The sequence below is a fragment of the Populus euphratica genome, unplaced genomic scaffold (assembly GCF_000495115.2).
Source record: "Populus euphratica unplaced genomic scaffold, PopEup_1.0 scaffold28.1, whole genome shotgun sequence".
Taxonomy (NCBI): Eukaryota; Viridiplantae; Streptophyta; class Magnoliopsida; order Malpighiales; family Salicaceae; genus Populus; species Populus euphratica.
Window position 1 is genome coordinate 912,478 of NW_011499862.1, and position 141,050 is coordinate 1,053,527.

At 32.2% G+C, this 141,050-nt stretch overlaps 17 protein-coding genes across 26 annotated transcripts; 10 read left to right on the forward strand and 7 right to left on the reverse strand.

Moving 5' to 3' along the window:
* Nucleotides 1-6,447: 6,447 nt before the first annotated feature.
* LOC105125062 (S-adenosyl-L-methionine-dependent methyltransferase) lies at nt 6,448-8,921 on the reverse strand. Its single transcript, XM_011025351.1, has 2 exons — nt 8,592-8,921; nt 6,448-8,209 (listed from the first exon to the last, which is right to left on the reverse strand). The coding sequence occupies exon 2, from the start codon at nt 8,121-8,123 to the stop codon at nt 6,717-6,719; it is 1,407 nt and encodes a 468-aa protein (XP_011023653.1). The 5' UTR covers nt 8,124-8,209; nt 8,592-8,921; the 3' UTR covers nt 6,448-6,716.
* Nucleotides 8,922-13,988: 5,067 nt separating this feature from the next.
* On the forward strand, nt 13,989-19,511 carry LOC105125063 (uncharacterized). Of its 2 annotated transcripts, none has more exons than XM_011025352.1 (4): nt 13,989-14,175; nt 14,301-14,348; nt 15,619-16,449; nt 17,237-19,511. In XM_011025352.1, the coding sequence occupies exons 2-4, from the start codon at nt 14,343-14,345 to the stop codon at nt 19,172-19,174; spliced, it is 2,775 nt and encodes a 924-aa protein (XP_011023654.1). In that variant the 5' UTR covers nt 13,989-14,175; nt 14,301-14,342; the 3' UTR covers nt 19,175-19,511. The 2 variants fall into 2 exon arrangements, with proteins under 2 accessions (XP_011023654.1, XP_011023655.1); XM_011025353.1 differs by having other exon boundaries at nt 15,679-16,449.
* A 10,139-nt stretch (nt 19,512-29,650) lies between these two features.
* On the forward strand, nt 29,651-33,281 carry LOC105125064 (zinc finger protein NUTCRACKER-like). Its single transcript, XM_011025354.1, has 3 exons — nt 29,651-30,122; nt 31,122-31,518; nt 32,046-33,281. The coding sequence occupies exons 1-3, from the start codon at nt 29,954-29,956 to the stop codon at nt 33,007-33,009; spliced, it is 1,530 nt and encodes a 509-aa protein (XP_011023656.1). The 5' UTR covers nt 29,651-29,953; the 3' UTR covers nt 33,010-33,281.
* An 845-nt stretch (nt 33,282-34,126) lies between these two features.
* On the forward strand, nt 34,127-34,747 carry LOC105125247 (uncharacterized). Its single transcript, XM_011025612.1, has 3 exons — nt 34,127-34,310; nt 34,410-34,459; nt 34,592-34,747. The coding sequence occupies exons 1-3, from the start codon at nt 34,127-34,129 to the stop codon at nt 34,745-34,747; spliced, it is 390 nt and encodes a 129-aa protein (XP_011023914.1).
* A 644-nt stretch (nt 34,748-35,391) lies between these two features.
* Nucleotides 35,392-42,399, reverse strand: LOC105125065 (lysine-specific demethylase JMJ25-like). 5 transcript variants are annotated; one of them, XM_011025356.1, is made up of 14 exons: nt 42,100-42,399; nt 40,851-41,477; nt 40,589-40,731; nt 40,413-40,506; nt 40,153-40,285; nt 40,000-40,054; nt 39,119-39,809; nt 38,664-38,993; nt 37,784-38,230; nt 37,610-37,682; nt 37,098-37,183; nt 36,285-36,404; nt 36,059-36,129; nt 35,392-35,753 (listed from the first exon to the last, which is right to left on the reverse strand). In XM_011025356.1, the coding sequence occupies exons 2-14, from the start codon at nt 41,403-41,405 to the stop codon at nt 35,654-35,656; spliced, it is 2,898 nt and encodes a 965-aa protein (XP_011023658.1). In that variant the 5' UTR covers nt 41,406-41,477; nt 42,100-42,399; the 3' UTR covers nt 35,392-35,653. The 5 variants fall into 5 exon arrangements, with proteins under 5 accessions (XP_011023658.1, XP_011023657.1, XP_011023659.1 ...); XM_011025355.1 differs by having other exon boundaries at nt 40,407-40,506; XM_011025357.1 differs by having other exon boundaries at nt 40,407-40,506; nt 40,869-41,477; nt 42,100-42,398.
* Nucleotides 42,400-49,026: 6,627 nt separating this feature from the next.
* Nucleotides 49,027-56,814, forward strand: LOC105125067 (acyl-CoA-binding domain-containing protein 4-like). 2 transcript variants are annotated; one of them, XM_011025362.1, is made up of 19 exons: nt 49,027-49,265; nt 49,356-49,370; nt 49,804-49,874; nt 50,492-50,555; nt 50,643-50,723; nt 51,739-51,933; nt 52,046-52,123; nt 52,407-52,517; nt 52,648-52,714; nt 52,795-52,856; nt 53,072-53,211; nt 53,574-53,700; nt 53,781-53,895; nt 54,219-54,307; nt 54,887-54,970; nt 55,054-55,242; nt 55,353-55,502; nt 55,689-55,748; nt 56,286-56,814. In XM_011025362.1, the coding sequence occupies exons 1-19, from the start codon at nt 49,212-49,214 to the stop codon at nt 56,469-56,471; spliced, it is 1,938 nt and encodes a 645-aa protein (XP_011023664.1). In that variant the 5' UTR covers nt 49,027-49,211; the 3' UTR covers nt 56,472-56,814. The 2 variants fall into 2 exon arrangements, with proteins under 2 accessions (XP_011023664.1, XP_011023663.1); XM_011025361.1 differs by having other exon boundaries at nt 49,027-49,370.
* Nucleotides 56,815-57,998: 1,184 nt separating this feature from the next.
* On the forward strand, nt 57,999-63,150 carry LOC105125068 (uncharacterized). Of its 4 annotated transcripts, none has more exons than XM_011025364.1 (3): nt 57,999-59,187; nt 60,342-62,726; nt 62,766-63,150. In XM_011025364.1, exons 1-2 carry the CDS (start codon nt 58,218-58,220, stop codon nt 62,705-62,707), a joined length of 3,336 nt encoding a protein of 1,111 aa, XP_011023666.1. In that variant the 5' UTR covers nt 57,999-58,217; the 3' UTR covers nt 62,708-62,726; nt 62,766-63,150. The 4 variants fall into 4 exon arrangements, with proteins under 4 accessions (XP_011023666.1, XP_011023667.1, XP_011023668.1 ...); XM_011025365.1 differs by having other exon boundaries at nt 60,342-61,711; nt 61,745-63,150; XM_011025366.1 differs by having other exon boundaries at nt 60,342-61,708; nt 61,742-63,150.
* Nucleotides 63,151-64,340: 1,190 nt separating this feature from the next.
* On the forward strand, nt 64,341-65,535 carry LOC105125069 (WW domain-binding protein 2-like). Its single transcript, XM_011025367.1, has one exon. The coding sequence runs from the start codon at nt 64,558-64,560 to the stop codon at nt 65,425-65,427; it is 870 nt and encodes a 289-aa protein (XP_011023669.1). The 5' UTR covers nt 64,341-64,557; the 3' UTR covers nt 65,428-65,535.
* Nucleotides 65,536-75,906: 10,371 nt separating this feature from the next.
* LOC105125070 (autophagy-related protein 18a-like) lies at nt 75,907-78,988 on the forward strand. Its single transcript, XM_011025368.1, has 4 exons — nt 75,907-76,703; nt 77,361-77,568; nt 77,905-78,031; nt 78,736-78,988. Exons 1-4 carry the CDS (start codon nt 75,984-75,986, stop codon nt 78,821-78,823), a joined length of 1,143 nt encoding a protein of 380 aa, XP_011023670.1. The 5' UTR covers nt 75,907-75,983; the 3' UTR covers nt 78,824-78,988.
* Nucleotides 78,989-79,901: 913 nt separating this feature from the next.
* DEG14 (Trypsin family protein with PDZ domain-containing protein) lies at nt 79,902-84,262 on the reverse strand. Its single transcript, XM_011025369.1, has 11 exons — nt 84,165-84,262; nt 83,962-84,073; nt 83,779-83,880; nt 83,497-83,676; nt 83,194-83,321; nt 82,273-82,484; nt 82,001-82,082; nt 81,659-81,801; nt 81,171-81,291; nt 80,566-80,658; nt 79,902-80,294 (listed from the first exon to the last, which is right to left on the reverse strand). Exons 1-11 carry the CDS (start codon nt 84,180-84,182, stop codon nt 80,178-80,180), a joined length of 1,308 nt encoding a protein of 435 aa, XP_011023671.1. The 5' UTR covers nt 84,183-84,262; the 3' UTR covers nt 79,902-80,177.
* A 438-nt stretch (nt 84,263-84,700) lies between these two features.
* On the reverse strand, nt 84,701-85,792 carry LOC105125073 (histone H2A.1-like). The gene is made up of 2 exons (XM_011025370.1): nt 85,496-85,792; nt 84,701-85,166 (listed from the first exon to the last, which is right to left on the reverse strand). Exons 1-2 carry the CDS (start codon nt 85,697-85,699, stop codon nt 84,936-84,938), a joined length of 435 nt encoding a protein of 144 aa, XP_011023672.1. The 5' UTR covers nt 85,700-85,792; the 3' UTR covers nt 84,701-84,935.
* A 6,727-nt stretch (nt 85,793-92,519) lies between these two features.
* Nucleotides 92,520-93,445, forward strand: LOC105125074 (agamous-like MADS-box protein AGL80). The gene has a single exon (XM_011025371.1). It carries the CDS (start codon nt 92,541-92,543, stop codon nt 93,234-93,236), a length of 696 nt encoding a protein of 231 aa, XP_011023673.1. The 5' UTR covers nt 92,520-92,540; the 3' UTR covers nt 93,237-93,445.
* A 5,936-nt stretch (nt 93,446-99,381) lies between these two features.
* Nucleotides 99,382-102,507, reverse strand: LOC105125075 (luminal-binding protein 4-like). The gene is made up of 7 exons (XM_011025372.1): nt 102,387-102,507; nt 101,749-102,019; nt 101,425-101,636; nt 100,614-101,336; nt 100,344-100,498; nt 100,180-100,262; nt 99,382-100,034 (listed from the first exon to the last, which is right to left on the reverse strand). Exons 1-7 carry the CDS (start codon nt 102,436-102,438, stop codon nt 99,548-99,550), a joined length of 1,983 nt encoding a protein of 660 aa, XP_011023674.1. The 5' UTR covers nt 102,439-102,507; the 3' UTR covers nt 99,382-99,547.
* Nucleotides 102,508-103,898: 1,391 nt separating this feature from the next.
* LOC105125076 (formin-like protein 11) lies at nt 103,899-108,685 on the reverse strand. Its single transcript, XM_011025374.1, has 4 exons — nt 105,999-108,685; nt 105,732-105,922; nt 104,973-105,208; nt 103,899-104,877 (listed from the first exon to the last, which is right to left on the reverse strand). Exons 1-4 carry the CDS (start codon nt 107,654-107,656, stop codon nt 104,149-104,151), a joined length of 2,814 nt encoding a protein of 937 aa, XP_011023676.1. The 5' UTR covers nt 107,657-108,685; the 3' UTR covers nt 103,899-104,148.
* An 8,323-nt stretch (nt 108,686-117,008) lies between these two features.
* On the forward strand, nt 117,009-119,121 carry LOC105125077 (uncharacterized). The gene is made up of 3 exons (XM_011025375.1): nt 117,009-117,324; nt 117,413-117,488; nt 117,857-119,121. The coding sequence occupies exons 1-3, from the start codon at nt 117,214-117,216 to the stop codon at nt 118,831-118,833; spliced, it is 1,164 nt and encodes a 387-aa protein (XP_011023677.1). The 5' UTR covers nt 117,009-117,213; the 3' UTR covers nt 118,834-119,121.
* Nucleotides 119,122-128,736: 9,615 nt separating this feature from the next.
* LOC105125078 (40S ribosomal protein S21-2) lies at nt 128,737-131,250 on the reverse strand. The gene is made up of 4 exons (XM_011025376.1): nt 131,143-131,250; nt 130,955-131,055; nt 130,726-130,858; nt 128,737-128,980 (listed from the first exon to the last, which is right to left on the reverse strand). The coding sequence occupies exons 2-4, from the start codon at nt 131,002-131,004 to the stop codon at nt 128,915-128,917; spliced, it is 249 nt and encodes an 82-aa protein (XP_011023678.1). The 5' UTR covers nt 131,005-131,055; nt 131,143-131,250; the 3' UTR covers nt 128,737-128,914.
* A 1,560-nt stretch (nt 131,251-132,810) lies between these two features.
* Nucleotides 132,811-137,519, forward strand: LOC105125079 (cell cycle checkpoint control protein RAD9A-like). The gene is made up of 10 exons (XM_011025377.1): nt 132,811-133,045; nt 133,298-133,417; nt 133,504-133,612; nt 134,294-134,545; nt 134,619-134,731; nt 134,977-135,041; nt 135,624-135,868; nt 135,941-136,103; nt 137,033-137,073; nt 137,158-137,519. The coding sequence occupies exons 1-10, from the start codon at nt 132,941-132,943 to the stop codon at nt 137,301-137,303; spliced, it is 1,359 nt and encodes a 452-aa protein (XP_011023679.1). The 5' UTR covers nt 132,811-132,940; the 3' UTR covers nt 137,304-137,519.
* Nucleotides 137,520-141,050: the final 3,531 nt, after the last annotated feature.

Below are 141,050 nucleotides of genomic sequence, written 5' to 3' on the forward strand. Positions count from 1 at the left end.
TAAACATAGTCAAATCTTAAAAAGCTTGAAACTCATGAAACTTTAAATCCAGGTTTTATTAAGAAGTTTACTATAAGCTAATTTAAAAATATAAGTTTAAAAAACTTATCAAAACACAACAAAAAAGAGATAACAAAAAAAATTTCAAGAGAACCCAATAACTAATCTGAGTCAATAAGTCAAACACATGACATATAACATGAAATTAGAATATCCTTATAAATAGGAATGCAAAATAGAAAAAACATAGTTGAATTTTTTTAAAATAATTTAAAAAAATTAACTCAAACTAATCCTTCAAATCTATTACCTGAATCGTGAGGTTACTCCATCAAAGACAAATTTGAACAAATATAGAAGTAATATTCTTAATCAAATAAACATTAAAGAATGAAATTGATAAATAAAAAATCAATTCAAAACAAAAAAAAAATACAGTAATTAAAAGAATTAGAACTAAACTTGACATAAAAATTAAATAAAATTAAATTTTTAGGAAAAAAAATGAAATTAAATGTCCATTAAAAAAATAATTAAAATAATAGTAATTAAAAAAATTAGAATTAAACTTTACATAAAAATTAAATAAAAATAAACACCTGGGTGTGGAATTGAAAAAAAAATCAATAAAAAAAACTAATATTAATTAAAAGAATAAGAACTAAATTTGAAAACAAATTAAAAAAATTCAAATAATCATGGATTAAATGAAAAATAAAATTCAATTACAAACAATCAAAAACTTATAATAAGAGAAAAATAATTGAATCAAAAGAAAAAATAAATTAAATGGTTAGTATAAATTTTTGAATAGCTAGCATCTTGACGGAAAGGGAAAGAAATAAAAAAAAGAAAAGTTATTTCATGCCAAACCATACCAGAACAACATATACATGTCACCATAATAAAAAAGGATATTGAGATAAATTAAATGATATGGTAGAGTCGTAGCTACAATTACTAAAGTTAGCAACATACTGTTAGAAAGCAACAAAGGCGTTAATACATACAAGACAGAATCAAATTAAAAAAATTAAATAAAAAATTAAATAAAAAAAATAATAAGGCAAACCTTTTAAACCTAGTATAATCTTTAAAAATCATATCCTATGAAATTTTTTACCCAGATTTAATCAAGAAGAATAATTATTAACCAATTTAATTCCTAAAGATGAGATCAATAAAAAAATATTAATAAAAAAACCTGTAAAAGCAATAAAAAGAATGAGGATAAAATTTAATAGGAAAAATATAAGGAAGATGCAATTTAATGAAAAAAAATAAATATTAATTAAAAGAACAACAACTAGATTTTAAAGATTAAAAAAATCATAAAGGATGAAATTGAAAAAATATATAAAAACCATGCAAATCCAGAAAAATATTTTAAACATAGTCAAATCTTAAAAAGCTTGAAACTCATGAAACTTTAAATCCAGGTTTTATTAAGAAGTTTACTATAAGCTAATAAAAATATAAATTTAAAAAACTTATCAAAGCACGACAAAAAAAAGATAACGAAAAAAATTTCAAGAGAACTCAATAACTAATCTGAATCAATAAGTCAAACACATGACATATAACATGAAATTAGAATGTCCTTATAAATAGGAAAGCAAAATAAAAAAAATACTGTTGAATTTTTTTTAAATGATTTAAAAAAATTAACTCAAACTAATCCTTCAAATCTATTACCTGAATCGTGAGACTGAGGTTACTCCATCAAAGGCAAACTTGAACAAATATAAAAGTAATATTCTTAATCAAGCAAACATTAAGGAATGAAATTGATAAATAAAAAATCAATTCAAAACAAAAAAAAAATACAGTAATTAAAAGAATTAGAACTAAACTTGACATAAAAATTAAATAAAATTAAATTTCTAGAAAACAAAATAAATGAAATTAAATGTCTATTAAGAAAATGATTAAAATAATAGTAATTAAAATAATTAGGATAAAAATTTACACATAAATTAAATGAAAATAAATGCTTGGGTGTGGAATTGAAAAAAAATCAATAAAAAAATTAATATTAATTAAAAAAATGAGAACTAAATTTGAAAACAAATTAAAAAAATTCAAATAATCATGGATTAAATGAAAAATAAAATTCAATTACAAACAATCAAAAACTTATAATAAGAGAAAAATAATTGAATCAAAAGAAAAAATAAATTAAATGGTTAGTATAAATTTTTGAATAGCTAGCATCCAATCCAAGAAATGATGGAAAGGAAAAGAAATAATAATAAAAAGTTATTTCATGCCAAACCATACTAGAACAACATATACATGTCACCATAATAAAAAAGGATATTGGAATAAATCAAATGATATGGTAGAGTCGTAGTTACAATCACTAAAGTTAGCAACATACTATTAAAAAGCAACAAAGAGGTTAACACATACAAGATACGCACCATCAATTTTTTTGTTTTGTAAAAACTAAAAATACCTTTAGGATTAAATAATATTAACAGATAAACTATAATAAAATTACAACCAAACCCCTAAAAGTCAAGGCTAAAAAATTTCAAATTGTAAGGTAATGTAGTAGTTCAACTATTCTATAAAATTTTAAATATATACAGCAAGTATTTAATTATTTTATTAAAAGGTTATATTAATAATTTTACTATTAAAAAATTTAATTACTAAAATAACTTCACACAATCCTAAAAAAATATTTATGTCACGATGAAAAGACCTTATTAGCTCTAAAATCAAGATAAAAAAATAAAATAACCAAGGAATAAAAAAATCATAAATATTATTATCCAAAATACTAATTTTCCTAGTGGTTTTATTGTCCCCCAAAACACAAGCTACTACACACACAAATACATATATAAAAATATTTTTATTATTTTTAGTTATGGGTATAATTTGTGCATGACCTTGTTTATATAAACTATTTGATTGTTGAATAATTTATCACGGCACGTAAACGGGATAACTAAAGTTTTTGGATTTGTAAAAGTAATTATCAAGATTTAATGTTAAATTACGGTGTTTGATTTTCGTGAGATACTAAGACTTCTATTTTTATATCTGAACACCTTTTTTTTAATTTAAATTGTAACCATTAATTTAATTATCATCTTATACACCAATACATTTTTAAAATACAAAAATATTTTAGAACTTTGGTTGTTGTTAATAATACAAGTTATATGTTAAATAATAATGTTTTGGTGTGTGTATACATATTATTTATTGTTATTTTTATTTATTTTTGAAGATGCTTGGCCCAGCTTTTATTTTTGTTTTTAGTATTTTTTTATAGTGTTTCTAATTTGAAAATATATTAAATTAATATTTTTTATATAGTTTTAACTATGCTATGTTAAAAATAAAAAAATTATTTTAATATTTAAAAAAAATATTAAAAAAAAACATTAAAAATACAATAGTCGATCACCATCTTAAAGGTTATCTCTACCTTTGTTTTGTCATAATGGTTCTGCCATAGCCTCAGAGGACATGCCTCCACTCTTTCTTCCTAAATAAATAAGCTCACCTTTTTCAGTTCATTCTAAACTGGCCATGGTTGAGAAATTATTCAATATATTAACATTAATGAACTTGTAGTAAATTATATTTTGCACGTGCTCATTAATTGAGCTTGCATGGTATGGTGGATCTTGTCATCTAGAATATTGGGAAAGTCTTGGAATAAAATGCAGCACTGATGATTTAACAGCCGTCCACCTAAATAATAGAAAATTTCTTTTTATATTCTTTAACAAAAATAAGATTATTCTCAGATTATTTTATATATAAATCATCACGATTATATCTTAAGAAAATACTTTAAAGTTATATACTTTATATTGATTTAGTATATTTTAAAAAACAAATTTTCTCGAATGCTTGTCTTAAAATTTAAACAAGTTTTTGAAGCATTTGGAAATAATTCTTATTTTCTTATATAATTTCGGATCACATTCAAAATTAAGAAGAAGAAAATCCATCTAAGCAGTTAGCATTTATAAAATACTGAAGTGTATAGATGACATTTAACGGTGCCGTATTTGTGATCAACCAATGAATTCATCGTCAGCACTACATGAATTTATGATCTCCTTTAAAGGTTTGGATTTCTATGATTGTCACTGGATAACCAGCTACCTTTATAAAAAAATTATCACCATAAGTGTAGATTGAAGGGTGAGATAAAAAACCAATAAAATTTTCTTGAAATAATTAAGGAAAAAAGAAAAGAAAAAAGAAACCCAAAGAACAAGGACAAAAAAAAAAAGGAATACATGAAAAAATAAAATTAAATGACTAAATTGAAAAGGAATAACACTTATTTAAAAGGACACTAAAAAAAAGAATTATAAGAAAAAATTGAAGAAAAAAATAACTAATATATTAAAATGCATAATCCAAAGTCATCTTAAAATAACTAATATATTAAAATGCATAATTCTATTGTTGTTAAATTATTATTATTGTTATTATTGTTGTTGTTATTATTATTATTTAGATTATTATTACTATTATTATCACAATAATCACTATTATAATTACTATTATAATAAAGTACAATTGTTACGGTAATTATTAATACTATTATAGCTACTTATAATAGTATTAGTATCATCATAATAATTGCTATCATTATTAATATTATTATTTTTTTTATTATTATTATTATCATTATCATTATTATAGCTCCAACTACTGCTATTATTATTATCGTCACTACTATTATTATTATTGTTGTTATTGTTAAAATAACAAAAATTTTAAACTTGTTTTCAAGGGTAAAATTGCTAATATTATTATTTATTATCACTTTTATTATTAGTAGCATTATTATTATCATGTTTATATTTATGTTCATCATCATCATGTTTATATTTATTATTATCACTATACTTATCATTATCATTATTATTATCGTTGCTATTGCTATTGCTATTACTATTACTATTACTATCATCATCATTATTGTTGTTGAAAAAATAAAAATTATAAATTTGATTTGAAAAATAAAATTATAAATTATAAAATCTTTGACAAAAGGGTTAAGGAAAAAAATTAAAAAAAATGATCAAATTAAAATTGTTATTATTACTGAAAAAACAAAAAAAAAAACACTTAAACTTGACTTCAAGAATAAAATTGAAAGGATAAGAACATGGACAAAAGAGAAAAGAAATAAAATAAGAAATCAAAAGTAAAAGGATGAAATAAAAAAAATATTATATATACAAATTAAAACTAAAATATTAAATTAAAAAATAATAAAACTTTTTTTAAAAATAAAATAAAAAATCAAAATTAAAAGCATCAAACCTGAAAAACTAATAAAAATAAGGATTAGAGTGCGTCTCTACACGCAGAAAAAAAAAATGAATAGAAAAAAAAACCTATCAAGTATATATCTTTATCATTATCATCACTAAAATATTTAAAAGTGTATTAATAATTATTTTTTAAAATATTTTTTAAAATTATATTTAATATTAATACATTAAAATAATAAAAAAATATAAAAAAATTAAATTAAAAAACACGGTTTAAATTGTGTTTTCAAATACAACGTAAAATATCCAGCTTATATATTTGGTCCATGGGGGTATAGTGGGAGCTCCACTCAATTGTGTCTCTTTGGTAACTGAAATGACCAAGATATTCATGTCAGAGCTTCTGGAGAACAAAAACATTAATTATCTTTGATCTCAGCACTTCTCCCCTCTTTGTTTGGCTTCTGAGGGTGATCTTTCAAACATCGTATTTAAATTAAATGCATTAATTTCTTGTGGATAGTTCCATTTATGGTCTTGAATCATATATATTCTAGGGATTTTTTTAAATATTATACTGTTATTAGAAAGCTTTTGATGTTAGAAAGCAAAGCTTTAATTCCTCCTAGAAAACATTACTTAATTTGATATGTTTATAAACGAGGACAATGGCATCTTATGCTCGTAGCTCATTGTGAGTAGGTGCAAGATTTTTTTGCTAGAGATGTGCTGATGTTTTTCAAGAAACATATGAACATATATAATCCAGTGGATTGTTTCCAACCTAATAATATTTTTTTTAATCTGTTTTTCCCTTTCACACAGGAAACAATAGAAAGTAACAATGAAGATCAGAGCAATAAGGGCTGTGTTTGTACGATACTTTGACATCTATTTCATAGCATTCTTCTTGTGCAAGTTTTAATGAGTTAGTGGGTTAATTTGATAAGTTATCGTGACAGGGATTCGATTCGGAAGGGGACATGCGTAATTGTATCACCACACGATGCACCTAGCTCCGCTGTGATGCTCGCCTCGAGCAGAGCACCGGAGGAATCAACAATGGTGGAGTACGATTCTAGAGTGAGAGTCCCGGTCCTGAATCTATCGATTGAGTTCGATTCCGATATCCCTCTTGCTTGGTTGTTTGAAATGGAATCTCGGCGAGCGAGAGCAAGGGCGAGGCTGGGAAAAAAAGCCAAGGATTTTTAGTGCCACGAGCATCATCGGTTGCCATGGAAGACAATCCCGGAGGCCAATAAATTGACAAACATTAATAAAAACACCAAGATAAAAATAAATAATTAGCACGGATACAAAGAATGCAAGTTTTAACTCAAAGCCCTCGAAGATCAATGACTTGGCTATGGTGATTAAAATGCAAGCCGAGCCAGTCACATGAGAAGGCATTGTCAGCACTATGATCGAAGAATGTTTATAAGCTTCATACTGCTATCAAATACCTCTTGGAGGTTTCTCTAACAGTGCAGAAAGATAGACCTCGTCCTTTGATTTAGGAGAGATTGCCCACCTGTGTTTCTTGTACCTGAACTGAAGAAACATGTACATATAATCATCCAAGTCCTTCCTGTTGCAAAAGAACCTGTCAATCCATAACAATCCGCCTGGCCTTAAAATCCGATCCCAGTCAAACAAGATGAAATCCATCAACATCAGGTCAATCCAGCCATCCATAAACCCAGTGGTATGAATCAAGTCCATTGTGTTATCGAAGAACGGAAGGCGTTGGTTCAATGTCACATACAAAGGAACCAAACCTCGAAGTGCAATCATCTCGTTGAATGGCGCTCCAAGGTTAAGTGCAGTTGAGACAACTGTGACATTCTGCTCTTTCATCCTGGCAGCAAAAGTTCCTGTTCCAACTCCGAAATCCAGACCGATTCGTATTTCTCCAGGCTTGATCGCCAAAACATCTCTGATCAGAATATCGACAGGGAGTGAGCTATTAGCGACCCACTTCAGCTTTTCCTTGTCCATTTCGAAACAACCAGTGCATTTTGAATAGCCCCTCTTCGGATTCTTGCTTGATAAGCATTGAAAATTCCTGCATTGGTAATTGCTCCACCTCACATTTCTATCATCTGGCAGTCTCCACAAGGACTCATTGATGGGGTATGGCTTCTGATAGACCTTGGAGGCCCTTGTCAGGCACCGTCTTCGTGGCAAGGGATCACATCCACTGACCATGAGCTTCTGGGATAAGCTCCAATCATCTTTACAGTAAGATCCAATGTCGTAGTCCATGTACTCTTCCAATTCTTTCTTCATCAAAACACAGGCATGCCCTATCGTGTTATATATCCTCAGAGTCCCGTATATGTTTGTATTCCCGACTCTATTTTCTTTCGGAGTAATGTACTTACGAATCTCCTCAACAACAAAAGTGTTAATCAAAGGCTCCTCCTTCATTGTTGAGTTTCTAATCCCCTCTGCTTGAGGTAGTCGAATCTGCCGAAGAGCAATGTGAGCACCATAAAGAGGCCTGATCACCTCCTGCTCCAAAAACCTCTTGTGCTCCAATCTTGTCATTGCAGTTTTACCCAAATCAACCTTATTCTTCTCCATTTCTTGCACTGTTTTCTCCAGCTTTTCTTGCAGTTTATCCATCCTATCAAGCACTTCTCCAACTCGATCGTTCAACGCTCTTATATCAAACCCATCATAAGCATCACCGACATGATAGAAGTGCTGGCATATATCTTCATGGTGAAGGAAAAACCCTGCATTATAGAACTTAAAGAGACTGGCTATGCTTACAACAATAACAAGACCTCCCAACATGATTTGAAGCCATCCTAGTATTCTTGCCAGTCTACATTTTGGAGAACATAACCTCCCCATCCTTGATCATACAAGATCTAGCTAGCAACTATGGTCTTGTTTTCACCAAACGCTACTTCTTCCTCTCCTTCCTTTGGATCGGCAACCTATATTTAAAGTCTCAATTCTTAGGATCAATTATAGAATCAAAACTAAAATATATATATAAAATATAGAATCAAAACTAAAATATATATATATAAAGATTTTAGATTTGATTTAGATTTCAAATCTAAAATATTTTCCATCATTTTAGAGCATGAAAGATCTCCACTCACCTTAGCTGAAATCAAGTGTCTGACTGGCTATATTTAACTTGCTATCTTACCACATTGTCATTTAACAAAGATTGAAAATAACATGGTTTAGTACATTTTCCTTCATATTCTCAGCAACCAAAAAGAAAAAAATTATAATAATCTAAATCAAGAAGCTTAACACTAAACTTTGTATAAAGTCCTAATAAAAGCAAACAGAAATAAGACATACCCAGATAAGAATTTGCAAGGACAAGAGTGAACACAGAGCTAAATCTCTTTCCCTTCAGCAGATTTGCTATAACTCTCAGATATTCAAACCTTCTCTTCCCTCACTGGAGGCAATCTTTCTCTCACTAAAATTTGATTACCATCTCCAAGTTGTGCTTAAAAATATATCTACGCAATGTAGCTTGAACCGTTACTAAAGGAGCTTTAGAGCTGGAAAATCGTAAAGCTTAAGCATGTAAAAAATCCAAAATTGCTTGTTAAGCACCTGAGGCGATAAGAAAGCACGAATCTCGTTATCGTCATGAAATTCTAGGGAAGATCAAACTGCATAATTTTATTTTCTTCGACGTAGTTGTATAGTTTAATAATTAATATTATATTTTTATTTATACGGTCCATAAACGACTAGAACTAAAGCTTTGACTATGATGTTTTTGGTTTTCTATTTACATGGCCAGCTCCCATTGCGGCAACTTGATTACAGTTGTTTTTTCGTGTTCCACTGCCATCTAACCATGGATGGCAACATCGTAACCAGCCAGGGCCAGACCATAACCATGGATGGCAACATCGTAACCAGCTGACGTTTACGATGTTTAGGACATGAGTTATTGAGTTGTCGCGTCGATTTCGAGTCAATTGTTTTATTAAAAATATCATTTATTAATTTATTAATAAATTTATTTTGGAGTTGACGTGTCCTAATATTACTTGATTGTATCTAAACTAACTAAGTAGCATGTCAACACATCAGATGATTTGAGCTTGATAAAATAAATATCTAAAATAATTTAAAATGAAACTCAATTGAGTTACTAGTAGGAATACCTGCAACCTACACATAGTTTAATAACTATTAGTAATATATGGCGTAGACAAAACATAAAGAGTTTTTTTTTAGATTAATTAAAACTTGTGGATTGGTTTTTGTAAGTTAAAAATTATATAAACTTTTAATAATTTTAAAATTTGTGAGACTTGAATTAATAATATTTAAAAAATAAATTTACAATATGATCAATTAAGTTACCTTTTTTAAAATTAAATAAAGAGTTTTATCTTATTAATGGGGAAGGTTGGGAATGCATTTTTACGCTACTAATGTCTTGAATTATATTTATTTTTTATTATATATAAAAATTTATTATTATTTTTAAAAAAAATATATTATAAAGAATAAAAAGAAAGATGTAATCTGATAAATTGAACAAAACTTATCTAATAACTATAACTCTCTAAAATAACGTATTTCTTAAACTCCATTTCACCTTAAAAAAATTAAAGATTCTGTCCCAAAGTTGAAAGTGATTTGGGCACGACGAGTTTATACAACGGGCAAGGCCACACACAGCAGGTGGCACCACTGCTGACTTTTTGTCCGTATACTAGACTCTAGTTTTAATCGACGCACCATCGACCAATAAGGCGCTGTTTGGCTTCGTGACTGGTCGCATGTTTATAAAACACAATTGATTTTTTTTAATTTTTTTAATGTTAAAAATAAATTTAAAAAACTACAAGAACAGTATTTTCAAAAAAATAAATAATAATCACCGTGCCAAAGACTCTTGTCATGGAGCACTGCCATCATACAATATCTTCCAAAGCAGATATGCAAGCAGGGAAAATAAAACACGGCATCAATTAGTGATTGATGCCAAACAAATCACAGAAATAGTGTTGCCAGGACAAAGTTCACACGGGGTTTGGTCGCCAGCTGATCGGTGTCCTGTCCTGCAGTAAACGGCACCGAGATCTGGTGTTATCTGGTTCGTCCGAATGTGTTAATGATTTATTTTTAAATATTTTTTTTATTTATAAATATATTGAAATAATATTTTTTTATTTTTAAAAAATAATTTTTAATATTCACATATCAACCAAACAATCTAAAAATATTAAAAAAATTAAATTTAAACAAAAATATTAAATTTTTGTGGTGCACGCGTTCCAAACCGTTACCAAGATAGCTTTTTGATTAATTGATAATTGTCGGTATAATTGGATTTGATATAATTAATGTGTTTTTGGAAATCTATTAGCTTGTACTATTATAATTTTTTTTAAAATCAGAAAAGCTATAAAATTATAATTTTTATTAATTAAGATTTGTTTATAAAAAATCAGCGATACTTGTATAATTAATGTGGCCAACCGCGTGCCAAGAAAGCTCGAATTGAATTCCCTGGTACTGTTTGCTAGTGTACAATTGTGAGAAATTTGTTTTTTGGGGCACCCATTTTGCTCTTGAATGAGTGCTCGATGAAGAAAACTACAACTTTTGAAGATAAAAAGCTTGCTTTACTCTCTCTCCCTTGAAAAAACAAAGAAGAAGAAGAAGAAGTTTTGCTACGTCCCATCATTAAAGAAAAAAAGAAGTTAAATGGCAAATGGGTTTAAATTGGATTTTTTTTCCTTTTTTTTTTATATATAAGTGATATTTTCCGACCGGTTTGAACATTTATTTAACGTAATATATATATATATATATATATATATATCAGGATGTATTCAGAGATTTTTTTTTCCAAATATTAATTTTGAATTTAATAAAGTAAAAGAACAGAGCAATTTTTCTGAAGAAAAGAATGATACGAGCTCTTGTAAATTATTTTATATTTATTTTTTAAAAATTTATTTGAAAGTGTAATTATAGTTATTTTTTAAATATTTTTTTATATTAAAATATATGTTAATAATTTTTTTTTATTTTTAACAACAACACATCAAAATAATTTAAAAACACTAAAAATATATTAATTTGAAGTAAATAAAAAATAAAAAATAAAAAAAATTTAATTTTTTTTTTTAAAACATAGAGATAAATAGCCATTATCAACCATGACTAAATTACTCCTAATTTCCCATCATACAATTCAATTACTATGTTAAACAAAACTATTTCAGTATTATCTCCAAAAAAAAAGAATATATATATAAAAAATAATAATAGCGATAACACGCAATCGACCCAGTCCCCACGTTATAAATTAATTTAGAGTCAACTCACGTGTAGTCTCTCCTTTTTATTTTTGTTTTTCCTTTTTTTTTTTTAATCATGCTGGCTGGGTTTAGTCACACCAAAAATGAATCAAAATGCCCTTTTATTTTTTTTTTAAAATAAAATTCACATTTGACAGACTAATGAAACTTTCCAGATTAGACAGCTCAGCAGCCAGCAATATATGCATTGATCAAATTAACGGGTCTTAGGTATAAGGTTCATATAAACCCAATGAATCTGACTTATTAAAGGGTGGATGCCAAGCTTTTCAAACATAATAATTAAGGACATTTTTTCCGTTCAATATATATATTTTTTAAAAAATAATCAATATTCATGAGATTTTGATTGCATTAAATATTTGTAAGCAATTTATTATTTTTTTCATATTAGATACATTGAAAAAAATTGTCAATAATTTTATAAAAACCTTTTACTTTTTTTTTTCATATTAGATACATTGAAAATAAATTGTCAATAATTTTATAAAAACCTTTTATAATAATAATGTAATTTAAATATCATGTTAAGCTTTTTTAAAAATAAAAAAATTGAAAAAAAATGATTAGGCGCTTGAGCCAAAGTGATGAGCCCCGCATGTCTGCCGTTCAATTTTGTTTTCTCAAGGTTGGATAATATATTATCCATCCTTTTATTTATTTTTAAATAAAATAAATAATATGTAATTTATTTGTCCTGATTTTGTTCATCAAGAAATTACTGGAAAAATAAATTTAGATTTTTTGGATTTGAAAACTTTTTTTAATTTGTTTTTATCTAAAAATATCTAATAAACATTCTTTGAACCCCAATAAAATAATTTACTAACTCAACCTTTAAATCAGTTCGACATAAACAAAATGAAACAAAAAATCTAACCTTGATCCACTTTATCAAGCAATATAAAAGTTTAAAAATATATTAAAGATACCTCTTTGATCAAGAGCAATATATTGCCATCAAATTTAGTTTTTTTTTTGCTTATAGAATCTAAACAACTGATCATTTTTTTACTTTTTTATAATTTTTCAGTGATTCTTTTTCTCTTGTATCTCAACTTCATGCATTATAATATAAATAAGATAAATTTATTGATCAAAACATAAAAATTTTAAAATAAAGGGATGAAAATGAAATTAAAAAAATTATGTATGGAAAATTTGTTAGAAATGCCCATGATAAATAACAGTAAAATAAAAAAACTATATGTTTTTATTTTTTCTAAAGTAATAAAACGAAGTTCTTTTATGCATAATTAAGCATTAATTAATTATTGAAATATTTTTTTATATCATAACAACTCTATAAAAAGAAAATTTTTCAGTTCAATTATCAGGGACTAAAATATAAAAAATAAAAATAAAAAATAAATTGATGATCTAAGTAGAAGAAAAATCAAAAGGAAAAAAGAAGAGGCAAAACACTACTTTAATTCACAAAGATTTATAAGAACAAATATGAGTTTTTTGGCCTTCTCTTTCAGATTTTCTTGTAATGGTAATGTAATTAAAATGTCAAATTTAAAGAGAACAAATCTCTCCTATAAAAATGATTTTTTTTCACTAATATAGCTAATTTAACAGTTACTTATTTAAAATTATTTAAATCTTATAATTAATTCTAAGATGGGTGTCATATAAATGAGCAGTCGCACGTCATAGGCTCATAAACTATTGTCTATCTGAAATGTGCTAATGGTTAATTTCTTTAGAATTAATTACAACGTAAATAACCTATCTTTAACTAAATTTCAAAGTCAATATAGCTATTAGGTAGATTTAATTGCATGTTTTTGACTGCATAATACCACCTATAATATTTAAAAAAGAAAAGAAGAAAAAGCCCCTTGATAATTAATCACACAATTTCACTCCTCATGTAATGATTTTGAGTTCGATCTGCTTGAGATGAATGAAGCTTTGGATAAGATTATAAGTACTGAGATTTATAAAAATAAAAATAAAAATTATTATACACACACACAATAGCTAAAGCTTATAACAATCTTCATTTTATACTTGAGTCTTTTATTAAACAGGCAATTTTCATTTCAAAAATATAATAAATAAATAAATATTATTTATTTTTAGGGTCTTTTATTATGAAGCAAGGGCTTTAGATACTTAATAAATTAGATCCGGTGGTTAAAAAGGTTTATTTTATATTATAATTTTTAAGATTTAAATATTGAGATTGTCGGTATTAAAAAAATATTAAATTTTCTCTTCGTTAACACATAAAATGATTTGAAAATATCCTTATCATAAAAAATAAATTAAAAATAAAAATAAAAGAGAGAGACCATAGATCTATTGGAAAAAAGGAAGAAAAAGGAATTGATTTCCCAAAGGTTTGCTTGATGCAAAATATTTATCGTGTGCCATAAAGTCTTTCTTTATTTAATGCTGCTAAAGCCAAAAAAAAATAAAACTTGTTAGAGAACGCAACACTATTCTCTCCTCCCTCCCGACTCCTTCTCCTTTCCCATACCATGACGAGCTACTTGCTTCTCCTCTCTCTCTCTTGATTCTTCCCTGAAGAACAACAATCCTTTAAAGAAAAAGCCACCACCATCAACAAGGTAAGGCACCCTCTGTCTTCTCTCCTTTCCTTTTCTCTCTTTGGTACTTTTTTTTTGGTTTTATTTTGGCGTCATGAGTTAAATTATATAGAGCATATATATAACATGATAACCCTTTTGTCCAGGTTGTGCATTTCACGCTAGGATTTGACATTCCAGGCAGTTCCATGGAGGTTAGTTAGCACTGTCATTAAGAAACTTTGCTATTTACTTGGTTTGTTTTTTTGCGTGGATAAATGCTCTTTTGTTGATGTTAATGTGGTGTATCTTTATGTGCTGTTGTTGATTTGCTTTGCGTTGATACAAGTTAAATGTTTGTGGGATCACATTAGAATTGTGTGCATAGAGTTTGAAGTTGTCGAGCTTTACTGTTACGAGGTTATTTGATATGGGTTTGGAGACTTTGAGATGAGAATCTGCTTTGGTTTCTTGGATTATTTGTTACTGTTTCTTGTTGATTCCTCTTTCGGTTTGGAGATGTCTAGTTAGTTCTTGATGTTGTCGAACCTGTAACTTATCCGAAAAGATTTGCTGAATGTTTATGAAAAATGATCTGCTGTTGCTCAATTTCATCTGGGTTGGTGACATTGAAGTCATCTTCTTTGTCTATGTTTGGTACATTTGATATGTGGATTTTGCTAGTGATCAGATGAGCAAGAGCTTGTTTTGGAAGAACCATGTTAATAGATCGCGGCATTGAACTTGTTGGCTGGGTGAGGAGAAATTTTGATTTTGTGTACGTGAACGATGAGCATTGTCCGTCTGTTAAAAATATGGTTTGTGGTTTTATCGAGAGATGAAAGTGCTATTGTTTTGTTAAATTTAATTGACATGAAACATGGGATTCCTTTCTTTTAGGTTTTACATTCTGAGTCGGGAATTGCTAGTTGATGAGAAATACTTTTTTCCCCAAGCGGAATACTTGATGAATTCTTTTTGTTTTTTAACATTTAGCTGGTTCAAATGTAAAACCCCGGACTTATAATTAAGGCGATCCTGATGGGTTGCTCTGCAATAAATTTGTAGCCAATGTTGGCATTTTTGTCTACATTAGCATGCACATGTGTGGACATGCAATCTCTTAAACAGTGTCTGGGTTTGTGTTGTTGGATCTCCATCTCCAATGCTTTCACAACCATGGGTGCATCCTTATAGATGAAGGTGATGGTGAACCCCCTTCAAGCAAAAATGCAGGTTACCTAAAGAGGAAGACCGCAAGTGCTTGCAATTCGTTGACTGCTGATAGCAACCATTTTCTATGACATGTCAGCTTATATCAATTGTTTTTCTACAGCCTGCGTATACAATGAATAGAAGTCCCAATTTTATTTTTAATTTAAATATCACAAAACTTCTGAATGTGCACTTGAATCTGTGCTCTACGTCCTTTTTTCCTTTTTAGTTTATTGCTCTTTAGTTTCTTAGTCCCTACCATTTTTGCAGGTAGAATCAAATCAACTGGATCACCATTGCAATTCCACTGAAGAATCATCTGTTATGCAGATAGTTCCTCCAAGATCTCCTGAGATAAGTGGTGTGTGTGGGCATCCGATGGAGAACCCTCGAGTTGGTGATGAGTATCAGGCAGAGATTCCATCCATGCTATCGCAATCAAATCATCTGCAGCATCTAACAATTCCTTCTGGTTTGGATGGGATATTTGAGGCTTCCCATTCCTTTCTAATAGGTTTACCTGTCCCAGTTATGTGGGTGGATAATAATAAGGTAAACAATGGAGAGGATGGAGAGTGTGGATCTCTGAGCCACCCTGGGGATGCAGTTCTTACAGATGAGTCCAGCAAATCTAGAAAAAGCAAAAAGCATTGTACTAGGAAGAAGGAAGGTTCAGAGCTGAATGCTGAATTATTGGATGATGGAAATGAATTGAAACCAGCAACCTTTCAATCGAATGTGTCAGGTGAAGATAACTTAGATCAGCCGTGTAAAAGAAAAGACTACATCCCTCTTCCTGGTTTCCTGCATAACCCCTGGAAAGATGCTGATGTAGATGGTTTTATTCTTGGTTTATATGTATTTGGAAAAAATCTTATCCAGATAAAGAGATTCATAGACAAGGAGATGGGGGAAATACTGTCATTTTATTATGGGAAATTTTACAAGTCTGATGCATATCGTAGATGGTCAGATACCCGAAAGACAAAAAGAAAGAAATGTGTATGCGGACATAGAATTTTTACAGGGTGGAGGCAACAGGAACTGTTCTCTCGTCTGGATCCGCATGTCCCAGTGAATTTTCGAAATACTTTCCAAGAGGTACTTCACAGGTCACTGCTATTAATGCTGGATATGATTTGTTTCTCCATTATTAAAATTCTTTTCTCTCTAACTACATTTATACATCTGGTTAGGTATCTATAAATGAAAAGCAGGAACATTTAGCTGAAGCTAGAGACCTAGAGTTGGCCAGAAATTTAGAATTTCTTCCTGCTAAATAGCAAAGTGGTTAAAAGTAGTTTCAAGATGGTCTTTTTAACTGTTTTTTTTTTTCATACCTCAAACCTTATTGAAGTTAAAAAGTTCTTCCAGTTCCTTAAAGATAGCCTGCGCGAACTCATTTTTTGACTTATTAAAAATGTTATAAACAACCCATGCTGTGAAGCCTCATATATGGAATTCAACTCCTGCCGTTTTTGGGAACACAAGGGTTATTACCTTCTCTAACTGGCTTATACTTAGGAAAGAATTCCACGACGAGATGATCAAACACATTGAGTTGATTTTCCATTACAACTATCTAGCATTGCCTCTCCTTTTAATAACTCGTGGCTTGGAGCTAGACATTTGTGTTCTTTTTTTCTTAAGACTAGAAGTTCTTAAAACTTGCATTGTGAATTTCATGCTTAATCATCTTCTTGCATAACTGATACATCCCTTGGTCTCTATTTTTTATTTCCGCATAAGAAAATATTAGAGACTTTATAAGGGATGGAGTGTGTTCTGGTTACCATTTTCCAGCTGTGGGAACTCATCTAGATTTACTTTCTAGTTTTTGACAGAAAATTGTTGTGTCATTGCTGTTTTATGTGTTTTCTGTTATCAGGTCTCTTTGGATTTTACAAAGGGTAAAATTTTACTAGAAGATTATGTATTCAATTTAAAGGCCATTGTTGGCATCCAAGTTCTTGTAGAAGCTGTTGGTATTGGTAAGGGGAAAGATGATCTCACAGGTCTTGCCATGGAACCTGTAAAGGGCAATCCATTGTTTCCTGGTTGTCCAATAGGCAAAGATTGCTCCTCCCTTACAGCCAGTGACATAATCAAGCTTTTGACTGGGGGCTTTCGTTTGAGCAAAGCTCGTAGCAATGACATTTTTTGGGAAGCTGTTTGGCCCCGTTTGTTGGCAAGAGGGTGGCACTCTGAACAACCGAAGCATCAGGGTTATGTTGATACCAGTCACTATCTTGTTTTTCTCATTCCTGGCATTAAGAAATTTTCAAGAAGAAAACTTGTGAAAGGTAATCACTACTTTGACTCTGTCAGTGATGTTTTGAGCAAAGTTGCATCAGAACCAACACTTATTGATCTTGAAGCTGAAGAAACTAGAGGCAGCATCTGCAACGAGGAGGATGGCTGGGATATAGGAGTCCCGTCAAGCCTGGATGATCAATCCATTTGTCAGCCCCGTCATTATCTTAAACCTCAGGTTTCTAAACGCAATCTGAACCATGTGAAGTTCACTGTTGTGGATTCTAGTTTGGATGGAGGGAAAAAATTATCCAAGGTGAAAGAAATGAGATATTCATCAGATGATTTGAAAGTTATGTCCTTGTTCACCGCACTTTCAAGTAGAACTTGGAAGATTTTTTCGGAGAGCTCACTGGATAAAAATGATCTGGATGCTCTTGGTACGTCATTGGATGGTGAAAAGAAAATGAATAACGTAGACTGCAATGAGGGTAGTACATCTCATGCATGCAGCTCAAACTCTACAAAGTTCACCATTGTAGATACCAGTTTGGTCCATGGAGGAATATCAGTAAGGCCAAGAGAACTAAGATGTTTACCAGTTGAGCATGACTCTGCTTCTGAAATGACAAATTCAACTGAGAATGAAGTGGATTCCTCTGACAATTCACTGGTTCAGCATGCACCAGATGCAGCAAATAGATCCGACTATAGAAAGGGTACATTTGACAAGAGCATCCATGAAAAAAGCTCTGAATTGAAAGGACACCGGTCAAGGGGAACTTTAAAGCACCAATCAAGTCGAAGAGCAAAATCCAGACAGTCAAATAACTTAGTCCCTCTGGTGAAACGAAGGAGACTAACTGCTTGTTCCGATACAGAGATAAGCAATGTCATTGAGAATTTCTCTGGCGGCATTCGGTCAAAACAAGTGGGAATTTGCTGTGCTTTGAAAGCACCAAGTGCTGGTGGTAATGCCTTTAAAGCCCGTGGTTACCGAAAGAAGTTGTCATCAACTAAACCCTCGGCAAGAGGTGGTCCAGAAGAGGCGAATGGTGGAAGGATGTTGAGTGCAAATTGTTTTGGTGTGAGAGAGTCTCGTAGAGAAAATGTGGAACATCAATCCCCGCTTTTGATTGATCTGAATCTACCTCAAATTGCTTTAGCCTCTGATAATGGTGATGTGGTGCCGATGGAGGTGGAAAACATCCAAAGAATAAATGCCAACGATACAAGTTTTCCATCTCCATTGGATAATCCTAACACCGACGCATTGAGCACCTCCGTTGATCTCGCTTCCGCAGCAGAGGAATCTGATATGAACCCCAGAAGACACAGCACAAGAAGCAGACCAATGACCATTAAAGCATTGGCAGCTCTTGAATATGGGTTCTTGGAAGTGAAGAAGACGCCAAAGTGCACTGGAGTTCGTACACACAAGAAATCCCATTTTAAAGTCCTATCTCAGGTCCCACAACAAAGTCAAAGTAAAATAAAGTTATGCAATGTCGGCATTGGTACTGGGGATCCGAATGAAGAAAGGGATGCTAGTGGAGCCTTCATTGTTGAATGAGAATTCCTGAAAGGATGGAAGTAATATTCTCTCACTTACGTACCTACAGGTCAAATACCTTACAGCGCCATCTCATTACAAATCATTCTGCACCACCACCACAATCCATTACTAAGTTTTACGAAGAATAGGATTGAAGTTTAATTAGTCTATATGTTTTGTGATTTTGAGCTCAAGCATTTCTGAGGTTTTTAACAGTGCTTTGACATGGCTATACCATACTTTTAATCAGTTCACAGTAAAGAATTATTGAGAGGGCAACAAAAGCACGTGTTGTAGATTCTTTCAATCAATTATTTCGTAACTATTTAAGGTGCAGAGAGAAACACATTGTTAACGTGATGACCCACTACCTGTCTCGAAGTCACATTTCTTGTGACAATCCGAAAGAAGATGACAGGGTTGCAGCCAAAGAAGACAGGTCTTCAATCTTGTTTTGCATGATTATTGTTTTTTAGAAAAACAGCAGTCTATGTGGACAAATATAGACAGCATCACTTATTACTCTGACTTCTCAGCATTGACCTGCAGTCCTGCAAGCTACTGTTTCAATAAGAAGCCCACTTATTATTCTTGTGTTCTCACCTTTTGCTATCATGTCGCATGAATTCTAGTCCAATAATAGAATCTTTGTGAGCTTAGGATTAGTTTCGCCTAGCGATGAAAATCTTGCAGGATAAAAACTAAAACATATCCTTCATTAACATGAGCTTAGGCTTATCTTTCGTGTCAGACTGTATTTTTGTGAGTTGTTGTATGATGAGGTTCTGGTTTGCGAATTCTTCAAAATTATATCGATTCCTCCTATAGTAAAAATGATTCCTCTTCGCTGATGGACACAAGTATAACCGAACCATGCAAAATCGTAGTGTTACCTGATTTTTTTTTACTGCTGCAATGTTCTCTGCATTCATGTGTTTGATCACAAATATTGCTCGAGGATGTAGGTGGTGGAAAACGATGGCCTCTTTTCTCACCTACAAAGAGAAGCTCGCATCCTATAGAGCTTTTAGGGGAGAAGATGAATGCTTACTCTGGTAATTGCAATTGAAAAATGATAGGTTGCCATTGACAATTGATCGATTCTATCCACTCCACGGTGGCTAGTTGATAATAACATCATTTCTCCTGTCACGGAGAAAGATGATCGTCAGAGTACATTGCTACTACCCTTTTCTTTCTTTGCCATGATACTCTTTGTTTCATTTTTTGCCTCATCCTCATGTCTTCGTGAATCACCACTAGGATGAACAAAACAAAATATATATATATTTCTCTTTGAATGAATATCTTGAATCAACAAGATAAAGATACTGTTTGCGCTAGGAAAATAAATTTATTCTAAAAATAAATTTGTTTTATTTCTTTTTTATATATATTTCGGGCTACCAAAAGAAAAGGTTGTTTATCTTTACTCATTGGGAACCGAGCTTCTTTATTTTGAAATAGAAAGTATATAGGCAAATCACTACAACCCCAATTTTGGCTTTGAAATTTTATGGACACTTGAGAGATCTTTGTGATTTCCTTTTTCATTGTCATTTCATATCAAAATTTAGGACAGATCTTACTTTTCTTTCCATGCTCACCATTTCCACGAAATTTCAGCGAGTTATAAAGGAGAGGAGTGCTAAAAGGGTCTTGAACTCTCTCTTTTACTACTGCTAGTGCTCGCCACACCATAACAAGGTGGATGCCATACAAGAGTTTAGATCCAGCGGATTGCGCGACAAATCTTTTTTTTTTTTATCAATATTAATAAATCCCCAATATTAAAAATAAGAACTTAATGTTCTTTTTTTTTCAATATTAATAAACCCCCAATATTAAAAATAAGAACTTAATGTTGATTGACGTGTGTGTGTAAGAATTATATATTTCATTAGAAGGTTGCATCACACTTCATGGCAATTTCTTAGCTCCTTTTATGCAAGGGATTTCCAAGTGAGAGAAGAAGTGTGCGAGTGACATGGATGAACCTTCTTGTATAATTTTTTTTTATTAATATAAATATTTAGATCAACTTAATTTTATAATATGATATAAATCTTAAATAACCCTAAACAATTTCGAATTCATAATCATTAAAAGCAACTTCAATAATTCTTGAACTCATGGGAGATGATTATTGCTATCATGATGAATTCTTTAAAGCATATTGACTTTTAGTACCATTATTTTTTGAAATTGAAAGTGCCCGTTTTACGAGCATCGCTTTGTGAAACAATAGAATCTAGGGCCTTGCTTGAAACTTGCCTTTCCACTTATCAACTTGAAATCAGTCGAGGCCGACCTTAAAGCTCCCATGTAAAGTGAAAGCTCACCAAACTTTTCAGCAAGAGTCTGTGTGTGTGTGTGTGTATACCCTATTTATTTCCCTAGGTAAAAACCACTCTTCTTATTGTTTTAATGATATCAAAAATTAAAAAAATATATATTTTAATATGTTTTTAATGGTTAAAGGGGGGAAGTATAATATAAGGCTACGTGAATAATTTAATGAGACTTGTCATTTCTCAGGAAGTATATATTAATCCTGTTTATATCCGCAGATCATTTGGTCAATTCATTTTGATATTTAGAAGGAAGCTCTGAGCGATGGTTAAAGTCATTGTTTTTTCATTGTATTTCAAAAATATTTTAAAAAAATCAAATATTTTTTTTAAATTAATATTTTTTAATATTTTTAAATTATTTTAATGCATTGATATTAAAAATAATTTTTAAAAAATAAAAAAATATTTTTTAAATAAAAAATATTTTAAAAAATAATTACCACAATATTTTTAAACCGTCCAAAAGAGAGCTACGTGAATAATTTAATGAAAATTGTCACTTCAATCACTTAGGGACAAGAATGCATGGCACATGAATATTAAATTGTCTTGGTACGGATGATGTATTCGAATTAATCATGTTTCTACAATTATGGAGGCAGGCTTTTCTTCTAGTGACTGTTTATTGTCGTAAAGAAACCACGAGAAAAATAAAAATAAAATTTAAATTCCATGTCACACTTAAATAGAGAGTTAATTATGAAATATGAGCCATTTCCACTATTTAGAAGCGTTTTTTTTTTTTTGAAAAAAACTCATATGTAATACTTGTATTATATAACTTAGTTTAACCATTCAAATTGAAGAATATAAATATTATAAATTATGATAAATTTAAAATATCTAATAAATAAATATTATTATTTAAGTGTAGATTGACATTTTTAAAAACTACTTAATATGACCCAACTGGTATGTTTAACTTTGGTTTCTTGGTATAAATAATATGTTTTTTTTTCTTTTTTTTCTTTCTTGCCTTCACATTTATACCCACCTATCATACTCTTAATCTTTTTTACTTCTTTCTATTCCACACTTTTACATAAATTATAATTTTTTATTTTAAAATTTAATATGATGAAGTTACAATACATTTTACAATTCTTATTTTATTTTGGCAACTAATATACCATGAGAAAATAATTGAAAATTTCAAGAATTCATGTTGAATTTTTATTTTCTTATTTAAATCACAAACTCAAAAGCACTTTATAATTTATTTATGTTAATCTATCTTTTCTATCATATTATACTTTAACTGCTTACTAAATGTTTGATTATAATTTTTATTTTGTTTTTATATAGAAATTATAATATTTTTTATGTTATTTTATATATATATATATATATTAGAAGTCATATCTAGTTTCAAAAGTTATAACTTGATATTTTTTTAGGATTGTCAAAAAATAAAATAATTAATATGCACAACTTGTTCATATATGTAATATTCATAAAAATCCTAACCCGATATATTCAATCAATATAAATCCAAAAATAAATCAAATAAATAGATTTATATTTTATAAAAGATCAAAAATTATAATGGATATAACTATAGGTGAAAACTCAACCAACTTTATCTGATTTTAAAGTCTATCCTCGTGTGTTTTCAAGAAAAAGAATTATAAATATGCAATTTTTTTTCAAACTTAGATCCTATCATGATAAAAAAACAAACAAAAAAAACAAAAAGTTCAACCGTAGAATGATTATAGGAGAAAAAACTTGTACTCTCCATCGTTGAAAATGGTGTCGAACATTTCTGTTCCATATGCATCCCTGTGGCTTGATGCATTGCATGCCTTAATAAGCTCATAAGATCGTTAATATTTGAGATTAGAGAGTATATACATACACATATACACAAATATACACACGCATGTATGTGTGTATGTATGTATATAATCTAGCTAGTGTCTATAAACATATAGGGCTTCATACTTACCCTCTTGATAAATTATTCCACCAAGAGCCATGATTAATTAATCCATTAAAGCAAAAGCTTCTTTATGTGTAATGATGAAGATATATCTTTTTCTTTACTGGCTAAAAATGATTGAACCTTTTACTTGAGTAATCGAAGTTGATCTTCATTGTCGTGTCCTTCGATTTATATGCAAACCCATGTGGCTAAGACGTAGAGACGCTGCCCCAAAAACCAGAGTTTTTACATTTAGTCCAGGGATAGATCTGGTTTAAAACCCTGGTTATTGATTTTATCAGATTATTGTATTTTAATTTGATTATCAAGATTAATTTTAGTTTTTTAATAAATAAAAATAACATTATTTTAATTAAAAAATAAATAATCAACATGTTATAACTAGATTTTTTAACAGATTATCCCATCGGCTTAGCCGAGTTGTCTAAATTTTTAATGTTTTTAATTTTTTTTAATTTAGCCTAGTTTCAATCACGAGTCTTCCAGATTCCAAGTCGATCTATCAAGCAAATCAGATTTTAAAACTATATATTAAATACAAATACTATATATATATAATTTGTAAGAGATCACAAATGGAAATTGAGATTTTTGTCAAATCCACTGTTTATCTATCTATATCTAGATAGATAGATAGATAGGTGTGTGTGAACTTAATTAACCTCGATGGAATGTTTACGTACATCCTTGTCCACAATCCGAGCTGAAAAATCAAACTAGAAGTTAGTGATATGAAGAAGATGTGCATGATATCTAATAAATAGAGATGACTGCTAGAGAAAGACAGGAGCACGATAAGTGGTCACGCTCTCATTTTTTTCCACTCATCGAATTATCAATATGATTTTATTGGTCGCATGGGGAAAAAGAATTCTACTTTTGTAGAATTGTAGTTTTATTATGACTCTATGTAATTCCCTTGAACCATTTAAAACTAATAAAAGAATAGACATATTTTTTATTAAAAATAATATAAAATTATTTTTAGAACTTTACAAAAGAAATGTTTTTTATGTTATAAATTTTTGAAAACCAAATAGTCACATTCTAACTAATAAAATAAAGTAAAAAATAATGGTGGGTTCGTACTAAAATATTTTATTTTATAGCTATTTTAAAAAGTAATATACAAACATCCTTAAAATTTTACTAACTTACCATTTTGAATTGAGAGGATTGTTTTGACTCCTTCAAATTAGAAATCAATTAATGCTACTGTGTTTTTTTTTCCCTTTTAAGTGATCTTAATTTTGATTTATTTTCTTTATACTAAAAAAATCACTGACATGAAAAATAATTGATTAAAAGAAGAAAATTAAAATCAGATGGAGAAAAAATTGATATTTATAAATTTATAAATTCATATGTAAAGAAACTACTTCACATAGGAGGAGGAGGAGGAGGAGCAGTGTGCCTCATGTAAAGAAACTACTTCACATAGAAGGAGGAGGAGGAGGAGGAGCAGTGTGCCTCTGCTCCCTTTTACAGAAACAAAATGCTAGCAAGCCAAATTGCTAACCTCATCTTTACCCTTTTTGGGAAATGACATTAATGCCATGACAGCTATCTCTTGGGATTTGGATGTATGCTAGGAATTAATTTGTTCATGTAAACAGGCAATTGGCTCCAATTAAATATTATTTATGATACCAATTAATGGATAAAAATGAAAAATTCATTTTCAGCCTTTTCTTTTCAATATAAAAACTTGAGTCATTCATACACGTCAATGTCGATCATCGATAATATCCATGCAGTTCTTTGTCGTGATTCAAACAGTTTAATTATAGTAATTAAACATTAAAAAAATATTAACAAATAATTAAGGTCATTAGTCACTATAGAACTGCATATTGTAACCAAATTAATTTTTAGAGGTTAACCGCTGCTTGATTGTCCCAGGTTAATTCTGTCTCCTTGTAGTCTCCCATTTGATTCCTTTCTGTAACTCACAGGCTGTGTTTCAGTTAATTCTGTCTCCTTGTAGTCTCCCATTTGATTCCTTTCTGTAACTCACAGTCTGTGTTTCAAATGGTTAATTATATATTTAATATATAAATGCAATTGGTAGGCATGGTTTTTATTTTTTTAAGAGTTATTTAGTTTAATTAGACGATATATACCGTGAAACTAATATTTGAATATGCATAATTAAAAACTGAGGAGCATGGAGACTGAGCCTCTTGACAATCATGGAGACAAGAAATCTGGGAATCTTTTTTATTTATTTATTATTATTATTTAGCTGCCAATTACGATGATTTAATCCCCCCCCCCCGGTAGTTTTTCTTTCTTTCTAATTGCTTTTGAATCATCAAGCTTTTGAAATATATACTGACTACGATATTGGATGCAAAAGAGTGCATTGAATGCAAGAACAATATTAAATCAATGGCGAAGAAAAGGACGAGTATAGTAATTTAAGTAATGAAAATGAATAAATTTGTAAACAAATGATCTAGACAAGGTGGAAATGGCACGCAACACTAACAATCATGTATAAAAATATAGTCTGCAATAATTGGTGCCTGACTATATGCTAAGTTAAAATTGAGAGATATTTATTTTATTGGGAAATCTAGAGATATTTTATTTTGTTAGAAGCTTGAATTACCTTCTAATTAATGAGATTTTATGTGAGGAAAAGATGACGAAACCTGTGTCATTAAACTCGGATTGATTTAATGGGTCAATTAGTTAGAACAAAGTGAGAAATAATCTGATTTTTTTTTTGAAAAAATACATTATTTTAAATCAACATGAATTGACCATTAACTTATTGACCCAAACATGAATCAGGTAGTGAACCGGGTCGATATTTTATAACCATGAATGAGGCCATACACAGAAACGACGTCTACGATGCAAGCTTGGTGAGTATGATCATTGAATGTTGAATCCAACTATATTAATTAGTAGTGTTCTAAAAAAGTGAGCATCCCCTTATGACCAAAAGGGACAGCTACAGCCAAAAGCTGATTCTACAAGCTGTTGTCCCACATGAATTTGTCCAAAGAATAGCTAGAGCTAGAGAAATTGTCTGTGTAGGACTGATCCTAGCATTTCTTAAATAGTGGATGACGGTGGTGATCCTGCCTGAAAACTATGTATTAAATTGAAATTAAACGCCCAGCTGTACCATTTTAGCCTTGTATTTTTCTGCTTCTTGATGCTTGCATATATATATATAATGTATCTTGGTTATTATCGATGGAGTCTATGAATATTCCTTCAAAGTACTCACCTGCTCGATTAATTAAATTAAGCTCTCGAGGCTTCTTTAATATTTATCATCTCTTTCTCAACCGCCCATTGCATATTAATAATCCATAATCTATCCTCTTTTTGGAGTTCTTTTTATCTTTTTCTCAACTGCCCTTCACGAAATTTCCTCGCAGCAATTCCTGGGGAGTTAGCTCGATGCTTGTGTTCTTGACTATTTGAGTCTTCGGATATGTTCTTACAAGTTTGATTATCTTTGAATTTAACTTATAATTTTATTTTTGTTTTTTCTTATACATCTAAATTGATAAATATACTCTTACTAGAGAAACAAAAAATCCCACTTGGTTGATTAAAAAAATAAATATGAAAAAACATCAAATTAATTAACTCGTATTTTTTTCTAAATTTTTTTATGGTGAATCAAGTCAATTTCAAGAAGATGTTAATATGTTATCAGTTTGAATAATCTAGAACAAATTAGAATTCATGAAAGAACTTGTAGATAGAAAATCAAGTGGACTTGATTTTCGAACAATTCCTTGCGTTTCCAATCATGTCAACACCACAACATTAATGTTTGTAGATATAATAGACACATACCAACCAATATTCCTCATGTTTACAACAATACCAAAGAGTCAGCCATGCACAAGTCCCATCACCATGCACATTGCTTTGTTACGTACAATAATACTCCAGGTTAAAACCGAGAGATGAAGGAGGGTTAAAATTAGTTACTGTTCTTCTGCCGCAGACTGCACAAAAGGAAGCCATTGTAGAGTCCAAGAGGCAAGGCAACTGTAATTTATGACCAGCTAGTTTCAGATCTGCATATGCACGCATCTCTGCAAACAATACTCAACACAGAGCCTAGCCATAGGATGGTGACTAAACATAGTTTGAATGAGACTGGGTAATTTCTATGCTCGCTCATATATATATATATAACCCTTTTCTGTATTTTCTTTCCAAGATCGAGTAACATTCCTTCTATGCAATTATAAGCCACATGAAGGCATCGCTTTTATATAAATTTCTAGTGTATGCATGTATGTATGTAATTTATATATCTTACTTGTCCTGATTATGATTTTAATTTTACCAAGCTCTCCCTCCCTCCCTCTTTCTCTCTCTCTCACACATACATATGCATACACAATAACACATATTTACATCACTATACACAAACTCAAGATAACATTAATAAACTAAATTAGTTAAATCAAATCAAAATAAGTAAAATGCAACTAGCTTTAGGATAATAGTTAGATCTAGTTTGGCAATTAACTAGAAAAAAATCTTATTATAAAGCCATCAAATCAGCTGAAAATCATTAAATTAAATTAAGCTGAAGTAATTATTTTCATTAAAGTAATATTATTTTATTTAAAAAAATATTAGAGTTATATGATTAAATTTGATAGAATAAACTATGTTATTAAAATTTCAATAGGATTAATTATCTGGCTTAGTTTAACTTAAAATATAATTCAAATTAAATTTTAAATAATGAGTTTTTTAAACTAATTCATTAAATGAATCTAGGGTAATAGCTATAAGGTTTAAGTTCACGCACGAATCAAAATCTCACAACAATTTGGAAGCAAAACGATTTATCATCATCGTGGAGGTTCGTTATCAAAATACTTTCCCTATGAGCATTATTAATTATAGCAATTTTGATGACTTTTTAATAAACATCCTCTCTCTCTCTCTCTCTAATTAATCAAATCTCCCTTAATTAATTACATGTCTGAATTTCTAAGCCATATGAGGCACGTCTCACCATCCCATCATCCTTTTGATAAAGACATTTTGTTGGACAAAATTTACCCTTGCTTTTGCAAGAAATATCATCTAATATCATATTTGAAAATGTATTTATAGTTATTTTTTAAAATGTATTTTATTTAAAAATATATTAAAATAATATTTTTTTACATTGAAAATTTGAAAGAAATGCATTTCCCTTAGATGCAAGATTTTTAGTTCCTAGTAAAGGGTATTTTAATTATAGCCAATTTTTGCACATTAATATTGAGTTTATTTTTAATGGATTTATTAAGGTTGATTATTCGCATCTAGACTATTTTATTTCACATAAAATTTATTTTTTGTGAAATTTTTTAGAATTAAACTGAACATGGTAATATGGATTTGAAATACAAACTTAAAATACTTCTTACCATGTTGATTATTCTGAATAATTAAGTACAAAACTTTAATAGCACTCATTAAATTAAATCTATCTAGCTATCCATTCCTTTCATTTGTCACTTTATATAAGTTTGATATAAATCTATTTATTTATGGAACATGGTATTATAATATAAAGAATTAAAATAAAATTCCACGCACATATCTAATTAAGAAATTAAAAAAAAAAGATTACCATGCACGTGAATAAGGAGAATTTTTTGAATCGTTGTTGGGTCCTTTTCGAGAAGGATTTTGATCAGTGCCTCTTGCCCACCCGTGACGGACGAGGCTACTTTAGTGATTTCACTGCTCTTGGCGGCTACTTCTATAGTGGCTTTTCTGTTGTTTTTAATGCATGGAATGGCATTTTCGGAACATAATTACTTTCAGAGAAATATCAACACAAGCAGACAAGATTTCAATCGGAAGCCGTAATGATGTCCAAAAATAAATTAGTTAGGGGGACATGGACACTTTCAAATACCTTAATTGCCCCCGAGATTGATAAGAATTTCAGAAACTAATTTATCTCAGATCATACAATATAAGCAGTTTTTTTTTTTTGTCCCATAGTATACTCGTCCATTGAGGAAGAATAGCAGCTAGAAAAGAATAATATTTCTGTGGATGTGTTTGACTTGATATTGTATATAAGATTTAAATCTCGAAAGCAAGGGCAATGCCTTAATACTCAACAAAACCAGGGGCAAGAGAAATAGTATTTCAAAAAAAATATATTAATATATATTTATAAGATGCCTCCAAAGATGACCTGATCCTTCTTATGTTCTCTCCTAGTGACAAAGGCTGATCACTATCTCTTCTTTTTTACCAGAAATGAAGGAGAATTTCCTGGTTTTTGTCTTCCTCTAAGTTACAAACAAATCCCCAACTTCCATGTTTTTGTTTTTGTTTTGTTTTAAGTGCTAAACAACACATCTTCTACCTAAACAAGGAAGTTGTAAGAGAGAAAGAAAACAAGAAAGTTTGGTGAGCAAAAGAGAAAGAAAGACAAAAAGGGTTAAATCTTCAATAAAAATCCTACTACTTCTTATCGTATTTCTCTCCACTTCAATGTCAAATACCACAGGTGATGGCACTGGCAGCTTCTCTTCTGGGGGTACTGGTGGAGATGAAGTTCACTTAAACTCAAGTGCTGCTGCTGCTGCTGCTAACAGCAATGGCTCCACTATCACTCAACAACCTCCGCTCAAGAGAAAAAGAAATCTTCCAGGAAATCCAGGTATATGTTCACTTCAACCATTTATTATTTCCTTGAAGTAGTTAGAGATGATTAATTTAAAGAAGATAATATGTTTTGTTTTTTGATTTTGAATCTCTTAGTTTTAACTTTGTTCTTGGTTAACTTTTACTGTCTTGTACTATAGCAGTCTTGATGATCTGATGAGTTCTCAGAGCATTGGAGACTTGTTGTTGTTGTTGTACTATATATGAGATTGTTTTTTATAGTTCATAGCTACTTTTTATTTATCTTTTTGGATGATAACAAAAAGGGAAACTGAGTGGCTTATTGCAGATTCAGCTCCTTACAAGAGATCCACACAAAAAAATGGTCTTTTCCCTTTCTTTTTAGGTTTTCTTTATTGGTTTTTTCTTATCTTGGTGGTGGGGAGAGAGGGTTTTTTTTATGGCTATTTGGCTTACAAAAAAATGGAGAATTATTGGGGTGTATAAGTGGTTGATGGGGTTCAATTATTGGCAAGGATCTCAATCATTGCATTGGACTGTTGGTTTGCCTAGCTACCTCCCTTTTCTGTCTTGTTTTTTTTACACTGTTTCAGACAAGGGCAAACATATATTCCTTCATGGAATATCTTTGCTTTCATCACTCTTTCTCTCACTTGGTTTTGTTGCACTCATGTTTCTTGCAGTTAATTTCTCATGTTTATGATTGTCTTATCTGTAATGTCGTCCAAGAATCAAGAATCCAACCAAAAAATACATAGGTTAATCATCGTATGCAGCGTGCCAAGAAACCTGCTAGCTTCCCTTTTTGTGCCTGTTAGTATAGGATTAAACATAGCACTAGTGAAAAACACGATATGAGCAATAATTATGCTTAAGTTAATTCAATTAGTTTGTTGAAAATACTATCCTTCTTCTAATTATTCAGTTTGGTAAAAATATTTTCATCAAGAACTTGGAGTATCCGAAGGAAATTCATGTAAAATTGGCCTTACAGTTTTTTTTTTTTTTTTACAAAACATGAAATATGCGGCAGATCCCAGTGCTGAAGTTATTGCTCTATCACCAAACACTCTTATGGCTACAAATCGATTTGTATGTGAGATTTGCAACAAGGGGTTCCAAAGGGACCAGAATCTTCAATTGCATCGGCGAGGCCATAATCTACCATGGAAGCTAAAGCAAAGAACAACTGCTGAAATCCGAAAAAGGGTTTTTGTTTGTCCAGAACCTTCATGTGTCCATCACAATCCGGCTCGAGCATTAGGTGATCTTACAGGGATTAAGAAGCATTTTTGTCGAAAACATGGAGAAAAGAAGTGGAAATGCGATAAATGCTCAAAGAAATATGCAGTGCAGTCGGATTGGAAAGCTCATGTAAAGACTTGTGGCACCAAGGAATACAAATGTGATTGTGGCACCATATTCTCCAGGTTTATAAACTTTGCATTGATCACTAATTCCCTACTTAATCTTACTTAATTCCCAAAAAAACGAATTAGTCAGAGACTCATACACCAGTACTTACCTGTGCACGAATAATTAAGGATTACAACATTGGTTAATTAATGGTCTCTTGGTTTAGCACATTGATTGGTCATCATGTGGGTCCACATTGTTTTATATATGAATTTAGTTGCTTGTTGAATAATGAGAGATCTATGGCTTGAAAACACTCCTAGCTTTGCTTGAAGTCTTTGTTTGACTATATGCAATTATGAAATCATTATTTCACCCTAAAGTCTTGATCATACCTTAAATTAAACTCTCGTTCGGCTTAATTATTTATCATAAATGTAGTTGCCATGATCGTATTAATATATTTAAAAGACTAATTCAATATTTGCATGACCATAGAGTCTCTCTCGCACAACAATTTCATATGTAAAAATACTTGGTTTCTTTTTTATTACTGATAGCGAAGCTTGACTTAATAGGGTCTGGTTGTTTTACCATGCAGGAGGGATAGTTTCATTACTCATAGGGCTTTCTGCGATGCCCTAGCTGAAGAAAATACCAAAGCAAATCAAGGACTAATCCCCAACATGGAACCAAACTTACAAGGCCAAGTCTCCAACCTCATATCCTCCGGGGCCATCAACAATAATTCAAACCAATCCACCATGATGTCTAGTTTTAACCATCTAGACACTAAGAACCCACTGTCATTACCTCAAGAACTCATGCCGACACCACCTAAACCCTCATCAGGAAGCGTGTTTTCAAATGGAACCGCAGGCCTTTTTGGTGGTTCAAGAAGCATGTCTCCATCCCTTCAGTTGAATGCAAATTCATCAACAATCTTTGAAGGAAACGGCCTTCATAATTTATCTGGCTCGGCATCAATGTCAGCGACAGCATTGTTGCAAAAAGCAGCTCAGATGGGTGCGACTGCAAGTAGTAATGATGTGAGCTCTCCCATGATGCAAAAGAGCTTTGTCACAAGCATGGCACCCCCAACTTTTGGTACAATGCATGCCCAAAATGACCAATCTCATGTGATAGGTGGTGATGATGGATATGCTAACCAGTTTTTCAGTGCGAATGGTGGGGTTGAGAACTCAGTATTGAATGACATGGGGATTTTCAGTGCAGTTTTAGATCAAAACAATTCATTATTTAAGACTATGGAGCATGCTAGAAGCAACAATGAGAATGCTTTTCAAGGTGCAAATTCAAATCCTGGTTTAAGTAGTCCAACAAGTGGAGCCAATCCAAGTGGTTTATCAAGATTTAGCGGGGATGTAATGACAGTTGATTTCTTGGGGTTAGGAGGATCTAGACAAAGGAATCTGCATGAACAACATAATCATCAAGAAATGGAGTTTACTAGAGGAATTAGTCAGCCAAGAATGCAAGGGCTGAACCACTTTGAGCAAGCAGCAGCAGCAGCAGCACTAAAGAAAACCATGTGGGATGTTTGAAAAAGAATATACAAAATTTCTTTTTCTCCTACAGGCTACATCTAGCTACTACTTGTAATGATTTCTATCTTCACTTCTTTAATTAGCTCTCTCTCTCTCTCTCTCTCATCAAGTTACTGGTACAATCAAGGGAAGAACCTCAAGTGTTTCGCTAAAGAGCAGGCAAGGTGTTGAGGATTTTTGGCCCAACATTAGCAACTTTGATATGAGTAGAAGATCAAATAGATTTTCTTTCCAAAACTCTTCTTTATCCTGTGAATTCTGTAAGTTACGGAAACTAATGCCTGGCCTAATTATTATATTTATACTCTAAACATTATTATATTAACAAGGTATAGTAGGTAGGTGCTCCTAACAAAAATAGATATGAATTGGTCTCATCATGGACGTCTAGCTAGAAGAATTAGAAAATTTTTGCTCGGGTCTGAAAATTGAGCTGTAGACACCCACTAATTGGCCTCTGAAATCCCCAGTTACCTGTTCATCACACTTTCATATACACATTCTTTTTTGGATTTAGAAATCACAGCGTCAAAAGAGTAGAATTTGTTAATTTTTAGCCATTAGATTTGAAACTCAAGCTGTTAGCAAGAAAAAAAAATGAAATCCAATGGCTAAAAAACTATAGATGCGTATATAAAAAGGTAGTGACTTTAGTCAAATCCTCGAAGTTAAGGCATCCAATCCAATTGGATAGTTGAATAGGTCAGCAGAACTAGAGCGTGAGCCCAGATCAACTTTTAGACCATCAAATATTCAAATTAAGGGAGCCCACAAAGGGTTTCAGCTTTTTTCCATGACCAGAATAGGTATACTTTATGCATGGACCAGTGCGCCACCACAGGTCCATACTCCATAGCATTTTCCACACATTAGAGGCTGGACCGGGAAATTTGTATGGCTCTGGAGTATTTCCTTGTAAGCATGCAAAATGGAAACCACCAAAAATTTGATGGCTTCATCACTGTCAACGGGCAAGTCCTCCTCCCTCTCCCACTCTCTCCAAGCCTCAACTTGCACCACTCCCAATCAAACAATACCTGGTACGTCCAAAAAGGTGATGGGAACAACCTTAAAAGTTAATGAGAGGTGCTCCACAGCTGGAAAAGCATAGACAATGGCATTGGAGCGTTACTTTCTAGCATGCAAAAATATCTCCATCCTCAAGATTTACATGACTCGAACATCTGGGGATAGGAAAGAGGGTGTTTTCGAGGGGTGCCTAGGCCTCCAGACAATTTGCGCCTTCGGCATTGACATCTCAGAGGCCGCTACTAGTTGGTGTTGGTTCAGCTTCTCTGGTAGCAGATGGTGCAAATTTTGGTGGGATTACAAGTTTTCTTCTCGGGTCATCATTGCCGCAAAGTGGTCGAATTGTTTAGCTTGATTTGCTTTATCAGTTGGAGGGTATAACCGATGGATCGACAAAAATGAAGGATTTGGTTGGGAGGTTCTGTTATATGAATTCGTCACTGAAGCTTTTTTGTTTAACATGATTTCTCGCTTACCTATAAGATTGATGTGTTCTTCTAATACTATGAATGATTTTTTTTTAATGTAATTCATATACCCAGAAACTTAGGTTGGAGATCAAAGGCTACTTTATCGAGCAGCTGAGAAAACGAGAATATGTGAGAGATCATTTAATCCACCTCCACTGATTAGTGGGAAATCTGGTGATTGTCAGCGCAAGAATGTGAATGAACCAGTTGTTGCATTTGGGCCCCCAGGTTCATGAGGTGAAGTCAATGTTCGTGTCCTTGTTTCACCGGTTCCTCTGGGCTCTTTCAACCTATAGATAAGTGATGCTAATATCCAAGCTTTAAAAATTAGAGGTCGCATATTATGCTTTCTAGCAAGCAATAACCTCAATCAGTGTGCAAGGAAGATTCGTCTCTGATTGTGTAGGATTGAAGCATTTGGAGGGCCTAAGGAGGTGGGAGAAACTTTTGTTCGGACAATCATAGGACCACACCCAGACATGAAAGGAACTTTGACAGAATCAAGCTTACGAGAGGATTCTATGAAGGCAGGTTAATTACTACAGGCTGGAATTCAGAGTTGAGAGCCCCACATTTTGGGGGCATAAAGTAGCAGTTCGTTGTGCTCGTGATGGTATACACCCTAAATGCACAAACACCAGAATCAGCATGGCCAATTGTGAAAACAGACTCCTATAGGATCGCAGATTCATTTCAAGGCGGCTAGTCCTGGAGCATTATCAAACGTATTAACAAAGGAACATGAGGTCATACTTTGTGCGATTGGCTTCAAAAGCACACAGGCTATTCTACATTACTGTTGCAACAAGTTAAAGCTTTTGTTTATACTGAATTCATCTGCTGGTTCGGTAAAGAAAAGGCGGAAAACGCTAAGACCAGAGGAGCTTGAATTTCAAGATCATTTATTGAAAAGAGTGAACAGTTTGCAATTCAACAATAGTCAAACAGAAATGACAAAACTAGTTAGCTTTCACTCAAACTTTGCATATTACAACTGCCATGATATGTCAAACACTGAGTCACCAATCATAATGACTAAGATTACATACAAATACATTTATGCATTTAAATTCCCTTCAACATGTCAGCCACCTAGACAAAATAATTTTTCTATATCTAAATTACAATTAATATACACCAATTTAAGAACAACTTATCTGTCTTGGCTTGGCACCTTTCTCCAAGTTCTCAGCAACTGCTGCAGTTAAATTGCGATCCTCGAATCCAATTTCAGCACCAAGTCTGCAAAAAAACTTGTATGATTCTTAATGTTCCCAGTAAAGAGAAAAGGATGGGAGAAGGCAGCCATTCTATAAATGTCCAAGAAACTCCAGAAAAAATACAGCAAGAATCATGCAAGATTGGCTACGAAATAGGTGAGGAATATTAGGGAAAATTTGAGCACACTCCACTGTCTTGTCTCAAACCTTGCTCCAAATGTCAACCCACAAATGGTAATTTCACTTTCATTTGTCTTCAGAAAGATATGAAATTTCAAAACACTGAAAATAAGTAAGCAATATAAAAATTTAAGCTGTTTTGCTTACTTAGGATCGAGCACCAATTTCTGGACTTCTTTAATGGCTGAGCTAGCAGCATAGAGTGACATCTTACCCACCTGTATGAAAACCCAATAGAAGATTAAGAAATTCACTGACAGGAGAACAAAAGAATCGGTGGCTGGATTACAAAAGAACAAGAAAAAAAATAGCAAAAGAATTTCAAGGAAAAAGAAGCATTGAATGTTTTTGAAGAAAGTTTCCAGAGCCTGACCTCCAAAACTTGAAGTTTTGCTTCATGGTCATTTGGAAGACAGCGAATTTCTTCTGCCAATCTAGCAGACACCCCCAGACTTTCAGGAGATAGGAAATCAAGGCCCAACTGAACATTAGACTGCAAATTTACAAGAAGAAAAAAATAAACAATTATAATGCATAATTTTACTTAATTCAAGCACGTAATTTTCAAACCACTAAATATAAAAATCTTTGGTTCAGGAAACTCTTAGTTTTATAAAATTTTGAAAATCAGCAACACTTGACTTTAAAAATTGGGGAAGAAAGAAAGGAAGAAAACCAACTGTACTACTGGCTGTTGGTGGGTGTTGTTTTTTATAGCATGTGCCTTCCCACAAAACTACTTTTTATCACATTGTTCGATGATAAAAATATCCCTAACTTGAAGAGGGCCTAAAACATTCGTTTGTAGAGGAAAGCAGCAGCCCTATCGCAACAACATTAGTTGGAACCCACAATTAAAATCATCTCCTCAAGGATGAACTTTTTTTTCCTTTTTGAGTTTCAATGGATGAGGATGAATTAATTGCAACTTTGGACTTTGGAAACTGGACCAATACTGATTCCAAGAAAAAAAGTGTTAATGGAACTTGATCTCATTAGGGAAAAATCATAGACCATACATTCACACTATCAGTTAACATCCCAATCATTTGAAAATCAAATTAAAAGAAAAAAAAACATGTTTTCATCATTGTAGTCTAAATGTTTTAACATTGTCTTTAAATTAGAAGTTCTGGAGACATGTATTTATCCAACTTCGAAATCTAATTAATCACAAAAAGCTTACCTGAAGATTCCTCGCTTGGAAAGGGCATCCAGCTGGGACGAATACAGCTTGCCCCAAATGTTGTTCAAATGACCATGGTTCAACTCCTGAGGAGAAAAATAATTTTCATCTTAAAAATGCATATAAAGAAAGCAAAATAAAAGGAAATATACAAATTAAGTGCACTCCCCACCATGGCAGTATTCCTGGTGTCTCTTGGGATATGCAAAAGGGGACAAGATCAATTACAGTCAGAGAGAACTAATTAATGGCCGATAAGACTTTTCAACAGTGCAATTCATGGTATTCACCCATTCACAGCATATGAACACACATGCAAATCAAGGAGGAAAGTCAGATGCACCACTACATTAACAAAAAGTAGAAAGGTCTATGAAGACAAAAAAAAAATGGTTAGAAGCTCAGATGCCTCACTATGTTAACAGAAAAACCATAAACAAGCAGGAAGATCAAAGAACTAACTCCTAAATCTGTTCTATTTTAAAAACTACAGAAATGCTAAAGTTACTCACCAAACTCTTCCTTCAACTGTCTCTTATGAAACGCATTTAGGAAAACTTTTCCGTCATAAAGGGGATTTGTGACCTGAGATCCCAGTAATAAGATCATCAGCATGCAAGTTATAGAAGCCATTTGGCTTAACTAAAATATAAGGTAGATTTCCAAAGCTCAGTAGGTGAACCTACAAAATCATTCACTATGTTGTCAGGCTTCCAAAGGTCCTTATAGCATGTTCTCAAATAATCAGTTAACTTTGGAATATCCTGCCGACGAAAGACATCCCAACTAACTCCTGGACAAATCTCTACAGGGATATCTTCACTATCTTTCTTAAACTGCTGATCCTCCATTCCCTCAACCCCTTCCACTCTGGTGGTTTCCATTCTTTCAACCTCTTGAACACCTGTGGTTCTTTCAGTCCCATGATCTTCAATACTAGTGGTATTAGCAGCCTCTTGATCCTCCATTTTCTCATCCTTATCTGTAGCTGTGCTCACTTCATCTTGTATATCATGCCCATCGAGTGATATATCAGGCAACCTTCCCTCATCCAGGCTTTTTTCTGGGTCAATTGAGCTACTCTCCTGGCTTCCTTTTGTCTTTGCTTCGCATGTATGCACCAATAGATACACCTGCATGTGCCTCAGCAATGTCAATCCATATTAATTCCTGTCACCTTGGACAAGTGAAATTGCAGAGAATATAACAAACAACCACTAAATTATCCATGTGGGCTCTCTATACAAGGCATGGCCACAGCAGCACTTAGGCACTGGAAGCCAGCTGAATTTGTAAAATAATTGCTTAGAAAACATGTTAGAAATACAAATAATTTATTTGTGAGAACCATATATATTGAATTGAGGATATCAATGAGATTACGAAGATATCTGTTCTAAAGACACGTCACGTACAATACTTTAATTCAAAGCTTGAATACCATAAATGCTATATTACAAAAGAGGAGCCAGATTTTAAATCTCCAATATGAATTTCAAGAAGGAACAGCAGTACCATGCAAGTTGAAAGTGTTACAATCCCTATGTAATCACAAATAAAACTTACCATGTCACGCGTTTTGAAATGAAGATTGATTACAGAATCACCCACACCGAGCTCCTCATGGCTCCCATAAGATATACAAATTTTGGGTCCTACATCATTCTGCAAAGAGTAATGAGGCAACTTTGCAGCAACATTTAGAACACCCACCCTTGAGTGGATAAATTCAAGGAAAGGCAGTTTACTGATAGATTCAGATCTCTGGTATAATAAGAACTCTTCCAAAGCACTGGGGGAAGGCCAATCCTTCAACTTCAACATCTCTGGTGAACCATTTTCCCTGATTCGTCCCTCTGAGTATCCTTGGATAAACTGATCAAGATCAATGTCAACCTGCCACACAGAAAACCACTTGTCAAGACAATCAAAGAGATTAACACAACATCAAATTATTTACTGACGTTAAGAAGAAAGAAGAGCCATACACCTGATATAAGCAAAAGTTAAGGAAAACACACCTCAGACCAGTGTAAACAATCTATGGCCTTCACCGTTCTGTTTTCACCTTTCTTTTTCTCATCTGATGTTTCCCGGATCCCCTTCCATATGGCCATTGGATCCCAGCTTGATATGGATGAGCTGTCAAATACCTGCTTCACAATAACAGGTTCACCCCTAACCCAGTGTTTTCTAAACTTGTTTATCCCATCAGCTTTTATATCTTCAGATAAGGGGCAATATAAGAAATTATCATCACTGTCCTCTCTGTGAGCATACTGGCGGAGTGTGGAATCATTCAACCCGGATTTCTGTGGGGTGCTAGCATCATAAACCTTACAGCCACTGACCATTTCCTCCACATTTTTCACAAGTTTTGCTGCCCAATTCATCTTGAAAATACGGCTTAGGTTCAATGATGAGTAATTACAACCACCGTGCTCCTTCGGAGGGCATGGAATACTGCCATCATTGTTTGCGTTCCAGCCTTGGTACTTATCTGATAACTTTAGTCTTACTCGTGGTTCTCTCACTGGTTCTAATGGAGTCTCATTGTCTTGACTTCTCCCATCAATCTGATTTTCATCCACTTCATTTTCAACACCATGTTTAGATGCTCCTCGAAGATCTTGACAGCAATGAAGGCACAGATCATAAGAGCAATTTGCACAATGCCGATGATAATCAATAATGGGTATCCTACATATATTGCTGCAAAAGGACAAATAAACTACAATGAACAACAATTCTTGAAATGAAGAAACGTGTGTTGTGGCTCATCAAATTGCAAGACTTGTTTTTAAAACAAATAAAGACCAAGGTCCCGACTTCATTTCATATACAAAGTAAAAGAAGAAAATGACAGAAACTGGTAAAGCAGAGCATGAGTTTTCTAATATACCAGCACATCTGCTCATCTGCATTCAATTTGGCCCGGACAAGATCTATATCAGTTCCTGGATAATTAATATCCCAGTTAGTCACAGAACAGGGAGAAGGTCATGTACAGAAAGTTTAAATTCCGGATGCCACTAAATCATCAAAAGCTTCTTACCACGCAGCCTTTGCTCAAGCTCTACTTCTAAGCATTGTTCATGATGGATCTGCTTAACTATAGGAAGCACTGAAGATAATAGGCAGTGGAGATATTGCAACTTGTCAAGAACAGGTATTTCCCGTATTCTTACCTAAAACATAGGGGAGGAAATCATCATTGAATAAGGCAATCCCAACACAATTTGTTCACGAAACATAAGAAAAATAACAGAGTAACAAAAACAAGGTCCCTTCAATCCATGAATGAAATACCTTTACCATATTATCTCCTCGTAAGCAACCCCTGCAATTGCAGATCCCGCGACATGCAGGACAAACCTTCTCAATTTCTTCTAATGGAATGTCTGAGTACCTAGAAGTAAAGAATACATCATTGACTAAGCTTATAAGTTGGAAATATAACTAAATTTTCCCCCACAGAGCTCAACCCTCACCATTCTGAGATACAGCTATCACAAAAACCTCTCTTGTCACATTTGAGACACCAAGTAACACTATTTCTGTCATTCCTCCGGCACTGATGACAAGTTTGCCCACCAATGTCTTCAGAAGCATCTGTGCTTGCATCTGAGTATTCCTGAAAACAAGGTTTTCTTTTCAATAACTACATATTGAAGCAGAAGAGAAAGCAACCATACAAAATATAACTGAACAATATAGTAATAGCAACAACACTTAAAACACGTAGTCAAGTACTTTGACAATTTCACTCACTGTCATAGCACTGGCGTCAAAACTCCTTTGTGATCTACTCCTGGATGATTCCATTGTTGAACGAGTTGTCGTCTTATATGACCTCCAATTCTCTTCAAACTCGACATCTCTTTGGGAATCATTGTTTAGTTTTAGAGAATTCTGACCACGCAAGCTCCTTATAAGTGTTTCTGGAGAATAGCGGGACTGACTTTTACGTACTTTCTCCTTGTACCTCTTAGATGAGACTGAAAGTGGCTGATCCTCCTCAACTTTCATGTTCCTGAGTGGCATGTCAAAATCATCGCTCTTACTCTCCAAGTAAAAATCGCTTTCACCTATTGATTTCCTTTTGGCTTTCTTCAGACTGGCTCTTAACGCAGAATTTGCTGCCCTCTTCTTTGCCTGGATATAATGCTTCTCACAAACAGTTTTATCTGGCATAGACATGGCAGTACATCTCCACTGCTTCCCATCTGACCTCTTGCAGCGCAAGTCATCAGGAATCCCACCACCATTTTCCTCACCATTCGCTGAGGATGATCTTAGGTGATCCATTATAGCTGTGTCACAGAGAAATTCAACAGGAACAAGACACTCAACTCACCAGCATATGCTCATAACACCAATCTGGAATTGGACATTACAAACCAAAAGATCCACAAAAAGTCAACAACATATCACCATAAAGTCATTGAAAATACACAGGTTGTGATGCTCCAGTACATGACATTCATATGCAATCCAAACGTGGAAACCCTAGCACGGCAGAACAGAGTATTACACTGGATGCACTAAAAATTATAATTTTTTCCCATAAAAGATGTGCCAAAAAAACTACAATGCTCAGTATCAAAATTTAACTTAAGTAATCAAATAAATTGCAAGACGCAGAAAAAATAGTCAATAAATCGACATCCCATGAGCGAAACTTTCAATCCAAACACAAACAACACATTGAAGAAACACAGCAACAATAATAACATAAACGCTTACAAGTGAGAAATTGTTAACAGGAAGAGAAAGTAAAATTCAATAGAAGAATCAGAAACCACAATTAAGTCAAGAATGGAAAACATAATACACTATTATTAAAAAATAAAACAAAAACAATTCAAGAATTGGGTAGTTCTTAGAGAAAAAACAAGCCAGGAAATCACACATTGCAAGCAAACCCGGATCAGCAAAAACGATCAGGAACCCATGTCAAGAGAAGAAGAAAAAAGCAAGTGAGGGGGAGAGGAAAAGGTACCTGAGGGAGACTAGGGTTTTTGGTGGGGAAATAATAATGTATTGAAAGAAAGGAAAAGCAAGTTAGAAGTCGTAGAAGTACTGGTCCTGGTCTTCATGTTTTTTTTTTATTATTTTAGGAATTATAGTAAAAGGCTAAGGAAGAGTTAGTATAGCAGATTTTAATGGACGGCCTGTGTTGCTCTGTTTTTAATAGTTTTGCTTTCACAGTCCAGACCAGACACAACAGTCCCACTGTTTTGCCTTGCTGGTTTTTTTTTTTTTTTCTTCCCTCTCTTTCTGGTTCTGTTTTTAAGGTTCAGACAACTGTGTTTGTGTAGTTTACCAGAACTGGAACTCAAACCGGTTAAGCGTTACCTCTGATATTGACTTTTTTTAAGACTTTTTTTAATTACATTTTTTTAATAAATAAATAGATTTTTTATAATATAATTACTGTTGATTTTTTTTCCTGTTCGCCCATGATTTTGGTGTGGAAAAAAAATAGAGGTGGTAATTTACGACGAAAATAAATAGAGATAGGAATGATAGTGTGAATCATAGTTCACATTGTGGATTAATGATAGTTATTTAGTCAACTCTTAGATTATTAAGTTTGTTTAAATTAATTAATTGTATTAAAATAATATTATTTTATTATTTTTAAAAAAAATTCTTACATTGACTCAATATGATGTGAATCAATTTAACTTAATCATTAAAAATTTAATAAAACTAAATTTTACAAATTCAATATTTAAAAAAAAAAACAAAACTCAAAGTTAGATTTTGAAACTAAATTATACTTCACTTGATATTTTATAATATGAATTGGAGTTAAATCAATTGGTATAAAAACCCTAACGTCCGTTTCAACATGATTATTTATTTATTTTATTTTTTTTGCTGAATGTTGTTATAGGATAAATCCCATTTGTTTTTTATTTTCATTTTTTCACTTGATATAAAAAAATATTATTAAACAATTTGTTTGGAAGAAATACACATCACATGAAACATTCAGATGGTGGTAGTTTTTGTATTTTAGGTGAAATTCATTTTAATTAATTTCTTACAAAAACAAATTGCAAAAAAAAAAGTTTTATAATGGACTGCAGCGATATTATTAATAAGAAGTAAATAATTTATATATTGATTATTTTCGGATTAATGTGGTTGTTACTTCTTATTTTTGGTAAATATAAGACGTCACAACTCAAAATCGAATCCTAATTTATAAGTTTCATAAATAAATTCAATAAAATGTCGCAAATTATATGGTCCTTGGTCGGTAATCGGATCGGACCGCCTCCATGCTTAGGCCTGTATTCTTGTTGTCTCCAGTACGGGCTAAATGCCCATGATGTCCAGCCTTAGAATATGAATATGGGCCTTATACCCATTTATCTCGCATAATTCTGTAAATTTGCTCACCCTCTTTTTACAGGGTAAGCAAATTTACAGAATTATTCCAAATGTGTGTATAAAAATCAATTTGAAAATAATTAAATTGATTTATTATTTTATATAATTGAATAAATCCAATTATATTAAATTAAAAAAATTAATTCAATTTCATTTTAATATTTTATAAACTAAAAATATAACCACAGCAGAAAAATAAACTGAATTAAATTAAAAAAGAAATTTCTTATAAATTAAAGATTTATCAAATCAAAGTTTGTTAAAAATAACCTGTATGATAATTCAAGTTAAACTCGTTTAATTTTAAAAAATGTAAAATTAAGTTGATTGATTTAGTTTTTTTATTCAGTTTAATTTAGTTTAATTTTTTAAAAACAAAAATGAATTGGCTCGATTTTTTTATCTAAAATTAATTAAAATACTGCACAGGTTCAAAATCTTAGTATATTACACATAATTTAAAAATTAGTTTTATTTCTTCTATTATTGTCTGTCATCCTAGAATTTTCATTGGATTTATAATTTTTCAAGGAAATTCTGAAATTCTATCATGCGAGTTTTATTTTTTCTCCCAACAATTTTTTTTTTTTGATCATGTTCAGAGGAGAAAGTCCATCGTGCTATATATGTTAACACACGTCTCTTTAGGAGACCTAAGATGACTTAAATCCCACATGATTTTTTTAATTCAAATATATTAAATATTTATCTTGTTTAAAATTATCAAGAAGTTGAAATATTTGTAACTACTTGAAAGTTTCAAGTTGAAATATTCGACTAATAACTTAAAAAGTTACACCCGCTTTCTCGGTGGAACAAAAATGATTAAGATTCCTAAATTAATATGGGCCGCATGTCTATATATATCACTATCACACTATCATTATCCATCAAATCACTAACTTATTATATATATATATATATATATATAGGCAATTATATAGTTTTTTATATGTATATATATATATATAAAGGCTAAAAACTATATCATTGCCTCTCTTCATTATTAAGGGAAATTAGTTTTTTAGGTTTTGAACATAGAGCAACAACAAGGTTCTGCACAACAACAAAGAAAAGGCCACCATTATGAGTTCAGATACGCTTTCTTAATTCACTATTTTTATTGTATTTATTGAATGTGAAAAGCATATTGTTAAAGATTATGAATTACATATTAAATTAAATTGATTTTTTCATCTGATATCAAAGTTTGATTTAAACTTCCATGTTCTGTCAATATTCGAATTATAACTTGATAAAAAACATTTATAAAATAAATATTATTGATAATTTTTCTCCTTGAAAAAAATAATTTGAACCGATGAATTCAATGATTTTTCTTTGATTTCTTTTTTGTCTCACGAGTTGTGAGTTAATTTTTATCTATCATGAAAATAATTATATTTGTTGCACTTTCATGAATATTACATGTGGCATATTTTATTATGAATATTATTTTAAGTAATGAATAATAGCCATAATAAAGACACGAACATCGTTATGTATTAAGAATAGCCACAGCATCTTATGACATTTAGATGTTTTGAAAGTATTTAGAAAATTAAACAGGTTAATTAGTTGGTAATAGACAAATCTTGTTATTAATGTAACCTATGAACCCACATGAAGGTTTAGACTTTGCAATTAAATATGATATTGGTTAATTCATATTACAATATCGATTCAAAACATGGGTTATATTTTTTGGCTATTGTAGTTGTTTTAATACTTATATGAATATTAATTTTTATATTTTTATTTTAAATAATAAAATTTCTTTGAAGTGAAAAGATGAAATCCTCTTAGTGTTAGAGTGTACGGATTTAGACTATACACTCTATATAGATAAGTTACTTGTGCCAATGAAATCAAGTTTCATTATACATAAAATAATCTACAAACAGTAGAAGCAATCATATTGTCTAGGTTTAATACTCATAAAATCACGGCTCGAATTTAAAGTGTGATAAGTTAAAAGACTATATAAAAACTATTGAAGAGCTATTTATTAGTTGTAATAAGGTATTAACCAATACCTTGATAAATAAGTTGTTTGTGATGAAATATCTAAAATCAAGAAGTGTATGTAAACACGAAATGAAAATAAAGGACATTATAGCTTAAGTATCTAAAAATTGATATTTCTCATTTCTTGTTTATCTAATACTCAACTATCTCATAATAGAATATGGATTATTTAATATATTTTACAACATATATAAGGGAAAATGATCCATTAATGAATTTTTAACTATTTGTGTACAAGAAAATAAAAGATTGAAGCATGAAAATCAAGTCAATGCCAATTTTATTACTCACAAAGTCAAAATAAGGCAAGAGATTAAGGATAAAAATGCTAACAATTTGCGATGGAGAAAGAAGAAAAAAGTTTCATTTAAGAGACCTAATAATACAATTACATGCTTTTTCTGCAACCAAAAAGAGCATGTAAAGGATGATTTATGAAAAATACAAATGTTTGGTTTGCAAAAAAAATATAATATAAATGTCATTACATGTTATGAATCTAACGTCATAAACTATTGACAAAAAACTTGATGGATTGATTTAAGTACTATATTTTATTTGTTGATAATATGCAAGACTCTTCAAGTATGAGAAAGCTGACTAAGAGTGAATAATGCATCTATTTAGGAATGTAATGCATTCACCCATCAAAGTTATTGAAATTTTTAGATTTATCCTAGAAAATGAATTTATTTTAGACATTGTAAACACTTTTTATATTCTTTTATTTTATAGAAATTTGATTTTAATTTTTTGATCGGTACATTTTGGATATTTATTTAATTCATTGGTTTAAGACTTTTTATTTTTAAAAATTCAATTATCATCGGATTTGAAAATTTACTTAATGGTCTATACAAATTAAAACTCGATCAATCCATGAGCAAATTCTCTTGACCATGCATAAAGATGTTTGTTCTAAGCGTATCATTGTTTATGAGCCCTCATCTACTTTGTGTCATAAGATATTGAGTTATATCTCCATTGATGGGATTAGAGGACTAGTTAGTGATGAAGTTCTTAAGACTCGTGATTTTTTTTTGTACTTATATGGATTGCATTAAGAGAGAATAAATTAATAAAACCAATAAAGGTGCAAAGAGAAGTAATGAAGTACTTGGAATCATATATACTGATATATATTGTTTATTTAATGTCTCTTATTTAAATGATTAAAGATATTTTATCTTACTCATTAATGACTATACACATTATATGTAACTTTACATTTCACTTAATAAAAGTAAAGCACTTGATGTGTTCAATGTATATTAAGAATGAAATAAAAAGGCAATAAAAAAAGATCTTTGAGATTTACTAGGGTAGTGAATATTATAGGAGGTACACGAAGTTGGGGTAGAGAACAGGTTCATTTACAAATTTTATTAAGAAACACTATATCATTGCATAATATACTATGTTTGGATCACCTCACCAAAATTATATTATTGAACGAAAAAATTAGACCATCATGGATGTTAAGTGACAATAATCTTCTTCTTCTTCTTCTTTTTCCTCTTCTTATAGAGAAAGGTCTTGGGAACAATATTATAAGTCTTGAAGAAGGTTTCATTAAAAATGATTCTCAAAACACCATTTAAATTATACAAATTATAGAAACTAAGTTCAAGACATTATATATATAAGGTTGTTTAGTCGAGGTTAGAGTCCAAAATTCATAATAAAAAAAAATCAGATGCTAGAATATTAGTGGATATTGTACTAGCTATGTAGAAAAATCTAGAGACTACAAGTTTTACCATCCCTTACTCACTCCTAAAATTGTTGATATCTTAAGTAAAAAAGTTATTAAAAATTATGATATTAGTGAGAGTACTATTATTTAAAAGATAAAGTGAGAAAAAAACATGAATTCAAGAGAGATTTGATCATTAAAAAAAATCAACCTACAAGAGCCACCATTACAAGAAAAACAAATTGTCATGAAATCTAAAACATAACACATGTAGGTATGAGTAAGATTGAAGGTGTGAGAAAATCTTTAATGAAAATAAGTTTTGTCATTTATGATAATTATATTGTATACATGTTGGGATTTCAATTTGATATTGAACCTAAAGGTGATTATATTTTGTTTTTACAATCTATAAGTGAAGAAGAATAAAAAATTTGGTATAATACAATTAAAGAAAAAATAGACTCTATCACTAAAAAACAAGTTTGAAAAATTGTTAAGTTACCGCGGGGAGTTAAAGCTATAGGTTGTAAATGAATATATAAAATCAAATTGTACTCAAATCATAATATTAAAAAGTATAATGCCAAATTGTTGGCCAAGGGTTTGCATAAATAAGTCATTGATGGCCTAATACATACTATCTAGTTTCTAAAAATGATTTATCCAAAACTATAATCACTTTAGCGGCTCATTTTGATATTAGGTTAAATTAAATAGATATAAAAATAACATTTATTCTTAAAAAAAAGATGTAAATACAACAACTAAAAGGATTTGTTATAATCTAGATAATCAACTAGTTTCCTTCAAGTTAAAATAAGAACTCTTAATCAAAGCATTTTCAAAACATACAAAGAAAGCATTTTCAAAACATACAAAGAGTATGAGATTGGCCGAGTACATATGATTATTAATTCCTTATTTTATAATATTAGTTAATTGATAATTTAATATGTGTATTTATAGTTTTTATTTCTAAATTGTCTATTGGGATATTATGAGATCATGCATAATAAAGGAAAGGAAATTTGATTTTCACATGAACAAAACAATTATAACTCATATATTGTCCTTCTATTCAAGTAAAAGGTTAAAGTAATTTCTTTTGGCCATATTTAGTCTTGAACTCCTGAATTTATAAACTTATATAATGAGGTGTCATGGAGTTAAGTGAAAGAATGTTAATATTGATTCACATTCTACATAAATTTTTTTATTTAAATATATTAAATAATATAAATATTAATCTTGTTTAAAATTAATCTTTTTGTAACTATTAATTAGATAACTTAAATAATTACACCTACTTTGATTTTGATAGAAGAAAAGTAATTAATATTATGAGTACATCAAGTCGTGACTCAAATATTTAGTTAATAAAAAGTGCATTTTTTTTAAAAAAAGATAGAAAAATAATATCTAAAAACTATAGTTTTGAAACTTAGGGTAAGGTTTATATTATAATTTGAAAAGTTGGCTTTGATTTTATTTTTTAAAAAATTAAATGATATTATTTTAATATATATTTTTTAAAAAATCAATGGATTAAAAACTAGGTTTTAACATAATCAAGCTTGGATCGACGTGAATAATAAATTGATATAAGCTTTTAACTGGGTGAATTAAATTATTTTATTTTTTCTTGAATTTAGATTGATTCAAAACCTAATTTAGCTGGATCTTACGTAGAGTGTGGCTGAATTTTACAACTATGCTCGATACATTAAAAAAAGAAAAAAAAGCACATCAAGCAATCCAAAACAAGATAAAAAAATAAAACCAAATTATTACAAAACCCCACCAAACATGCCTCTTACACTACAAGCACTCCCCCTCCAAAACCGATCCCAAACATATTTTTTTTCCTCCTTTCTTAACATGTCTCTCATTCATTCATTCATTACCTTCCAATCTCACTCAAAATAAATTGAAATTTTACAACAACACACACACACACACTCGCAGAGTAATTATCGTAAGAAATGGCGATGGCGAGGGCAAGCTCTGGCCCCGCATACCCCGAGCGATTCTATGCAGCTGCAGCATACGCTGGATTTGATGGATCTCACAATTCCACCAGTACCGTCTCTTCTAAATTCCAAAACGACACCGCTTTGCTCCTCTACGCTCTCTACCAACAGGTTCCCTCTCCAATTCTCCATTTCCATTCCCCGATCCATTGCTTTTCTTTCTAATTGAATTGAATTCACCATATTATTCTCTCTGATTCGTGGCTGCATTGTTCTGGCGCCAATTTTAATTTCATTTTCTATTATTTTTATTAATTGTTAGGCTCAATTTTGCATATAATTTATGTGCTTGACTTGTTTCTATGCGATTTATGAGTTTTCTAGTGCTAATTTTTCTGTCTTTGGAGATGTTGTGCGTTTTGTGTGTGTAATTTTGGTGGATCTAGCGTGAGTTTGAAATATTGAAGGTGATTTGAGTCGATACTGTATTTTTTCCATGCTAATTTTGTACTGCAATTTTTCTTATGATGACTATGACTGTCAAGCGGATCGTGACAGTGGAAATATGTTAGTGAATTTGTTTTTCTTTGGAATGTGATTGCAGGCGACAGTTGGACCGTGTAATGTGCCGAAACCTAGCAGTTGGAAGGCTGTAGAACAAAGCAAATGGAAAAGGTTTGTTTGGTTATCATCGGCCTTATCTTTTTTTTTCAATCCTTCTCTCACGTGATTGTCTATGTATTTAATCCAGCCTAGGTGCATCATTGATGAATTATGAAGTTTTGTGAACTTGGAGCAAATGATGTGAAGAAATTGGGAATGAAACTTGTTAGGATAAAGCAATGTGTAACATTGAGAATCTGACTCTGTCGGTGGAGGTCAGGATAGATTTAGAACTTAGGAGGAATGTAGAGGAACGTTTTTGGTTTATTGCATAATGAGGAGGATAGTGTTCAGTTCCTGAACTCATACATGATTGATCCACCTTGCGGGATAGGACACTAATATAGTATATATGCTTGTTGCAAACATGTGATATGGAGAACCGGGCAATATTGTTTTGTTTTGTGTTGTGTATACATGTTTGTATATGTGTCTAGATTGGTTTCTTTTAATTTTCTTGTTTCACGCAAGAAGCTTCCAAAGTCCCAGAAGCAATGCCGTTGGATGATATAGATAGTGCACTGTCTTCATTTTATTACTCAGTTGCTAGTTATGTATTCTATTTTTATTATCATAAACCTGCTTAAATGAATGGATGGAACCGCTTTTCTATTATTTTTTTTGTGCAGCTGGCAGGGGCTTGGAAATATGGCCTCTACAGAAGCAATGCGTCTCTTTGTGAAAATATTGGAGGTAGTTGCAATGGGATTTTCAGGTTCATGTCACATGAATGATTTTTAACTTGAGTTAATTATTATTATTTTTTATTCTCTTGGGCAGGAAGATGATCCAAGTTGGTACTATAGAGCATCTAACTCTATCTCAGAAATCTCAGAGCCTGTTGTAGACACACCAGTGAATGTGAGTCCATTAAGAATTATAGGGTGGAGTTTATTTTCATTTCTTCCATACTGCATCTTTTATCTTCGAACAATGAATTATTTCTATATGTTTTTAGTGACATTGATATTTTTTGCTGGTTAACATAATATCAAAGTATATATCTGAACTAATGTCTTTGTTAATAGTCCCAAAGGATCTGTTGTTTAGTTTGGTGTGTGCATGGCCTTTGCTGCACAATGTGAATAATTTCTGTGGAATTCACATACGATACCAGTGTCACATGACATAAGTGACACCTTTTAGGACTTTAGTGGTGATCTATTTAAGGTTTCCGAATTCAAGTTTAGCATGATAAAAGTATTGCTTGGCAATTAATTTGTGCCCATTGAACGCGTCATCAATGATTCTTTAAGGAAACATAAATGAAGCAAAGGATAAAATAAGTGGAATTTTGAAAGGAAAATGTTGATGCAACAACCAACTAGCCATCTGAAGCATCATTACAACTGCTGTCATTATGCACCACCACCTACCTCTATCCAAGCCATCCTGCACCATAATCTATTGCTGCTGCTCAGCTACCTCAATTTCATCATGTACCACAAGAACCTCCACTCAACAACTTTCAAATTGCCTAACTAATTCCACTTCTGCACTCACTTAAGTACACTTTTACTTGAACAGATCCAATGGAAGTGTATGCTTATGTCTTGTTTGTAGGCGGAGGCTTGTTCATGCATCTCTTGCTTGTATGTGCATGTGTGTGATAGTTTCTAGTGAGTTGCATTTGTTTGTTCTGGAAACTTGCTTGTATGTGCATGTGTGTGATAGTTTCTAGTGAGTTGCATTTGTTTGTTCAGGAAACTTTCTTTTTCCTTAATTCTACTTTAAATCCAAAATGGGAGAGAGAAAGAACTGAAGGAGACAATGCTCATCATGGCCTTTAATGTGATAATTGTCCCCTGGTTCTGCATTTTTTCTCATTAATTTCTTCTCTCCAAATCTTGTACTCAATAAATATTGCTTGCTGTAGCATTACTCAAAAGATGAGCCTATCATCAAGAATGAGAACTCTTTCCCAGAGACAAAGACCATTTCTATCGAGAATGGGACTCTTGTAGAAACACAGGATAAAGATGTTGTCTCCGAAGATGTTGGTACAGTTGCTGTCTATGATCAATGGATTGCACCTTCAATAACTGGCCAACCCCCAAAAGCCCGATATGAGGTACGACTGCCTTTTAAAATTTCAATTGCACTCATTCCTTTTTTTCTGTTGTTTATTCTTATTTTCACTGCTTTCCTATCATTTTCTGAATGAAATCTTTCTTATTTTTCAGCATGGAGCAGCAATTGTTCAAGATAAGATGTATGTATATGGGGGAAATCACAATGGCCGCTATCTCAATGATCTTCATGTAAGCAAACCATATATGGGAATGTTAGTTTGGAAAATGGAACTGAACTAATCCCGCAAATATTTATTGTTTCTGTGTACTTGAAATTCAATTTTTTTCTGGAATATTCTAAATATCAAATTTCATGGCCCTATGTTTTTTTTAAACTATTTTTTTTTCTCTTATATGGTATACTATATCTGTATTTTTCTTTTACGTTTAATTGATAACCATTGAAAATGGCTATCAACTATGTTAACTTAACCTTTTACAATCCTTTCTCAAAACTCGTTGCACAATGCAGGTGCTGGATTTGAGAAGCTGGGCCTGGTCAAAGGTCAATTTTAAGGCCGAGAATAAGTCACAGGAGGGACAGTCTCCAGCTAAATTAACTCCCTGTGCTGGCCATTCCTTGGTTAGTATAAAACCAAATTTCCTTTTATACAATTTCTAAAGCAAGTTTCATGCAAATCCATGCTGATCTATCTGGGATTGGATATCCTCATGTTTTGATGAATCAGACAATGTATGTTTTGTTTCTGCAGATACCATGGGAGAATAAGCTTCTATCAGTTGCTGGACATACAAAGGATCCTTCTGAAACTATCCAGAGTATATAATATACTATCATTAATGTGGTTTTGTGATTTAAACCCACATTGCTTTCATAGTTGATTTATTTTCTCTTACAGTCAAGGTATTTCATCTTCAATCTTGCACTTGGTCAACCTTAAAGACTTATGGGAAAGCGCCAGTATGTACTTCTCCCTCTCCCTCTCTCTCATCTACTGCATTTCCTACAAAACAGAAGCACTTAATCACTGTATTATTTAACGTTCAAAGCAGGAGTCTGCTGAGTCCCAGCACAAAGAAAGGAATGCTTGTGCTCAACAGTGTTCCATCCTGACTCTTTAATGATATCGATTACTTATACAATGTATAAACTGTTATATATTTTATGCATTGCAGGTCTCACGTGGTGGTCAATCAGTCACCCTTGTTGGGACAAGCTTAGTGATTTTTGGTGGACAAGATGCAAAGAGATCTCTCTTGAATGATCTGCATATTCTTGACCTAGAAACCATGACCTGGGATGAAATTGATGCTGTGTAAGATCAATTCTTGCAATTTAGAACCTAGCCTCTTTGTTTATCTATTTTTAATCTTATTGGTCATTTTTTATGGTTGTGGAATATGGAGGATTTAATAGCTATTTGTTAATTGACAATCTATCAGTTTTCCAGGAATTAGAGCAATTTGATGTTTGTTTCTTACCTCCGAAGATATCAAGAACTATATATGAAAAATCTGAATTCTCTCTATTTTAGTACCCGTACATCCAATGCCACTTTGAGCCACTTATGATTTTCATTACTGACCACAACAATATCTCATGTTTCTAGCTCACGTCCAATTTCTGAGATTTGAGCATTTGTGGTCGAGGATTGAATTAATTTTTACTATTTTACAGTGGTGTGCCTCCTTCTCCAAGATCTGATCACGCTGCTGCAGTACATGCTGAGCGTTACCTTCTTATTTTTGGTGGAGGCTCACATGCTACATGGTTCAATGCTCAGCATGTGCTTGATTTGCAAACTGTAAGATAACTAATCTCAATGTTTTTTGTTCTTGCACAATAGGACTGTTAGTAATATCTTCCATGTACATGGATTTTTAGATGGAATGGACTAGACCCACACAACAGGGTGAGATACCAACTCCCCGGGCTGGACATGCAGGTGTAACAGTTGGTGAGAATTGGTTTATCGTTGGTGGTGGCGACAACAAGTCTGGTATATATTTTACAACTTGAAGCTTATGCATTTAGCATTACCTACAAAATCCATTTATATTTTCCATTAAACCTAACAAAGTAAACTTGCAAACAGAAAGAAAAAAGGGAAATTTTTTTGCCTGGAAATTCCTTGTTATTTTAGTGAAAAATAACTCTAATAAGTGACCAACCTATGTATTGGTTCTGGTAAGAATGAGTTTTTCCATTCAATTAGTCAAATAGTTTTAATTGGAAGAAATTAGGCAGGATTCTTAATTTGATTTAAATTGTTCTCCGGCTTCATAAACTTCTCATATATTCCTTTCTGTCAACTTTGTGTAGGGGTCTCTGAAACTGCAGTCCTGAACATGTCTACACTTGTCTGGTCTGTCGTAATTTCTGTTCAAGGGCGTGTTCCTCTTGCCAGTGAGGTATTATACTTAGCATAATTGTGAACTTTATTAAGCTGCACGTAATTTTATTGGAAAGTTGTACTATTCCTTGAGCTGTGTAAATTTTATTGCAACTATCAAAATCTATGTGGAGTGCAAAAGTTTGACAAGGCATCTTGAAATTTTAACATTTTTGCTCTGGATTTTTTTAATCTGAATAGAGTTTTAATAAGGAGCAGCATTTATAAATTATCAACAGTTCAGTTGTTATGACCAATCAAAGAATATGTACCTGAGTGCTGTAGATATCGCAGTGCTGTGATGTTTAAGGCAACTGGGTAGGAATGTGGTTTAAATGCATCTGAACTGTTGAGTTTATTTCTGCCTTTGTAATCGAGTTTGAAAGTATCATGCTACTATTATTATTGTAAATTTTTATTATTTGATGTTGTTTTCTTTCACAAGTATTCATTGTTAGCCTAGAATTGGTCTTATCAATTCCATCATAACTACAGAGAGGGTGACATGCTGTTGAAGATAGTCTTGGTTTTCTTTGACTGTCTGATTTTTTTCTGCAGGAATCCATAGTAGAATCAGTCTAACTGTCTTTTATTGCAGGGTTTGAGTTTAGTCTTGAGCTCTTATAATGGTGATGATGTTCTTGTATCTTTTGGAGGATATAATGGGCGTTACAGCAATGAAGTTAGTACTAATTTTAACTTACTTTCTTGTAGGTTCACCCTCCTTTGCTCCTTTTCCCCTTTCTGATTTTGTTCTGTTGTCAGGTCAATGTTCTAAAACCAAGCCACAAATCAACCTTGCAATCGAAAATAACAGAGACACCTGTGCCAGACAGTGTTTCTGCTGTCCATAATGTCACAAACCCCACCAGAGATGTGGACTCTGAGTTGGAAGTGGGGCAAGAAGGCAAAATCAGGGAAATTGTTATGGATAACATTGACCGAGAGTCCTTGGTAAGGAAAATTTCAAAATGGGTTCCTTCCGGACAGAATATGTAGAAATTCACATTCTTTCGCTGTATTGTTGTCTTGGATTCACCCTTGAGATTTTGAATTCCATGCAGAAATCTAGAGGTGAGGGAACTAGTCTTATAGCCACTTTAAAGGCTGAGAGAGAAGAACTGGATTCTTCACTTAGCAAGGAGAAGTTGCAGACTCTCCATTTAAAGCAAGAGTTAGCTGATGCTGAGACTCGCAACACTGACCTTTACAAGGTAATCACTTGACATACAGGTTTAGTTGTCTTTTGAGCACATCTTCTGATGTACCTTGTACAAGAGGTGCATGCTATCTCAAAATATAGCCTATGATAGTTTTCCACTTGTCAAATTTCTCTTAGCTCATAAGATGCCCTTTCTTTCCATCCAATTCCCCTTAATTTTGTCTTATTGGCATCGTAGGAGCTCCAGTCTGTACGTGGTCAACTTGCTGCTGAGCAGTCAAGATGTTTCAAACTAGAGGTATTTCCTAGTTACTTTCTCTTAATATTCTTTTTACCCATTCATGGGTGTTGATTTGATGATGCTTGGAACTTCCATGAAGAGCAATCCTTTTCTGTTGATTTCTCATATTAGCATGCTGGCTACTTTGAAGTTTATTTTTATTTTTTCGTTAAAGCCATAAATTGTCACTAGTTCAATAACCCAACCTAGAAATGAAGATACGGATAATATGATCTTATGTCTACATATCAGGGAAAAGAAACTCTGTTTGGTTTGTCACAAGTAAAGTAAAAAAAATAGATTGAAGAATTTCCAGATAAAATATTCTAACTCGTTGCTACAAGAAGTAAGGTGATTTATGTTAATTGAAAGCCTCTAGCTTTGTTTGCTCTACCTCTCCCCATCCCGCAAAAAGAAAGAAAGAGAAAAAAAATGAAAATCTCCACCTGCTTCCTGTGTACAGGTATAGTAACGAGCAAAATCTCCCAAAATAGCACCAGTTCTTTCTCCATATAAAATAGTTTTATGCGAGTTAATCACTCCTTGAGCTAATAGGTTGATGTTGCGGAACTACGACAAAAGCTTCAAGCAATGGAGACTCTGCAAAAAGAACTTGAACTCCTGCAACGACAGAAGGCTGCCTCTGAACAGGCATTACATGCAAATCACAGGCAGGGATCAGGTGGTGTGTGGGGCTGGCTTGCTGGAACGCCTGGCGGCCAGAAAGGAGACGATGCCTAAATTTTTGTCGAATCCTCATTAAGTAGCGATTGCTTAGATTTGTTTCTCATTGATCCACTACCTATCATATATTTTCTTTTGGCAATGGGAAGAAACATATCGAGTTTTTGTTGGTCACCGTGAAACCCCTTCCGGGTTTGTGAAGGAATACACCCTTTAGTTTGTAGTTCATATAGTCATTATATATTTTTATGTTTTCAGATCTTTACAGGGCTTGTATTGGAAGTAAAAAAAAACTGTTACTGCATGAAAGTATAGAATTCATTATTTGCCAACAAAATTGGCCAACATTCTTTTGTTATAGTAATTTTAAGCTTCAATACTCTATATTATTATCTACAGAGATTGTTGCTCTTTTTGTGAGCTGCTACAATTTTGAACATGGATTTTGCTGTGAAGAATAGGCCCTTCCTCTCCCTCAAATTTTAACCAAACCTTCTTTATTATGGCTGATGCAAATAAAACTGCGTGGAGGGCAAATGCAATTTGCACGGGAGTTTCTCAAGGCCCAATCAAATTCGTCGGGCTAACAGGACATGCTTGGAAGATGCATTTCTTTTTCTCTTGCTTTAATCTTTCATGTGTAGCTTGTTAATGTAAATTATCCCTGAGATTTCACTTGTAACGCGAGAGATTATATATATATATTGTGTGGTTTTTGATTGTTTGGAATTCTTGGGCTTATTTATGCATGGCAAAACTATACGAACCATTCATATTCTTCTACCATCATCACGAAAATTCTCCCTCGCTGCCTCTAAAATCAACACGCTAGATGTAACAAAAATAAAAATATGGAGAATGATAATAATCAACTTGATTTCACATATTTCTCATCTTTTTTTATGCTTATTTATTTATTATCATAAAAAAAATCTCCATAACACACATTTTGGATTTATTTAAAAATAAAATCTAGAAAGTAATGGAGATCAATCATGAGTATTATGCCCGCCCGTTTCCGGTCTAATCTAATCTAAGAATTAAATTAATTCATTTTTTTTAGCGTTTTAAATGAAATATTTTTTTTAAAATCTAGTTTAAAATAAAATCTAATCCAATCCAATTATTATGCCCGCCCGTTCCCGGTCTAACCTAATCTAAGATTTAAATTAATTCATTTTTTTAGCGTTTTAAATGAATTTTTTTTAAATATAGTTTAAAATAAAATCTAATCCAATCCAATCATGCCAAAAATTCAAATAAAAAGTCACTGAATTGATTGACAAGTTGTGAAAAGTTTCATCACTCCCAAACAAGCAATCACCTTGGTTTCCCAATCCACACATTTCTCTTATTTTTTATATCTTCCTCAAAATTCACTTTTAATGAAGAAAAAACGTTGATGGGGACATGGCAAAATTTCTTCAAATATTGAATGACATCATGATTTTCATCAAACGGCCAGGATCCACTTTAAGAAAAGGCTCCACATTTCTTTTTTTTTTTTTGGTAAGTAAAGGCTCCACATTTCCCCTTCCACTATCTCATAACGTGGCACCATCGACAACCTTCCCCAACCCCGCTCGCCCCGCCCCATCAGATAAAAATTCCTGATTACTACAAAATCCCTCCTTATTTTCTCTCCATCCAAACACGCCCTTATCTCCCTTCCTCCAAGAAAACCCAAAGTTTTACACGAACCAAACAGACCCTAATCTCTCTCAATAGAAAGGATAACTATTTTAGCCTTCAATCAAGACTCCATCTTTCCAGTGTTCACTCTTTCAATTTCACCTCTTGCAAATGATATATGCTGAATTACACACAAAAAATTCGAATGGAGAGGAAGAGGAACCTAGGGTTTCATCAATCGAGAGTGAACAACAAGAAGCTAGCAATGCTAGGGTTTCTAAGATTGAAGAAGAGGAAGAACCAGAAGAAGAAGAATCTAGGGTTTCTGAAGTGAGAAGTGAAAGAAGTTTTGATTTTGCTGTTGAAGATGAAGAGAGGCAAGATAGGTTAGCGTTAGGAGATTATAGATCTTTATGGAGTGAATTTGATGATTTTGTTGCTAATGAGGATAATGGAGCGATGGCTGGTACGTCTAGGGCATTGATTTATGGTTTTGAAGTCGGTGATATGGTTTGGGGGAAAGTGAAATCGCATCCGCGGTGGCCGGGGCATATATTTAATGAGGCGTTTGCTTCCTCGTCAGTAAGGCGGACGAGGAGGGAAGGTCATGTGTTGGTTGCTTTTTTCGGGGACAGTAGTTATGGTTGGTTTGATCCGGCGGAGCTTATTCAGTTTGATGTGAATTTCGCAGAGAAATCGCAGCAAACAAATTCCAGGACTTTCATTAAGGCAGTGGAGGAGGCAACGGATGAGGCGAGTAGGAGGAGTGCACTTGGCTTGGCTTGTAAGTGTAGGAATAAGTATAGTTTTAGGCCTGCAAATGTGCCAGGGTATTATGTGGTGGATGTGTCGGATTATGAGCCTGGAGGGGTTTATTCGGCGAGTCAGATTATGAAGGCAAGAGATGGGTTTAAGCCGGGGGAGACTCTTGCTTTTGTGAAGCAGTTGGCTGTCGGGCCTCATGGATGTGATCAGCAGAGTTTTGAATTTATTAAGAATAAGGCGAGGGCTTTTGCTTTTCGCAAGGCTGTTTTTGAAGAGTTTGATGAGACCTATGCACAGGCATTTGCAGTTCACAGTTCACGGCCTTCTAATGATACCGCTAAGGTACCAAATCAGCTTGCTAAAGAGCCAACTCGAGGTATTGTTTTCTTGGTAATTGTTTTGTGCTTGTTTGCAATGTTCGGTTTGCTTAGGTCTTGAAGGTTTGATTTGTGCATTGGAGATAGTCTCTTGATGTTATTTACCCATGATGTTGGATGCCCATTCTTCTTCCTGTACTCCCTTTTGTTTCTATTTATCACATTGGTTCTTGAATAATGACAAGTAGTTTGGATTCTCTCGCTGTGTTTTTACATGTGCACTGACTGTTTTCACTTCTCTAATGCAACCCAAGCATTTCCCCTGAGATTTATAGTGAAGGCATAAGAGTTAAGTTCTTGCTCTGTTTTATAATAAGATAGAGTATCAATGGTTATCAAATGGTTAAATCTTCAACTCCTTGAGAATAGTATCTTTATGCTTGCGCCATGCAGTTGGAGGGATAAATAAAGTGTAAGGCACTCGATGCATCACAGAAATTATGTGGATGCATGCACAACTTTGTTGAAACTCTTAATAAGTTAATATAGCGAACATTCACATTTATTTTATCTATTATTTTAATTTTTAATGTGTGTGTATTTCTGAGTATTGCCTCAGAGCATGTTTGCTAGCATCCTTTTATTTGGCTCAATCTCTTTTCCAAATAGAGGTTGCTAATCTTTGTGCCTTGTCTGCCTTTGAGAACTAATTGGCCCCTTTTATGTATCTGCATGTTATTGAATTTGAAATATGATTCATGGGGCAGTTTCCAAATAAAATACTACACCAAAATTGAATTTGTCCAATTTCATGTCTAATAAATGTTTTCTTAAGAGTTCTAGCCTGAATTTTTGAAAGTTAAAAATTAGCTTTCTGCTTTAATTGAAAGTGAAATATATGTAAGAAACTTGGCACATTTTTTGTGTAAGATTCATTGCACCAAGCAATTCTATATATTGAAATTTCAGAGATTTTACAGAACATGATGAGCCTTTTTCTTCTGAAAAATTCTTAGCACCTCTAATCTCATGCATATGTGGTATAAGATTTGGTTCTTTTATTATCACAGATCATAGGTGAGAGCCCGCACTTTCTTCCTTTTATAGTTTGTGTTTCATAAATTTGCCTGGATGGACCTTTCATTTTTTTTTCTCCTTTCTGTTGGCTATTTTTTATTCTATGTTTGAACACGTTTTCTTTTTATTCTCCCAGCTCCTTTGAGTGGTCCATTGGTGATAGCTGAAGCTCCGGGTAGCGAGAAGAGCTCAAAAAAACCTATAAAAGTCAAGGACTATTCAAAAAAAGGCAATTATCTCCTTAAGCAAAGAGATGAGCCAGGTGAGCTGAGAGGTTTTGAAATTGTCCAAAGGCAAGCAGGTTCCTCATCCCTAGCAGTTTACGTGGAGGCTGGTTCATCAGCAGTGGAAGCTGGCGATTTTGTGTTGCAGAAAAGAGCTTCAACCCCCCATATTTCAGCAAAACACGAGCAGTCTGTGCTTATAACCAAAGAAGATGTGGATTCTAGTGAAGATGGAGCTGGCAAAGCAGCGTTAGTCTTAGATCATGCTCCAGGAGATGCAAATATGTCTCTTGATAAGAAGGGTGCTATGCAAGAAATAAAAGGTGAACAAGGATCAGATGTGGCTGTGGGTCTGATGAGTACAGGGTGGCCTGACTTACCTGGGAAGGAGCAGCTTAAGGGTGTGTCAGATTGTACAAATGAAGAGAGTGCAAAAGCATCAAGATCAAATCAAGTTTCTCAGCAAAATGAACTGAGCTTTTCTGCAAGAGCAGAGGTAGACAGTGAATTGAGTAAACTTCAGAATGGTGAGCCCGCTTCACTTCTTTCAGAACTTAATGCCACACAATCTGTTGGAACAAGTACTGGTAGTGGAGTAAAAAGGGTCAAAGTCATTAAACGTCCTGTTGGGGACACCAGCTTGCGGAAGTCTATTACGGGGGGGAAAAAGAAGAAAGAGATAGGAGCAGAAACTAATCCTGATGGTCCAAAGAAGCGATTGGCCACTGGAAAAGGTGAGGAAGTGAGAATCTCATTAGGAAAATCCACCCATGTCAGTGTTTCTCCTGGAGAGGATTCTCAGCTTAACAGTCAAAAGAAAGATGGTACTGAGTTTGAGCTATCACAGCTACTTAGTGATTTCCTTGCTCTAGCTCTTGATCCTTTCCACGTTGCAGAAAGAAATAGCCATTCAGTTACAATGCATTTCTTCCTGCGATTCCGGTCCCTTGTTTTCCAGAAAAGCTTGGTTTTGTCACCACCTTCCGAGACTGAGGTTGTTGAAGTTAGTGGCACTAAATCCTTGTCCAGTATTGGGGCTTCTGACTATTCTGCCAGTGAGGACGCCAGAGGTTTGATACCTTCAAAACCAGCAAAACTCCTTGTCAGACCTAATGATCCAACAAAAGCTGGACGAAAGCGTTTGCCATCTGATCGCCAGGAAGAAATTGCAGCAAAAAGGCTAAAAAAAATTATTCAGTTGAAGTCATTGGCTGCAGAGAAGAAGGCTCAGAGAACTTTGGATACCCTGGGAGCGGAAGGGAAAGAAACAGTGGCTAGGCAGAGAGCAGAAGTGAAACAGACTGCTGCTACCCAACGGGCAGAAGGAAAACAGCCAGTGGCGCAACCTCCGCGGAAGTCAGTCAAACCAGATTCTTTCAAAAAAACAGAGCCTCCAGTTAGAGCTATTGAGCCCACCATGTTGGTGCTGAGGTTCCCTCCTGAGACATCTCTTCCATCTGCTGCTCAGTTGAAGGCAAGGTTTGCTCGATTTGGGTCACTAGATCAGTCTGCAATCCGTGTCTTCTGGAAGTCATCACAATGCCGTGTTGTGTTTCGTCGAAAGCTTGATGCACAGGCAGCTCTTAAATATGCTCTTGGTAACAAATCCTTGTTTGGTGATGTGAACGTAAGGTACAACATTCGGGAAGTAGGAGCTCCTGCTTCTGAGGCACCTGAATCTGACAAAAGCAGAGATGACACTTCTGTTGATGCAGCACAGGCTGAGGATTCTCTTGCTGATTGGCAAGCAGTAGCATTTGCACACCAGCCTCCTTCACAGTCAACAGTACAGCTGAAATCTATATTGAAGAGACCAAACGGTGATGAAGCAGCACCAGTAACTGGTGTTAATGGTAGTAGAGGAAATCGTGTAAAATTCATGTTGGGTGAGGGGGAAACTAATAGTGGAGAGCAAATGATGGTTGGTAATAGAAACAACAACAACAACAACAATGCTAGTTTTGCTGATGGTGATGCACCTACTACTTCTGTTGCTATGGGTTTTAGTAGTAAGAACTTTCAAATGGTTTTCCCCCCATCTCAATTGCCTATTCTTCCCCTCCCTACTCAATTTGCAAAAGCCCCTCTTAATTATTCACATCATCATACCGAAGTAGCACCCAGAAACTCTCACAATTTCAACACCCCTCCAAGTGCCGGACCCAGTACACCAAGCATAGATATTTCGCAGCAGATGCTGAGCCTTTTGACCACTTGCAACGATGTTGTCACCTCCGTGTCAGGCTTGTTAGGTTATGTGCCTTACCACTCTCTTTGACAACCGATAGGGCCAATACACAAAACCCTCATCGAAGGATTGGACTGCATGAATTGGGACAAAAAAGCCAGCCAACTCCTCCAAGGCTGCTCTTGGGTGTGTACTGTGCATCGATTGGGACACAATCAATATGGCTGCAATAAATTTTCTCGTGAAAAGGCAGCAACTGTTATAAACACAAGGATACGGGGTCTTCCTCGCCGGGCGCCAATGTCAATCCAGCAAATCCATCGTGACTAAGTTTTGTTGTAAAATTATGAAGCATGGGGGTGGATTACTCCGAAAATGTACCCATAAGATTGCACCATCCTCTTCTTTTCTCCATTTCCATTAGTTATACCTACTCATGGCATTTCCATTCCATCTTGTGCTTAATCTGCATGTGGTGAGAAAATTTGCTCATACCATATATTTTTTATTAGTTTCCTGTTGGATTAGCAAAACTCGTGAAGACCCATCATCGGCATCACGCCTATATATATATACATAGCAGGTGGCCCCCCATGACTGGGAGCGGCGCCCAAGAATCCTTTATTTGAAGAGATTATAACGTCGTTAACATCGGCATTGCTTGTATTTACTATTATGTCCTCAGTTGTGGATCCTTTAAAGGCGGCAAATTGACGTGATTGATGATGGCTGTGCTACACGTGCAGCTTCAAGCAAATGGGTGGCTCCACGTGTCAACGTCATTCCTAGCCCCTCCCGTCTCGAAGAATGTAGATGAGGACATTTTGTCCTTCAGAGCGAAGGCATGTACTAGCCAAAAAGTTTACTTTCCATATATTTAAATACAAACACGCCTTCTACGCGTATTTCATTTATTTATCCGAGATCAAAATAATAATACATACATCACACGCTGTATACACGGATTTACTACTAGTAATCATAATCACAAGTCTTTATTTAGCTAATGCATTTTTTTAAATACTTGTTAAGAGTTATTTACTATTTTCAATCAATTATAATATTTTTAATTTTTATTCCTTTTTAAATACAAATGAACAATAAATAATATTTAGTGTATGCGTATTTGTTAGATTTTTTTTATAAGTCAATTTGTAGATTTAAATTTTAAACTTTATTATATAATTTTTTAGAAAATATTTTAATATTTTTATCGGTTATGAAAATTTATCAAATTTCATTATTCAATTTTTCAGGAATGATTTTGTTAAAAATGAAATGTAATGAATACCAAATGAACAAACAAATCTACTTGATCTAATCCAATTTGATAATCAATTTGATCTAATCCAATTTCATTCTCAATTGTTGTATGTTGTTCAAATTGAATGTGGATATGTGATAAATATTTTAAGATATATTTATTTTTTAAAAAATAAATTAATAATTTTAATATTAAATTAAAAAATCTAAAAAAAAAACTCAGCACACAACATCACTATACCAAACAAGCACTACATCTCCTCTATCCCTCTTGTAAAAATAAAAGCTATAATAGAAAAAAAAATCAATATATTATAAATTAATAACTACTATTCCTTCTCTGTTTTTTTTTTTTTTTTTTTTTTTCTAAAAACGAAAGGAAAACGCGTGGGGAACTATTCATATTCCTGAAGGCTCTGAAACTGTAAAACCACGTTGACCTCTCCCATTAAATTCCTTAAGAATCTAAATTCGGTTGATCACAGCTCACGAATCTTCCTACCACTTTCCTTGAAATCAAACAAAAACTATCCTTAGTATATATATTTATAGCCACCGTTTTATAGCCAACGTTTTCTCAGCGAAACCCCAAAAAGCCAATCTTTCTTTCAAAAAATTTAGTTCTCTCTCCTAACTCTTCATAACAATTTTCTTGATTGATCAAAGCTTTCATCATTATGGAGTGCAGGCCATTAGAGATCACGGTTGCCTCAGGCAAAGATCTCAAGGATGTGAACGTTTTCGGCAAGATGGATGTCTATTGTGTTGTTTCCATCAAAGGAGATCCACACAAGTCTAAGCAGAAACAGAAAACCCACGTTCATAAAGATTGTGGGCCTAACCCTCTTTGGAATTTCCCCATGAAATTCAACATCGACGAAGCCGCTGCTCAACAAAATCGCTTGCAAATCAAGTTCAAGCTTCTAGCTGAGCGAATGATGGGAGATAAAGAAGTTGGGGTGGTTTCTGTGCCTGTCAAGGAATTACTGGATTCAAAAGATGGAAAAGGTGGTCTCATGAGCTATGCTGTCAAGACCCCATCTGGGAAGATGAAAGGAACGTTGAGTTTCTCCTTTAATTTTGGTGAGAAAGTCAATGCTCCTGCGCCGGAGAAGGCGAAAAAGACGGGCGAGCATGTTGCTGCTGCTGCTTCTACTGCAAAGGGATATCATGAGCCCGTCACTGCCTACCCTGCAACGGGATATCAGGGTGCTCCTGGTTCAAGTTCTGCCTACCCAGCGCCACCGCCTCAAGCGGCTCCTTATCCATATCCTTATCCTTATCAGTATGCTCCACCACCCCAACATGGTTATGGTGGATACCCACCTGCACCCGGACATGGGTATCCGGGTTATCCACCACAACCCGGTTATGGTGGGTATCCACCAGTGATGCAACCACAGAAGCCCAAGAAAAGTGGTAAAGGAAATATGGCTTTGGGATTGGGAGCTGGATTGCTTGGTGGATTGCTGGTTGGTGATATGATTTCCGATGTTGGTGAAATGGCTGCCTACGACGATGGCTTTTCTGATGGACTTGATTTCTAGGGCTTTTTTTGTTGGCGTTGTAATAATTTCTTTCCTTTGGTATGTAATTACCCGTGGATTTGAGTGACTATTTTATATGAATAATCAAGCTTCTTTATATTAAATTGATGGATTTTTGTTCGGAACATGTTTTTGTAGAAATTATTTTTAAAAATGTATTGAAATTATATTATTTTATTTTTTAAAAATTAGTTTTAGCATGTCCGCACCTCCAACATCTTTTAATAATACAATGATATATATATATAGAGGAAAATATTATAGTTTTTTTTCTATGTTTTTTTATTATTTTCACATGTTTTTTTTCCATTCCCCACATTTTTTCTCTATTTTTTGTGTTTTTTAAAATTATTTTTATTAGTTTTATTTTTTATTATTGGAATATTTAAGAATTTAGTTTTCTTGTTTTTTTTTAAACATTGTCCATTATTAAAGTATTCTTAAATAGTTTTTATGTGATATAATATTTTTTTCTAGAATTATCTTTATGAAATTTATTTTTTAATATTAAGATGGTTAAGAATTTAATTTTATAGTTTTTTTAAAAAACATTATGGATTACTATAATGTTTTTTGGTTTTTATGTTTTTTTTTTATAACTTTTTAAATTATATTTATCGATTTTATTTTTTTAATATTGAGTTGTTTGAGAATTATAACTATAGTTTTCTTTGCAAAATATTGTGGATTGTTATAATGTTTTTTTACTTGAGTTTTTTTTATTTTTTTTTTTATATAATTTTTTTCAAAATTATTGTTGCTTTTATTTTTTTATATTAAGTTGGTTGAAAAATTAGTTTTACATTTTTTTTTAAATGCGATGGATTGCTACAGTCATTCTCATACATGGTTTTTTAGTTATGATTGTTTTTAAAATCATCTTTATTATTTTTATTTTTTTAATATTAAACTCGTTAAGTTTTTTAAAATCATCTTTATTAATTTTATTTTTTTAATATTAAACTCGTTAAGACTTACAACTATATATTTCCTTACAAAACACTATAAATTGCTATAGTATTTTTATATATTATTTTTTTTAAAAAATTTTTTTGTAGTTTTTTTTAAAAACATTGTAAATTATAATAATTTTTTAATATATTTTTTTTTATAATTTTTTTAACAGTTTATAGTGCGTGTGTGTAAAATTTGACAAATGAGATTACCTTCTAATACAGCTTTCATGATCATGCAGAAATGGGGGTGTCAAAGTAGACATTGTTTAATTAAGGAATTGAGCAACTTTTTATATGAACAATTTACCCTTTTTTTATAATGTTATATATTGTTTAATTGTGATTAATAGTGTTGATGTGTAGTGTGCTTGGAATTTACTTCATAATTAAGATGTTCCTTCATGAGAAAATATAACATTTTATGATATTCAATAAGTAATTAGTAGTATATTATTAGTTATTTTTTATATCTATTTTAAACAAAAATACAGATATAAAAATAAGAGAAAATTATATATTTATCTTGAATTTTTTTCTTTAAAATAAATCCAAGAAATAATGAATAAGAAATCATCACCACTATACCCTAATCACCATAAAATTGTTTCGAGAAAATACAGAATAAAGTAAATATGCTTGATTTTTTCTTTAAAAAAAAGAAAAGAAATTGTTTTGGACAATTCCAGTACTGTAATTTTTCATTGAAAGGCTGCTTTCGAATTTGAACAACTCAAAATATTGTTGAATAAAATAGTATTGGGGATCCTATATATATATATATTCAATGCACTAGTGGGTCATCTTTTAATTCCCTCTTCAGCACAAATTCAACTCTTGCAAATTGACCTTTGCATAAATCATTAGCCACCACGACTCAAGTTGAGTGGGGAATATAATGGATGGACACACCACAAAGGAGCATTTCTCTAGGAACATGGCCTTCACTAATTTTATTTTTGTTGACTCGTAGTGCCTTCTTCTGTCAAGTAATGCAACTTTAAGTAATATCCTTTCTCTGCGGGTTGACAATCCAAATTCTTATCAGAATTAATTGAATTTTAATTTTAATTAATCTTTTACAATGAGTTAGTCAAAATCAATTGATTTAGTTAAACACGGTTTTTAATAAATAAAAAATAATTTGATTTCGGTTCTAATAATTACGCTCACCAGGATAAGATGACTCATCATAAACTATGATTTTTATTGGCTAACATATTTAAGGATGATATTAGTAGTTATGCAATCCAGCATGTAACTTCCAATGAGAATTAAACGTATTTAAGGAATTCACACATGATCAGTCTGAATTCATAATAATCCATTATACTTGTATATTATACTGAATCCAATGACCTATAAAACTTTAATCCTTAACATTGAAAACTTGGTCTAAATCTTGATATAATACTTCGTGTTTTATATGATGCAAGACTTCGTGTTTTGTATCATTTAATTAAAAGCTTACAAGAAAAGAGTTGAACAAACATATAACAAATGGGTTTGATTGAAAAGATTCAAAGAGAATGACCCGAAGTTTGAGGTCTACACACGTTATTACCAATAATCTGAAGGCATTTGCTTCTAATTTAGCAAACTAGGATGGTTAACTATTCTAGGTTTATATATTTTGTTTCAAAAATTGCAAAACTTCACAAAAAGTCGGTAGCTCCAAGCAAATTTACAGGTCACTGACAACGATAGCTATTAATATGAATTTTTTTTTCTAGATTAATATAAATTAATAGGAATGTTTAAATCAGTTGCATATATCATAACTAATTATATAAGTTTTGAAATTAATAATTATATAAGTCTCGAATAATTATTATATAAGTAATCAAGAAATTTAAAACCATAAAAAAACAAATTTTTTAATTTTAAATTTTTATCACTAGATGATCACCTAAATAATTCCCAAGTTCCAAGTCTTGCATGTATGAGAGCTTCAGCTTGACTCCTGATGAAGTCACTCTCCATCACCCTACAACTGAGTAAATAACGACAGCATCAAAGAAGTGATGAATTCATACATGAATTCTTGCATTTGAGTTGACATACAAATAACTGCATTGGTAAGAAAATAAATATTTTCTCATTGTATTTTAGGCAATACAAAAAACAAAGTGATTTTAATTCTAAAGGTTGTAATTAAAGTTGTTAGGTTTTAGATTTATTTTCTAGATATCATAAAATTATTAAAATTTATATAATTATTAATTTTAAAACTTATAAAATTAATTAAAATATATATATAAATTGATCTAAACACTAACATTAATCCCAAAAAAAACAGAAAATAAGCCTAGCGAAACAATACGTATACCATCTCCTCGAACAATTACTTTTGTACAGTGGACTAAAGGTCGTCCTCCCAGTATCCATGACTGGCCTCCAAGTCTTCTGTTAGTACAACTTCCAGCTTTGGGGCGAATATGACTACGTGCGAAAAGATTTTCATTTATGGGCATTTATTTATGACTACCACCTCCGAAGATGGAAATGAAAAGGCATGATTCCTCCAGTAGAGGGTATAGGCTTATGAACACAGTAGAATATGAATCGTTTTTGCCCTTCAGTTTCCTTGTTCACCACTATTCTTTGATGTTTCTGCGTTCTGTTGTGCTCAATCTCATGAGTTGCACGAGATGTTTAGCAGCAGAGAAAGCTATCGAGCTTCTCAGTTATGAAAAATTAATCCGTGAATCTTGCAGTGATATGTGGATGAGTTTAGGAAATTGAATTTCTTTTAATTTTTTAATATTTTTTTTATTAATTTAGAATTGAATTTCATAATTTTATTTTAAAATTAAATATTTTAAAAATAATCATTTTAATAACATATTTAAAAAGTTATTATGTTTTTTTTTAAATAGCTTTATAATTATCTTTTTTTTTTATTATATTATTCAAATCTTACAATTACTTAGCTCTTATTACTAGGATTATAAATTTACAAGGACAGATTTTTTTTCCCTCATTTCAACAGCTAATATTATTTCTTACACAATAAAATAGTTCATCCCTGCGGTTCGATGAAGCATGCACTCCGAACCTAGTGTGTGTGTGTGCGTATTTTGCATATGAATGATACGTTAATTGACAATTATTATCTATGTCATATATAGATTAAGATTGAACTAGATTGTTTTAGTAATAACCAAGTAATAAAAATCTTAATTTTCAAAAATCTTAATAAATAAAAACTATATATTCCTACAATAGTACGTACCCGCAATCATTACATTTAAGAGACGAGGAAATTAAATAATCTTTTAAAAAGAGAATTTAAACTTCTGAACATGTTTAAGGAACTGGCAAACACAGAGATGCTACAATAAAAAAAATCAAAAGAATTCTCAACCATTAAATTTATTTTTAAAAAATATATTTTTTTGTGAGAAAATACGAATTTTGTTTTAAAAAATATTTTTTTGTGAGAAAATACGAATTTTGAAAATGCTCAATAAATAAAAAAGAAACTCAAATATTTAAATTCAAATAAGTAAATAAAAAGATTCCAAAATTTGCAGCTATTAAATCTTTTATAAAAATAAAATATTAAAATTAAAAAAATCCAAGAAAAAAAAACTTGGGAATTTATTGATAATTGAAATTTCAAAACCCATATTATTAATAAAAATATAATTTTTAAAAATAAAAAACATTTCAAATAATTTTGATTCCTATTATTTCTTTGGGCTTTTCTCAAATGTTTATATTAAAAAAAAAACTAGCCTTCTTATCTCATAAATATTTTCAAAATATTAATTTTTTTTTGTAAAAATTGTATTTCAAGACATTTTAACTGGCAAAAAATAAAATGCATTAATATTTGATAAGTGAGTTTAGGCAGGAAAATAAACTATCATTTTATCTGCATTAATATTTGGTGTTAAAAGTAAAATAAAACTATTTTCCACATTTTCACAAGTGTTTAGTGATTTTTTTTGAAAAATAAAATAACAAAAAATCATTCCAATTTATTGAATATCGTTTTTATATATATAGGATTCATTTTTTGACAAGCAAAAAGGCTTTAATATGTTCACAATCAATCACCACTTCAAGCACCTTGTGTGGTTGCAGTGAACTATTAAAGTTTGATGCCATTAAACGGCCGAAAGCATAGAGAGCTTCTCCGGGCCCATTCAAGCGGATTCCCCTTTGCTTCATTTACTTATATGCCCTTTAGTAAAGAGGTAGAACTGGGCCAGCAGGCAATCAAATCAAAGCATTTCCTTTCAGGATATTCGTGTTGGAAGTCGCAATTAAAGGCCCAAATTTACCCACCCTTTTTCTTAACGAACAAGAATGATTTGCTATTTTTCCAAGTACACATGAAATTAAAATTAATTAATAAAAAAATAATTTATTATTAAAATATATATGCAAATAATCACATGCTAATATTGGACCAAAGAGCATAATAATTGTATTTTCTTATATTTATTAAACTCAATTTAAGAATTTACAATTATAAGTTTGTCTTGATTGATTTTTTTAATTCATTTTAATATTTAAATATTATATTTTACATAAAAAAATATTTCATCCCCGCGATGAAATGCAAACACCGAGGGTAATATTCGTCTGTATAAATTGCGGTTCATTTATCACATTGCTATATCAAAATGGAAGTTCGTGCCCTAGAACTTAAAATCATCTCCGCCGAGGGTCTCAAAAATGCTAATTTCTTCTATGATGCAAGTGTTTATGCCATGGTTTAACGTAGTACTTCACCATCTGCAAGGCTAAAAACGGACACCAGTTGTCAAAGCAGCGAAGGGCGATGCAAAATGGCAGACACCTACCATATGGTTAACAAACAAACTCACTAATTCAGATATAATTAAGGATTTCAAACTTGAGTTCTTGAGCTTGGCATATTTGTCTCATTACTTTTTGGTGATTAATCTAGTGTTAATTATTTGGCTGATTCATATTATGTTACTCGGTGATGGTATATTTTTTTTTATTAATATGGATTTCAGATTAATTTTTATATATTTCAACTAATTTTATGAGTATTGTGATTTTAAAATTTATAAAATTTAAATTAAATATATATTTCAACTAATTTTACGAGTATTGTAATTTTAAAATTTATAAAATTTAAATTGATATTTTTTTTAAAATAATTAAATTTAAAATTTAATTAATTAAACTACATCTCATCAATAATATATATTTTGCCATGACGAGAGGGAGAAAACTAGAGTTTGTAGTAATTTTTTTTAGTAGTCTTGGTTTTTTTGTAATTGTCTAATACATTATTAATTCATTGGAAGTTTATGTTAAATTTATTTTATTTTATTTAGTGCTGAGAATTTGCATGAAGTGGAATTTTTTCTCTACAAGTAATATCAATTATTAATTTGTAAAAATACACTCTTTAACCAAACATATTTACCAACAAAAGAAATAAAATATTTAGGTTGTATTTGTTTTTACAGTAATATCGTGTTTTTTAAAAAATTTAAATTTAATATATTAAATTAAATTTCAATTGTTAAGCATGGGATTATTCCTATTAATTATAAGAAGAGATTTTCTAACATATGCTATAATTAAAGCAAAGGTTAATTGATGCAAATGAATGTTTTAATTTTCATAATCAATATATTGAATTATTGATTAATTAGGATTTCACTCAATTATGGATGCGAATCTCTTAATTATATATGAAAGTGAAACATTTCATTTATATTAATTAAATGTTGCCTCATCATCAAGACACATGTTAGAAAAACTCCATATTACATGATCAAAGAACATAATTATTTGAATATTCAACCATGCATCATAGAGGTTCTGAAGTATTATTATATATGTTAATCATTACTCTTTTCATTTTATGGCCTAATTACTCAAATCTTAGGATCTTAAATAGTTTCGAATGAATGGTAATAACACTAATTCTGTGAATTAACTCCATATCTTGCCATTATTATATATTTTCTGCTTCTTGTACATGGTTCTGTGGCTGCCCCATGATTTGCTATTAATTGTCATTATAAAGTGGTTGACATTGCGATGAAACCTTATTTTTAAGATTTTTTTGTGTTTTAAAATTATTTTAATTTGTTAATATTAAAAGTAAATTTAATAAATAATATATATATATATTTTGCTCATGCTCTTTGTGTTACAAGTGAGACTTTCAACTACAATACAGCCAAGTACTGCATGCCTCCTCTAGCTTTTGTTTATGAAGGTTCTTGAAGTCCCTAACTTTATTCTTCAATAAATTATATATAACTATAAATTATTGTCATCATTGTATCAATTTACTTGTCCTTAATTCTGATCAATACTAATATAATGTAGTCAATGAGAATCATCAAATTAAGGGAACAATAACTATCGATTATTTTCCCTGGCTCGAATGTAATTAAATTATCCTTTACAATTTTCCACTTTGATACTTTAGTGCTATATATATATATATATATAGGCTACTCTTGATTAATATTTTTTTTTTAAATTTTCATTCAAAAATATATTTTATAGATTTAGATAAACATATAAAATTCTGATTATTTTATATTTTAAAAAAAAATACAGACTTGAATTCAAAACCTAGTATATAAATTTTAATTTTAAGTCCTTTATTATCATAATATGCCCACTGACAACTCATTTTCTGTCCTTTATTATCATGATATGCCCACTGACAGCTCATTTTCTGTTCCCTACTTGGACATAACTTCTGGCATTACGAGGATTCCTCTTTCATTTTCATATCATCACATAGCACTTAAGAACCCTAATTCTTTGGGGCACGCAAAACCAAATTTCTCCCATCAAATAACTCCAAAAAACAAAATCAAAAGACTTTCTCGACCACACTTCTTTTCCTTCAAAAGTCACAACGATGGGACTCTTGACATGCTTGGAAGGCCTTAAACTGTCAAAATTGTTCTCTAAAACCCGTGCTGTGGTCTCCATCGTGGGTGCTTCTTTGATCTCTAGGCAAGAAACAACGGCATGCGTGCAAAGGAAACAACCCAACTTGGGATTATCCGACGAGATCTCACCTAGAAGATTCAACGTTACAACAAAATCGTTTGACTGTTGTGTTTCAAATCTGGTGCACCCCCCAACATTATCAAGTCCCTTTTGGATGATTGGACAAGGGACAAGCAAACAAAAGAGGGTCTTTATCAAGTAGTGACTCCATCAGGAAAGCAACGAGGTCGCTTGGTTTTCAGGTATAATTTTGGCCATGATACTGAAGGAGTGCTCCTAGGAAGGATGGCGAGAATCTCATCAGGACTTATTCAACACGGCCATGTGCAATTGCTACAATCTAGACCTCCATCAGGACAGTATCATGGATAAATGTATTGGATTAAGGGTGAGTTTCGAAATTATGTTGTTTAAAATTTTGAATTGTTTTTATTTAAAATAATAGATGATTTTGATGTATTAATATCAAAAATAATTTTTAAAAAATAAATAATTTTATTTTAATATATTTTTAAATAAAAATCATTTTAAATCATCACTGCTATCAGTATATCCTAATCACATTTAAGTTATCATAGTGCAATCTAGCTTATTATAGATTGTCACTACCAGCACCGCCATACATGATTGATCTTGCACTGCTAAACTTGTAACAATGATTGGACTCTATTGAACATATATTTTTTTAATGTTTTATTGGTGATTTTTATGCTATCGTGTGAAGAATTTAAAAAAATATATATTTAAAAGCACTTTAAAAATATGGGACAAATAGTGAAATTTTAAAATCCAGCCAAGATGAAACGGCAAAAGGATATCTATCTTCCAAGACAAGCTGTCTCTGCTTTTTCAAAGACCTCTAATCCGGTGTTGTCTGATTTGACAGTAAATTTCCCAGTAGCTTCATTGTCATGTGCCCAAGATCAGCCATTATAGCCCATGCTGCTTCCTCGAAGCTTCGCAAGTCATACTGAAATACAACAATCTTTTGTTGCTTTTCTCTTTGATTTCGACACTTTACCAATAGGTTAGGTTCATGTCAATTTCCTTTAACAAGATCATCAAATCCGTTCTCCGTTTGCAAGAAAAAACCTGGCAAAACACAGGAATTAGACCCGGCTCAGTTCGGGTAATGATCTCATAAGAATCATGGATTGAGCAAGCTAACTATAATTGATTTAGTTCAATTTAAATAATATTAAATTAAAAATCATTTTAAATCTTGACTGGTGGTTCATTTATTAACACTAACTTTTTTTTTTTACAGTAGATTGAGTTATAAAATAAATCAATTGAGTTATAAATTAGTTCTTAAAGGACATAACATGATGATAAAAGATTTAAGATTTATATAGTATATTTTGAGTTTTAGTTAGAATATGTATTTTTGATAAGAATTTGAAATAATCATGGTTTTATTTGTATTTCTTAATTTATAAAATATATTTTAAAAAAATTAAGATTTTTTAAGATTAAAAAAGAAACATAATAAATTGATATGAACAACAAAATAGGGTTTAATAACCGGTGGCAAAAGTGCTAGATGAAGCGGTTGAACATGAAAAATTGCTAGAAAAATGAATAGGAGGAGGCGATGGACGAGGAGTAGACTCCACTGTGTTGAAACCTGTAAAAATCATGACGTGGCAACACTTACGAGCCAATGGCATAATTTGTATAGAAGGAATCAAACAATATGTCCACTACATATTATTACCTACCTTGTAATAGAAGAATCTCCTTTTTCTTTCTCCCACTAAAATTATTCGTTCAGGGGGGATTTGCCCTTTAAAGTCTCTCCTAGGAACATATATTATCATGCTGGTTATTTTGTAAAATATTTTTTATTTAAAAATATATTAAAATATTTTTTATAAAAATATATATTTTTTTATATTAACATATCAAAATAAATTTAAAAAAATTCAATATTTTTAAAAACACACGGCTGCGCGTTCCCGGACAATAGCCATGAAGACCCAATCACAGCATTTTCTAGAGAAACCCCCCAAGCTTTGAAAATCTATTAGTCTCCATTCTCAATTCTCATTCAAAAAAATGTTTGATTTTTTTTTTTAATTCAAACTCCTATTTTTTATTCATTGATGTTAAGGACTTGACCTAAAACATAAAAAGAATTTAAGATTCCAACGCTATATTTTTATGCTTAATATTTAAATTTTATTATTTATTAAATATATAATCTTTTTCTGAAACTCTCGATCTAATATAGTATAATATAGTATAGTTGGTTCCAGATTATATAAAAACAAATAATGGTCTGATAATATTTTTTTATTAATAAAAAATCCAAACTAATACTATGAGATTAAATAGTGAGTAAATTAACATCTCCAATTTTTACTTAGCAACTAACGGCTTCAAACCGCATTTACTTTTATATATATTCTTGTATTTTCAAAAGTAAAAGAATGAAAGTGTACTTTATATTAATTTCTAAGGACTAACTTAGACTTTACCATCCTAGTGGGACCCTAACTCTCACACAAATCCACATGCCATGTGTCATCATCAACTATATAAAGTATAAACCCAACCGAAAACTATCTCCTCCCAACATTCCTCTCTCTCGCAAGTTCTACTCCCAACCTCGACCCCTCCTCTCTCATGGCGACCCAAAACGAACCCGACTCCGGACCCGATAACCACACCACAACCACCACCATAACCAACAACCCAACCCAAGTAGCAACCCCTCCAATCTATCACCTGTCCTTTAACCAAAACCACAGCTGCTTCTCAGTTGGACTCCAAAACGGGTTCCGGGTCTTTGACACGGACCCATTCAAACCCTCGTTCCGCCGTGAATTAGACACACACGGTGGCATCGGATTGGTCGCCATGCTTTACCGCTGCAACCTCTTCTGCCTAGTTGGTGGCGGACCCGACCCGATTTACCCCAGAAACAAAGTGATGATTTGGGACGACCATGTTTCTCGGTGTATAGGAGAATTATCATTCAGGTCAGAGGTCAGAAACGTAAAACTTCGCCGCGATATGATCGTAGTTGTATTGAACCAAAAGATATTTGTTTACAATTTCTTGGACTTGAAGTTATTGCTTCAAATAGAGACGGATTTGAACCCTAATGGGTTGTGTGAGATTTCGCAGAATTCTTCGCCAATGGTTTTGGTTAGTCTAGGGTTGCAGAAGGGTCAAATTAGGGTGGAGAATTTTGGGTCGAAGAAGAGTAAGTTTGTTATGGCTCATGATTCAAGAGTTGTTTGCATGAGTTTAACTCAAGATGGGGGGAGGTTAGCGACCGCGAGCTCTAAAGGGACTTTGATTAGAGTATTTAATACTTTGGATGGGACTTTGTTACAAGAGGTATGGTAATTAGTAAGCTGATTAGTGTGATCCTAGTTTTTTTATCCTGTAAATCTTAATGTGTGGTGATTCTGGTGTTTTTGGAGCCTGTAATGATCCTAATTGGTGTTAAAACTTTGTTGAGTTAAGTTAACGTGACTGGAAGTAGGAAAGGATTTTGACTTTCTGTGTGCGGGCATGTGTCTAGGATTTTGACTTTTTGTGTGCGGGCATGCGTCTCTTTAGCAAGGTGATTTTCTCAGTTTTTTTGTTAATGGATATGTTATAGCCAAATCGATCGTGTTGGACAAGTGAGTGTCTGTTCATACAAGCACTCCTGTCGATTGAAAGATTTAGCTCTTCTCTTTTATAAGGAAAGGCGCCGTCTTGTGTAAATTGAAGGATTTTGAAGAGATTGATAACAGGGTTTTTAAGCAAAGAGCATAATAGCATCTTGGGGTCTAAAGAAAAAAGACAAAAGGATCTTTAAGTTTAACTGCTTTATGACATCAAATTTCAAATTTGTTTCTTTTTGGATGCATAATGAAAATTTTGTGTGCAATTTTCAATTTTCCTTGGTTAAGCATGTTTTTGTGTAGCTAGAAACACTTAATTTCCTGTCTGTGGTTTGTTGATGCTATTTGCTGATGTTGAATGTTTTCTCGTGTCCCATGCTAGGTTAGGAGAGGTGCAGATAGAGCAGATATCTACAGCCTTGCATTCTCATCCAATGCTCAGTTCCTAGCTGTCTCAAGTGACAAGGGAACTGTACATATCTTTAGTCTCAAGGTTGATTCAGGGTCCATGGCCTCACTGACAAACGACAGGTCTCACATTGCATCTGAACCAATTCATTCTAGACTTTCATCTCTTTGCGTATTCAAAGGTAATTTCCCTACTCATTGTCACTTTGTCTTTGAACGATAAATACTACTATGCTAGTTTGTTGCCTCAATGAAATCTCGAGGAGTTAGTGTTAGCAGTTATTGGAGGCTATAAGATCCGGTAAATTTTAATATTTAGTAGCTGAGCATGTTTAAAATAAGTTTATAATCTTGCATAGGTTAAGATATGACTTCGAAGGTCTAACTCTAGTTCATTAGCTTGCATAGGTCAGAGAACTGATTGTCATTGGTTAGTGTACAAGCCTGCTAGATAATGCCGCTTTAGGAGTTAACTGTTTTAAAGTGAAGCTTATCTTGAGTTTCTCTCATTATTGCAGTTGTATTGCCAAAGTATTTCAGCTCAGAGTGGTCAGTAGCCCAGTTTCGATTACCTGAAGGTTTGCAGTACTTTGTTGGGTTTGGCCAGCAGAAGAACACTATTGTCATCATTGGCATGGATGGAAGGTAATGAAAACTCAGATCATGCTGGTTGTTTTTTACTTGTCATTTTGTTAAGTTATGGGTTGAGGCCATTGAATCAAATCCCTAATGCATGATGAGTTAGCCCCTGGCATGTTTTCTTCCCAGCACTTGCATGATTCCCTGGGCCACCAAGGTGTGCTAGTAGGCTATTCCTAAGGCCGATAGAGAAACTGTCTTTGGAAAAATCACAAAAATCATAAGACTGCAGTTATGTTCATTCTCATTATGCTTAGTTCTTATGTCTTGTTTAGTGGCTCCTTGGCTTCCATGGGAATATGCTTTAGATTTGTCTGATCCCTGCTTCTAGTAAAAACCTTATTGTTTTTTGCTACGCTGAGCAGTACATGAAGAATCTCTTTGAAGCAGAAGTGTTGCTGATATCATTGTCATTCCATATGGCATAACTAGTTGAGCTGTTTTTTCTCGGTGTTGGGTTTGGATTCCCCTCAAACTTGGACTCTGCAAATTAGTTGATGAATTCAGGAGTTCGTGATAAATTGTCCTTGGCAATCATATAAACCACTTACCATATGCCCATTATTGCTTGTATGTTGATCATGTTTTGATCATGATTATATTATTGAAGTTCATGGATGGATCATTTTGGAATACATGGCACACCGAGTTTTTTTTTCCTAATGATCATGAAGAATCTTAATGGATTTGTTTATTGGATGGTTTTGCAGCTTCTATAGATGTGAGTTTGATCCAGTGGTTGGTGGGGAGATGATCCAGCTTGAATATCACAATTTCCTAAATGCGGATAATTTCTGATACTTCTCCGAATCCAATGTAAATAGATTATTTTCAGTTTTGTGTGGTAGATATTGTTAATATTATTACTTGCTCAGGAGACTGGAATTAGTTCTACTTCTACATATTAACACGAGTACTGAATTTCAGCCAGTTGTTCATCCCATTGCATTGCATTCGGCTGTTTGTAAAAAGAGTTTTGTCTGGTGCATATGCTGTTTGTTAATACTGGTACCCTGTACATTCATGTTAACAATAACCTTGACCGTGAACATGAACATGATGAAAAAGGACATGAACATTTCTTGAGTGTTCAATTGGCAAATCAATGAAGGTTAGAATGGTTTTGTACTTTGATGTTGGGTTTCTCGGCCACTGGAAAGTTCGGTGATGACTCGAGTAGCAATTGTTGCTTCTGGTGATTGTAAATGGTTACACTCTTCTTGAACCACTCGTTGGGCTTGGGGATCTCTGCGTTATCTTCCTATGGAATGTTCCCATCTTGGTTATTAAGAAAACAATACATGATAGAAACAACTACACTGTAACCTTAGAGACGAGTCCTTCATCAATCCTCCAATGATGTCATAAACTGAACCTTTTTTACGGTAGACGCATCGAAGAACAACATCCATAGTCAAAGTCCGAAGAATACATCTCTGATCTTTTCAAATGCAAGCGAGTTTTCGATGGCTTAAAATGGATTCAGAGGCTCTATTTCTTCTTTGTTTGGAAATATGAGCTCCATACGCTATTTGGATTTAGCCTACAATTGTTTGGAGCAATACCAGGACAGTCAATTGACCTCATCGTTACTGTTTCTTAAGCTGTCAACTGATGAGAGAACTTTTCTTCCCTAATTGTTCTTTCATTTAAATACATCAATAAAGCAAAATTCTTATCAATGGGTTTGCCAGAAGTAGATGATCAGTGATTTGATGCCAAACATGAGCACTGGGAAATCATTGTAGACTATGAAGTTGTGCACTGTACAGTCAGACAAAATAGAAACTCCTCCACTTTCAAAGGTGCTATTCTTAATTTTTCATGTCTGATATGGTCCTATCTTGCAACAGATTCATAGGTGCAACACCCCAGAAAATGGAAACTTAATTTAATTGGATTAAATACCGTGACATCCAAAACAAGGTTTTCTATTCTATATTTCTATTTCACAAACTGCAAGTTCATATTTAGAAGATTTTTGTAAAGAAAAAGATGAATTTAAACACTCGTTTAATTTCAGAAAGGGTGTCTATTACATCAAGATGTTGCCGATGTTGCCGAAGCACAGATTGATTCTCAGGTATGCTCATTTCGTATTTGAGATTCAATATGAAGAGAAGATATCTTCACCAAAAAAAATTAATGTCTTTCACATATCTGGATTTGCCTCCTCTGGAATCACAGTCAAATTCACCACAACATCATTTGGTCTTTTCAGAACTACCTCCAAGGGTTTGCCAACTCTGTCTCCCATAATTTCAATGATCTGCCATGCATTAATGAATTATATGGAACATTAGCACATGGAAGTATAACAAAACATCAATTGTAATGGAACTTCGATTTTTCAAGATTTATTTCTACAAGTAAATACAGGAACCAGTCACTGATGACCAGCATCATTTTTACAAATCATTGGGTACTCAAAGTGGCAGCCCTTAAGTATTTTTCTGTGTAATGTTTCATGGCTGCAAATATGCACCTGACAAACCTCCTTCATAGAACCCGCCCCAAAAGAAAGAGAGAGTCAAACATACCTCCTTGATGCTTCGAACAGGCTTCCCATCAAATTTGATGACAACATCACCAGGGTGGAATCCAGCACGATCAGCTGGAGAGCCTGGAGTTACCTGGAGAAAAAACTTAGAAAACCATCAAACATGGAAAAGGGAAAAGGGAAACTAACGGAAAAGGCTAACACCTTATATTTACACCAAGATTATTACTTGTGTGTCACATGTGCCTATTACCAAGGGGCATTTATTTTACGATAGCTTGTTTCTAAATTTATCTATGACAAATATTCTTCAAAAGTTAGAATGGTTTCTAAAAAAAAATATGTTAGATGCAAAATTTCCAAATAACAAAACCTCTCTGAGATATTCTTTCTGATAATAGCCACATTTCCTATCTCGATATCTTCTTTTATAACCATTCCATTCAAGAGGGAAATAAAAGCATTTCATTATAAAGTTAATATCCAGGATTAAATTTGTAGACAATATGCATCAACTACAATTGCAAATACACAATTTTACATGCAAGCATCTCACAAGACATGAAAGAAAAATGTCAATAACATGCAAATTATATGATATTACGAATGCGAAAGGAAAGTAGAATGAGCATTTAGGTTACTTACCATAGGTACAAGAACACCTTCTTTAACATTAGGGAATTTGGGATCTCTCTCTTTAAGTTGAGTAATGATCATCTCATTAAGATCAATCATTTTCAAGCCAAGCCAAGGCCGAATGACTCTCCTGCAAAATATAACCTCCTATTTAAATTGCACGCACATGGATAATTAGCAAAGGTCATTGTGATCTTTATTGTTCTTCTTTGACCTCAAATAGGCGTTGTTAATTAATTTGTTTTTCACTGTCATGGTACTCGAAATATTTGTCTTGCCTAAATTGAGTTTTATGTATCCCTTCTGTTACCCTCCAAAAATTGCAAATTAAACTTCCTTTTAACAATAAAGCATATCAATCTTAACAAACAGAAACTAAACCTTCATAAGCTTACTCTCTCGGTTCATTCTAGAATGGAATGGAAGAAAAATGGTAGAGTAGGCTACAATCACATCTACTTCTATGTACTGATTGCCAAAAAAAAAAGATTGCTTACCCACTCCTTTTGAAATGCTCCATAATTTTGGCAATTGAATCAATTGGTACAGCAAAACTTAATCCATCTGCAGCCAGTACTTTCATGATATTAACACCAACAACTTCTCCATCAACATTAATGAGCGGCCCACCAGAATTTCCCTATGCCATTAAAGTAGAAAACATAAACTTAAATATAGCCACAGGCAAAACACACATGCAATAGCAGATGAATGAACAAAACATGTTTGTGCTACTTGAGCATGAGCATGTTTACCCCTTCATAAATGAAGGCGTTATCAGCAGTATAGGAGTGGTCAAAAAACTATGTTTCTGGGGTGAGTTGCAGAGAAAGAGTTACCATATTGATTGCACAATCTGTCTGTAAATACTCTCTTCGCATTCCTCCAAGACCCAAGTCACTGCTTTTACGATCAACACAGCTACATCCCAAGGGGATAGTCATTTAAACACCAATAAGAATTCAATAATCAAACAGGAACTATATTCTACTAGTGTGATGATAAATTATAACTGAAAGAACATACACAAAATCAATAATGAAACAAGTTTCTATTTTTATGGCAGCCAAAAATAAAAGGTTTCTCTGTTAATCTTAAGTATTCTTGATACCTAACAATGCCAGCTGTCACGGTATTTTGAAGGGAAAGTGGACAGCCCATAGCTACCACCCAGTCCCCTGGGCGAAGCTTGCTTGACGAACCAAGTTTTGCAGTTGGCAGTGGGGTTTTAGACTTTATCTTTACAATAGCAATATCAGAATGTAAATCAGCATTGACCACTGTACCCTCAAACGTCCGACCATCTTGCAAAGTCACATCAACCTGCAAAGGTTCATTACACATCAGATCATCAGGAGTTAAAGATTCAATAGATAAGAGGGAATTGATATGCTAAAGTATAAACAGACTTGCATTTGTGAACATCATAACCACTAATTGAAGAGGGAAATAAATTTCTACAGCATAAGCAGGTAATTATGAGCATGGTAACAACAATAAGAAAAAAACTCAGAACTTTGTTTTCCTAGATATGATAATTCTGCATCAACCAAATTAATCAATACGAGACATTCACTACTGAAGGCATTCATTATAGCATGCCATTATCAAAGAGCAAAGAATTAATCACATTCGACTTAACACCTGAGTTAAAGAACATGCAAAGCCTAAAGATGACAAAAGCTTCGTTTGCAAATTAAGCTCGGTTAAACCGAAGAACAGCACATGCTTCATAAATACTGAGCCTAGCTTTCAAAATTTGTCCTCTGGAAAATTAGCAGAAAAAAAATTAAACAATTGATCATGAGCACACAATTATGTAAATTCACACCACATGACACACTATTAACTCATTTTTCAATGCCTTCATTATTCCAGTACATGTCATCCCATTGAAAGAGACACTTTTAGGGTGGGCAAGGAAAGTTTTTGCACAAGGTTAATTTTACTTGAAACAAAAATGAAATTAGTATACAAACAAATTACTATAAGCTTAATATTTAAGTCCACTTATGCCTCCATAATCACTAACCTTTCCTTTGGATGAAGCTCTCATGTCTTGAAAATCGACCACAACATGAGCACAAGTCAAGATCGTACCATTCGAATCAATGATAGTGCCAGACCCTATACTCTTTCCGGTAGTAATCCCATAGAATCCTACAAAACAAAAGGGCAAACTTCACCAGTACCTTCCTATCAATACATCAAGTCCCTCTATCCCCAAAAAAGGGCTCGTGCTCAACTCCTTAATTGTTTATCAGTTAATACAAAATAGTATTTTATGGCCAGACAAAGCGTTGAGGGTAGTTCTAACCAAGCCAAACACACCTACCCTTTGGAACAGATAGATTGACAACAGCAGGACCAACCCTAGCAGCCGCATTTGCTATGGTATCTCTGCCTAAACATCCACAACTGGGTTTTGGACTCTCTCCAACAACCCCTGGACTTTCATTCTTTATATCACCAGATGGAACAGGACTGATTCTAGAAGAAAATAACGGGAGATTTCCTACAAAATCAAGCTTAAATCAATAACCCCAGGACGTAAAATAACAATCATTAAACAAACCAAATAATTCAGAAATGGGCAATAAAAAAGAGTGCTACAAACCAAAGTGCCAACTATGCGGGGTCAAGTCCAGTGGTGTTCGCCATGGAAGCAACAAAGATTCATGCAAAGATTCAGCACGAAATGAAAGTGATATCCTTGTATCTGAAAAGTTGCAAACATGTCATCAACAATTCCTTAACGTGCCAAATAAAAAAGGGTGTCTTCCAAAAACGGAAATCTCACCGGAATCACGGTGCTTGCTGTTTGCATACAAGAGACCAGACCCACCAGCAGCAGCAGCAATGGCAATGACTGGAATGCGAATGTATTTACTAGAACATGTTGAAACCTTTCTCTGCCCAGCAGGAAACAACAAATTTTAACTAAAAAATGCGATAAAAAGTGATTTAAAAGAAAACAACAGCCGGAGACGGTAGTGTCATTACCAGTAAATAATCCATCATAGACTCACAAGTCAGATTGAATTTTTTGGGTCTCTTAAATTCCAAAAACCCTTCTTGTTAGTCAACATTTTACAACTTTCTGGGGCTTTCCTTTGAGTCCTGTACATATTACTTTGCTGGGCTTACAACATATCTAATTGAGTGATATAGACCAACTAGCCAGAACACGAAGCCCGTCTCCCCCTTTTTTCACGATCTAGGCCCAACTGATCAGCTCAATCGACCATCCATGAGCCAATACACAAAGGTCACCATCTCAGTTTTTTTATGGATCTTATCCGTGATTTGCATTTGCAATTATTCATTAAAATCAAACAACGTTGCATTGCCAAATTCAGTTTCATAATATCAAATAGAACAAGCCTATTTGAAAAATTATAGTTGTTAAATTCTACAGTTGTCCAAATCAACCCAAACTCTTTTCCCATATTAGATATGATAAAAATATGATTTAAAGGGATTCTCATGAGCAGAACTTTGAATCTCAAACTCAAATCCCATTTGGAGAAATCAAAGCCTCGATGAATTGACCAGTCTTTTTACACAAATTTAGCAGAAAGGTAACAAAACAAGCAGCAGATTGCTTTCCATTATGGATTGATCAACATGAGAGAGCTACAACCATTTTTTTTGTGCAAAACATAAGACAGCTATTTCCTTAAAATCTAAACTGCGTATCTAAATTCCTACTACATTGGATGATACCTCCTAGACATTTTTTTTACAACAAAATAAAAACAAAGAGCCAATGGCTTAGGCCTTTTTAGGAGATTTGGGCTCAGATCCAGAAGATTTCTCACTGCTTGCACTTTTCTTAGGTAAAAGAACTGGGTTGATGTTAGGCAACACTCCTCCGCTTGCGATTGTAACGCCCTGCAGCAATTTTCCCAGTTCCTCATCGTTTCTTACAGCCAACAAGACGTGTCTTGGGTTTATTCTGTTTTTCTTGTTGTCTCTTGCTGCGTTTCCGGCCAATTCCAGCACCTTAAAACACACAGATATAAATCAAATCAAATCAGGGTCTAAATAAAAAACAATAGGAAATAAAACCGAAACTAAACAAAAAATCCTAACCCCAGATTAATCGGGGGGGAAATAAGGGGTTGTTTTGTGGATCAAAATTAACTAATTAATAAAAAAAAAATAGGAGATTAAATTTTAAAAAACAAATCCCGACAAAAAACCATATACAAAATTTAACATTTTAACGTTGTAAATTATTTTAACGTTGTAAATTATAAGACATTTTTCTTTCAAAAAAAAAAAGAACGAAAAGAAAAGAAACAAAATGTAAAAGACAACAACTCTTATACCTCAGCAGCGAGATATTCAAGAACAGCGGCCATGTAAATAGGAGCACCAGAACCAACACGTTGAGCATAACGACCTTTCTTCAAGAACCTAGCGATACGACCCACAGGGAACTGAAGACCAGCTTTAGTTGACTTCGAAACTGCCTTCTTTCGTTCTCCTCCTCTCCTTCCTCCTGCACCTTTCGTTGCCTTTGTTGCCTCCATTGTTACACAGATTCAATAACCAAAAGATCTTAAGATTTGTTGAAGGTGACAGCGTTTTTTTTAGAGGGAAATGAAAATTGAGAGAGAGCAGGATTTGACAGGCCGGGTGCGGTGGTTCCGGTTTTTTATAGCAGTGGGTGACACATTGGCGATCCGTGTGCGATTTGTTTTTGTATTTGAATGGAGGGCGGGATTTATGACAGATTGGCGATCCTAAGTTTTTGAAATTGGCCAATGAGAGAGGGGAGTTTGTTTTGTGGAGAAAAAATCGATACTTTACCAGCGTTACTCTTCGGGCTTTTCTTAAGAAAAAAATAATTAAGATATTTTTTAAAACAAATCATTTATAAAAGAGTTTCCTGCAAATGCTCCATTATTATAAAAACTTTATCTATTATTTGAAATTGGTCAATGAGAAAGGGGAGTTTGTTTCTAAATCTTTTAATTTGTAGTATTTAAGTGGATGTATATTTTTTTATTTTTTTAGTTTAATATGTCTGAACTAATTTGTATGTATCTCAACTAATTTTACAGATCTTGAAGTTAACAATTATGTAAATTTCTAGTGATCATCGTATAAATAACCACGAGACTCGAATTTGAAATCATAAAAAATTCAAATTTTTTAATTCTAAATTTTTACTAGACTATCATTTAAATGAATATAATTAAGTGGATGTATATTAGTTGAATGTTATTGTATATGTTAATGACATAGACACCAGCACAGGATAATAACAAGGGCCAGCATTATCCAAAAGATGTCATGTTATAGGGAGAAAATATTCCCTTTGAAAATTCCAAAACCAAATTAAAATTTAGATAATAATAATAATAATTTAGTTTATTTTGATAAGTAAAAAAAATAAAGTTTGCAAAGATATCAACAACGTGTGTAGATTATTCTATTTTTTTAATAATAATATTTTTAAATTTTTTAAATAAGTTTTATTCCCTTTAAATAAATTTTAATTTTTTCACCCGTTTACTTATTCTTAGTTAGTGAACCTTCATACCAACAATGATTGATTTAAATTATTTGACACTTATTTTCCTTAAACAAAATTTTAAGTTTGAGTTTTATAAATGGAACATACCATTATTAACAAAGCTTTATCTCTTAATTAGTGAGCCAAATTAGTTTTATTGGATTAACTAGTTGTTTGGTATTGTAGCTGCAGATGAGATTCAACTAGAATCACAATTTTTATTATTTTGTTATACTCCTACCACAGTTTTTCAATGATGGATCCCATTATTAAATATGGTATAGCTGCAGGTTACAAGAAGTAGCAAAAAGCTGCTTCTTGTAATGAGAAAATGAATGAACAGTAGAGCATGCTCTATTATTTATGTTTAAAAATTAACGCAATACAATATATTTGTTGCTGAGGGCTTGAACCAACACATGGAAGTCCGAAATACTAGGTATTTTTTTTTAATTATTATGAGCAAGGTTTATTTGTATTTATTACTTATATCATTATTTTATAAAATAATTATATCCAAAAAATAGAAATAATTCTACATCATAAATTAATAACAAATCTTTATCACCTGTGTCATATTTAGCATAAACAGTAATATATAATATAAACATGATTTTATTTATAATGCCATGTAAACATGATTTTTTATTAAAAAAATAAATGCAAAAGTTACATAACTTGTTATTATAGTTATAACCCAACATTAAAGTTTGATGAATTAACTCAAATTAATTTAAAATATAAAGTTTTGATTTAATTTTTTAAAAATTAAATTAAGTTTTATTCTGATTTTAATTGATTCATAAATTAAACTGTTTAATTGATTAATTTTAATTAGATTAATTTTCATCTAGTTAGATATAAAACTCAAGTCGGCTAGGTTTATCAAAGCTAAAAATGTCTTGAACCGGGTCCGACCCTATAAAATAAAAAAATATTTTTTATTTTTAATAATGTTTTATTCTAAAAACTAGTATTAAATATTATTCAATGACTACATAAATTAGACGGAGATCGCTTAATAACGCCGCATTTACAGAATTTGATCGCAATCTCAATTTTATTCTTGATTATATTTTACCTGATATTATTGCGCTTTTAAGAAATTTATGAAAACTGTAGTCCTTATCGGATATATTTCATACGTATTGAAATTGTAGATAGTTTAATGAAAGAATAAAAAATATTTTATATAAAGTATTATTTATTTCATAATATAATAGCAATAGTTAAATCTACAATATTTAAATTAAAAACCATCAATATGAATATATATTTTTTAAAATTATTTTATAACATCAATTTCAAAAGCATTCTTAACCAAACACATTAAACTATTTTTTGTTCAACCTCAATTTCAACTACAGTTTTAACCAAACACCTATTTTTTCAAACCAATCTCAACTAAAATACTTTTTATAAAATAATTTATTTTTAAATCACAACCACAACAGTTACCGTAATACCAAACACGCTCTAATTGAGGTATAATAGGTTTTCAAATACCACATATCGTGATTAAGGAAAAAAAAAAGAAGGTAATGGACCTGGTTTTGATAGATTCTGGTTGGAAGAAAAATTGTTTGATAATGGTGCTTTGCATGAGAAAAATCAAGAAAAAGATGCCCCTAGACATTTTTACCTTTCCGATAAAAAAAAATGACTATTGATTTTAATTTTAATTTATCAATTATCAAGAAATTTTTGCAGATAAGACTTTTTTTTTCCAAATAAAAGAGTAAACTTATTCAGACTTCAGAGGTGAAAGGATTCGGTTTTAAATTTTAATTACCTATTTGTCTCCAATTTCCTAAAATGATAACTTCGTCTTAAAGTTTCATGAAATTTTGTTAAAATTTCCTTTTAGTCCTGTGACTACATTTTAGGGAAAATTAGGAACAAATAACTAGACATCAATTTACCCGGATCAATTCACAATTCACAAGTTTCAATTTTTTTTTCTCTTTGTGCAATCAAAATCAGGATCAAATAATTAACAAATATAAAACAACAATCACAAAAATCAACACCAAGATTTTTATGTAAAAAACCCAATACTGGAAAAACCACGGGACTGTAATCCACTTAAAAACTTTCACTATCAACAAATTATGGGTTCATAATTGTTCTTTCTTAAATTTAACTAAGGGTTACAATATAAATAACATCAAGAACAACTTATTTTTGAAATACAACAAGATTAAAGAAGAAATATTTGAAAAAAACTCACAATACTGATAACTTTTTTTCTATCAAAACTGTTAGTTTTCACATCACCAATCTTCAATCGAATCGTTCAGATGAAGAATAATGTATCTAGAAGTTGCTGTCAAAATCTTAACCTGATCCAACGGTGAACAAGTTGAGAATCGAAGAATGAAGATAGAGAGTACAACTACCTCTTCTTCATTTCTTTTTATTTTCTCTCTTCTATTTTTTTTTGTTTCAAATCTATTATGAATAGTGAGCATTGCGTTTTTAATTTCAGAAGACAGTTGCTACTGTCTCATGATAATTAATATGGTGGTTTCACTATCACATGGTGTAAAACCACACACAACATACATAAAAAAAAGGACACTAATTGAAACAAACTAGGAGTTCAATTGAATAATAAATTTGTTCATCGATTAAATATTCCATATTTTTAAAAGTTCTCATGAGTTTTTAAGATTTTTTGTGAGATTTTATAGCATATTCGGTCATATATTTGAGAGAGAAAATAAGAATAAAAATATGAAAAATTTCAGTTTTTTGTTACTTATTTAGTAATGCAGCGAAAAATCAGAACTTTTTAAAATCTATAGAAATACCAAATTAAAATTTAGATAATAATAATAATAATAATTTAGTTTATTCTGATAAGAGAAAAAAAAAAAAAGTCTGCAAAGATATCAACAACGTGTGTAGATTATTCTATTTTCTTATTTAATAATAATATTTTTAAATTTTTTAGATAGGTTTTATTCCCTTTAAAATAAATTTTAATTTTTTCACCCGTTTACTTATTCTTAGTTAGTGAACCTTCATACCAACAATGATTGATTTAAATTATTTGACACTTATTTTCCTTAAACAAAATCTTAAGTTCGAGTTTTATAAATGGAACATACCATTATTAACAAAGCTTTATCTCTTAATTAGTGGGCCGAACGTAGTTCTACTGGATTAATTGAGGTATAGTAGGTTTTCAGATACAACATATCGTGATTAGGGGAAAAAAAGAAGGTAGTGGACCTGGTTTTAATAGAGATTCTGGTTGGAAGAAAAATTGTCTGATAGTGTTGCTTTGCATGAGAAAAATCAAGAAAAAGATGCTCCTAAACATTATTACCTTTCCGGAAAAAAAAAATGACTACTGATTTTAATTTTAATTTATTAATTATCATGAAATTTTTGCAGATAGGACTTTCTTTTTCCCAGTAAAAGAGTCAATCTATTCGGACTCTAGAGGTGAGAGGATTCAGTTTTAAATTTTAATTATCTATTTGTCTCCAATTTCATAAAATGATAACTTCATCTTAAAATTTCATGAAATTTTGTTAAAATACCCTTTTAGTCTTGGGACTACATTGTAGGGAAACTAAGAATAATAATTGGACATCAATCTACTCGAATTAATTCATAATTTCATAAGTTTTAATTTTTTTTTCTCTTTGTGTAATCACAATCAAGATCAAACAATCAATAAATATAAAGTAATAATAACATAAATCAACACCAAGATTTTTACGTGGAAAACCCGATGCGAGGAAAATCACGGAATTGTAATCCACTAACTTTCACTATCAACAAATTATGAGTTCACAATTGTTCTTTCTTAAATTCAACTAAAAGCTACAATATAAATAATATCAAGAATAACTTATTCTTGGAATACAACAAGATTAAAGAAGAAGTATTTGAAAAAAACTCACAATACTGATAGCTCATTTTCTATCAAAACGTCTAATTTTCACATCACCAATCTTCAATCGAATCATTCAAATGAAGAGTAATGTGTTTAGAAGTTGTTGTCAAAATCTTAGCCCGATCCAACGATAAACATGTTAGGAATCGGAGAATGAAGATAGAGAATACAACGACCTCTTCTTCCTCCTTTTTTATCTTTTCTCTTCTATTTTTTTTCTTTCAAATCTGTTATGAATAGTGAGCATTACGTTTTTAATTTCAAAAGATAATTATGTTGTTATCTTTTGATAATTAATGTGGTGATCTCACTATTACATGACACTATATATATAAAAAAAGGATATTAATTGAAACAAACTAGGGGTTCAATTAAATAATAAATTTATTCATTGATTAAATATTTCATTTTTTAAAAAGTTCTCATGAGTTTTTAAGATTTTTTATGAGATTTTATAGCATATACTGTCACAAGAGAGAAAATGACAGAAGAATAAGAATAAATAAAATAAAAATATAAAAAATTTCAGGTTTTTGTTACTTATTTAGTAATGCAGCGAAAAATCAGAACTTTTTAAAATCTATAGGGATAATATTGGATAATTATAAACTATAGAGGCGAGTGAAATATTGATAACTACATGAAGGGGAAAAAAAATAGTTTACATGATAAGAAAATGAAGGCATCACAATTTGTAGTTACAAGGCTAAGACGTGCCTTTGTATTCCAAGTATTTGTAAGAATGTCTGAGTTGAACCATCATATGAGAACGTACACCATACACTCTCTTGATATAATTTTTAACAATCTTTTCTTTATTTCTTTTGATCTTGAAAGAACCCTTTAAGATTTTGGTTCTGGAACATAATGTAGGTAGTGTAAAATGGTCCGAGGATGGTGCAGTGGCAAGGAGCAAACATGCACCTCTGATAAAGTGCAAGACGACAGTGAGCAGGGAGATATATTTGGTCGACTGCACATTAAATATGGTTGATTGTATTTGCTTAACTAAGAAAATCATCTAATATTAGATAATCAGAATTATTCATCAACATTGAAGTTATATAATATCTGTAAAAAAGGAATCACATGCATTAAGTTTTCTCATTTTCTTACTCATGAATGCTCAAGTAATGCATGATCTTCTCAGCAATGCACTTGGTGAGCCTGAAATTTACGGTTCTTGAATAGAATATTCTGTTACCTCTTGACAGTAGACCTGCTGAAATGTTTATCTGAATAACGCAGAACAAATATCACTGGGCACTTGACAGAATATAGCATTAGGTTTAGGATTCTACCAGGAAATGGGACGGAAACAATCGGATTATACCTTATTTGAAAAGAATGAACCGGTGTGTTACTACAATTTTAAATGCTCTTGTTTAGCATATTTGGATCCTGTTGACTTTGCTGCCAGAAGAAGTAATAGAAATCCATCTGCGGTCAGCCGTTAGCAAAGAATTCAATGCTCAGGGGGTGTCAGGTTGGTGCTTCCCATATAAATCCACGCCATATCTTGACGAGGATTTAACAACTCTGTATTCTTACTGTCTTGTAAACATCGGTATCTGGCCTGATCTGGATTGAACTTCTCCCACGGCAACTCGTAATTAGATGATGAATGGTATCAGTGAAATCTAGGACCATAATTGGCTTAATTCTTTTCGTATCAATGGTCATTAATTACTGATAAGAAGTGACATTTTGGATTGTAGACCATAATTTATTACTGATAATGTGGTGCCAAATCAACGGTTTGGATATGTAAATGTGTGGTGGTGATGGTATAAGATTAGATTTTATGAATCCGGCCAGTTGCGTTAGGTAGAAACATGAAAAGAGCCTAATTCGTCCAGGCCTATGCAGTATATATAGCCTATAGACTGGAACAAAAATACTCACCCATCCTCCAAATTCTGTTCTTGCTTTCTTAGCCACCATGACTAGAAAGAAGGTTAAGCTTGCATACATCACTAATGATTCTGCAAGAAAAGCAACCTTCAAGAAAAGGAAGAAGGGTCTAATGAAGAAGGTAAGTGAGCTAAGCACCCTTTGTGGGATTGAAGCTTGCGCGATAATTTGTAGCCCGTATGACACTCAACCTGAGGTTTGGCCCTCTCCTCTGGGGGTCCAGCGTGTGCTAAGCCAGTTCCAGAAATTGCCTGAGATGGAACAATGCAAGAAGATGGTTAATCAGGAAAGTTTCCTTAGGCAAAGAATCACAAAAGCCAATGAGCATCTCAAGAAACAGCGAAAGGACAACCGTGAGAAGGAAGTGACACATGCCATGTTCCAGTGCTTGACTGGGAAGAGCTTGCAAAACCTGAACCTGATGGATTTGAATGATCTGGGATGGATGGTTGACCGAAACTTGAAGGAAATTAACAAGAGGTCTGACTCACTTAAGAATGTGACTATTTCCCAAATGGCAGCAGGACCTAGTGGAGAGCATCCCTCACAGAGGGCAGAAGTGCCGGCTTTTGAGGAGAACAATGATAACATGCACAGGCAGCAGTGGTTCATGGATTTGCTGACTCCACAAGAGCCTCTGGGATTTGGGGGGCCGGATGAGATGATGTTGCCATTCGTGGATAACAACCAAAATCCTCCTTGGTCTAACACCTTTTTCCCTTGAGGGTTGGCTTATTTACGAATCATGGTGTTTTAGCTGGCTGGAGTTGGAGCACAGTATAGCTGTAACACTCCTAGAATCCATTTCGGTATTTTAGCTTGCTGCTGGAGTAGGAACACATATTTCTATACCCCTCCTAGAATCCACTGTACCTAAATAAGTCCTCCTCGGTTAAGCTATATCATGTTCAAGATATTTCGCTTAGTTTGCATTCTCTGATTTTCAAATATTTCATTTTGATGTATCTGATGTCGACGGGCATCACTGTCTGTTGTTTAATAAAAGTGAATGAGATCTTTGCCAGTTGCTTCATTTAAATTCTTCAGTTATTACAGTCATGGTGTCTCTTGTTTGGTCCCGACGCATAATCTTGCAATTTCTCAACAAGATAACACGATTTATGTGTGGACTTCTCCGAGGACATTTTCCACATCAGATTGAAACCACTGCCTTGCTTGATGCTTATGGAAATTTAGTATTATAGCGGTTTCTTTTTTCTTGTTTCACTCCATAACACATATCGTTAAACTGCTTCATTTCCAGATAAATTCTGGCACTTCTTTTTATTTTTTAACTGTAGATGGAGATTGGAAGAATAATGTTCGAATCACAGTGTCATCTCCAAGAGAAGGTCTAAATGTCATTGATAGAATTGCTTAAATACTACAATCAAGCATAAATGTCTTTGGTGGTCCTGGAGCAAGTGTGCATGTTCTGACTATAGACCAAAAGGATATTGCTGGGTTAACTGGGGCTGATATAAACTGGAAATGCGCTGATCTGCTTGTTGAATAACATATATCACCTTGCATTAACTGGATGCTTAGCTAATGATCATGGATGATTTCTTATAGACGACGACGATGATTTTAGCCAAGTTTTTGTGTCGAGTCGTTAGCCATTCTGGAGAAGGCTTCCGAATATTTGTTTCTTTCTGCACTACAAAATCGAAGTCTGGTATCTTAATATGTTCGCTAGGTGCATTGGCTTGTTGCAGATCCCTCCTTCTAGGCATTCTGCTATGAGTTGAGGCCCTTCATTACTTCAAATAACACGGAGCTTGTTACTAGCTTGGATGGACAAAACTTTTTATCTCAACCTTAGCTGTCAAATTATTTATCAGATCATTTCTTTGTGGAACTGTTCGTCTGTGCTACAAAGTGGGTCTAAATTTACAATCCAAATTCAAACCAATGTTCGAAGCCATAGAAGTTAAGAGATGGACAAGAGCTCAGTATTAAAGTCTGAAAGATATCCTGAAGATTCCAAGCCTCGAGAGGCCGAAACAACTTAACAAGAAAGTGGGTCAGGTCTGGTCCGGAAGATAGTAGTTAGCAGAGTCCTTCAACGAGTAAAGACATTGTAAATCTAATAGATGCTGGATTATCTTTCCTTGAAAATAGAGATTGTGATAATCATTGCCCTCTATTAAGAAGGTTTATTCCCTTTCTTGATTTTCTAAATTCAAATCTTGGTATCGACATCTAGAAAAAAACATTAAATTTTCTAAATAGTGTCTTTCAAATAGTATGGAGAGAGAGCCAAATTAATATAAAGATACTGTAATACAGGAGATTTATTAGAAATCTTTTTTTTTTATTATAGCGCTTTTCTAGTATTTTTTTAAAGAATATTTTACGTAGTTTATTATTTTATATCTGATATTATTAAGGTTTCCTAGTTTTGTTTATACAAAGGTTTATAGCAGTTTTTTTTGGTAAGGGAAGACTTTGAAAAATAAATATTAAATTATTTGGTTATATCCCTATACTTACAGTATTTTTTATCGGAGAGGGTTTTAACAGTAAAAAATTTATTTATTATTTATTTTCACCTATGTTAACTGATATTAGATCCCAACAATCTTTAATAGTTATTTTATTTTGTTATGTATTACATAATAACAATGATTAAAAAATATCCAACGATCTTCGGTGGTTGTTAAAAAAAATATTTTATTTTATTTTATTTTATTTTATTTTATTATTTTTTATTATAATGTTTTTCTAGTTTTTTTATTTAAAGAAAATATTTTTCATAGTTTTTTTATTAAGTATTATTAGGGTTTTCTAGTTTTCTTTTTTATATATAAAAAGTTATAATAGTTTTTTGACAAAAAGATACATATTATTATTACTATTATTTATATATGTCCTCAAGTATAAAATACTTTTTATTATCTTATTAAACTAGCTGCAATCACATGATAAATATCATTTTTTAAGATGGTATGGTTTGCATGACTTTGTGAACATGATATGACATTAGTTAAAATCTCATTATAAAAAAAAATGAATGACGATCAAATTCTATAAATATATAATTATTTTGAGAATTTATATTTAAATAGTTATGTAATATCATTAATATAATTGCAATTTAAATTTGTGTTTTGTAAGGATAAGCAAACATGTTTTGTAAAATTATTCATCTCTTTTTTCACACATCAAAAGTAGTTTCATCATATTGTGTATTGATGAGTGTGTATTTTTAAATACTTCTTCATGACTTTTTAGTTATCTTCCACATAAAAATTCTAATAATTAATATCTTTTATCTTTACATGGATCTAAAAATCCATATTTATTTTGATTTTCAGCATCTAAAAATACTATTTTTTTACTATAACTAGTAATGAATTTGCAAGTTATTACATAAAGAAAGATTATCCATAAAAATAATAAAAATAACCACTTTAGTTTTCTCATTCAATTATTTTTAAATTATTTTAAAAGTTTTATATGGGGATTATCAATTGCTTCTAAAAAAATAAGTGTTTCGTGTTTATATTTGCAAAAAATCCTTTAAATAACAAAATTGACTAATTATGTGAGACTTGTATAATGAAAGCATGCTTAGATTTTCTTAAGTTTGATGACAAAAGTATTATTTTTTTAAGTTAAATAAGGAAAATATAACTTTAAATTTAAAAAAAGTTTTTTTCTCAAATTGCAAAGAAAAAATACATTAAATAAAATAAAAACAACATGCTAGGAGCTTAGGCCTAGTAGCCAAAGCCAGACTTGGTTAAAAGTTATTGGTCTTAACCAAAAAACAAAATTAGACACAGTGCCTAGGTCTTAACCAAAAAACAAAATTAGACACATGGCCCAATAAGTCCAAACCCGAATGCTTTAATAAGCTTTGACTTATTTATAAAAAAAAAACCACAAATGATATTATCTACTATAGTAGATTTTAGCTATTATAGTATATTTTAGCAACTAAAGGGTCATTAAAATATCTAGCAGGTGATGTTTTAAAATAACTTAAAAATCTAGGTTAATTCATATATTTTCTCAAATAACTCAAGATTCGATCAAAAAAACATAAAAAAAACTAATATAACTTTTTTTATATAATTGATCTATTTTTTTAGGTAATTTTAAGATAAAAAAATAATAAAACTTATCTCATTTATTAAAACTTGTTGACACAAAAATTTACTATTTTGATGGTCAAGATTGATGTCAGCTGAGATTTTATATCTTTATAATTAAAAATTTAACTATTTTTTTTATTTTAAATTATAAATAAAAAAAATTAGATTAAAATTGAATTTAAAAAAATCATAAAAGCCAAAAATTGATCAATAGAAAAGTAAGAAAATCAAAGTTAATTTTTTCATGTGAATTTTGTGAAAGCTACTTCGTTTCTCAGTTTTTTTGTTCTCACTTGGCTTCCCTAACTTGCAATCCCGCCCATCATCAACAAGTTAAAAGTTATTGGTCTTCAACTTGGACATAAAAAGATCAAATTCTAAAAAAAAAAAAATTGTTACCAAAATGAAAAAAAAAAATCACCATGTGAATTCAGTGAAATGTTAGAGGCTACACTTCATTCATGTAGAGTATGAATCCCAGTCCTCCATTCTTCTATTTCATGGGCTGAAGCCTCTGAGCCAGTTTTCCTATTAATGAAATGAAATATTTTCATTATGTTAAAAAAATTAACCAAATCCGCCAAAGATATTATTTGCAATAGATCACATAATATTTTGTTAATGAGGATCACACAATATCCTTAAGGATATACACAATTAATATTGTAATTATAAAAAATTAATAATGCAATCTCCAAATTAAGAATTTTACAATATACTTTCACCATGATGCCATTTCAGTTTTCTCATGAAAATGTACCGAAGAAAATATCCTCTAACAAGGCTCTGTTTTTTTTTTTTTACTCAACGGGACAGTGAAAACACTCATGAGAATATTAAAATCTTGCAAATGTAATCTTGAAAAGAAATCTTTTAATATAAAAGCCAATTATGTTTCTGTAGAAATTAAAATTAATTTGCCCATGTATATAAACTCAGTATATGCACCACATTTTTTAACTGAAGTCTGATTTCCTAGAAACCTGGTCTGGTAATAGAAAAATAATGGGGTCTAAGTTGTCTATGAACTGATCACATCCTCCAAATTTGGAACAGGCTGTTGTTCATGGCATTTCAGAAAGTGATCATTCCTCGGATCATTCCTTTGGCAAGGTAAGATTTTAAGACATCAAACACTTTTACATCTTTATTTTGTCAGAATGGATAGATTTGCTTGCCATGTTGATGCTTTAAAATTAATACGTTGGTTCAACTACTCTTAACAATGATGTTTTTCCTTTTTCTTTTTCTTTTTCTTTTTTTGTAATTGTTACCTAGCTTGGAAATCAACTCATAAGTTTTGAGGTTAATAGGTCAATTAAAGTTATGATTTTAAAAAAAAAAAATTAATATTATTTTGATAAAAATTTAAAAAAAATTAATATTATTTTGATAAAAAAAAAAAAAAGAGATTGGTAAAAGCTAAAACATGAACATAGAAAACATATTTATTGAGATTGGTAAAAGGTAAAACATGAACATAGAAAACATATTTATTAAGAGGGACAATCACGAATCTTAAACGGGATTGGTCTCACTTTTTAAAAAGATAAAAATTTATCAAGATAATATTAAAAAAAAAGAAGTAAAACATGATCCAAGCCAAGTTCTAAATCGGTTACCAAAGTTTTTTTTTTTTTTGACATGTCCTATATTTTCAGCAACAATCATCCTTTGACCTGCAAGCCAGTCGCGAGCTTTTGTTTTAATTTTCTTGCCTTCCATTCTATGGATATTGCAAGTTCTTGATCACAAATACATGACACCAACCAGTTTGCTTTCGTTAATTTATCCTAATCCATCCAAATACAACGTTAAAAAAAAAAAACATATTTGATATCTTTCCTTATAATTTACTTTTTAAATTTGTATCTGGCCAAAATGAAAATATTTCCTTATGGTGTTTTCCTTCTTATTTGTATATTTCCATAACTGTTACACATCCCCCAACTATGTCTAAATGTTTTTCTCAATCTTGTGATCGAGCATTTTCCATTCCTGTAAAATCTCTTCTCCATTTCTCTTCAATCTTGTATAAGCTCCATGCAATTCCCTCTTTTCATTCGCACATTCCTCAATAAACTTTCCTTGACAATATATATATCTGAGTAAAAGAAAGCAAATGATAGCATCGAAGGTAGAGAAATGCTGTGACTGTTTCTGGTGGATGGTGTAATTGCTTCTCTGTTAATAATGCTGCTATTTCTCTTGCTGCCATGTTCTTCTTCTTCTTTTTTTACTTCACAAATGCAGCACATCACTACGTCCACTTTTGATATAAGTTTCTCTTTTTTTTCAAGGCCTCATGCGATAAGAAGCACGAGACTTGAAGAGGTTAGGAGAGGAAGTAGAACACTTGAAAAAATTGCAGTTGAGATGGACATTACAAACGCATCCAAAGAGGTTGTCGATGTTCCAAGGGGCAATAAGAAGCTGGGGAATCCCAAGAGAGTGGAGGGCCCTGGATGCAACAACCGATCGTTACTTCTTTCTTCGATGAGGGATTTATCATCAATGTGCATACCTTACAAAAAAAGGTTACCTTAATTGAAGAAACAAAGTCATGGTGGCTTGTAAAAGCATTTGAAATTTTCATCCTTGGATATGGTGACGGACTCCATGAAATTAGGCAAAAAACGATACTAGTATCTGAGTGCATTTTAAAAATCCAGTTGATTTTAAAAGATATCAAATTGATGATGTTTTTTTTAGTAATTTCTAATAATTTTGATGTATTAATATCAAAAATAAAAAAAAATATTATGGTCTTCGAACAACAGTCCTCTTCACTAGCAACAATGGCTAACACACACCAAATTGTTTTCATAGAATGGTAGGAAGAGGAGGTATGGATGTGTTTCATAAACCTGCTGCAAAATGTCTGGCATTGTGATGAAATTTTGATAAACTAGTAGCAAACTTTGAAGCGGATTTACAATTCATCATTTGGTTCCTCGTATTCAGAATCAGCTGAACTTCCACTCTTTTCATAAACTTGCTTTATGACAGGATCACAAACTTCTTCCACCTCCTTCAACTTCTCTTCAAAATCATCCTTCTCTGCATTTTGGTTACCGTCTAACCATTCAAGTGCTTCCTTCAATGCAGTTTCGATCCTATCTTTATCACCCGAATCGATCTTATCAGCAAGCTTGTCTTTATCATTGATTGTACTTCTCATGTTATAGATGTAAGTCTCCAATTTGTTCCTAGCATCAATCTTCTCCCTAACCTTCTTATCCTCCTCAGCCATTTCTTCAGCCTCCTTCACCATCCTATCAATCTCTTCCTGGCTTAGACGCCCTTTATCGTTGGTGATGGTTATAGATTGAGACTTCTTTGCTGCTTTGTCCTCAGCTTTCACATGCAGAATACCATTGGCATCAACCTCAAATGTGACCTCAATCTGGGGCACTCCCCTGCAAAAATATAATAATCAGCAATGGGAGCTGCACACCCTACTTCACTACATTAAACTCTACCAAACTATCAGTCAGTCGTGGGTCGTGAGATTCCAAAATCCCAAAATGTTCATAGTTGCTCTTGTTTACAATGACAGCTTACCTTGGAGCTGGAAGAATGCCAGATAGATCAAATCTTCCAAGCTCACGGCAATCCTTTGTTAAGCTTCTTTCACCTTCATAAACCTGAAATTTCAAGAACGAATAAGCCTGACGACGTATACACAAGTACAGATAATGGTCAGTAGCATTAGGTATTTCACATACCTTTATAGACACTGTGGTTTGCTGGTCTTGGTAGGTGGTGAAGATTTGGGACTTCTTAGTCGGTATAACAGTGTTCCTTGGGATCAATTTTGTCATTACGCCCCCAACTGTCTCAATACCGAGGCTCAGAGGAGTAACATCAAGTAGAAGAAGGCCTGAAACAAAAAAAAAAAAGAATCCTATTAGGCATTTCCTGAACATAAATAGCTTCTTTTATCAACAGTATCACATCCAAACAGAAGCACAGAAAAATAAGAGCTAAGTAGCAACCTTTGGTTTCCTCTCCGCCTTCGCCACTAAGAATTCCACCTTGAACAGCAGCACCATAAGCAACAGCCTCATCTGGATTCACGCCCTTGTTAGGTTCCTTCCCATCAAAATATTCTTTCAACATTTCTTGCACTTTGGGAATTCTGGTACTTCCACCAACAAGCACAATCTCCTTGATATCAGCCTTCTTTAATCCCGCATCATCCATAGCCTTCTTCACTATCCCCAGTGTCTTCTTAAATAAGTCCATGTTCAACTCTTCGAATCTTGCCCTTGTTATTGGCTCTGAGAAATCAATGCCATCAATGAGTGATTCAATCTCTACTCGAACTTGGTGTTGGCTACTCAACGCCCTCTTAGCTCTCTCACATTCCCTTCGAAGCTTCCCAAGAGCCTTCTTATCTATACTTATGTCTTTGTTGTACTTCTTCTTGACCAACTTGATGAAATAGTCCATCAATCTCTGATCAAAGTCCTCTCCTCCCAAGTGGGTGTCTCCACTAGTAGAAAGAACCTCAAAAACACCATTATCAATAGTCAAGATGCTAACATCAAATGTACCACCACCAAGATCATAAACCAAAATGTTCATATCTCCTCCTTTCTTGTCCAAGCCATAGGCAATAGCTGCAGCTGTTGGCTCATTGATTATCCGAGGCACATTTAGCCCGGCAATGATGCCTGCATCCTTCGTCGCTTGCCTTTGAGCATCATTGAAGTAAGCTACAAAAAAGAACAAAAGGAAACTCCGTCGGACAATATTCAAACATAAAATCTGAATAAGAACCAAAGAAAAAGGTTTGAAATGTACCAGGAACAGTGACAACTGCGTTTTTAATCTTCTTCCCCAAGTAAGACTCGGCTGTTTCTTTCATCTTTCCCAATATCATAGCACTGATTTCCTCGGGGCTAAACACTTTAGTCTCTCCTTTCACCTTCACCTGTATATAAGACTTACCATCCTTGTTCACAACCTTATAAGGTAAGAACTTTATATCTCTTTGAACTTCTGGATCATCAAACCTACACCAAACAATACGAAATGAGCACCAACCGAGTTCAATTCACTACCGCGATTACAAAATATATTCAAATTACGACAATGCGAAAGACTTTAAGAGTGGCTTCTTCTTACTTTCTTCCAATGAGACGCTTAACACCAAATATTGTGCGTTCAGGATTCATAGGAGCCTGATTCTTTGCAGCCTCTCCAATCAAACGCTCGGTATCGGTGAAGGCCACCCATGAAGGAGTTACTCTATTACCTTGATCATTGGCTATAATCTCCACGTGGCCGTCCCGAGAGACAGCCACGCAAGAGTAAGTAGTCCCAAGATCAATGCCAATCACAGTCCCTAGCTTTGGTCCACCATCTGCTGCCACTACTAATCCTAGAAAGTAGTATTCTTCAAAAGAAGCAAAAAAATGGAACCTTTTAAGACAAATCTCAAGATGAAAGATTGTGTTGAAGTGAATCAAGAACACCCAATATCTTTCTAATGAAAGCGCACATAATATTTCTCGCATTTTCTTTCATTTTCTATCTTTGAAACAACTCATATTATTACTCCCTCAACATGTTTGGTTTCCATGATAATACTACCCCCACAAAGAAACTACAATGATCAAGTACGTAAACTATCAAATTTTTTTGATTTATCAACCTTTTAAGCTAATTTCTCATCGGCAAAAACAGAGAACTAACCATAAAACACAACAAGCTTATAACCAAAATGAAATTCCAAAAACCTTTCCTTTAACATTTCCACTAACCTGAAACAAAGAGAAACAAAAAGGCAATAGCCGCTTTATGCTTGATCCTCATTGTTCTTGCTTTAATAACAGTGGAAATCTATAAAAAAAACAACAGAACAAGCTTTCTCTGTTTTCTTGAAGTGAAGCTCTGGAGGCACTTGGAAGCTGGTTATTATTTATAAGGGGTTAAAGTAACGGTGGGTGTACAGTTTGATATTGTTCAAACCAATAGAAATGATCCACGTTAGTCCTTTCTTTTGTTGATTGTGCCCTTCAAGCTCTATTACGTTATCTGTCCAATAGAAACCTTACATGTGGATATTCGCGGGTTCCGTCTTGAAGGTTCTTGATTTTTGAAGAGAGTTGTGGCGGGTTTAACTGTTTCTGGAGTATTTAATATAAAAAAAGGGAGGCTGTTTTCTTTTAAAAAACGATGTCTTTATCGATTTTCTCCCTCAATTTCCATCAGTATAATTAACTCTGGCCAGCTCGATAACTCAATCTAAAACTAATTAATCTTGAGTCAGCTTTCCTCCATCCTAAAATTTCAAAACATTTGACTCATGACTCAAGCTTTCTAAGACTAAAATATTAAATTTATTAGTACTAGATTAAATTTAATTTATTAGAATTGAGTCTAAATTAAATTAAAAAATACATATTTATTATGCCTGAAACTAAATTTATTAGGTCTAAGTCTAAATTAAATTTATTGGATTTAAAACTAAATTAAATTAAAAAACACATTTGAACTACATTTTATGGTTCTTACTTTAATAGATATTTTAAGTAATTTTCATTTTAATTTTTCTAAGATATCCTTTAGACAAAGGATATTTGAAATAATTTATAAATGACATGTCTATAAATAAACAATAAAGCTATCAAATAAAAAACAAGTATAAAAAAAAAGAAGAAAATAAAAAAACAAGTATAAATACTTGAAAGTTCTCTTAAGAAAATTTAAATTCATCAAGGAAGCAAAGAATCAAAATCTTTTTTTTCTATCAAATAAATTCAAGGAAAAAGATGGTCAAAGTCTTTTTCTTCATTAAATCAAATTAATTTAAAATTTTATATGATTAAAAGTTTTTAAATCAATATGAATACTATTTTAAAAAAAAAATCAAACGAATAAATATTTCACATTATTAAAGTTTTTGAACTCATGTAAATATCTTTAAGTCCAAAATAAAATTTAAATCTAACAGTTAATTAAAGGATTTATGCATGTGAAGAGTACTTCAAGAAAATTTTTATTTTTTTATAATTAAATTTATTATTGTAATTTTGATGCTATTTTTTATACTATTTTTATAATTTTGATACTATTTTTAGTATATTTTTAATACACAAAATTTATGTACACACCCGGCAAAACCTCATTTGCTTTTTTTGGTTAATTACTCTTTTTTAAGGGAACTTTTAAATCATATGGGAAATTCAGAGAAAAATTGTATAATTTATGTAGCTGATTTAGGGTTTTCTTGCTTCCTGTATGTCTTCACAATTGTTTAGCACTAAGCATAAATCTGAAAATCTTATCTGACTTGGGATGATTAATACATTGACTGTCATAGCAAATCCTTTACGTAATCAATTCAGTCTAACTTAGCTTGCTTAACAAAGCCTTGATCCCACAGCTACCATGGATTACAAGGCCAATCAAACTAAACAAGCCAAAACCCTAGATGAAATTCACAAAAAAATAAGGCTACATTCAAGTTGGTGATTGGATGATAATCCTACAAAGTATAAACACACAACGCAATTGTCCAATCTACCTAAATGGAGCAAGGGGGTTTGGAATGCTAGGGACTTTGAGGCTCCTAAGTTCTTTACAGACATGATCTAGCATTCCCAGAAAGTCTCTTACAATCACGAAAATACGAAGTGGGTTGGCTTCATCTTTGCTTACGTTTCCATGGAAGTATTCAGTAATTTCCCTAACGCGCAATAGGACTCTATCTTCGCCTTCGCGCAACTCTTTTAGATTCCTTGCTGCATAATTTAGGAAGGTTTTCATTGTGTGCACAAAGTTTATGCTTTTTTTGTCGGTTGATAAGTCCTTGTTTACTAGATGTTGTAATTTATCAATCCCGTCTGAGAGGTTTGAGACTGAACTTGCAAGAACATCTAAGTCAATTGTAGCTGTTTTCTTGACATTGTAGAGTTCTGTGCTTAGACCTGAAACAAGGTCTAGTCCCATTCTTCTGTAATCTTCTTCCCTTTCTTCGACGGTTTTGGTTTTGTTCTTCTGATTGATCATCCCCATAATGCTATCTGATACTCGAATCCCTTCTGACCGGATTATTTCTTGGACAACGAAATGGAGTAAGGTAGTCTTACCATCTGTTCCTTTTACATCAGAAAGTTTAAGGAGTGCATCGAGCTTGAATGCTTTAGCACCTCCTCTGATTGTTCCCACATTCATTCGGTTTCCTGTTTTTAGCACTGCTTCAAGCAACTTTAGGAAGAGTCTGCTTGACCTGAGTTCTTTGCAGGCCTCCTGGCATAAAATAAGAATTAGAAAGAAAGAGGTATAAGTTGTGTTGAAATATTGTTTCGATGAAAAGTTGCTCTGTTGTATGGTTTGATGGTTACCTCTAGCATTGAAAAAGAGTTTCTCAGATGAACCACCTCATCTTCAAATATTTCTCTATAAAGCATTGCTTCAACTCGTTCAAAGGCAAAAGGTATGCTAAGAACTACTCGAACAAACTTCTCTGCAGACCCCAACTCATTGATGTTTCCTTTATAACCGAATAGCTTAGCCTCTTCTTCCTTAGTAGGTACCATCTTCGCCAGTGCTTCAAGTTGTTGTAGACACAAGCCATCCGCTGATGTCCACAGTATTAGTTGCTTGTTATAGCATACATGCGCTGTATATAATATTTGTGCATAGCACTCATTTCTAATGTTAAGTATCAAAAGAATTTAGGTTGTGTTTTTATAGTGTCCTTGGACAAAAGGGATGGATACAGAAGGGAATAGAAACGTGTTTGGTTGGAGTGATGGAGAAAAAGACATGAATTAAATGGACAGTTTTGGAGTAAATTTCAGTCATTTTAAAATAGAAAAGACAGGGAAATATATTTCCTTCGTTGCATTATTTTTGTCTCTTCGATCTCGAGATGTTAGTTTATTTATAACGTAAGACATCTATCAAGATTTCATTTGCAGGAGGAGATGAATTCTCTTTATTGAAATTTCTAACTTCGATTCTAAAAGGATGTACTTTCTGTATTTGCAATCTTTAAACTTCTGTTCAGCTTTTCTGTTCAAAATTATTCAAGGATGAGACATTTTGGGGTCTTGACCATAACATTTCTATCATAAATATTGAACTTTACAAAAACGTACCTCTCATTAGTGCTTCACATACTTGCTCAGCAGTTGCATTTATGGCTTTCGAGAGGATTGTGATATTCTGCAGCCTCTTTGGCTCAAGTACATGCTTGCTTGGTGAAGGAGTTTTGCTCTTCCCTTCGTCATTCTTCGTTGTGCCTTGTAAATTGTATCCAAAAAGCGACTCGATCATCTCTTCATCTAATCTGTTAAGAAACCTCATGTTAATAACTCCTAGTAGAAAATTGGAACTATATAGCAAATACAAACACAAAAACTTACTCAAATGAGCTTGATCTTATCTTGTCCCACACCATGCTTTGGTCTGGTGCTGCTCTAACTTTGTCCCAATGAAGTGGCTTCAATTTTGCCAGTGGTACTCCATCTTTTCTTAATGGTGTATATTGAGGAAGTTGAGATGGTGGAGGAGGTGGGCCTTTGGCAGAGCCATTATTTCCTTTTAGAAATGGAGGTGGGCATGGGGGAGGAGGAATACTCGACAGCGCTCGTAAAGGTTTAGGAGACTTTTGAGGTGGAGGCGGTAAGTCATTTCGAGTTGTTTGGTTTGATCCTGAAGAAGCATCTGACTTCCTAGGAGGTGATAAATTTGGTAATGAAGAAGAACTTGAAGCTTCAGATGTAATTCTGCTTGATCGCGAAGGTGTGCGTGAAGAAGGTATGCACATTCTTGGTGCCAGAGCAGGTGGTGGCGGGGGTGGGGGGGGGGGGGGGGGTGGGGGGGCTGTGAAATTCTTATCCTGAACTTGTGTTGCTTCTAGAATGTCTAAATTTGTAGGAGGTGGTGAAGGAGATGGTATTATCCGTGGCACATTTGAGGGGGGAATTTCTGAAAAATCACTAAGGCTACCAGCCGAAGCATTAGAAAGCCGAACATTAGACGAATGTGAATCAACAAAAGAGTGAAAAGACTCATCATCTGATGAATGGCATTCAGTGGGAATAATTTTATCCCCAGATGAAGAGTTACCGCCATCAGATTCATATTTTACCGATTCCCCATCACCATGAACAGACGTGATTTCCCTTGTGGAGGAACTACTAGCATTGTCAGAATCTGACTTTACTATCAATTCTTGATTTGACTCCTGCCTCTCATGCATTGAAGACTTTGGAGTGCTATGATTTGATAATGTGTTTACAGTTTCAGGAGTTTGCTTAAGATGAGTAGTTTGTTGCTCCAAATCCTTTTCTAATGAATTAAGATACAAGAGATCAAGGGCAGGATTTAAGCTCACCTTGCTTGCCGACTTTTGAGAACTAACAAACTTTGATTTACCCCTGGTTCTTCCTTTTTTCCTGTGCACCGACATTAATCTTGCAGATTTTTTCCTATGCTCCCTGAATTTTCCAGAGAACCAAATGAGCCCAAGAGCACAAACCAAGAAGGCAGCTGCTGCAGACACTAGAACTGCTACAAGAATTTTTTTAAGTCGACTTTTATCTTTGTGCTCTTTCTGAATCTTGTGTGGTGGTGGGGCTAGATGTTTGTGATGCAGAGGAGAATAAGAATGTACATGAATTGGCAACCTTGGAGGAGAAGGAGAAGGAGCAGGAGCAAAAGCAGGAGGCTCAGCTTCCATGGTGGCTGATGGAGAAGGTGCTCGTGACACAAACTCAGTTAATGAGCTTCTTGTTTTGGAACTCCTTAGTCCAAGTAAAGCTCTAAACTTCTGAACTATCAGTGTTTCTTTTTCTTCATTCTCATCTTCTCCAGAGACTTTTTCAATCTGCTTCTCATTATTAACATCTCCAGTACTTTCCTTTATGAAATTCACCTTTGGTAGGCCAGGAGCTTGGAAGTACCCTTCTGCATCCACTGAAGCATCAGTAGAAATAAAAACGTGGGCACTTTGTAATAATATGAGCATGAATATAGTGATGATGAAGATCATGTGGAGAATCTGAGGAGTACAACCCATGTTCCTCAACTAGAAATCATAAAAGCATAAATTCTAAGCTTCTGCTTATAAATCTAGCACATTGTTTTCTTATATTCTTTTTTTTATTGCAAAAACATTTATTTTTGGGTGGTGGAGGTGCTGTAACAGTGAAGAAGATGCAATGCAGCAATGCAGTGTCTTTAATGCTACTCCAAGGAACCCCAGAGCCTTGGCAGTTGTGGTTGTAATGGGCCTTCTTTACTTCTCCCTTCAAAGATTCTTATATCTGCTCACCTCCATAAATTCCCTGAAAACTTCGTTAAATGTGTGTTACACTTTGTCCTTAGGGCACTGTCATCAATCCTCAATTCTTAATTTGTTTTCCCATTCTCATTTTTAACTCTCTTTTTATTCTCTTTGTTACAGAAAAGCTGACCATCTGAAATATGTTTTTTGTCTCTGTTCTTCATCATATCATGACACTTCATCATTTCCTCAGTCTAAAAGTTCTACTAAAATCTCTAGCATCTGAAGTTTAGACAAGAGGTTTTGCAGTTGAGCAGAGCTTTTTAGTTGCTAAAAGCCTCAAAATCAGACCATGAAAAAGTTTCCTAGGTGGGTCCCTGTTATAGTTGGAATTGGCTAACCTTCCAAGAGGGTACTGGTGCAAGTTTCCTCCTCCAACCCCTCATAATTGATGGAAGAGAGAGGGGAGGGGATAGAGCTGTGTGGCCCATTACTTTCTTGTGTGAGTGCGTGAGCTTTTCTTCGAGAGGCTAAAAAACAACAACTTAGGTTGAACAATCTCTTAATGTTGAATTATGGGATGCTAAAAGGGTTGCTGCCATCAAAGAAGAGTCCCTTTCCCACACTTTCCAATGGCTCTACTAGCAGGTAGGTTATTGCTGCTGCTCTCAGGCTTACGATGTGGCGCCATGGTTTGGTAGGACAGAAGCTGATTTCTAAGACATCTTTAGGTTATTTGCTTCCAGTTGTATGTCTCCGACCTAACCACAGAAGAAAGAGGGAAAGGTCTAGCACCAACTACATCGTCAGCATGTAATAGAAGCAACAGGCTTGGAAGTCTTAAGCTGGTTGTCACTCGAACCATTATGCCATCCACCATGAGGGATCTCTTTGTGAAATCATTTGAATAGTAGGGTTCATTACAGGTTTTTTAGCCCAGAAAAGGCAGAAATTAAGTTTCTTGTTTCAACTCTAGAAAAGGGGTACCAGACTGTTTTGTTTGCCACTAAACCATACATGAAATAAACAAAGTGTCGAGCCACACCCCAAAAAGCAGATGAAAACAAACCGGCCTGACTACATAACAAATTAAAGTCGTAAAGAACAATCCTTTTCATTCATAACTGAAAGGGTTTATCTGGGATTGTAATGAAAATTGTTTTTTAAAATAGTATTTTTAATAAAAATATGTTAAAAAATTTAGTTTTTTATTTTTATTTTTAAAATCAATACATTAAAAATTTTTTAATAAAAAGATATTAAAATAAAAAAATCTAGTTTTTTTTTTTAATTTTTTATATTAATACATTAAAAAACACTATAAAAATAATCAATTTAATTAAAAGAATTTTTAAAAAGTTAACTTTAGCAGAAGTTACATCAAAAATCCCTTTTAGAATCATTATCATTGCATTTCCGACGAACAAGGACAAATATATTTTTATAGAGAATATTGTATCATTGCATTTCCGACGAACATGAAAGGACAAATATATTTTTATAGAGAATATTATTTTTTTTCAATCATTTTTATCTTTTTTCTGTCTCTGAAATAATAATTGAACGTGAGTAGCAGATAATAATTAATCTTTGCTTTACTTAATCCAACCTCAAGCAATAGCCTCTACTCCAAGTCAATTAAGGGATGTGTTTCATTCGAACAACTATTTTGGATTCTGGCTTCAGATAATCAAGCCAAACAAAATCCTTTTATTTATTTATTTATTTTGAGGAAAGACTTCTGCAGCAATGCTTCCCGAAGCATACGTGATGAAATCATTATTTTATTTTATTTTCAACCAAATTCATGAAAATGGGTTTTATTGTATAAAAAATTATATTATCTGGGCACAAATGATTCTGATTTTAAAGGCTTTGGAGAAGGAATATGTCTACACTCCAACTCCATATGAGTCCAAACAAGATGCTGGTGGCCATCTTATAGCACTGTCAGTTCTTTGCCACAAGAGCACAGGAATTACTTATATTGAATACATTTCACCATTTTGGTGGTAAAAAGCAAGTGGCAAGAATCTTATGTCATGTGTCCTAAAGGGACAGCATGGACGCAAAATTACACGGGGGAGAGACAAAGTATCCTTGTCCAAAATTTCATTTCAATTAAACCTGAGAAAAAAAATACTTTTCAAAAAACACCATGTATGGATCTTGATTGTTTTTTATATAGGATTTTATACAATATATGGAGCAATATACTGTAAAACTCTTCTGTTTTTTCTTGAGAAACCAATCGTTTATCATTTATAAAAGTCAGATCTTACCACTATCAATTCATACATTAGTTTATGTAAGAATTATGAGGGAAAAAAAATCTTATAAATCATTTTTCCTCCTAAGACATTTGTTAAGAATCCTGCTTGGGTTTTTTTTCATTAACCTATTCAGTAAATGGAAAACAAATTCACTTATCAACAAGCTGGATTTTTTATCCTGCTATGTTAATTGGGATTTTAGAAGTGCTGGCCCAATGAAATCTGGATGTTTTTTAACTTCAAACGATGTGGATTTTTAAGGGCCACGCATGCGTTTGTCGAGACAGCTATGTAGTAATGGATAGGTCGACAATGGGCTTTGGCCTGTATTGTGTAAGAAATGTTTCCATGACGAACCCTTGTAGTTACCATCGTCTTGGCATTCCTTTTTTTCTTTTCTTTTCTTTTCTTTTATTTATGTGGGGGTGTTTAGATTAAATTATATATACCTTGATTAATTTTTATAAATTCTAAAATTAATAATTAGATAAGTTTTCAATAACTATCAATACTAGCAATCTCAGTACTTAAACTTGAAACCACAGAATAAGTAAATTCATTAATACTAAACTTTTATCATTGTATCATTTATTAGATGGTTATTATCTTAGCATTCTTAAGTCAATCGGTGCATATCACATTTATTACATTTAAAAAATTATATTATTTTTTTATATTTTTATATTATTTTAATATATCAATATTAAATATAATTTTTAAAAATAAAAAATATTATTTTAATATATTTTTAAACAAAAAATATTTTAAAAATCAATTACTATTATATTTTTCAAATACAATTTTAAAGGGTAGGTCCGGTGGTCAAGGAAATTTAATCCATCTCGTAAGGAGTTGGGTTGCTTTGCACATCTTGCATGCGACTTTCCTAGATTACTACAGGCTAATGATGATGAGTACGAGCCAATGGAGCCATTCTTTGGTGAAAGATCAACTAGATGATTATTGATGGTTCATCGGTGAAGATCAGCCAGATTACTACAGGCTACTGATAACGAGTACGAGCCAATAAAGCTATTTTTCAGTGAAGATCAACCAGATGACTATTCATGGTTCATGAAAGGGACCAAGTACCGGACCGTTGTGGTGTGGTGTGGTGCTTATCGCCATGGTCTATACAGTAGTCCAACCTTGGTTCCGAAGGAATAGACTAAACTTCCCTTAAAGCCTAGAGAAGCTAACAGGACTCAATGCCTTCTGAGCATAACGAAGAAGAATATATATGGCGTGTGCATTTCAGGCATCCATTTTTTATTGCTTGATCATGTTGATCAGAGAGTTGGTAAGTAAATATTGCCTTAATCTTCTAGGTTTGTACTGACAAGATATTGCATTACACTAATGAATTCAGCTAATTGTGGTCTGTTCTTGTTACAGGTGCGTCTTATTGCAGGGCACCTGGATTGACTGGAGAAGTAAGAAGATTATAAGCTCGGGATTTCTCCAGGAAAACTACGACCAAGTTTGATTTTTACAAGGAGAATCTTTAATTTTGTTTTCAAATTACCTCGACGATTTTCTCTTCTTCTTTCCAAATGTAAGATTAATCTTGTTCTTTGTAAGCTACAGACATCATGTTTAGGTTTTCTCTAGCCCTTCCCTGCTGAAAATCTTCATGTTTGGTTGGTGGATATAGGCATTTATGGTACATATAAAAAATATATGTAGCAGTTCAAGAATTCATTCTCTCAAACCTATTATTAGGTAACCATAGTTTTTTAAAAAAAAAAAATCTCAAACCTATGAGGGAAACTATAGTTTTTAAAAGGCATAGTTCAAAACCCAGGTTTCGAGTTTTGATCTAGTACTAGATCAATTTTTATTTTAAAACAATTTAAAATCACATTGTTTTAGTAAAAAAGAAAAAATCAATAAATTGCAACTGAATTTTTAATCTGGTTTTATTAGGACAGCTAGACGGGTCAGTAAAATCACAATGAATCATGATTTTTTTTTTAATTGACCCGATTCCAGCGCCAAATCAATCAAATCTCAGGATTAAGTTACAAAACTAAAAAAAACCTAATCGGCTGGAGAAATTTGGAAGACTTGCGTGTGTTTTGTTTATCCTTGTAAACTAATATGATTTTTACTGTGATACTTAAAAAATTTTAAAAGTATTTTTTATTTTTAAAAAATATTAAAATAATTTTTTATTTTTCATAATACTAAAAACCATTAATTTAATATTTTTTAAAACCAATCATGTTTTTAAAACGTTATCAAACACCCAAAGTTTTAGAATTAATCTCTCCACGTCAAATTATATGGAGGTTACATTGAACATCAATTAAGACTCGATCTCACTACGGGACACGTCATTAATATTAATCTCTTGATAGTTATAAAATCTAAATTTAAAAAATCAAGAAATTAAATAAATCTCCATAGCCACCAAACCATCATTTCAAAATTAAAAACCCAACTACATATCATTAATGCAATCTTTGAAACTTGAGTCTTGTAGCTCAGCCATGAGGTGGTGAGCTTTCATCTAAAACACGAGGCAACTTTCTTTAGAGTACAAGCGACCAAAAAAAGGAAATGAAAGAAATGCAGATTTGGGCAAATACCTTCCTTATTGGATATGGTATAAATGAAGAAAACCTGTAAATGAAGTTGCCTCTTTTAATGGGCAGATAGAGGTCCTTGGAACAATAAATTGTAGTATTGGACCACTCATTTTTCAATATATTATCTTGTATATTTTATATTTTTTTTATTTGAAATTATATCCAAATAAAAAGAATTTATTTTTATATTTTAAATATCAGTATATCGAAATTATATAAAAAATACTAAATAAATATTAATTTAATACTTTTTTCTCTCTTTTTTTACCTCTAACTAAAGGGTGCCTACCTGCCTCTATCCTCAACAATGGTCCCATGTGAGGTGGGAGGTTCTTCCTGCCTCAAATGGGACCTAGGTAGGCCGATTAATGCATTATTTCCTTCGTACTGGGTGCTTGACTACTCGAAAGACTCTATAACAAGAGGGATGATTCATATTTTGACAGATCATATTGTTTTTGAACTTGCCTCCAACGAGCAGAACCAAGGTCCCATCAATGGCTGCCTTTGCTCTTGCATTTTGACCTTGGTGAGGGGAATATATTGTTTGCTTTTCCTGTACAAACGAAGTAGAAGTTTCGTCTTCGTTAAAGGACTCCCTTGTATTGTAGTTTTATATTTGAATTTAAGATGCAAAAAGTCGTGACAAAAGAAACTGTTTTACAATGTATCAATATTTTAATTAAATATGATCTCTCTTAGTTATATTGAAATAGAATTTGGTAATTTAAAATTCTCACCAATAAAAGTTTCACTAATTTACCAAGAAATTCACGTTTATTCTCTTTTTATTTTTCTTTCTAATTTATTTAATCTTGATAATCATGTTGTCATGCATGAACTGCCATGTGTCTTGTCACGTGTCACTGGGCGATTAAGGGGGTGAATTCATTGTTCCCTGTGTACATTTCATTGCGTGCAGAAACAATGAATTTAATATATTGCTATTAAAAAAAAGGTTTATGCTAATGGTTAAGGGTTGGGTTATCTTAGTTGTATTCTTGCATTTTTAATATACAGCGAGGCTAGGATGGGTGTTTGCCTTGTAGATTACACAGTAGTTTTTATAAATATATTTAAAATTAATATGTTGTTGGATGTTATTTCGGTGTGGATTTATATTTTTAATTATAATATATATATAGTAAAATAATTAATTTGCCTTTATATACAAAAATATTTTAACTTCTCAAGATCGGTGCTTTCGTCTTATTCTTTTTATTTGCACAGTCAAGTTACATCCTTGCCTTTGAGTTTCAATTTTTTATGCCTTGAATTTAAGGATTTTTTTATTATTTTATTATTGAATATGCCTTGAATTTAAGGATTTTTTTATTGATTTTTTTTTATATTAGGTAAGGTAGTGGTTAATTTTATCATTTAATAAATTAAAAATATTTTAAAAAATTTTTCTAAAACATGCCACACTAAATAGCACATGCAATTAATTCTAATAACTAAAAATATCATTCCAAAATGTTTTTAGATTCTCTTGATATCTATTTCATATAACAACATCACGTGTAGAAAAAAAAGAAAAACAAAAGAGTATTTATCTGAATCTGGTAACTATTTTTTTCTTTTCTTTTCTTTATCTCCCATGAATTTTATATCTTACCTTGTAATTTTTCAAATAATTTCCTTAACTTCTCTTTGTTTTCACTTCAATTTCTAAGTTTTTGATAGATAGTTGTTTTATTTGGTATAACTTATAAAAATCAAGTTGTGTTCCAATCTCATGTTCATTTGATTTTTTTACTTCTTTTTATCCCTGGTCATTAGGTGATATTTGTTTTATTTTATATAACTTTCAAGAATTAAAAATTATTTTAATTTCATTTTCATTTATTTTTATTTTTTAATTCTTTTCATGCCATTATTTTTTTAATTTATATTTATATCACATGAGATATTCTTTGTGATTTAGTTTTCTAACAACTTTATCCTCAGTCATTTTTTTCCTATCAATTTTTATTATTATTCTTTTATTTTTGTTTTGATAAATTTTTAAATTTTATATTTTTTATACTCAATGTCATCTTTTGACATTTAGTTGATTTTAATTTGAGTTTCCTAATTAAATCCATTTTAAAATTTTATGGGTTATGATTTGAAAAATTAACTCATATTTATTAGGTGTTTATGATTTGAAAAATTAACTCATATTTACTAGGTGTTGGTTTGGTTTTTTTATTACTTTTATAAAATAATATTTTTTAATTTTATTTTTTAATATTTATTTTATCAGAGATTAGGCTGTGTGTCTTTTTTTATATGCTTTCTGCATCATTTTTTTTACTTTTTATTTTTTTATTTAGTTGTGTAATTTAAGTTTTTTTTTATTTCTTGTTCTTTGTTAAATATATTTTCTTAAAATATTTTTAAAAAATTAAATAGAATTAATTAATTGAATAAGACATATACTCATTTTAATATGTTTTGTTTAATTTATTTTTTAAGGACACTACTTTAATAAACCATATGACTTTTTTCAATGTCATACTTAATTATTTTACAATGAAATTTAAAATTTCTCAATAAATTCTTTTTATAAATGATGTATATACTGGAATGATCATGAATGTTTATCAATCTTTACTTTTATATATATATTGATAACTTATTTTTTTAATTATTATCAGATGTTTTTTACAAATTATTTACTACTCTGATTTTCGATTTAAATGAAATTATTAAATCATTTATTAGATATAGTGAATTTAATGATACGATTACAGGGTTATCGTTCCCTGACTGTTCTTTTTTTATATTAAAAAAGTTAAATCAACCACAGATGTACTGCGATTCCGGTCAAGATGACACCTGTCATATGTGTTCTGTCACGTGGCATTATTAGCAAACCCATGTGGTTAGTGGGGCCAGCACAATTATTCCAAACAAACTATTAACCCTCGCCTTTGTGTTTCGTGTATCATAACCTAATAATTCAGGAATAAAAGACTTTCAATTTCAATAATAAAAAATCACATAAAAACAAACATATAAGAAGAAAATAATTACCTCTGAAAAAATTGATATGTCATGAGAACAGCACATAAGATGATTCTTGAGAATTCTTTTTTTCAATTTTATTTTATAAATTATTCCAATTTATTTTTTTATAAAATTATCATATTATTAGATAATTTATATTTAATTTTATAAGTATATATTTTTTATTGTCATATAATCAAGTAAAAATAGTATTTTTTTTAAATAAAATTCTTAAATTTTATAGAGTTTGCAACTCGAATTGTAATTTGACAGGTTAAATTATGAAGTCTAAATCGATTTAATATGTTATTATTATAATTTTTTAAGTCATTTTAAATTTATTCTCTTAAAATCAAATTAAGTTTTGTACCGGTCATCTAGTTTGTTCTGGGATCATCAAGTAAACTAGGTAAAGTCAGAGCAATTTTTACATGGTTTGATTCAAAACTGGAGCAAATAAGAAGTCAAGTTGAAAAATTTTAAAATTAACTCATTAAACTAAATTTAATAATAATATTAAATGTTTCTCTACGGACTAAATATTTTTTATATTTATGTTTTTAATCGGATCACGACATAGTGTCTAATACGTGTTTGTTTAAGAGTATGATTGTGAATTTTTTTTAAAGTGTTTTTAATGTTAAAATGCATCAAAATATGTCTAATACGTGTTTGTTTAAGAGTATGGTTGTGAATTTTTTTTAAAGTGTTTTTAATATTAAAATGCATCAAAATAATATTTTTTATTTTTAAAATCAACATATTAAAACGATCTAAAATATAAAAAAAATTAAAAAAACACCAATATAACTTCATTTTCGAACGCTCGTCAAAACTATAAGCCTATTGTAAAACTAATCACATTGCAAAATATTAAATAAATATTTTCTTTATTTTTTTTAAAGAAATTCCCAATCATATCTGTAAGTAGAAAGAAAGCAAGAACTAACAAACCTATCAAATATTAAAATACATAAATTTATTTTAACATCTATTCCTTCTTCACACAGCAAAGTTGTTTAATTTCGACCTTTATTATATAAATGAAGATTTGCACTTTAATCTTAATTAGCAAGAAAGCATCAAGCAAAAGTATCAAATGTCTCCGTGAGCACATCAAGTCCATTGAATTGATGTAATAGCTAGCTGGGAACCAATCTCTGTGATCTCTTTTAAAAAGTTTTTTTTGTTGTTTATAATAACAAAGTTTTTTTCGCTAATTTAACTTATTTGCCATCCTTTACAACAAAAAAGCTACTCTAAAATTTATGCATCACCAGTAGTCATATCTTAGCAGCCAGCAGGTTCCCTATTTTTTCCATCTCATCAAGCACCAACTTTTTGGGCGTCCATTTTTTCTTTCCTTTCCTTTTCCTCACCCTTGAAGTTCCTGCAACTTTCATTGTTCTTAAGCGTTTCCATCCATCCTCAAACTCCTTCCCTCTCTCTCTCTCTCCCCCTCTATACAGAACATACACTCAAAATTCTCATAATGGCAACAGAACCAAAGACAGACGCCAAAACAGAAGCTAAACAAGAGGCCAAAGCAGAGGCTAAAGAAGTGGCAGTGGAAGGAAACACAGAACCATCTCTCAAGTACAAGGTAACTAGATTAAGCCAAAAAAACTCGTCTTTCTAGGATAAAAATGCCATCTTTCCATGTTTTTAGCCTCATTTCCTTTGTTTTTCAGACGTGGGTGTTGAAAGTCTCGGTTCATTGTGAAGGTTGCAAGAGGAAAGTCAAGAAGATCCTGGATAGCATAGATGGTATGTAAATTAGCGTGAACCAGCTAAAACATAGCATTGAATTCTTGGTTATTTCTGTTATTTTCTGTTACATTCTTGCAATGTTTTTAAGATTCCCTCATATTTCTTATCTGGGTCTTTTTCATTTTCTTTCAATTTCAAACTCTCGGTAAAGTTATTAATTTCTTTCCAATATTTAGCTACAAAAGTTTCTTACTTTGTCTCTCAATTTCCCCCATCTTGGTTTTTATTCATTTTCACTCGTTTCTTTGCCAATTTTTTTTAATTCCCATCTAATCTTAAACCTTTAATTTCATAACTTATTGTTAATACTTCTGGTTATCTATTTGCTTCATCAAAGTTTCTAATTTTGTCCATTATATTTGCAGGGGTGTGCAAAGCAGATGTTGATCTAAGACTACAGAAGGCCACAGTAGTAGGGGATGTTGATGCAGATACTTTAATCAAGAAACTGATAAAAAAGACAGGGAAACATGCAGAGCTGTGGCCTGAAAAAGCTGATAATAATCAGAAAGCAGCAATGAAGAAAGGCAAAGCAAAAAACAAAGACAAGGAAAAAGAGAAAGAGAAAGAGAAAGAAAGAGACCAAGAGAGCAGCAATGAAGAAGGTGGTGATGGTGACAATAAGAAAGAAGTTAAAGTCAAGGCCGAAGGAGTAAAAATACAAGACCCTTCTCCTAAAAACAGTGAAAATGGCCCTAGTAAAAATAGTGAAGGTGGCAGTCATGTTGTTATTGGCAAAGCAAGTGAAGGTGGTGCTGCTCAAGTCAAGGAAGTAAAGGTTAATGAGGTTAATGCTAAGCAACCTGTCACCTCACCGTCCGGTGTCCAGTCACCGGTGGCTGACAAGAAAGTTGGTGAAAGTGAGGTTGTAGCTGAGAAAATTGGTGGTGGGGGCAGTCTAGATGGTAGCAGTGGTGCTAAAAAGAAGAAGAAGAAGGGACATAAAGAGAATAGCAGCAATAATAACAATGGGGATGAGGGTGAACATTCTGGTCACGCCCCAGCAGGTACTGGATCGCCAGGTCAAGGGCATGTTCAAGTCCAGATCCCAGCCCCAGCAAATCACATCCCTCCACGTCACGATTATGTGTATGACTACCCAGCAACTTACAATGCACCCCCGGTGTATGCTGTGAGTAGCAATGTTGCATACCCTAGTACAAGTTATGGTGCCTCATACTATGCCCCACAGTATTCCTATGCGTATATGCATCCCGGCACCCATCCGGGTACCATTAGCGAACCTCCGCCGCCTGATTTCCATCCGTACTACTCATCACAGACGTCTGATTCGTTTCAGTTTCTTAGCGACGAAAACCCTAACGCATGCTCAATCATGTGATATTGGCCTGACAAGAAGTGGCAATTATCACATTGAAGTATCGAAGCCTTATACTACTTGTATAAGTCTACGAGGGGAAAGTGTTATTTTTGTAATGCATGTAGATATATGAAAGGTAAAGTTCTTGTAGCTTTAAGATTAGGGGATAATAAGAGGGTGATTAGGGTTTGGCGTTTTTCTCTTTGGTGACGGGTGTTGCTGTTTCTAGCTTTATTTTGTACTTTTTACCGTTTCTAAGTTTCTTTTTTTTTAAAAAAAAATATTTATATATATAGCAGCCTTGATGTTTGCAGGCCCTCCTATCTTTTTATTTCTCTAATGTGGAAAGTAGATTAGCCATTTTGGCTTATTAGAATGTGATTACAGTGCGATTAGTGTTTAATTAGCATTCCAAAGCTTTATAGAGTTGGAGTTAGAATGTGTGTTTTTTATAAGAATTTGGAATAATCAGGGTTTTATTTATATTTATTATTATGTTTACAAAATATATTTTCTAAAAAAGGAGGTTTCTTCAAATCTTAAAAAAAAAAAAAAAACCTATAAGCACCCAAGCACAAGGCATTGACCTTCCATTTCCTTTCATTTTAATTTTAGTAATTTGTAATGTAATAGTGCCCCTTCCAAGGTATGTTATTGAACCTTTATTTAGTTATATCAAGTTTAAAATTAAATCAAATAAAAATTAATATAATTAACTCTGTATATCAAATCATGATCTAATAAAACTTGGACTGATTTTTAAATTATTTTTCTTTAAAAACCCAACATTTTTTTAAATAATCTTCGAACAATACTGTTTTGGATTTCCCAGATTATATATTCACGTACTGTTAAAAGCGGGAAGAAGCCGGTCCTGGTCTTGGTCCTCCTAGCAAAAATCTATTCATATAACTTATAGGTAACTGTTAAATTACAAGCTATCACTTGGATATATGTGTAGGCAGAATTTTCTTACATTTTATTTTAAATTAATTTATTTTAATTTTTTTATATGATATAATTTTAATGTGTTGATATTAAAAAATAATTTAAAAAATAATTATTATCAAAGTACTCATCAGTCTCGGACATTTGGAAAGTTTCTCTTTCTTTCTTGGAAATAACCTTTGAAGTTTGCGTTTGTCTGTCTCTCTTTTTCTCTTTTGCTTCTTTTTGTGTTTTCATTTCCATGATGGCGAGGGCTAATGCAAGACTGCCTTCCAAGTAAAAGCAAGTTTATTTCCTTTTTTTATTTATAAAAGAAAAGGCAAAGCTGTACCCTTCCTTGTAAATGCCCCTTCTTTTCTTTTCTGCCCCTCTCTCTGGGCTTGGAGAGGAAGGAACTTGTAAGGGAAGGCATTTGCGGTCAGGATCACAATGCTGCTTTATTAATTTCTACTTTGACTTAATTGGACTCTTCTGGACCAATATACCCTTTTGCCTTCTAACAGTGACTCTCTGCCAACTCCATTTGTATCATTCTGTTAATGACAAATTCCAATTAATTATTTCATTTCATGCACTAATTTAGTGGATTAAGGTGATTTTGAAAATACATTTTATAAATATTTTTTATAATTTTTTATGCCGATATATTTTAATCATCAAAAAACATATAAAAACACATTAATTTAATGTTTTTTAGCTAAAAAAATAATTTTTTTTTTTAAAACTAAAGCTATCACATTATCTTTTTTCCACGGCTTAGTTTGATCAGGATATGATTTTAATAATTTTTTTATGCCAACATATTTTAATTCTCAAAAACACATAAAAACATATTAATTTAATGTTTTTTAGTTTAAAAATAATTAAAAAATATTTTAAAAAACCAAAACTATCACAACACCTTTTTTCCACGGCTTAGTTTGATCAGGATTTTGCAACAGTAACTAAATAAAAAACTACCTATTCTTCCCTTACTAATCATTTTCAATCCCTAGAAATCTCTCTTCGAATTATTATTTTTTAATTCAAGTCCCCACGAGATGGTCATTTGGCACTCCGAAGCTTGATATCTAAGGAGAATCTTATTGTTTTATTCTTGTTCTTGATTGAGGTGTTCATTTAGCAAAATAAAGTTTTTTTTCAGGCCAATCATGAGCAGAAAATAAATAGTGCTACTTAATAATATAATTATTCAGACATGATCAAGATCAAACTTTAAATATAAACTAGATAGTCGATCCGATAAATTAACCTATAATCTAATCAGTCCAATTAAAATTTAAAATAGCATTGGTTGTATTTGTAAAAAAAATATATAGAACAATATAGTTCTTGCCCAGTCAATATCATGGACCGGCGAGAGAAGCAAACAAAATAATATTTCTCAGGAAAAAAAAAGAAAGGATAAGATTTGTATGGAGCAGTGATATGATTCAGGGAAAAAGAAGGGATAAGATTTGTATGGAGCAGTGATATGAAAGAAAATGATTCATCGAGAGAAGCGTGCGCAGTCAATCAAACACGGCATCTGCATATTCCTGACATCATTTACGAAGCAATTTCCATGTATTGGGAACCTGATTCCTTCAGTCCAATCCATCTTCCTTCCCAAGTTAACCACTTGTCTTTGAAACTCTAGTAGGCTAATAGAAAATATATCACCACCCGGCTTCGTTACGAGCGGGGCTAATTTTTTTATAATATATATATAAACAATGATTGGGTGTTGGTAGTATATTTTAATCAAGAAGAAAAAATTATGTTAATTTAATTATATAATAGAAAAAATAATGATAATAAATTAAATTTTTAAATAATAATAATAATAACAACAAAAAACAATTACAAAAAAAATTAAATTTCAATTTAACCTCAGCTATCATGCAAACTCGCAATAAAAGGTTAGTTTTCGCAATAAAAGGTTGAACTAACGTTATAAACAATAAAGATAATGATGATTAATTCTTGATAATTTAAATATATGACTTAAAAAATATTTAATAAAAAAACTCAAAAATAAAACACTTTCAAATCTTTTGAATCAAATTATATAAATAGGAAAATTTAATAAAAAATAAAATGAAAAAATAATGAAATTTAATTTTTAAAGGAGTTTGATTTTAAAAAATAAAATTAAAAAAATTATATATAAAAATAATTTAAATAAATAAATAAGTTAATCAGCTAAATCTATTATTAAGATCATCACCTCATTAAAATAAAACAGAAAAAAAAATTATAAATCTAATTTTTTAAAATAGATAACATTGAGAGGGTGATGAAATTTAAAAAAAATAAATGCAAAAAAAAAGAAGCTGACAAAAAGAGGCGTCACCTCACATAAAAGGAGGCGTCGTGGCAGTTAGCCACCAAATGATGATCCCACACACCCCGACAAAAAAACCGTGAACACTTTTCACTCATTGGTGCATGGGTGGTGTTAGCTATTTTGTATATTATATTTTATATTTATCACGATTTTTACTCGGTTAAATCCATTATAATAATAATAAAAAAAAAGTTTACATATATGTATAAAAGAAAATGTAAATTTGTAGTATATTGTACATTCCACATCTTTTCTTTTCTTTTCTTTTGTACCTCTCTGCCCCTCTCTCTGAACCGGGTCAGGAAGGTGCTTATTAAAAGAAGGAAATCACATTATGCTTCGTTATTACCTTCTACTTTGACTTAATTCGACTGTCTTGGACCAACATACCATTTCCTCCCTAATGGTGACACTTCGCCAACTCCGTTTGAACCATTCTGTTAATGACAAAATTTCCCAATTAATTATTTCATCTCATTAACTAATTAACGGATTATGGGTGCCTAACATGGTACTAAGTTGATTAGGAATTAACATCGGGTAGGCCCTACTGACCAGCACGCACTACAATCCTCTCGAGGGTATCGTGCTCATTCTTTCTTGAAAACGACGTGTAAACAGCCTTTTGTTTTCGGATATGTTTTAAAATTATATTTTATTAAAAAAATAAAAATATTTTTTAATATTTGTTATAATTTTAACATGTTGATATTAAAAATAATAAAAAATTATTTTAATATATTTTTTAAAATATTTTAAAAAAACATTCTATATTATAATAATACAAAAATATAAGGTTTGATAATAATTTTGAAGGAAAAAAAAAACTCAAAATGTACTATCTTTATTTGTTTTTTATGTTTTAAAAATATTTTTAAAAAATTAAAAAAAAAATTATTTATTTTAAATTAACATATTTTAAATGTTTTTAATATACTAATATCAAAAATAATTTTTTAAAAAAATTATTATCATATATTGTGATATTAAAAATTAATGTACAGAGAGCTCTCTCTGCTTTATTTTTTTATTGTTTTAATATTTCCCGCTAGACGGTCACTTGACAATCCGAGCTCGATATCAAAGGAGAATCTTACTGTTTTATTCTTATTCTTTATTGAGGTGTCCATTCTAACAAAGTAATGATTTTTAAAGGACAATGATCATGGGCAGTAGATAAACAGCACTGCTACATGATTACTGCAGTTTTCTCTCATCTCTGCAACTAAAACCAATGTTTTGGAAGATAGACAGAGCTGTATTATTGGGGTTATTGGGGTCTCTAGGGTCCCCTCAGCTTTGCTGATGCATTTTTCTTTGCACATGCTGTTCTATTAAACGAGCTGCAAAACCTAGAGACAAATTTAAGATTTAAACCAGTATTGCCATCCTATAAATCTAGTTCTCGACTGCAAAATAAACACAGGAGGAAACTTGTTAGGGCTGTCAAGCAATAATTCTTCGATACAGGACACGGCACAGACTAGGTTTCAAATTAATCTGTAAGTTTATATAGCATGTTGACTCGTGATCTAGTTGATCTCATCAAATTTATATTAATTTTTTTATTTTAAAATAATCATAAAGCGGTAAAAGATAAGATTTATTTTGACAGGTGTAAGCATGGAAAGATTCACTGGGCAATCAGTACCTTTTGTTTGAATTCAGTCAATCAAACATGGCATCTGCGTATTCCTGTCATCATTTACCAAGAAATTTCCAATTATCTGGAACCCGATTCCTTCAGCCCAATCCATCTGCCTTCTTTTTATGCAGAAAAAAAAGTTGATTTGGAAACAAGCACGAGCAGATTATAATTTAATCCTCGCAGCAAACCAAAATATTAATCCTTGTAGTTTTAAAAAACATATATGTTAATCTAATTTCTTAATCTGTTTGTAACTTAACCCTTCTGTCAATTTCATGTTACTTTCTATTATTTCTCAAACAACAGGACAAATGAAAGAGAATTATGTAAAATAGAAATCTTGACTGCAAAAAAAAAAAAAAGTACTTTCAAAAAGAATTATTAGATTGATAATGATCAACATTACTCTGTGGACTACTTAATTATTTATTCTACTACATCAGCAATCAGCAATGATTATGGATGGTGGTATAATAAAAGTACTTTAAAAAAGGATTATGATATAATAATTGTTTTTTAAATTTTTTTTATTAGAAATATATTAAAATAATTTTTATTTTATTTTTTAAAAATTATATTTTAATATTAGCACATCAAAATAATATGAAAATATTAAAAAAATAAAAAATAAAGTTATTTTTGAAACCCTTTCAAAGAACAAAAACAAACGGGATAAATGGTTGAATATTGGATAAGCATATACCAGAGTTAGAATTGCTGCACTCAAGTCCAGGCAATAAAAAATTGGAAGTCTCAATAACAAGGAAGCAGGCCCTCTCGAGAGTTGCAAGCTTGTTGTTTCGAGCCACTTGCCCGATTTAAAAATTGTGGGTGGTCACTATTGGCTCTAGTTATCCTCCAGAAAGGGGTGCAGGTTGCTGAGCACCTGCCCTCGTCCACGTGTCATCAACCCAATTGGAGTGGTTCATGTTACCGTTACCGTTCATGTATGGAGCTGGAGGAAATAGGTGTCAAATCTTATGAATTTCCATTGATAAGAGCTTCAGAAGTAGGTTTTTTTTAAAATAAAAAATAAAATGGGCGTGCATGTGTAATAGCGCAATAATAGTCTAAAGTATATTAAAAAAACACTCTTCTGCATCCATGTCATAATCAGAGATTAGAATGCACTGCTTAAAGTATTATATAATATAATATTGCCTATAATTCATGATTTAACATGTGTAATTATTGCATGTTCGGTGATCAATCGAATGTGTTTTCTAGCAATGCTGTTTGCATTAAATTAAGGTATTATATATACCGATATATCAAATTAATATATATTAATCTATCCTAATATAATATCTTCTATATAAATATATTTTTAATCTATTATTTTCTAATAATATTGTATTTTAAAGTAATCTGCTTGTATGTATAAATAATGAGGTATTATACCTTTTCAGTTTTTGGATCTTTCATTAAAGGTGATTTTAAATGTTTTTTCATCTGAAAGTAAATTTTGTTTGCCTATTTTCTCCATTACTGTTGAATATAAAAAATCAAGAAAAAACCTTTATAAAAAAACATTTCTCAGAAAACAAACAAAACCTTAAAGCAATTAAAGTTGTTGGCTTTTTTTTTTTTAATCCGTCAGGACATCGTATTGGAATTCATAAATTCATTTACGGTTTTTAAAAAAAAATTGGATTCAAACCTGAAATGATAGAGCAAATTCGCTCGCCGCCTTATTCAAACCTCACCAGTCTTGCTCCTTAATTTTCCACTAGAAAGTTAAAACTTGTTTGCAGCGATAGTAGCAGCTTCTTAAAGCATATCTGTAATGTGATAGTTGTTTTATTTTTTTTTTATTTAGAAATATAATAAAATAATATTAATTTTTTAAAAACAATTTAAAAAATATTTTTTAAAAAAAATTAAAAAAACACTTTTAAAATACAAATAGTACATTATATCATAACATAACAAACTCTCTTATATTAGCATGTGATTATTGCTATTTATTTTATTTAAATCAACAAACAAATAATACATTATATTTTATTTTCTATGGTTTTCTATTTAATTGAATTTAGCTCTATTATTATAAAAAAGCAATATAAACATAGTTTTTAGACTTGGTCCGGTTTAAGATTTGGGTTTTAAGTTTTGACCGGGTTACCAAGTTGCCCAAGTTAATTTTTTAAAATTAAAATAATATTATTTTAGTAATAAAATAAAAATCAACGGGTTGTAATCGGGTTTTTGACAATCTTGCAAGTCAATTAGGTTACAATGAATTTTTTATTTTTATTTTTTCTTCAATTCGGTTTGATTGCTATCTTGGATTAGCCAAATTCTAAATCATAGTTTTAAGATTCGGTTAAGTAACTGGCTCCGTTTAAGATTCGAGTTTCGAGTTTTAACTAAATTACTGGATTCTGACTCGTTATTGAGTTGACTAAATCAAATTTTATGCCAAATTTTAAAACTATTATCGCAAGACGCACAAGCACCAAATGCATGAGTGATTATAATGTGTTAGTTTAGAGAAAAAGAATTTCTTCTGTACTGATTTGATTTTTTCTTTTATTTGAAAACAAAACTCGTTTTTTTCTTAACTTTGAGAGACAAGAAACAACTATCTGTGGTGTTGTTCAGAACCCTAAGAAAAAAATGAAAACGGAAGGAATACCAGAAAAGTTATTAGATGTCATTTTCACTGAGATTTAGGAAAGTCCATCCATTGCCTATTGGTCATGGATGGTCTCTTTAAAGGTGAAAAAAGAAGACTATGTTTGACTTCTTATCTCGCAATTATATCATATTTTCCATAAGAATTAAAACCCTGTTCTTAAATAGGCTGTATTGGTACTCGCCACCTGCCTTGATATGCGGTTATGCATTGCTTGGGCATCTTAGAAATTCCACTTGAAATTATATTTTAGTGTGTTTTAAAAATGTTTTTAATTTTAAAAAATATTAATTTTATTTTTTAATATTTTATTATATTAATATAAAAAATTATTTTAATATATTTTCAAATAAAAACTAAATTTAAAAATTATTTTACACCACACTGTCAAATATACAAATATCATAGAATAAAATCTAGTTTAACTAAATTAAATGTATTTTAAATTAAATTAAAAAATAACTATATATTTATTTATATTGAGTTTTTCTTTCCAATATCAAAATGGGGTATGTTTTTTCTATATTAAATTTGAGATCGTTATTTTTTTAATTTTTATATTTAACTACAAATAAATTTTTATTTTATATAATTATTTTCAATTCAACATCAAAATATCATTCCACACTTTGTATGTATTAAAAAAATTTAAATTAATAGACGTAATTCATATTTTACATCTATTTTATTAAATAGATGCAATGCATATTAGTAGTAATAATAATAATTATTGATATTAATAATAGGAACACACCACAATATTATTATTTTTGAAAAAAAAATCACTATCTCCGTATGCCCCGTTTTCGTTGACCGTTTCCTTTTTATTACTAAAAACACTTGGCGTGGAGACTGACACTGTTATGGTTGAATCCCTGTTCTGTTTCTTTCAAATTACCATTATGTTGATAAAGAGACTCTTGCTATTTCGGTCGAGCCTGCCAGTGGCTGTTTCCCTGTAGATTATGTTTGTTGTTGTAGTTCAGCATTGTTTTTCAATTTTATTTTAATGTTTTTATATTAAATATACTGATATTAAAGATAAAAAAAAATATTTTTATCTTTTGAAATGGCTGTTCGGAGTGAAAGAAACGGCTGATAAGGTGGGAAGGGAAATGGTGAAAGTTGAAATCAGGGCAAAGGAGACAATTTTGAGTGGAAAGTGTCCAGATTTAAAGATGAGACCGTTGATTTCATGACGGTTTCCTATCAGGCTGCAACGGAGGTGCATTTTGCCAGGATACAGAGATGTGGGATCTACAATGCTGGTTTTGAATGCCTTGGGGGTATATGGAACGGGAGGTGGTGGAAAGATAATTTGTTCAAAGAAGTTGTAATTGCAACTTTATCCCAGAATTCAGATGTCATATGTCAGTAGGATTCGAGTGGAGATTGCAGAACAACTTGGGTTTTTATTCAGTATAGAAATTGAATTAGGGATAGCCAAATCAATTACGCAAGAGGCTGGACGAAGAGGAAAGGTTGCCGATGATCGGCGGAAGATAATTGATATACAAGCAGTCGGAATTCCTCTTCCTCCCAACCATGGATGCAAAAATATTGTTGACTTGAAACGTCGAGGTTTTAGCAAATGGGATGATTTAAAAGACCTCTATGTTGCTTGCGAGCTGTTTAAAAACATGGCAGGAAAAGATTTCCAGAAACACCGACTTTTATATGAACATTTAAATTGATAGCATAGTAGGTATTTCAGCTATATCTTTAAGAGGCCTCGCGTTAGAAAAACCTTAGGCTTGTGTAGCTTGGAGTAGAGCTTAAGATCTTGCCGCAAAATATTTTTTATTTAGAAAAATGTGTTATGAATTCTAATTATAAATACGATGAGTAGCTTCACAAGAAGACACCATAGTTATAAAACTCGGGTGAAAACACAGCCAAAGAAGACGTACCAAAAGCACCAGTCATCAAGGCGTAACCACATTCCTAAATGTTTCTTGACAGGCATAGCTTGTTGGCAAATTTAAGCCTCTCCAAATTCTTGCAGGGCATGAAACAAGAAATTCAGGTTTGTTCTATGAGTTGTGCTGGCACCACACTTTTCAAACTTGATCATATGGGGTTGTCGAAGCACAAAAAGTTGTTAAGGTTTTGTCTTTTGAACAAAATATATGGCCCGATGAATTCCTAGTTCTAGCAAACCCATTATAAAGTCTTGGAGGCCATCTAGTAACGTGTTATTAATCCCCTCTGACACTACCGCCTCATTTCGAGTAGAAAGACTTGGAAATAGCATGCAAGTTTAGAGGCACTTCCGACTGCAAATGATCGCAATACTAAACGGGTCTTCAACGTGATGGAGATTGCCCCCACCTCACTACAAATTGAGGATTCTAGAACTTCCAAAACTTGAATGGAAAATTATTAAAATCTTGGACATAACGAAATTTGAAAATATAATAGCTAAGTAATAGATTCTTGTTCGGGTAGAGAGCTAAAAGAACATGGTTCACGAAAATGAGCAGTTATCACTTTCTTGCACTAACAATGTTTAAAGAACAAAAACAAAACTCTAATGCAGTTACTGCTGGCGGAGTTCAGTCTTCTTCTTTTGCCAAAGCCTGTCCACGGCACTGTCAGCATCACCCTGGAAGTATATCAGCATATTCACATGTGAGTTGGGTGAAAAAAAAAAGCTAAAAATGAATCAAGGCATCAAGAGAGTGATAAACCTAACGTTATATCTACAAGTGAGGGTATAAGCAAGGAACCTGATACATTTTACGTTAATAAATTTCAGGGAAAATCAGTACATTGTGTGAATAAGGAGCTAAACGCATAGCCATGAATGAATAGATGCAACCAACATAGCAACATATTCACTAAGTCCTATATGACAAAATAAGCCTTTTCTCTCCAATGAGGATCTCTTCCATTTAAAAGAGATGATGGTTATACTATCCTATTTGAATGATGAAAGATAGGGTTATCTAAATCAGATCCATTTGTAGAATGGGCCACGACTTGAACCAAGACAAAAGCAAAGTGCGCTAGCAGTAAGATGCTATACAACATAAACTCAAAAGGCTATAAAATAAAAAGGACCCCAGCCAATCAAATATCCAGTCCCTGTAACTCAAAAGTCTGCACCTGAATTTCTTGCTGCATTAAGAACTACAAATCACAAATATAGTTTGGTTTGTAAGAATATATAAATGTTAGAAAGCCCTCAGATCTCATAGCTTCTTAGAATCACATATGATTTAAAACTAATGGCATTCATCAAAAGCCTTCACACAACACCACAATATATAAATGTGTGCAAAAGTGTGGAGATGGTGGTGGTGGAGGAAGTGAGGTGGTGGTGAGTGAAGCCTAGTGATGAACAGCACATTAGCAACCATTCAACAAAGTTTATGTTGTGCATCATCGGGCAAAGCATAGAAAAACAAAACGGAACCCCAGTCAAGAAAAGTAGAACCAGAATGTGTTTACTAGCAAAAGCTAAAATATTAAGTCCTTGAGATAAATGAATATTATCAAAGGATAAAACTAAATATCCAAAAAGGAGACCAACAAAAGCATGGCATTATACTATCAACAGAAAACTGATCGAGTTATTAGTGAAGAAGTGGAGACAATAGTTTTGGTTTTTTAAAATGAAAAAAAAGTTAAAAAGCCCTCAGATCTCATAGCTTCTGAAAATCATACATGATTTTTTGCTAATGGGGTTCATCAAAAGCCTTCACACACCACCACAAAGTGTACTTTTGTGTGCATAAAAGGTGTGTGGCGGAGGTGGTGGAGGCGGATGAGGTGGGGAGTGAAGGCTATCGATGAACAGGCCATTTGCAACCATTCAACACATTTTTGTATTGTGCATCATTGGGCAAAACACAGAAAATAAAACAATAAAATCCCAAGAAAAGTAAAATCAAATTATACTTACAAGACAAAAATCAGACATCCATTATCAAGATGGGTGGATAAATATAACCGTACGAATAAAAACAAAAACAAATCATCTTAGAGGATTTTGATAATCCAAATGGAGGCACTTGACTATCCAACAAGGGAACTAATAAGCCATTAGATCCAAAAGAAAAAAGGCCACAGAGGATACTTTAAGCATGGTCATTAACTCTTTCCCAGACTAGAATCCTAACCCAAAGAATCCATGTTCTAACGCCATGACAGCCCCATCTACATAGGTCCCAACACTACCCATCTCCATTGACTGGAACCTTTTATCAAGGGATATTAAAAAAAACGAAAAAATCAACAGCAGCAGCAATAACAGACAATAAATAAGCTACGTTTTAACAAAGAACACCAAAAAAATCACAGCATATTTCTAATTCGAGGCAAGAAAAATAAGAGCAAGAAAAATACCTGGGCACGGACGAAGCCACATAGCGCAAATGTGGTGAACTGGCCAGTGTAACGACCACTGGCATCCAAATGACCAATATTAATCTGAACAGACGCATGGTCCTTGGAGGTGATAAGCCTGTTTGTGGCGGAGCTGCAAAACAACATAACAATTAAAGAGACCTTAACTAAGATTCCTTACCTTTAAAAAAGCAACCCAAAAATAGACAGGCAGAGAAAGTTAAGATACCATTTCCTGGGGATGTAAAGATCCATGTTTTGTCCCTCTTCGTTCTGCATCTTGTCTGGTTTTGATTTGCTACCCCAAATACAGTTTAAGCTCTAAATCACCTGATTTTACAAACAACCCTTCTTTAAGAAACTTGCGCACTTCACAGTTATTATCAAAGAAAAGGAGGATAGAGAGAGAGGGAGCACCTGGAAGAGGAGAGGCTGCCACTGCTAGGGTAAGCTGAGTAGGAGATGAAGGTTTTCTTTGCGGTGTTTTATATGGCTGCAGAACCCTAGTGTTTAGTTGTGATTATATATGGACGGAAATGCCCCTGATGACTTTGCTGTTTAATGCTAAACGTTGCCGTCTGTTTGAAAACTTCGTCTGTGTGTTGTAAGTGCATCCATCGCCTCTATATAATTATTTTAGGATATTTTCCTAACTATGCTTCTTTTTTTAATATACACACATATAAAAATTCTTTTTAATTTTGTTAGGTGAAAAGATTTTAAAAAAAAAATTTACATACAATATCAATCATGTAGTTGTTAGATATGATTCAAAATCGTACAAAAAATAAAACTAGTTTATTAGATTAATTTGTGTTGACTATTTTAATTAAAACAATATTTTTTTATATTATTTTGATCATCATTTAGCTTTATCATGTCAATTAAATCTCTAAAAATATAAAAATATAACTAAGTTAAAGGAGTTTATTAGGTTGATATTTTGTCTTGCTTAGTTTAAAACTTACCCCAATTAAACATTAAATCTTAATTTTTTTTAAATCAACATGTAGTTTTTTAGGTGAACACGTATGGTTTGATTTAACCATTATGATATCAATATAGTTCTTGAGTTTTTTTTTAGAAACAAGAGGCAAATATAATTTAGGTGATTTTTTCTTTTATATTTGATTTGGAAATTAAGTAATGCTGCTTTTACGAGAATTCTCTCCGAAATCTCTTTCTAAGATCTTCATCATATCACACTCTTGGATTTAATTTTTTTAAAAGCTATTTAAGTAAACTAGGATTATTCTTCGAGTATTGAAATGGACGGTAGATAAAGAAATATATATTTCTTGAAAAAAAAAGAAGAAAAACTCGAAGGTTTCCTCAAAAGTGATGCAAAATATGAAAAATTGAAGGCGTGAGCTGTAAATTATCAAAGTTCAAAGCTCTCTGGCAAGTGCTCGTGATTACGTTGTTGCGTGCTTCGTGGCAAAACTAGGGACAAGCGGGGTCGGGCCATTAAAAAAACCCAATAATATCATGGCTTGAAAATAATAAATTTAATTTTATAATCAAAGCAAGTAATATTTAAACTTAGACATCCTAGAAAATTATCATAACTTTGTCCGTGATCATAAACATGTTTATTTTTTAATTTTTATTAAAAATAAATAACCAAACTAAAATTTAAAAATAAAATAAAAATAAACCAAAAACAATTTGATTTGATTTTTTAAAATAAAAATCAGTTTAAACTAATTTGACTCAATTTCTCAGATTAATTTTTACTTGATTTAGTTTAAGTTTTTTTTTTATTTTTTTGTTTAGATTTGATTTAGTTTGATTTTTTAGATTTTATAAATCAGAAACCTAACCACATCGGTTAATTTTTTTAAATTTTAATCAATTTTTTTATTTGATTTTTTTATTTTCTGGATTTAATTAGTTTTTTTATTTTTTTTTATCTCTGTGTAATTATATATTATTATGAGTTTAGAGTTTTTTGAGTTTTTAAAATGTTTTTTATTTTTTAAAATTATTTTTTTATGTTTGAATTAAAACGGACCCATTGATTTCCGAACACGATTTATATTTTAGGTTAACAACAAACAAGCCATCGTGTAAAAAATCCTAGATATCAGTATATAATTCATTTACAAAAGTAAAATTAGGAATATACATATTTCTTCCCGCCAATTCCATAGCGAGAAAATTCTCATCTCTTTATCGCTACACGCATCTGGGGGAAAGAGAGAGAATCACAAAGATGGAGCTGAGTCTCAGCGGAAACGCACTGAAAACCTTCGCTCGCTCCATCACGTGCCTCTCACGTATCGGCAACGAGCTTGCCATCCAAGCTTCTCCTTCTCAGGTACTCTCTCCTTCTCACTTTCCCTCTCTCCAAACACGTTCGGAAACTGAAATTTGTTGTTCTTTATCATCAATTAGCTTGTAATCACTATTTTAATTTATTTCATGTTTTTTTAATTATTTTAGTTCTGATTTTAGGGTTTTAAAATAGAGAAATGCTAATTACACTCACTCTAGTAGGAATTAAGTACAAAAAAGCATTATTGGTTGGTTAATCATCGATTAGGTTTTAATTTTGGGTACATTTCTCCAGCTTTCGCTCCACACGCTACATTCATCGCGATCGGCGTACCAGTGTATTACATTTAAGGCGAGTTTTTTTGATGTGTATACAGTTTCCGGCACTGAAGTCAAATTCAGTGTGCTTCTGAAGGTAATTAATGGTCATAGCCTTTTAATTTGAGATTAGAATTAAGTAATGGTGTTAGGTAATCTAGCGGTGTTGATTAATGTGTTCAGGCGATTTGTTCGGTTCTTAGGACGCCAATTGCAGGTGTTGATCATCTGAGTGTGCATTTGCCTGATCCGGATGCTTCTAAAGTGAAATGGACTTTGGAATGCTTCAATGGTAAATGTGTTTGTTTTTTAGTGCTCTGTATACTACTTATTTAATCGCTGTATACTTAATATTGGGAAGTGGGGACGACTGGTGGTTGGCTCCTTTATATGGTTGGTGAGAATAATATCTAACGGATACTATAGTAGAGTTTGCTGGCAACAAAGTGAGAGTTCAACTGCTACTTCGGGGGGAATTATATATTTATGCATTTTATGCAGGGAAACCATGGAAGATTTCATTTCAATGATAGTAGTAAGAAACATGGTTACTCCAGTATGTTTCATGCCTTAGTGTCCAATAGAGACTTGTTGAGTTGATTTGTAATTGAAGGTCAAAGTTAGTTGTGACTAGTCCCGACAAGAATTACAAAGCAAGGAAGCTAGTAAAGTGACAATGTGCCCCTGTAAATACCATCGTATTCCTTGAATTGTGTTTTGTGGCATTAGCGTTTTCAAATTTGAGGTTCCAATTGAACTACTGATGTTGCCCACATCCTTTCATTCTTGACTGTTTGCTTGGAGTGCTTCTGTGAAATGCTGTTATCGGAGATTCAGAGTACAACCATGATTACCACTCAAGTTTAATTATGCAGTGTGTTATTCAGTTCTGCCATCCTTTTTTTTTTTAACAGCTAAATGGATATATTTGATTCTTTTATGGTCACAACAAATTCATAACTCCCATGTTCAGGTATGAGAAAATCCTATTGGATTACTTGCAATGTTGAGCCGGACATACAACATCTGTCTCTTGACAGGAGAAGATATCCAAGCAGCTTAGTTGTGAGACCTCATGATCTTAACAGGTTGCTTGCCAATTTTCAGTCATCACTCCAGGAGATCACCATCATTGCAACAGAACGTGCATCCATGGCTTCTGACACTGAAAATGAAATAGGAGGAAAAGCAGTTGAACTTAGAAGTTACATGGACCCAACCAAGGGTGCGAACTCCTGATTTTTTGCATTCCTGACCATTTCAAACAGGATATTCATGCTTCAAATTTTCAACTGCAGACAACGACTCTTCACTGCACACTCAGCTGTGGATAGATCCAGCTGAAGAATTTGTCCAGTATACTCACAGTGGAGACCCTGTGGATGTGACATTTGGTGTGAAGGAACTGAAGGTTTAGTGGTCCTCTGATCCCAGAGCATATCGTTTTAGTTTTCATAACAGTTGTGCCATTTGCTCAAGTTGACTAATCCTTATTCTTTTTAACAACCCTTTATGACATTTAAATGGAGATTAATGCCAGCTAATCATGGTTCCTGTTATAATTATTGTCATGTTATTTTCTGGTTTGATTTTTATATTTTGACCAAAGAGTTAACATGTCTATTTGGGGGCTTTCTCATTATTTCTAAATTGCAGGCATTTCTTTCTTTCTGCGAGGGTTGTGAAGTTGATATTCATTTATATCTTGAAAAGGCCGGGGAGTAAGATGTTTCTTCTTTATGTTCCATTTATTAAACTTTTTCATTTTCTTGCCTTCTTGCCCTTTGCCCCCTTCCTGAAGAATGTTTACTCATTTTATGAGTTTCATGTTCAACCACTGGGTTCAGCCTATCTGCAGACTGACCATGATGTTAAGTATCCATTTGGTCACAAATCGAAGCCTTAGCATGCTTCCATGTGAAAAGTTTCTGGCAGTCTTCATCCATGAATATGTGTGTGCACTCAGCATGACCTTGATTTATTATTACATTAAGCTAAAGAGATAAATTTCTGCAGATTGAATGCAATTCAGTGGAACATTAGCCTAGAAGTGTTGCTATTAATATTAGTATTTGCAGATTGATTTGCATTGCTTAACACTGAAAATTCAAACCTTTGTTAAAAGAGAAGCTAAATCCCAAGTTGTATTGCATCAGTAATTCAGACTCATGCATTTGTATGAAACCATTAATGCACACTGCATCAGCAGCCCTTGTTTGTTTTTTCTTACCATTGGGGATTCAGTATTAAGATTGTCTAAAAATATGATTCCATTTGAGCAAAAACCATTTGTTGGTATACAGGCCTATTTTAATGGCACCAAAATTTGGTCTGGATGATGGATCCAGCTCAAACTTCGATGCTACTCTTGTACTTGCAACCATGCTTATATCACAGCTCCATGAAGGAAATCCACCAGAACCTCCACAAGCCACGGCACATGGTGGGGCTGCAGATGGGACAGGGTCTCAAGGACAACAAGAGAGATGTGGAGTGAATGTATCTGAACATCCATCTGATCACACCAGAATTTGGTCTGAACTTTCAGGTAATTGTTCAAAGTTCCAATGCAGACTTTATTTGTGCACCTGCAAATCTTGCATACTTTCACTTCATGCAGGAAGTGCAGCAAGAAGTGGTGGTGGTGGTGGTGCTGAAGCAAGGGAGGCTCCAGGAGAAAGAGACTTGAATGCTAGCGAACAGACGGAAATCCAAAGGATCAGCACAATGCATATATCCAAAGACACATCCGCTAGAGAAAATGTTGCTCTGAATCCTAGTCTGTATCCTAACTGTTACTGTTTGTTTAAGTATGTTACCTTGTCTGGTTATGTGATTTTTAGATTTCTCATCGCTTTAATTTCTAGTGACGGAACTTTTCATCTCTTTCTCTCAAAGTATGTTTGGTGGGCAATGTCTCCAGTCTTACAGGCCACTAGCTAGCACAGAGAACTGGATGGACTGCACATGCAGTTTTCAGCCTCTAACATGGTCATAATAAAAATGTTGTTGCATTCAGTGGATAATTTGGATATAGCTAATATTCGTGTTTTGAGTTGCTTGGAACTAAGGTATAAGGACTTTGATATGTGGCCCACACAGGTAATTCACAACTTGATATTATTGCTCCATTTGTCTTCATCTTTTCCAACCGTATGGATCCGTGTTTACAATCTGCGAAGGCCAAAAAACCATTTCTGTTGGTGAATATAAAATCATACTCAATTCAGGTTTTTTGCATTTTTGGTTGAGTTTGGTAGTTGTGAGCATAAATTTTAAGGCTTTGATTTGTATTTTCAACTCAAAATTATCAAAGCACTATTCATATGAATGGAAAGATGTCCATGACATGTGCTTGCTGACCAGGAAATTGCGAGCTTGAATCTGTTAGAAATCCTCACAAAAGGGGGCTCTTTTGTGTTTTGGCAAGTAGATTGAATGCATGAAAAAAAATGAAGTAAATGCTCACAAACATTTTATCCATGCCATAACCAGGTTCTTTGTTCTGTGAAATTTCTATATAACTACTCAATTTAGATTCTCCCTGAATATCATTACTTCTTATCAAAACTGGAATTCCAATAGCACAAAAAATATCATGCACTGGCATGACTCCACCATAATATTACTATAATGTTTGCATTAGTCTTTTGCACTAATTCTGATGCGTATTTGATGATTTGAATTTCAATTCCTTGACTTGATGTATTAGCGGCCATCCTGCGCAAAAAGATCATGCAAAAGAAGCCCGAGGTTAGTTGTAGTCTTCTGTTGGGCTAACCTTAAAAATGTTTTCCCCTGCTATGTACTTACAATTTTTTGATTTTCTGCTCCCAGAGAGATCAGAAACTAATGCCCATAGTTTTTCACAACGTCATCCTAGTAACTGGGTGGACGCTGACGAGGATGAGGATGAGGATGGTGATGCAGATGGAAATGAATTGTGTGTTCAGTCAACACCGCCTTACTATGAAGAACAGTAGACTATGGATTTCCTTGTCCCGGTGACAGCTTGCGTTCTACCTTTATTCTGTTGTAAGTGCACGCCTTGGATAAATTTTCATATCTTCACATGTTATTACATGGACGCTAAATGCTGGGAAGAAACACCATGGTAATTTATAGTGTTTTTTCTATTTTACCCTTAGAAAAGCACTCTTATTAGTGCTTTAAAAAAATTGGTGTAAAATAATCATTTTATGGGATACAAAATAGTTGTTTTTTTTTATATATTTTTCTTATATGGACAGGTGCCTATTTTTATATTTTAAATTTAGTTTAAATTATTTGAAATTGTTTAACTCAATAACCTTGACTACTCGAGTCTCAAGTTTTCTTTGAGTTCTTTAAAAATGCTGGCGTTATATAATTTTTTGTATTCGGGCCCTTAAATATGTAGTGATTAATTTAGGTTTTGAAAATTCACATAGTTTTTTTAATTTTTTTATATTTTTAAGGATTATGTTCTGTTATTTTTTTATTAATTTTGAAAATAACTCAGGTTATCTTTTTAAATTCATTGTATTTGTTAAATTTATGTCTTTTTTAAAATTTAGAAAAAAATAAGCTCACATATGCTGTGGGTTGTATCTGTTTTTTTCCCAACTTAAAAAAATTGAGATGCTAGGAAGTTTGAAATTCAATGCATGCTGGTTAAAAACACTTTAAATCCTAAAATTAAAACGTATTGCGTGATATAATAAGAAGGTAACATGTTTAAATGATACAGACTAGCAATGACTAATTTATGAAACCTAAAATGTTAATTAAATTAAATTAATTAATATTTTGATTAATCCTATTTTATGATTTTAACTTCGTTATATTTTGAACATGCATGCGAGCCATAATTTCACTTTCGTGGTTTTTTTTTTTGTGCTTTATATAAATTAATTTTATTTTTAGAGATAAAAAAAATCTTTATGACCAAGAAAAATACATTTGTATTAGATAAAAGTATTGGCTTTGGATATTAAGCTTATCTATATTTTATTTTTATTAAAAAAAATTCTTTTTATTTTTTATAATTTCATCAATGCAATCTATTACTCAGTGGAGGAAGTCGAATTCAAACTGTAATTTTTTTTATATAATTCTTAGTTGATTTGATTAAATACATCCATGAACTTTTTGATTTATCATTATGATTTTTTTCTCAAATAAACATTAAAAAAACATGGGCTCTTATTTTTCTAATAAAAAAAATTATAACCTGTAATGAGATGTAAATTAACATTTATTTAGCTAGATAAGTGCCTAATTTTTTAATTTATTATTTGGTTTTTTTCTCAAAAAAACATTAAAAACAGCCATTATCAATTTTATTTTTTTTGCTAAAGAAAAAATTTGTTCCTCGCTGTGTAGCGCGATTAGTTTATGCTAAATGCCATTTTCTTCTTAAAGTTCATTTCCTTGGACAAATCTTAGCAGTATTTTTTTTTTCTTTAGTTCTCTTGTATTATACAAAAAATCCCAGTGAATATTGCTTTTAAAGCAATTTTCTGACTGTTTAAAAGTAAATAGAGAAAATACTCAAAGTACCTAATGCACTTTGAACTGAATGTGTTCATATTGTTGGAGTTTTGAACTTCATCCAAATATAAAACAAAGATGACATAAAATGAAAGAATTAACTATAAAAATAATGAAGCATATGATAAGGGGTAGTTTATTGCATTTAGAAATTAGAAGAGTGCTGTCCTACTCTTGTACAATGTTCATGCACAAGATCAAAATAGATGCTCCATTTTCTATTCGTGGAAAAGCTTGACATGTTGGTGCTGGTTCTGTGCTGATGAACTTCTCCACGTTATTGCTTTGACTCTGGCATTTTACGTGCACATTTATTGGACCCAACCTTGAAAGTAGATATTGGCTTCTATTAATGTCCTCTCAGATATTGAGCCTCTAGTTTTGATGATATTTCTGGGACATGATGTGTGAGAGGACATCTGGATCGGAAGCTGTCAACTTCCAAGGTTGGGCTATGGATCGGTGGATGGTTCAAGAACTTGCGTGGTTCATCCATCGTCCATCACAATGCATTAATTAGATGGGCCCTCTCTGTGTCATGTTTGTGAAGCATATCTTATCGTTGATTTTAAATGAAGTTATCTCGCAGCGCTTAGTGTCCTTGATTTGATCCTTTTAACTTGGAAAAAGGTGAAGGTTTCACTTTCATTTTGCAGGGGGATAGATTGACAGCAACTAGAGTGCATTTCAACTTGGACTGGCATGATCTTACAGTGCCATTGATAATTGTCGTATCAGGCTGGTGCTCTAGAAGGCAAGAAGCAAAGTAAAAATTGAGGACATTTGATGGAAAAGTACTGTCCCACTTGAGACACCTCTCCCTGTTGATAAACAGAAGAAGATGCTCAGGGGGTGAAAACACAGCAATGCTGTTTTAGACTGCTATTACATGTTCTTTACAGATGATGAACTGGGTTTTTCTGAATTCTCCACAAAAAGCAAGTGTTTTTCTGGCTGGAAAATGCATCCGATTTCGGGTTCACATCTTCATGAAAATGGCCCTTGAGATGTTGCAACTGTGATGTGAAACTTCAATTCAAGGACCCTCTTCCAACCTCGTTTTTTAATCTGTTCACAGATTCCCGGAGAAATCACATAGCTTTCCCTCCTCCGCACCAAGTTCTCAATCAGCAGAGCTCGGAACCGAACACGAGATAAGTTGATCATGCATACAGCTTTGTAAATACACTTGGGAGTCGAACTGCCACCAGCAGGAATAAAGTATCCCATGTTAGACAGGATTTCTTGATACATTTTCCAGTCAAGTAAGATTCTGTAGTCTCTCATCTGTTCACAGACACCAAGAAAGTAGACAGCAAGTAGTAATATTCAACTTTGTTCAGTTACGCTATGTTTGTTGTTGTGATGGGCTAGATGTGAACATAATTGAAAGTGTTTGTTAAATCAACGCATCATAATTTTACTTTGAACTCTTTTTAGAAATTTTGGTAATCTAAAGCTTTTTTTAAATCATAATTATAAAAACAATCATAATACAAATACTTCGAATCTATTTAAAGTTAGCAGTGTAACTAGAATTTCGTGAAATTTAAAAAAAATTATATATTTTTAAATTATTTAGATATATTTAATTAAAAGTTGAGTTCTTAATATTAATATATTTAAACTAAACTTCTCTGGGCCGCAGTGGCTTCGTCCTTGCATCATGGTAACTTTGGAAGAGTAGAGTCCGTGAATGAGTTGGTGGGGTCCATTCAGTTTACAGAATCCTAGCCGTTGAAGACTTCATCAGACACCCACTCATGTAGCTTGATGCTTGAACATTGCTTACATTGCCAGGATGTCACAGGACCGATCTTTCTTCATCATTTATAATCATTCATTCATCCTTTATGATTTCATGGTAGGTTTTGTAGGGTTCAGATTTAAGCAATGAATTTTTATGCACTTTAATATAATGTGATAATTGATGATTATTAATGGAAAAATAAATAAATTCAACTCCTGGAGTTGATGGGGTTGTTTTGGGAAAAAAAAAGGGTATAAAATTAATTTTATACACTTTAAATGAACATTGAAATGCGCTGTATTTTTAAAATATTTGATTTATTTTAAAAAAAATATATATTTTAATATTTTTTAGATTATTTTTAATATACTAATTTTAAAAATAATTTTTAAATATAAAAAATTATTTTAATATATTTTAACATAAAAATATTTTAAAAATAATTTTA

Excerpts from the sequence above, each read along its gene's own strand:
- LOC105125062 (XM_011025351.1), bottom strand. The coding sequence starts at position 8,123 with ATGGGGAGGTTATGTTCTCCAAAATGTAGACTGGCAAGAATACTAGGA.
- LOC105125063 (XM_011025352.1), top strand. Across the intron at positions 16,450-17,236 it reads TTCGAAATACTTTCCAAGAG|GTCTCTTTGGATTTTACAAA; the intron begins GTACTTCACAGG and ends TTCTGTTATCAG.
- LOC105125064 (XM_011025354.1), top strand. The coding sequence starts at position 29,954 with ATGTCAAATACCACAGGTGATGGCACTGGCAGCTTCTCTTCTGGGGGT. Across the intron at positions 30,123-31,121 it reads AAATCTTCCAGGAAATCCAG|ATCCCAGTGCTGAAGTTATT; the intron begins GTATATGTTCAC and ends AATATGCGGCAG. Across the intron at positions 31,519-32,045 it reads TGTGGCACCATATTCTCCAG|GAGGGATAGTTTCATTACTC; the intron begins GTTTATAAACTT and ends TTTACCATGCAG.
- LOC105125247 (XM_011025612.1), top strand. The coding sequence starts at position 34,127 with ATGGCATTGGAGCGTTACTTTCTAGCATGCAAAAATATCTCCATCCTC. Across the intron at positions 34,311-34,409 it reads GTGTTGGTTCAGCTTCTCTG|TTGGAGGGTATAACCGATGG; the intron begins GTAGCAGATGGT and ends TTGCTTTATCAG. Across the intron at positions 34,460-34,591 it reads ATGAAGGATTTGGTTGGGAG|GTTGGAGATCAAAGGCTACT; the intron begins GTTCTGTTATAT and ends CCAGAAACTTAG.
- LOC105125065 (XM_011025355.1), bottom strand. The coding sequence starts at position 41,405 with ATGGATCACCTAAGATCATCCTCAGCGAATGGTGAGGAAAATGGTGGT. Across the intron at positions 40,507-40,588 it reads GATAGCTGTATCTCAGAATG|GTACTCAGACATTCCATTAG; the intron begins GTGAGGGTTGAG and ends CTTTACTTCTAG. Across the intron at positions 40,055-40,152 it reads GCTTGAGCAAAGGCTGCGTG|GAACTGATATAGATCTTGTC; the intron begins GTAAGAAGCTTT and ends TTAATTATCCAG.
- LOC105125067 (XM_011025361.1), top strand. The coding sequence starts at position 49,212 with ATGGCGATGGCGAGGGCAAGCTCTGGCCCCGCATACCCCGAGCGATTC. Across the intron at positions 52,124-52,406 it reads GCTATCTCAATGATCTTCAT|GTGCTGGATTTGAGAAGCTG; the intron begins GTAAGCAAACCA and ends TGCACAATGCAG. Across the intron at positions 54,308-54,886 it reads GTGTTCCTCTTGCCAGTGAG|GGTTTGAGTTTAGTCTTGAG; the intron begins GTATTATACTTA and ends CTTTTATTGCAG.
- LOC105125068 (XM_011025364.1), top strand. The coding sequence starts at position 58,218 with ATGATATATGCTGAATTACACACAAAAAATTCGAATGGAGAGGAAGAG. Across the intron at positions 59,188-60,341 it reads TGCTAAAGAGCCAACTCGAG|CTCCTTTGAGTGGTCCATTG; the intron begins GTATTGTTTTCT and ends TTATTCTCCCAG.
- LOC105125069 (XM_011025367.1), top strand. The coding sequence starts at position 64,558 with ATGGAGTGCAGGCCATTAGAGATCACGGTTGCCTCAGGCAAAGATCTC.
- LOC105125070 (XM_011025368.1), top strand. The coding sequence starts at position 75,984 with ATGGCGACCCAAAACGAACCCGACTCCGGACCCGATAACCACACCACA. Across the intron at positions 76,704-77,360 it reads ATGGGACTTTGTTACAAGAG|GTTAGGAGAGGTGCAGATAG; the intron begins GTATGGTAATTA and ends GTCCCATGCTAG. Across the intron at positions 77,569-77,904 it reads ATCTCTTTGCGTATTCAAAG|TTGTATTGCCAAAGTATTTC; the intron begins GTAATTTCCCTA and ends TCATTATTGCAG.
- DEG14 (XM_011025369.1), bottom strand. Across the intron at positions 82,083-82,272 it reads GTGACAGCTGGCATTGTTAG|CTGTGTTGATCGTAAAAGCA; the intron begins GTATCAAGAATA and ends CTTGGGATGTAG. Across the intron at positions 80,659-81,170 it reads AAGGTGTTCTTGTACCTATG|GTAACTCCAGGCTCTCCAGC; the intron begins GTAAGTAACCTA and ends TTTTTTCTCCAG.
- LOC105125073 (XM_011025370.1), bottom strand. The coding sequence starts at position 85,699 with ATGGAGGCAACAAAGGCAACGAAAGGTGCAGGAGGAAGGAGAGGAGGA. Across the intron at positions 85,167-85,495 it reads TTGAATATCTCGCTGCTGAG|GTGCTGGAATTGGCCGGAAA; the intron begins GTATAAGAGTTG and ends GTGTGTTTTAAG.
- LOC105125074 (XM_011025371.1), top strand. The coding sequence starts at position 92,541 with ATGACTAGAAAGAAGGTTAAGCTTGCATACATCACTAATGATTCTGCA.
- LOC105125075 (XM_011025372.1), bottom strand. The coding sequence starts at position 102,438 with ATGAGGATCAAGCATAAAGCGGCTATTGCCTTTTTGTTTCTCTTTGTT. Across the intron at positions 101,637-101,748 it reads AAGCGTCTCATTGGAAGAAA|GTTTGATGATCCAGAAGTTC; the intron begins GTAAGAAGAAGC and ends TGTTTGGTGTAG. Across the intron at positions 100,263-100,343 it reads AAACCACAGTGTCTATAAAG|GTTTATGAAGGTGAAAGAAG; the intron begins GTATGTGAAATA and ends TTGAAATTTCAG.
- LOC105125076 (XM_011025374.1), bottom strand. The coding sequence starts at position 107,656 with ATGGGTTGTACTCCTCAGATTCTCCACATGATCTTCATCATCACTATA. Across the intron at positions 105,209-105,731 it reads ATGTGAAGCACTAATGAGAG|CGGATGGCTTGTGTCTACAA; the intron begins GTACGTTTTTGT and ends TGTGGACATCAG. Across the intron at positions 104,878-104,972 it reads ACTCTTTTTCAATGCTAGAG|GAGGCCTGCAAAGAACTCAG; the intron begins GTAACCATCAAA and ends ATTTTATGCCAG.
- LOC105125077 (XM_011025375.1), top strand. The coding sequence starts at position 117,214 with ATGGCAACAGAACCAAAGACAGACGCCAAAACAGAAGCTAAACAAGAG. Across the intron at positions 117,325-117,412 it reads AACCATCTCTCAAGTACAAG|ACGTGGGTGTTGAAAGTCTC; the intron begins GTAACTAGATTA and ends TTTGTTTTTCAG. Across the intron at positions 117,489-117,856 it reads GATCCTGGATAGCATAGATG|GGGTGTGCAAAGCAGATGTT; the intron begins GTATGTAAATTA and ends TTATATTTGCAG.
- LOC105125078 (XM_011025376.1), bottom strand. The coding sequence starts at position 131,004 with ATGCAGAACGAAGAGGGACAAAACATGGATCTTTACATCCCCAGGAAA. Across the intron at positions 130,859-130,954 it reads CTTTACATCCCCAGGAAATG|CTCCGCCACAAACAGGCTTA; the intron begins GTATCTTAACTT and ends GTTGTTTTGCAG. Across the intron at positions 128,981-130,725 it reads GTGGCTTCGTCCGTGCCCAG|GGTGATGCTGACAGTGCCGT; the intron begins GTATTTTTCTTG and ends ATATACTTCCAG.
- LOC105125079 (XM_011025377.1), top strand. The coding sequence starts at position 132,941 with ATGGAGCTGAGTCTCAGCGGAAACGCACTGAAAACCTTCGCTCGCTCC. Across the intron at positions 133,418-133,503 it reads AATTCAGTGTGCTTCTGAAG|GCGATTTGTTCGGTTCTTAG; the intron begins GTAATTAATGGT and ends TAATGTGTTCAG. Across the intron at positions 134,732-134,976 it reads TTGGTGTGAAGGAACTGAAG|GCATTTCTTTCTTTCTGCGA; the intron begins GTTTAGTGGTCC and ends TCTAAATTGCAG.